The sequence below is a fragment of the Magnolia sinica genome, chromosome 10 (assembly GCF_029962835.1).
Source record: "Magnolia sinica isolate HGM2019 chromosome 10, MsV1, whole genome shotgun sequence".
NCBI lineage: Eukaryota > Viridiplantae > Streptophyta > Magnoliopsida > Magnoliales > Magnoliaceae > Magnolia > Magnolia sinica.
Genome location: NC_080582.1, coordinates 13,606,094 through 13,720,457, shown reverse-complemented (window position 1 = coordinate 13,720,457; position 114,364 = coordinate 13,606,094). Strand labels below are relative to the sequence as shown.

Sequence of the window (114,364 nt, the reverse complement as noted above, 5' to 3'; positions counted from 1 at the left end):
TAAAAACAACTCCTAGTTCGTACCGTAAGTTTTATTTGAAATCCAACCTGCTGATAAGATATCTCGGACCTGGATGAAGAAAAACAAAATAAATATCAGATTCATCAAAACTTTAATGGCTCACAAGAAATTTTTAATGATCAATTACCACTGTTTCCTGAAGTGTGGTCCACCTGAGGGTTGTATCTGCTTATTGTTCAGTATTATTTGTAAAAACAGATGGACGGCGTGGATATACTACAAATACATTAGTATGGGCCCACGGTCAGGGCGGCACCGTGTTGTTTGAGGCCGGGGCCGCATCTAATCCACATCCCATCAGAGAAGGCCTGACGTCAATTTACAAAATGACGAAGATACCCGTGTTAGTTTTTGGCTGGAGAGTGTCTCGTTGCGAAATTTCTTCGTCCGTGCAGACGAGACAAGTCATGCGGAAGTGTACAACGGTGCCGCTGGACCGTGTGGGGCCATATTAATGTATTTGTAGTATATCCAGGTCGGCCATAGGCGGATTCGCTGGTGTGTGCTGGTTTACCACACATCAGCTATACAGCTGCTGTGGGTACGTGTCGTCCGAAGAACAGCGCTGACACTCCTCGTGCTCCTGGTTGTACGACTAGCTCAAAGGAGATCAAAATTAGATGGCCCAACATTGATGTATTTACTCGATGTACACCGTAAATCTATTTGAAGAGGTCATTTTAGAGCATGAACCAAAAAATAATCATATGTAAAGCTCAAAAGGACCACACCACGTATAGCAGCTGGGATAATGATTTTCACCCTTAAAATATTCATAGGGCCCACCATAATGTTTATTTTCCATCCAATCTGTTCATAAGGTCATAAAGACCTAGATTGAGAGGAAACACAAATATTATATTGATCCAAAGCTTATGTGATTCCCAAAGGGTTTTAAGCAGTAGACGTTCAATATCTCACTGCTTTTTTTAGTGTGGCGCACTTGATCTTTAGATCTGTCTTATTTTTCGGCTCAAGCCTTACGACGAGCTCACAAAATGGATGGACGGTTTAGATATAAAGCATACCTCATAATGAGACCCACAAAACTTGCCGACGTCGATACACCAACTATATATCGGGTGTGTGGTACACCAGCTAATCCACACTGTACATCTATTTTTTCAGATTATTTTAAGGGATGACTCTAAAAAATGAGGAGATCCAATGCTTAAGTGGACCACATCATAAGTAGCAGGAATAATGACGCCACCATTGAACCTACTATTTTCTTTAGTGTGGTCCACTTGAGCTATGGATTTACCCATTTTTAAGATCATATGCTAAAACGATATGAAAAAAAAATAAAATGAATAAACAATATGGATATAACTCATACATCAAGGTGGGGCTCGCATGGTTTTAACAACGAAATAAGGTTGAATTTTATTTGAACAATTTATCTCTTTAAGTAAAAAAATTAAAAAAATAAAATAAATAATAAATGTAATTATGATAATGCTTTTAGCATGCAATTACATGTACTTTTTTTTTTTCACATGCACACACACCCACACACTTACTCCGTGATAGAATTTCACCACCTATGGGTACTTGTAACGTACTGGATTTTCGCTATTTTATATTTTCAAAAACTCTTGAAAACTTTTGATATAACTAGCCTATGTTGTTGCTTATTGGCCCTTAACGCTCGAAATGAGCCTATACGCGGGTGATACTGGTAAGGAACCGTATAATCTGATTAATAAACCATAGGAAGCCAACGAATTCGCTCGATCACTTAAATATGGAGTTTGGCCTCAGGATTTGTCACGTAGGGCCTAATCTAATCGATTTATCATTGACTATTTGAGACGAACGTAACTAAATAAAGACCTGCCAAAAGCTGAGACAACTAGGGGTCAGATTTTAATTAACAAACCAAATCAATTCAGTTACTCCTTTAGCTTAAGAACCAACAACTTAGACTGATTTTAACCGAATCCTCATTTTCGTTAATTACGAATAAGCCACACTACAAACTTAGCTAATCCAAACTCTAATTATTCCGCACAAGGAATCTAAATACACAATTCATTTTAGAAATGCCCTGATTATCTAAACAAGCCTTATATCGCTCGTTAGTAGGCCACAAAACCTAAGGCTATAAAAAGACGTTCTTCTTAGTCGGCTTGACGTCCATCACGAGAAATCGAGCTGAGGTCGCGTCTTGAATCGTTCAACTTGAACTCATAAGGCAAGTGCTTGAGTTGTGCGAATACTTCAGATGAAAATATGGAACTTAAGTGAAACTAGCCACTTTGTTCTTTCATAAAGTTCTAGTTTTCAGACCGTCGATTTATGACCAAGGTCGGGGTACTGACTAAAGATATTTCCCTAGACATATCCGTATAGCTATGGCCTCGATTGATCATCGGTGACCGTCGATCTAAGTTACGGCCTTCTCGGTTGATTGATACGCCCGATCATCATATATTTGTGTCCAAATATAGATCGCCTATTGAGACACTTATCACATGGCTTAGATTGACCCTTATACCTCTCAGTGGGTCCCATTAGTAGGAAACAATCCTCTTAATGGTTAATATAATGATTAAAGGGCCATTGGGGCCATTTGCACCACTTCTAGCACTATATAAGGGCCTTATTTGGGTACCCCCTCCTCCCATACGAATTTCAAGAAGAAGAAAAAGGGAGAAAGAAAGAAGAGAAAGAGAAGAAAGGAGAGAGAGAGAGAGAGAGAGAGAGAGAGAGAGAGAGAGAGAGAGAGAGAGAAATTGGGGTGTGAATGTTGGTTCACCTCCACCCTTTCATCCCCTCTCTAGTTGTCTCACCGTAACCGGAGTCGTCATCGAAGCTTTCCCAGCAACAATTTGATGTAAGTATTAAATCCCACATGTAATTTAGGGTTCAATGTTGTTGATCCATAATTTCACAAGCTTGTATGCTTGTTTAGGCATTTCAACGATCTTTCCCTGACACTCTAATCTTATGAGCACCGTGAGTTGGGCGAATCGTCACAAGGTGAAGACCATTATGCCTAGGTTTCTATTTATCGACCCTTGAGGGTTTCAGTTAATGATGTCTTATGTTGAATGAGTTGTAATAGCTAGCATGTTCATATTTCATTTTTGATTGTATTATATGCTATTGGTTGGATATGGATGCTCACATGTTCGATGAAATGTCTAAGTAATAGAATGTGTTGCTTTGTCGATGTTCACATGCTTGATCTATTGCCTAAGTAATTGTATTACTTTATGCATGCCCACATGTTTGATTTGATACTTTAGTGAACGTAATACCCAATGGATGCTCACATGTTCGATGAAATGCCTAAGTGGTTGTGTAGTAGAACCTATGCTATAATTGTGTGATGTAATATTTAGTCCATAGCTATACTTAGGATTGCTATGATGTTGGGTCAATTGGCTAACTGCTCAAACTAAAGTAGTGGCCTGAATTGGGGTGACCACCCTAGGCTTGTTTGATCGACCCAGGGTGAATACGGACAACCGACGGTAGCTGGACTACACAGGATACTTGCACCCAATGCCGGTTGCGCCGGGGTTCTCCCATGTCAATCAAATTAGTCCACTAGCTAACTGATTATGTATGTTCAAAATGTGTGACACGACCGAATAGAATCCAGGGTACCGTGTTCCCAATGATTGAGTCAATTCATAACCGTTGGTACAATAAGATTCCACTAAGACTCATGAGTCGGGCATGGTGGTACGGGATATCGTGTCCGAGCTGTCTGCATACGCTGGGGTGACGAGCCTCCCCGTAGTGAGCAGTGAGCAACTAAGACTCATAAGCCAGACATAGTGGTACGGGACATTATGTTCGAGCTGTTGGCCTATGCCGGGGTGACGAGCCTCCCCGTAGTTAGCAGTGAGCACTGATGGAGGTGATAAATCATTGTTCGAACGACCCCCGTCAAATTACTCGGTCGATGGTTGCGTGCCAAAGTACCGTTCGAATGACTCGAGCGTGAATAGAATTTGGCGATGCGCTGTAACGCCCCAGCCACTGTTCATTCGGGCTGTGGTCCGAGCGTGGGTTGGGGTCAGCCGTTTGATGATTCGGACCCCTTCGAAAATAACGCTCTAGTCGGTTGGGGCAGCGTGCTGGCTAGCGGTATAAGTCCCACATCAGAATAGTGGTTTGGTTTTGTGACAAGCCCGCACCTCAGAACTGAGTGATCATACTAGGTGTTTGGGTGACGACCTATACCGAGTTGATCCTCATACCTTTGGGTATCATGCCGTACTTTTGAAATTGTTGATCGGTGAGATAAACGGGTGATACCTAAAGTTGGATCAATGAACACTGGTAAGGAGCTGCTACATGCGGCAACGAGTCACGTGATCTGGATAAGGACTCGTGATATAACATTGGTGTCCTAGCTTCACCAATATACTGGATAAATAGAATTTAATAATTACTCGGCTAACATGAACATTCATCGCATTAGTTTAGGTTGTGACGACTTGGACGTTGTGGTCGCGTGATAAGAGAGGTTGACATTTGTGAAATAGGCATTGAAGTTGCGTGTGAGAGAATGTTGGATTGTAAGGTGCATGCATCATTTCATAATCTCAAATGTGCATTTAATAAGAGTATCTAGGAAATGCTTAATTGATTATTTATTATTAACTGCGTTGATTGGATTAATAACATGTGTAACTTAGAACTAATGGAACCACTGAGTTAGTTACTCACTCTCACCTGGGACGATGTTTTAAAACACTAACCAGGAAATATTATTAATATAGGTACTAGAGAGTCTTTTGATGGTTAAGCATAGATCGGCTTGTGCCACCGTCATTTTGTTTTGGAGAATAGGGTAAAAATGAAAAACTTTATACTTTAATCGTCTTGGGTATGTATATTGTGACTTGTATTTTTGATCTTAGTCCTATATTTATTGAATATTGTTATACAAGGCATCATCCATTTTGGGAGACTTAAGAGATGCGACAAAAGAGAGTTAGATTAAAGGCTCAAGTGGATCCACTACAAGAATATGGCCCACAGACGGCGGTGGAGATTAGCTTTTGTCGGCATTGTGTATAATAACGAGCGCTGGCAAGTATACAATATATATATATATATATAACCCCTAGCTCTCTCTCTCTCTCTCTCCCGCCCCCTAGGCCCCCGATTCCCTTCCCTATTTCTCTCTCCTGTCCCCTACGCCCCCAATTCCCTTTCCTCTCTCTCTCCCACCCTCTACTCCCCTAATTCCCTTCCATCCCTCTCTCTGCATCTCATTCCTCTCACGAATCTCCCAGGTTTTGAGAGAGCGGCAAGCGAATAAGGTCTCGATGGTTTCTCTCGGTTTCTCTCTCTCTCTCTCTCTCTCTCTCTCTCTCTCTCTCTCTCTCTCTTTGAATCTTTAATGGTTTTGTTTACTTGTTTGGATTTGGGGTTTTACAGGAGGAGATTCACTAGATCATTTGCTTCCTTGAATTTCTAGGGTTTTGTTGTTTCTATGCTCTGTTTTGCACAGAAGGGAAGGTACATGATCTATAGTTATCATCATTCTTATCATCATCATTTGTTCGATTTCTTGGGTTTTTTCCTTATGATGGGAGGTACAACATGGAATGCGAGTTTATCACAGCAGGTTTAAACTGATTTTGTTTGACCAAATTAGTAGGTTTCAACTGGTTGGTTGGATTAGATTAAAGTTAGGTATATTGTGGTTGAGCATGTTCACATTGGATTTGACCCTTAAAATCCAACCCATGCCACCTGGGATTTGGAGAGATTTATTAAGGGTATTCTTCGTCCATTTGTCATTTGTAGGGTTGATTAGGGTATTTTTAAATCTTCACTTTTACTTGGACTACTAACCATCTTTTTTTTCTTTTTCTTTTAATTTTTTTTTTTTAACTCATTTCTAAAGGTAGGGAAGTTGTATGTGTAATATGTGTCACTACTAATCTATTACATAAGTAATCCACTAATGATATCCCAAAATAATTAGATTATTGATTGCATCACTAAAATTATATCAATGCCAATGTAAATCAAGGGTTATAAATGTTGGTTAGTCACTTAGTTGTAATCTTATGCTTGTGGCCCATCCGATGCTTGACATTTCATAATTTTTTTCTCAAAGTATGTATTTCAACAGGCTTGTTAGAATCACTTTATCAAACATCACATACCTAAACTAACTAGGGATGTTAAAGTTGATTTCATAATTAAACTCAACTCCTGTAAATGTACTATATAATTTAAGTGTATAGCTATTTTTTTTTTTTTTTTTGGGATTTTAAGGTGCCAAGCACAATCAGAAAATTTTAAATTCAGGGATTTTCGGTATATGGAACTTTGATTGCCACAAGTGCATCAATTCACAGTATATGGAAACAAAAAAAGGGAATCACATGTAAACTTGATATGGTGAGAGCCTATGATTACATGGCAAAGTACCTTGCTGATCAAAGATTATTGTTATCTATACAAAGGTAAGAAACTTTTTTTTTTTAAACCATCATTTTCCAGTTAGCATGGCCTGATGTTTTTGATCTTTTGGTTTTATCACTTGAATTTTCTCATTATCTAATGTAGAACGAATCGAATTCTGTCGATTTCTCCAGATCTTGCAATTTCATTATTTGAATTTTCTTTCTGCCTTGTTACATTGGGAAAAAGCAGCCCACTCAATGCAGGTTCTGTTTTCCATGCTGACCCAAACATCAACTGTGAGCATGTTTCGGAAGTCCCAAAAAGCATGATTTGGTCATATAATCTGACACATCATCAATTATGATTATGAAAAGGCCTGCAATTTCAATGGCACTAGTTTCTTGGTGGGATTCTTATGTTTTGACTTTTGTCATTTATTTTTGTAGACTCAGTTCCAGCACGATGAGCAAGTTTACATATCGTTCTTAGAAATTCTATGTTCGGAAAGGAGCACATCTCCATTAGTGATGTCTACAAAAAGGTATATGCATGGGACAATACACTTTCGTTTTCGAATTTTGTGTTATCAAATTCAATGCTCTGAAGAATATGTAAATGGCCTCAATTCTATATTTCATGCAAAAAAAATTATGTGCAGTAACTTTCCCCTTTATTACTTACTGTGTTTTTCTGATAGATCATTTTGTTTCTCGATTTTATTGGCAGATAATTTAGTGGATTTCACAGATAATCAAGGATGGAGACTCTAGGGATCTGCCTTTTTTTGTAAGTAACATTCATAAACACGAGCATGCTTTTGAGATCAAAATTTATCCTACAAGTAAATTAAATTGTTTACACTGATGTTTTGAAATTAATTGTTCACTTCATGCTTGTTTAATTCATGTCATCATCATTCAGATCACTTCTTGCACGGTTCGTTTTTGGGGTGTTTGCATTATGATAGTTTTAGGAGTTGTAAGACTCAAAGATATTTCAACTATTGCTTCAGCAAATCTGATGTACTCTACCTGAAATTCTCTGCGATGCTTCTGTTTTTTCTTCCCCTACCATCTGCAGGATGTGCTAATTGATATGTTTTCGTTCATGTAGATAGCAAAGACTTGGAGCTTAGTCCAGAGGATGCTGATCCAATCGGGTGAAAGGGCGCCCAAGGCATCCTGTCTTCAAGTAAGGGATTGAAACAAAGGATTCAGAGCATAACTCCGATATGTATAATTGAATGAGAGATCCAAGGCTTGGTCCAATTTTGCTTTTAGGAGCATGCATATCTTTTGGCAGCATCTGGTTGCAAAGGAACCAATCAACACAACCAATCGAAGAGGTAAGGTGCTAAAAGATACAATCCAGAATGCCTTTAAAGAGTATTAGAAATTTAGAAGGGCGAATAGTTAACCTCTGGAGTGTTATTTATAAAACCAAAAAATATTGCGTTTGTGTGTTTGGTCTGGAGATAGCTATGTAGGGCTGCCAATGGGCACTGTGTTTATGGATACCCAAAGTACCTAACCCATATTCAGACCTAAGGGAATCGGATTGGGGTCCAGTTGCATTTGGATACGAATCTAAACCCAAAATGATTTTTTAAAAAACAAAAAGTTGAAAAGAGGACGTGAATATTATTAGGGTCAGAGGCCAGAAAATTAGATCACCCAAATGCTATTCTAAATTAGAAACTGATCCACTATAGCCTATTGCATGCTTGCTTAGAGAATGCAGACCATCTTTCCCTAAGTGTCTCTTGTGAAGGGCATACAAGCCATATAAACAAACGGGCCCACCATGAAGATCTGTACGTCGAGACGGAACATTGGCATCCATGGATTTCAATGGTGCAGTCTGCCTGATGAGTGGATGAGCCTGGTTTTTACACCAGGTGATCTTTCATTGTGGGCCCTGCCGTTTACATGGATGGCATGTTCTGTGTAAGTGGGAATGGTGAGACTGCAAGCTAAGTTAACATACATTCGCTGTAGGTGATCAATTCTCTTCTTAACTTTCCCTATTTTCCTTACATGTTGTTTTGGATAGAAAGAAATATTACTCAAAATCAAGATACAATAGAAAATTGAAGCAGATTTTAATACATTATGTCATATAAGAAGCTAAATGTTCCATCCAACCAATTCATTCATATAAGAAAACGAGCTATGCTATCCGTATGTTTTGCTGTGACAGAAGGAATCTAAAAATAAAAGAAATAAAACCCATCAATCCCATCCATCTGTTGTTAAAACCCACCAAAATTGCGCAAAGCTGCTATCAAAACAACAGAAGTACAAGACCCAAGAGCATGTCCGGCATGCAAATGCAGTGTGGATTCTGGATTGAGACAAACAAGTTTTTACCTTGGGCTTTGGATTCAGTTATCATGCAAAGCCTTCATTAAATATAATCTGCTAAAACTCTGGCCTGCCACCCTGCAAAATCCAATCCAAAATAATAATGGTAGTGTTAAGGACGATAGAATTATAGCATAAGAAATTAACTTTGGAGTTGACTGGTATAGTTTAAAATCCATACTGAAAGTTTTTTTTTTTCCTTACATTTTCTTCCCTTCATTTCTCTGATTTATGATCTCTGTTTCTGTCTGTTTTGTGTTATTTGAAAAGGAAATACAAAAGCAGGAAGGACACTGAAGTGGCATATGCAGAAGGACAGAGAAGTTTACATTTTCTTCATTCTTCTTTTCACTTCTCTGATATTCCATTGTATTAAAGAAGTCTTGTACTAAGAAAGATTTGATTCACAACTTAGAGAAAATTAGACAATATTTTTGTGAATTCAGATTCCTTATGTTTGAAGTAACCTTGGATTCAAGCATGGCTTAAACTGAAATTCCTTCAATGCAAAAGAAAAGAAGAAGAAGAAGAAGAAAAAGAAGAAACTTTCTCTACATTCTTCATTTCATTTTTCTGATATTCAGTTGTAGTAAACTGAAATTCCTACAGATTTGTAGACTTGATGCAAGGATCAGGCAGAACCTTGCTACCATGCAGCAGTTGGAACATGAGCTTGGGGCCATGTCTTCCTTTGATTATAGGAAAGTTTTTATCAACTCAGTCTGGTCAAACTTTAGAACTGAAAGGCTAAATCTTGCCTTGAGTCTTAGTATCCAACATTAAAAACTGCTGCATTAGTTGTATGTCTTTGAATCAAAGTTGGGTTTGGGCTGAATCATTTCATGTGTTCAAAACGCAGCGTCTTCCCTCAGTTACTTATATCCTTTTTTTCTTTTTTTTTTTGCTTTAAATGAAGGTTCATGCATTCAAAAATGCAACATCTTTCCCTGCTCAGGTAACTCATCTCCTTTTGCTTTTTCTTTAAATGAAGGTTGGGGAGAACGGCTATGGATCTATTCCTTCATATTCTTCAAAGCCATATGGAGGGTTTTTATTTCATATCTTAGAGTTTTGCCTCTGCTTCAGGCTGGTTATTTGGGTATTTTAATTTTTATCTGAGCCTGCTCTTTGTATATTTTCATTTGTACAGACTGCCTTCAACCCTGGAGATTGTCATCCTGGCCCATGCAGTGGGTAAAGTGATGGGTAAAGGTGGAGCAAACATAGGAAAAATTCGTAAGGTATGTTCCGTTCCCAGTTATTATTGTTTTATATCAGGTAACAGGCTTGTGTTTTTAACAGTCCGATTCAGTGAACTATCCCAAAAAAAGTCAATTCAGTGAAAACATTATACCATTCATAAAAGGTGCAAAAATTATAGTTTTAAAGCATAAAAGGTTCCATTCAGTGAACTGTCCCAAAAAATTCTTCTTTTTATAAAAGTTTCATGGAAAACCTTTGTTATTGTAATATTATGACAAGTAATGAAAAATGACGGAACATTCATACAACTTTTTAAAGATTAATCTACCCTATTTTTGTATGTTCTCTTGAGAAAACTTTTCTGCATTTTTCTCTCTTCCAATTTTGGTGATGTCTCTTTCTGTGGGGTAAATTATGGTGCCTCTGTACTACAAATTTTTGCTACGGCCTGTTTGCTCTTTTTCTTTTCCTGTGAGAATCTAGTTATGATTTGCCGGTATCTGAACAGTTTATTGGCATGTTTTTGCTTCACTGAAACTAGTACTTCGTCTTTATTAAATATTAATTCTTTCATTTTTTAGTTCTATTTATAGGCAGACGTATTATGAATGCTTTTGCTGCATATATGTTTAAAAGATACCAATTCCAACACGCTTCATATATGCAATGATTACTTGTAGATATGCTTGTTGGGTTACTGCAGCTGGCATTTGAAGCTCATGATGGACAAAAAAGACGAAGTGGAGAACCTTTTATCATTCATCCTGTTGAAGTTGCACGAATTCTAGGAGAGCTTGTACGTGATGAAATTTCAGAAACTAGTTTATTTTATGAATCAATGATGATTTTCATGGCTGATGCTATTCCCCTATCTTTCATGAAAATATCCCACCGGTTATGTTGCCAGCAGCCCCTTAAGCTGATCATGGACCCTTTTTTCTAGGAATTAGATTGGGAATCCATTGCTGCTGGTTTATTACATGATACTGTTGAAGATACGGATGTTGTTACGTTTGAAAGAATTGAAAAAGAGTTTGGGGCTACAGTACGCCACATTGTAGAGGTAGAGACCAAGGTGTGTTATTGCTATTTCTCGATTCTCTCTGCTTCCCAGGTTATATTTTTAATTCGATTCAGGCATATCATTTTCTCTTCCTTTGTAAGTTTAGGTATCCAAACTGGGTAAACTGCAATGTAAAGATTCGAATGAGTCAGTACAAGATGTGAAAGCTGATGATCTACGGCAAATGTTTCTCGCCATAACAGAAGAGGTTCCTCTTTAATGCATTTTATGGATCATCAATCATGCTTTTATGTCATTGTATGATCTAACATGCCTTTATTTCAGGTCCGTGTTATCATTGTAAATTTAGCTGACAGGTTACATAACATGCGTACTCTCTCGCACATGCCTCCACATAAGCAGGTAATGTTACTTCTGTTCCTGGATTGATATTCTCAATGGGTTACTCAGTCATTCTTACCTTGTAAGCATGGGTTACTTCATATGCAGTCCAGCATTGCCTTGGAGACATTGCAGGTCTTTGCTCCTCTAGCAAAACTACTAGGAATGTATCAGGTTAAGGTATGCCTGCATGCGTTTATTTTTAAGTCCTTGGATAAAAGTTAAAACATAAATATCATTTTCACCTGCTACTGAATTATATATTCATATTCATGTCTGAACCAGCACTTTTTAAGAAGTAACCAGCACTTGTCTTCATGCCTTTTCCCTTTTTGGCATGGGTAATCTTGGATTAATTTTTCCTTTGTCTTTGTTAATTAAGGAACTTTATTGAGTAAAAAATGCCAATAAACAGGGTTTAGGAGGGGCATAATCCCCCTGGATACATTGCATGTCAACTCAAAGACGGACTGAAATCAAAACAAATTCATTCATGCATGTTAGAAGTCGTGTTCAACATGGATTGCCTATGCAACGTGTCCATCTTTTTCTACATGTGTTTCACTAATCTCAAACCACTTGGAACAGGCCATCATTCCCTGGAAAGAAGCCAATGGGATTTTAATTGTTCTGTGAGCATGCGATGCATTCTGTGCTGAATTCAGTGAAAGCAGAAACTTGTAAAAGATCTGCTATCAATGGATTTTAATTTCCATGGACTGTTGCTTTCCGTTTTTAATTAGATCTTTTGTTCATATATCAGTATTTTTTTTTTCCAGCTGATTGTAAATAGGGGGGACAAGGCTCTGATGATGGTCATGTGAATTAACATTTTTGCCGTTGTATTATTGCAGGTCAGACATTAAGGCTTCTTTGCCTTGACAATATATTTGCTAGTTGTGGGAAAAAGAAAACTCTGATTACTCATCAGAAAAAGGTAGTCATTCTTTTGCTGGATAGTCTTCTTTCTTCTTCTTCTTCTTCTTCTTCTTCTTTTTTCCGTTGGGTTACTTTGCAATATATAAAATGTGAGGGTTCTTAATTTTATAAGCATTATTGATTGTTCTTGGTTTTCTACGATTGTCAGTGGTGGCTACAACCTTTAAGACAGGGCCAGGATGTTCTATTGAGCTCATGAAATTTGATATGGGAGGTTCTGCAGCAGCTCTGGGTGTAGCAAAATCCATAGGGCAAATTAAGCCGGCAGGAGTAGAGGCAAGTTGGAAAAAATTCACTAGTGTCGATGCAATTTCTAGAAGTTGAAAGTGGCGTGGCATGCTACTAAGTCACCATCATCTTCATCTATGCCTTATCCCATCTAATTGGTCTATTGACATGACATGCTATTAAATATGGGTAACAAAATTGTATTTTCCAGGTTCATTTCATTGTTGCTACTTGTGAGAACATGATTAGCGGTACTGGCATGAGACCTGGGGACATAGTCACAGCTTCGAATGGAAAAACGATTGAGGTAATTCTGCTTGTTGTTTGTTGGGAGGAGTACTCAGTTTTTATTTGTCTGTCATGTTTGTTGGGAGGAGTATTCAGTTTTTATAAGTTTCTTCTTCATCTTTAATGAAGTTTAATCACTCCATCAAAAATTAAAATGCTTTTGGTAAGCTGGTTACATCAATTCCTGCCACTTAGACCAACCTAATGCTGTCTTTTATCACTATAAAAGTGGCCTTGGCTTTAATACCAGCTATTAACATATTATCAAAGCCTCCCGAAGTTTGATTCCAACTGTTTTCTTAAAGTATTTCTTGCATAGATTTCTTCATTTTGATCTGGCAAACTTTGATTAACTAAATGACCATATACAAGAAGCAGAACATATAGGCAAGGTTTTTTTTTTTTTTTTTTTTCCAAACAAAAACAGGCAGATTTCATGGTTTGAAGGTTTTGCTCAGCTAATCCAGTGTTGATGGTCAATGTTACCTTCATATATGGAACATGCAACTCATATTGACCTGATGTGACCTAACCATTATTTATTAATATTGGACCTAGTTGTTCAATATAATCAACAATATAATCAATAACGCTAAGATTATTTTTATTTTTTGGAGTAAACTCAACTTAATTAAAGCACATACATAATAATACAGCAGAGTGCTGGCTAGGCCTAATGGAAAAAGACCATGGCCAGCAAAGACTCTAAACATGCACAAACAACAACTGAGTTGCCTGTGCAACTTGACCATTAAAATAACTGAGTTGATTTAAATGTTGCTTACCCAATTAGTCGGGATAAGACTTAGATGATGATGAACAATTCTAAATAGTGACGGTCTTTCATGGTGATGCATGGAGGGCCTGATCTGTAAGGTGCAAAATGAAATCCCTTGTTAGATGTCATGTTTCTACTTATGTTGATTTATTAGTTAAAATCACAGCAAATGCATATCATGGTGTACATTTTTCCCAAGTTCATCAATTTCTTATTTTTCTTTCTTCTCTTAATTTTTAAATCATGGAAATGATTATCAATTAGAGAAATACCAATTTGTAGGATATCATACATGTGTTGTAGGAAATTTGCCTCCCGCAAGCACAATGTGTTGGGCACCACATTTCTTCTTCTTCTTCTTCTTCTTTCTTTGGAAAGATAAACTAGCCTATATTAAGAAACAAAAATAGGAGTACAACAAGATATTAGTCCAGCTAGCATCATCTTGGTCAGGCTAACATAATTAAACACCTTGCACCTAACAAACACGTATCACTTAGGTATCTATGCATCAATGTGGGGCCAATAAATGTAATGGAATTCAAGTAACAGATTAATTAAACTACTGCTGAACCTGGTAAGTTACATCAAGGACCTTGAACATTAACATGGCATTGATAGCTAACATTACAAGGATAATCAAATGGTCTGGGATTGCCAAAGCATGGACAACCGACCAAAAGACCATCATTTGATACCTTGTATGTTTTTAACACCGACATTTATGGCCGTGTCTAAGTTTCATAGTGTATCAATAACTGCAAAAAACATTTCATAGTATTAAAGCTAGTTGGTTCAATTTGTTATGGAAAATAAAAAATAAAAAACTGGCTGGTTAAATTGTTAAATGTTGTCTGTTGAATGGCCCATCTAGCCATTGATAAGTCTGTTATATTGTTTCAACCTTGTAATTAATGGCTTATTTTTTAATTCATTTATTCTATTTTCATTGAATGCTACTTTTTGACTCTTTTTCCCCCCTTGTGTGCAAGATTTTAATCAATTGTGCCTAAATTTAGGCCAACAAGAACTTCACCCTTGTAACGCCACTCGTGCTAGGAGTAGACCACATAGAGGATTTGTTTTTTTTTTTTAAATATTTATTTATTTATTCAAGACCGTTTTCAACCTACTGTTGTAAATATTATATTTTTTTTTATTGTGAAGTAATATAAATTTTGCTTAATATTCAATTTTAATTGTATTGCAACATTTTTTATGTTTCAAATATTAAAAAATATTTACTAGCCTATGCTGGATCTATAGAGCCCTTCTGAAGACTTTTATCAGCTCTTTTCCATGATTAAATTTTTTTCTTTGGAATACTTTTATCGGCGCTAATTAACTTTTACAAGTGCCTCTCAAGAAATACTGGCATTACAATTGCTGGCGCTCATATAGCGCCTAAAAGTCCTATAGCGCCGGCAACACTTTTACTGACACTTTCATTTTCCGGCGCTTGTCTAGCGCCGCGAAAACTAGTGGCGGCACTTTTTGGGTCTTCAAAAATCACATCGCAGGGAGTAGTGATGATTACCTTCATCGTTGAAACTATTTTAGGGCTCACCATGATGTTTATTTGCCATCCAACTTGTTCACAAGGTCACATAAACTTGATGAACGGAAAACATAAATATTAGCTTAAGTCAAACATTTTCTCACTCCTAAGAGGATTTTAGTTGTTGGCCTTTAATCCTTATTGTTTCCCATAGTATGGTTTACTTGAGCATTACATTATTTCATTTTTAAGGTCATCACCTAAATTTATTTTTCAAAATGGATGGACAACATTCCTACCTTCAAAACTAGCTAGTCCAAGGAAAGAAAGATACAACGACGCAACTGGCCTATTCGTGTGATTCCTCGTACTAAAGTGTAGTTTGGTTTACTGATTCCTCCCGCGTAGCCCCTAATAGGACCATCTGTCTCTATCTAGGTCCAGGCTCTTTGAGGTCCATCATGATATGTGTTTCATCCAGGCCGTCCATCTATTTTGAAAGAATATTAATGCATGAACCCAAAAAGAAGGTAGATCGAAAGCTTAATGGGACCACATCATAAGAAATAGTGGTGACAAGGACCATAACAATAGAACCTTCCTTGAGCCCATAGTAATGTTTATTTGTCATCTAGGCCTATTCATAAAATCATATAGACATGGATGAAGGGAAAAAATAAATATCAGCTTGCTCCAAAACTTCCATAGCCCACAACAGGTTTTCAATCGTAGGCATTCAATCCCCACCGTTTCTTTATGGTATGATTTATTTGAGCATTAAATCTGCCTCAAATTTATTTTTATTTTTAACCTCATCATCTAAAGTTAATTTTCAAAATGGATGCACGGCCTGAATAAAACACATACATTATGGTGGGCCCATGGAGATCCTAACAGGACCGTCCATCTCTAGCTAGGTCCTGGACGGGTTGCACCCAAATCCCACCCATGGAAAGTGAGAGAGCAGATTATGTTAGGTTCCCGCCTCACTCAAGACCGTGGGTTTACCATGGGGCTCACCTTGATATATGTATTATGTATCTACTCGGTCCCATCTGTTTCTTCCTCATCCTTCTAGAGTATTATCCAAAAAAAAAAATTTGAAGTAGATCCAATTATTAAGTGGACCATACCATAAGAAACAAACAGTGGTGATTCACTGTCCTACCATTACAAACTTCTTAGAGTGCACCTTAATGTTTCTGTGGTGTTTATTTAACATCCAATCTGTTGATAAGGTCACATAAGCCTAAATGAAGGGGAAAAACAAATATCGGCTTGATCCAAAACTTTTGTGATCTATTAATGGTCAATCACCACTGTTTGTTTCTTATGATATGGTCCACCTGATAATTGGATCTGCTTAATTTTTTGGATAATGCCTTAAAATGATCTGTACAAACGGATGGACGGCTTGGATATATCAAGGTGAGCACTACAGTAACCCCATAATAAGAGCCGCACCTCATCAGTTCTCAGAAAGCGACGACCCACTATTCATAAACAAGGATTGGCCGCTGACATGACCTAAAAAATTAGGGATATCTAAAACTTCCATGGCCATGAATATTTTCAATGGCAGACGTTTAATCCTCCCTATTTCTTGTCGCTAAGCCCAGTTGAGTTCTTGACTTTATTTTTTAGCACTTTTCCAAAACTTTGGTGGGCCATGTCAAAAGAGAGACAAATCAAGGGAGGAAACTATTTCATTTTTCCATTGCCCATCAAAGTGCCTAGGAGTTTCATGGGGTGCTGCAACACATGAACCCACGTTATGTGTGATGAGTTCTGAAAAAATTCTCAAAGGTTGTCATGAAAACTAGTGCACAGTTGATCTCTCTCTCTCTCTCTCTCTCTCTCTCTCTCTCTCTCTCTCTCTCTCTCTCTCTCTATATATATATATATATATATATATATATGGGAAATGGTTCTATGTGGTCAACCTCACGGGAACTTCCCGTGAAGTCGAGGTGTGTGGGTCCCACCGTGATGCGTGTTGAACATCAACACCGTTAGTTAGATGCACCATTCCATGGTGGGCCTCGGGCTTAAAAATCAAGTCAATCCATGATTTTGTGGGCCACACCATTACAAAAGTTGAGAGGGGTTACCCTCCCATTAAAACATTCATGATCATTGTTGGGCCCACTGAGATGTGTTTCACAAATCCAACCCATCCATTATGTGTGTCAAAAGAGGACTCATCAAATGCATGGTGTTAATGTTTGACACGCATCACGGTGGAGGCCACATAGCTCAACCTCATGTCGAGCTGTGTGGCCCCCACCGTGATGTGTGTCAAACATGAGCATGGTGCATTTGATGGGTCCCCTTTAGTTCATGAGATATCTAAAAAATCAGCCTTATTTAGAACTTGAGTGGGTCATATCATCTAAAACCATATAAAGACATGCCTAAAATATATAAAAGCACTTGGTGGGGCCATCCTGAGTTTTGGATGCTGCTGAAACTTGGTCTGACTCCTCATTCAAGTAGGACACGCGATGGATGGGCTGGATTTGTGAACCACATCTCGGAAGGCCCAATAAATTATTACAAAGGTTTTAATAGGAGGGTAACCACTCTCAACTATTTTATGTGGTGTGGCCCACCCAAGTCATAGATTGACTTGATTTTTAAGGTCGTGGCCCACCATGGAATGGTGCATTTAACTGATGGGGTAGATGTTCGACAAACATCACGATAGGGCCCACACAGCTCGACCTAATGGGTTGTGCCGTTGACACACACACATACGGTAGGGCCCACACAGCTCGACCTAATGGGTCGTACCGTTGACACACACACACACACACACATATATATATAATATCTTAACAAATAATCTAAAATTTACTGGATAGAGTACAACTGGATACACATCAATGCCTTGGCCCGAAGCCACCCCAACGAGACAATCCGAACGGTTCAATCAGCACAAACAGGTCCATAGTTTATATCCGAATGTTGATCTGATGGGTATACATAAATATCCCTGATGCGACAATCCCAGGCCGAATCAGGCGAGTACAAATAGACGGATCAGGAAAAAGAAATAAAAAATAAAAATTACAAAAACCGTCCCATTTTACATGAAAATCTCAAGAGAATGGACAGCTAGGATATTCCTAAATGAGATATTTTTTGGTTCCTTTGTGCGGCCTATCAGATCAATGGTGCTGATCATCCAACCATGGACCCACTCATACAAACGAACCATCCATCCAATTCCTCATCTATATACATAGTGGGCCCATCTTATGTAGTGGGCCTCTTTGTAGTCCCTTTCTCTTTAACCTTCTTTACATAAACGAACCACTCATAAACTATCACTCCAAAAGCAATCAAGATCGTGAACGAAAAAAAAATCCATGGGACCCAGCTGATGCTTTTAGGAAGCATGGCCCACAACAGGACTGTGACCCCTAAAACCACACAAACAAAGGCCATTATGTTGAGGACTTTGGCTATCAATGGCAAGACTGGCCGTATGATCATTGCTATGATAGAGATATAGAATGTGACCATGACTACTAAGAGAAAGAATCCGAACGATACAGGCCGTCCGCTAAATAGGGTGGCTGGGATAAGGTTGCCATTACCGTTGATTGTGTAACTGACACTGAGAAGGCCCACTACGCTTGTGAAGGCCATCACGACTATCACTTTAGCCCACGGTTGTGGGACAGTTTGCTTCTCGGATGCCGTTGGTTCAGCAGTGGGGCCCACTTCCTGATCATGGCCGAAGTCTAGGACGAAGTCGGTGACGGAAGGACTGCTTATCTCTCGGACGAAGTCGGTGACCGAAGGACTGCTCATCTCTCGGATGAAATCGGTGACTGATGGACTGGAGAAGCTCATTGGAAGGCCCAGATGGATTTCTCGAGCATCTTGATGGTAAATCTCATCCGTTGATCCGAATGACCGGAAAGATTGTCTAGAACCCTGAAAACAAAAAGGATTTCAATATTATACACGTGGCACAGATATACAAGATCTAGACATTCATCTATTGGGCCCTTACATTGGGTGCATGGGACATCCCCAAAGAATCTTCTCATTGGTGGATTTTTGTATAACTCAATAGTCTAGAAACTCTGAATCGACTTGCCCGAGTTGACTCGACTCAACTCAACAAGCTTTTTCAGAGACTCGTAAAAACTCAGTTTGATCACGACCCAGTCAAAACTCAAGAGATAAACTCAATTTGGTCACAAGTCAGTCGAAACTCGAGAAACTGAACTTGACTCGGGAAACTCGGTAAAACTCGATAGAACTTCGTAAAACCCAGCTTGACTTGGCAAAACTTGAACAATTTATACATTATTTATATTTGGGTATTTTACTAAAAGATACATAGTTATTATACATTTTTTAGAAAGCTACCTCATTAACCGATATGATTATCATTCCACTGCCTTCCCTTACATTTCTTTTAGCAGCAAGTTGGGTTGGCGCATGCAAAAAGGTCAACTGCATGGGTGGGCCCCACCGTGATGTCAATGTAAAATCTACCGTTACCATTAGGTGCTTCACTTCATGTTAGGACAAGGGCCTAAAAATTAACCCCTATCTATGATTCAGGTGGACTACATTATTGGTAACACAATGCAAGGCAAGGATAACCCTCCAAACTGTTTCACTTGGTATAGCCTACTTGAATCACAATGGCCTAATTTTTAGGCCCAAATTTTAATTTAGCATCTAATGGTTGAGTGAATTTCATATTAATATCATGGCGGGCAATGTAAAAGTCAATGGTGGATGTCTCAGCCATGTAGAAGTCAACGGTGGATGTCTCTCTCCCAACTATTTTGCCCACCCCATCTCTACATAGAGATTATTCATAAAGAGAAAAAGGGAACCCCATGGGACACAGGTCTCGGCTTAACGGAACCCACAAGTTATGTTTATGTAAGATCCATTCCAACTATTAGTTATTTACTCCCATATTAGCCCAAAGAGAAAATTTTAGGCTGATATGTGATTATGTCGAGTCACACCAAAGGAACACAATTAGGAGAGGGACATAAGTTATATATAGGACCCACAATGATTATTATATGAAATACACTCTAACCATTAGATTTCATAAAATTTTAAAAAAAGGCTTGTGGCCTAAAATTCATACACATCCATGATTCACATAGGCACACTAATTAAAATATTTTGAAAGGGTGAGCAATGCATTGTATAAAGTTTCCAATCATATAGTCCATTTAAATCATGAATTCAATTGATTTGTAGGCCCTTGGCGTAACATGGGTTAAGGAAAGGGTTGATTTTACGTAAACATTACATCCACAAACCCGTTTGCTTTCGAATGGAAAGCACTGGAATGATAATCATATCACCGAAGGAGGTAGCTTTTGATAATATTTTTGAAAGAGGCGTGAGAAGGTAAAATCCATAGGGTAAATTTTTTTTAAAAAAAAGTTTATTTTCATTTTCTTTTACAAAATTCCCTTACTATTTTCAAGAGGTCTCAAGTGCATTGGGTTGGACCTAAATTACTATCCAACCGCAGGATAATTTCCTACCTTTCATCTGCGTCCAACATTCAAACTGTAGAGTAGGCTTGCCACATCATGATGATCATGTTTTACAAAAATCAACCACAATCACTCTTAGAGATCAGTGCCACGCTTGTATTTTGACACTGTTTTCCATTATGTGGTCCACTTGAGAGGTACGCACTGTTGTAAAAGGATGTCTTAAATCTTATATTAACCGCGCTGCTTGACTAGTTGAGGGGGTTGCTCGACCGGTCGAGACCCGCTAGACTCAAAGTCCAGTGAGCACTGTTTTTTGGAGATTCGGGCCGCTCGACCAGTAGAGGGTCAGGCTCGACCGGTCGAAGGGGTCCTTCGACCAGTTGAGGCCCTAGCTCAACTAGTCGAGGGTTATGCAGCCCATGTGCGGACTGCATAAATTTGAGGCGGTTTCCGAACTTTTTCAAAGAGGTGCATAAGTGGAGTTTCCTAAACTATAAATAGGGGGTCCGTAAGGCTATTCTAAGGTATGTTAAGGCTTTCTAAAAGTTTTTCAAGGGTTCCTAAAAGGGTTTTTAGGGTTTCTAAAGGGTGTAGCAAGGGTGAGATTCGAGGTTGTTCGAATCGGGTAAGTCCTCTCTCTTTGTAATTTCTATTTCATAGTGGATTTCTGTCGCTTTGTGCCATGATTTTTTCCCAAAAAGGGTTTCCAAGTTAAATCTTTGTGTTCCCTTGTGATTGCTTGTTGCTCTTGGATTGTTATTCTAAATCTAGATTTGTGTGATTCCACAACTCAAATCCCCAACAAGTGGTATCAGAGCAATCGTTAGGGTGCAGATATGAATTTGAGGTATTAGCATCAATGGGAAGCACTAGATATGAAATTGAGAAGTACTCATGGAAAAATAATTTTGAGTTATGGAAGATCAAGATGATCAATTCCTTAATCAAGCATGGCGAAGATGGTGCTCTTGAGCGAAAGTTTACTATGTCTGATGATGATTGGAATACTCTTGATAAGAAGGCCTTATCATTGATCCGTTTATGTCTCACGGATAAGGTTCTCTATAATTTCATGAGGGAGAAAACTGCGGCTAAGTTATAGGCGAAGTTAGAGGATGTTTATGTGAAAAAATCATCAGAAAATCGCCTACACTTGAAGTGGCAGTGGTATAACTTCACGATGGCAGAAGGTGGAGATCTGGAGGCTCACATCAGTAACTTTAATAAATTGATTTGCAAATTGCTGGATATAGAGGAAGTGATGAAAGATGATGAACAAGCATGTATGTTGCTGAATTCTCTTCCGACGTCGTATGAGTCATTTAAGGACACAATATGTACCACGAATAAAACCCTGTGTTGACACCGTTATCTCGGCCCTTCAAGAGAAGGCCATGAAAAAGCTTAACAGCGACATGAGGATATCTTTTGATGCACTGCTTACAAGGGGTAGAAATTCTGAACAAGGTACAGGTTCTTTAGGTTCTAGATCCAAATCAAAGGGTAGAGGCAAAAGAAAGGTAAAGTGCTGGAACTGTGGGATGGAAGGATATGTGAAGAAGGATTGTGAAAATCCTAAATCTAAGATAGAAGAATCTAAGGCTTCATACAGGGAGGCCAATATTGTCACGTTAGATGGATCGAGTGAATGTGATGGTGATGTTTTGCCCGTGTCTACGATCAAATAGTCATACGATGATCGTAAGGATGAGTGGATTCTAGACACATGGGCATCTTTTCACATGACTCTTCATCAGAGTTGGTTCACCAGTTATAGGGAGTGCGATGGTGGACATGTATTTATGGCCAATGACATTGCCTGTAATGTTGTGGCTATTGGTATGGTGCGCATTAAGATGTTTGATGAGACATCGTATCCTAACTGATGTGAGGCACATTCCTGACATAAAGAAGAATCTGATTTCTCTTGGTGTACTTGAGACAATGGGCTACAAGTTCACAGGTATTGATGGTGCTCTTAAGGTATCTAAGGGGGCACGGGTAATCATGAAAGTGCAACGACTCGGTAACATGTACAGGTTGATCGGGAGCACTTCAAAAGGTGGAGCTACAGTGGATGTAGCAGATTCCACCTCTACACGTGTGTGGCATGTTGGGCATGGCCACATGAGCGAGTAGGACAAGAAAGCTAAGACACGCGGACAAGGATACAGAGAGCAGTCACCTATGAGAAGAATCAAACAACATAATTGCAGGATATCGGCGAGGTACATGGATGACTCCAATATCGCAGGAGATTCATCTTCTATTCAGATGGCTTTAGGTAAGCTTGGTGTTGAGAAATGGAAGGTGACTATGGGCGATGTGATGAACTCGTTGTACCAGATCGACACATAAGAGCGGTGGAGCTTCCAATGGGCCAGAAAGTGGTTGGATGCAGGTGAATCTTCAGGAGGATACAACATAGATGCAGAGCGAGGTTGGTAGCAAATGACTATACTCAGAGAGAAGGGATCGACTTCTCAGAGATATTCGCGCCGACGGTATAACAAGTGTTTATTAGATCCATGATTGGCGCTGGTTGGCCAATACGATCTCGAGCTGGAAGGATGGATATGGAGTTTGCACTTCTGCAAGAAAAATTGGAAGAACAGATCTACATAAAGCAACCAGAGCGATTCGAAGTTAAATGGGCTGAGAAAAAGAGTTTGCAGGAGGTCATGGTACAACCTATCGCCTAGTCAGTGGTTTGATTCCTTCATGGTGAGTCAGGAATTGTATGCTGATGACATGTAGATCACCAATTATGACATGTCTGAAATCAATATATTGAAGACTCGGTTAAGTGAGACATTCAGGATGAAGGATCGGGGGCTGTAAAAATGGTTCTCGGCATTGAGACTGAAAGAGGAGTAGACTTTGGTTATCTTAGGCAGAATACCTTGTATATGTATTGATCAAGGATGTGATGGACCAGACAAAGCCGGAGAGCGTTCCCTACACATCTCTCTTCAAGTTTTCCTGAGGACATGTCCTAAAACAGATAAAGAAAAGCAGGATATATCTCATGAGCCTTATTCGAATGCGGTTAACAATGCATGTCATGGTCTGTATTAGACCGGTTATTTCACAGGCTATCAATGTTGTGATTAAATACCCCGGCAAACAATATTGGGTAGTGGTGAGATTGTAAGAAGACTACGTCTTTCCTTTTGAGAAGACATGAACAAAGGTGGTTGGGTACATGGATTCTGATCCGGCAGACATGCTCACCTAGAACGTTCCCGTAGAGAAGTTCAAGTTTTGTGCAACTTCTTCGGGCTTGGCAATGGCAGAAAAGAAGGACGAAGTTTATACGAGAAGCTATGATAAGATGCAGAGATAAGAGAAGACGTCAAAAAACTACACGGTTAAATATTGAAGACGTGGTGGAGATTGTTGCAAAAGAATGTCTTAAATCTTGTATTCACCGTGCTGCTCGACTGATCGAGGGGGTTACTCGACCGGTCGAGGCCTACTCGACTCGAAGTCTAGCAAGCGCTGTTTTTCAGAGATCCGGGCTGCTCGACCAGTCGAGGGTCATGCTCGACCGGTCGAAGGGGTTCTTCGACTAGTTGAGGCCCTGGCTTGACTAGTCGAGGGTTATGCAGCCCATGCGCGGACTGCGTAAAATTTGAGGCGATTTCTGGACTTTTCCAAAGAGGTGCGTAAGTGGAGTTTCCTAAACTATAAATAGGGGTCCGTAGGGCTATTCTAAGGTATGTTAAGTCTTTCTAACAGTTTTCTAATAGTTTCTAAAAGGATTTTTAGGGTTTCTAAAGAGTGTAACAAGGGTGAGATTTGAGGTTATTCGAATTGGGTAAGTCCTCTCTTTTGTAATTTCTATTTTATAGTATATTTCTATCACTTTGTGCCGTGATTTTTTCCCACAAAGGTTCTACGTTAAATATCTGTGTTCCATTGTGATTGCTTGTTGCTCTTGGATTGTTATCCTAGATCTAAATCTGTGTGATTCCACAGCTCAAATCCCCAACACACACCTTATTTTCTCTTAACATAATCCTTATGGTGGGCCAACCCATTGAAAGGGTCAGATGTCGCATGCATTTAATAGCATGGAAGTTATCTCCTTGGTAGACCATGACTCGGGGTTCAGCTTGGAAGGGGATTGCCTACTGAGTAACTCAGTAGGCTTTGTAGGATCCACTGTAATTTATATATTTTATCTCCTCCATTCATCCACTTTATCTGATAATTTTAAGGCTTGAGTTCAAAAATAAAGTATATATAAAGCTTGAGTAGACCACACCATAGGAAACAACGTGAATTGAATTTCTACAGTTGAATATTTCTTGGGGGAACGAAAGTTTTGGATCAAGCTGATATTTGTGTTTTCCCTTCATCCATGTCTTTGTAATATTATGAATAAGTTAGATGACAAATAAACATCATTGCGGGCATAGCAAGGTTTCAACGGTGGAAATCATTATTCCACTATTTCCCGCGGTGTGGTTCACTTGAGCTTTGGGTATGCTTCAATTTTTGGCTAAACTCCTAAAATGAGCTAGAAAAATGGATGAACTATGTGAATAAACCGCATACATTCACGGTGAGCCCAACTGAGTTCACTCAGTACGATAAAAGCATAATGAGTTTACTCATGTTGGGCCCACAAAGTAACTTAGTAGGCATTTCAATTTCCAGCCAGTTGGACTCGAGAACACCTCTATTTCAAACATGAATAGAGGTGGGCATTGAGTCGAGTCGGACCGGATTAGGTCCAAGTCAACTTGATCCGGTTTTTACAAGTACCTAACTCAAACTCGAACTGGATCCAATTCGGGACCGAGTCCAACAGGGCTGACTCGATCCGAAACGATTACTTACTGCCCTGACCCAAACCGAGTCCGACTCGGTCAGGGAAACCGAGTCGAATCGAGTTGAGTCTATTTGGTCGATTTGGACTGGGTTGAGTCAAGCCGAGCCAGAGACTCTGGTGTTAGGAAGGAAACAAGAGGGAAATCGAGAGAGAAATGAGGAGAGAAAGAAAGGAGGAAAATCGGGAGAGAAAAATGGAGAGAAAGGATGGAAGGAGAGGAAGTCGGCTCGGGCTACGGTGCCGCACCACGCCAGGCTCAGGTAGGGTTGGGGTTCGGGTAGAAGATGGGTAAAGGTAAGAAAGAAGAAGTAAAATCTGACTTTATACTACCCGATTCCCTTCTAGATTGGATCGAATCAAGTTACTACATGACCCGAACTCGACTCGGTTTGACGTTGGGTCCAAGTGTGTTTACTCGATCTGACCCGACGGTGGCTTTCAGTTCAGTTCGGATCCGACGAGTCAGGATCCTGCCTACCTCTAAACATGAGTGATGCTTATATCTATCCAACCGGTTGCACGATAAGTTACTGACTTACTGCCCACCTAGCAGATAACTTCGTGAGTAGGAAATCCACCTCATCCGATAGGTTGGCACCACCTAAGGGTCGCCAAATGCAGAAAATCAGCTCCATCTACTCATCAGGTGGGCCATACCTAAAATAATTTACAGCTGCCGATAATTAACGAAGTACAAGTTTTTTTTTTTCCACCTGATGAGTCGATTGTGCTAACTGTTACAAAAGGGGATTCTCATGATGGGCCAACCTATTGGACGGGTGGGATTCCACATGCAAATGACATGCTAAAAGTTATCCGCTGATGAACTGGAACTGATCGTCCAACCAGTTGGATGTAATCATTTATCATCAAATATTAAATACAACTACAAAATAAAACAACTCGTACGAGTTTTTGAGTCGTTTGGAGTCGAGTCGAGTTTTCGGGTTTTCTAAATTACGATAAATGAGCAGAAATCCAACAATCGGTGGCTAGGATTATTTGAAGGGTATAGTTTTTTTTTTGGTGAGTGGCCCGAGAAAAATTTTCGAATGACGTTTGTGAGAAATCCACCCCATTCATCCGTTAGAACCCAAAAAAGAGACAGATCCAAGACTGAAGAGAGCCACGCGACACGAAAAAGTGATGTGACCATTGAAACCTTCTTGGGTCCACCTTGATGTTTATATGCCATCTAAACAGTTCATGAGGTTATTCTACTGGGATGAACTTAAAACACCAGAATATTAGCCTGATCCAGAACTTTTGTAGCCCCATGATTGTTTCAACAGTAGGTGTTCAATCCCCACTGTTTTCAATGGTGTGGCCCACTTGATTTTTGGATCTGATTCATTTTTGGATTCACGTACTAGCATGAGCTGGAAAAACGGATGGACGGGGTGGATTTCTCACAAACATCATGGTGGCCCCAGCGTACGGTTCTCAGTCAGTCCGCACCCATCAGTTTCACAGCTGAAATTGATCAGAAATGAACAAATGAGAGTATTTATATATCATGACCAAAGAAATCTGTAAAACTATTGTGATAGCTTATACATCCAAACGCACCCTCAAAACTCAAACGAACAAACGAGAGTATTCATATCATGACCAAAGAAATCAGCAAAATTATTGCAATAGATTGGGCATCCAAACGCACCCTCGAAAGTCAAATCACTTGGAAGTTGAAATTGGAAGTCGAAATGCTTACCTTAGGTGAGAGCGAGAGAGGACGAGAGTCGCCCATCTGTTTGGCTGAACGAAGAAAATTGAGAAAAACAGAGGTACGACCGCCTCTTTATAGAGGGCCAGAGTCCACACTACCAGTCGCGTTTTCTGACCATTCTTAAATGGTGGTGACTCATCCGTACATGGATCCCAAAACATGGATAATGGAACTGTCTGAGCCATCTGACCGATAGATTGAAGTCTATTTTATCACAACTGATTCGATGGTTAGGATCGTAATACTTTGTTTCTTTTAAACAGTGGGTTCCACTGTTAACCCACCGTTGCATATGATGTGGCCCACCTAAGCTGTGGATGACCCTCATTTTTAGGCTCATGCCCTAACTTTGAAGGGCAAAACAAATGAACGGTATGGATTTATCATGTGATCCTGTGGGGGCCCATTCTCAAAAATATATATATAGAGAAAGAAAGAAAAAAAAAATAAGTAAAGCAAGTGCGTGCTGACGCACCTCACCGACAAACTAACCCCCCTATCCTCCACGACTCTCTCTCTCTTTTCCACTTCTCCACGGTATGATTGCGCAAGGGAATCCATCACCCATGATTGTCATCATCATGGTAGGACCCACTCCTCAATCTAAACCGCCCATTAAACTCAGAAACCACCAACTCACCTGACATCATTTTCATACCCTATTTCTCATGCTATCGAGAGAAAACCATAGAAAAAATTTGTGAGAAGAAAAAGAGAGCTCAAGAGAAGGGAGAGTATCCGTGAGGATTCCACATCGAGTTTAGAATTGATCAATCTAAGTTAGTACACAAGTTTTTCATAACAGGTAGGTGATCATTCCCCATTGAAAAATTCATAACTAATTGCCTTATATAATCTAGACATTGAAATATTTTTTTATTATTATTTGAACCAATGCAAATATTTTTTTTTTGTTCATTTAATATCATATAGTGGTGATAATGAATATTCATTATGTGAATATAGACATTATATCTGTCATATTTCCATCTAAGTTAGATGCATCTTATGTTAATAATTATTTGTTTTATGTAATGATTCTTACGGGTGTTCTGCCCAGGATCATTCCCGAAATGATCAACACGACACGGGTACTCTGCCTAGGGTCATTCCCAAAAGAATCGGCACGGGTGTTCTACCCTGGGTGATTCCCTAAAAGGATCAGTACACATAGGTGCACTGCCCTGGGCTTTTGTCCCTAAAAGGTTATACCGGTGCTCTACCGAGGGTCATACCCCAAAAGGATCAACACCGGTGCTCTGTCGTGGGTCATCCCCTAAAAAGATCAGCACACATGAGTGTTTTGCCTATTCCAAATCTTAGCATCTTTAGAAAAGCTATGTTAAACAATTTATTCATTGCATATTCATGAATGTCAAATTATTTACTATGATTTTACATCCAATGTTCGTCTTATTTTGATTAATATATTGGGATTAAATTTGGTAATATTTGTGAGATTTTCAAATCGGGATTGATGTGATCCTATTGAGTTGTCAACTCATTATGTTTTAACCATTTCAAGTTATGAATATTTTAAAGATGCAGGGTACTACTATTAATAGTGGAGCATGGAATGTGGTTAGATGCACGTGGCATGTCATTGTACATAGAATAAATTTTATTTTATTTTAAAACTCTGAGTGTAGTAATGTTTGGGCTTGATTTTCTTACTTCAAGTTAAGTTAAATAATTACGCATCGATGTAATAACAGATTACGTAATTAGATATTTTAATTTGTATTTGGATTTTAAAGTGTTGGACTATGGTGTAAAAAAAAAAAGAAAAAGAAAAAAGAAAATGAAATGTAGATGAAATTGTCATACTTTAATTGTATTTTTATTTTTATTTTTATATAGGTCACGGGTCTGGAATTCGGGTCCTGGACACCCTATTCTGGTACCCGAATTTTAGGGCGTGACAAGGATCATCTTGTAAGACCAATTTGTGGGTTCTGGCCTATGCACGACCAAGATTACGGTTTGAACGATCTGAATAGATGTAAATGTATGCCGCATCGTAGAAGGGAGTGGATTAGGTATGGCCCCGCCTCACCCAACACGGTGCCGCCCTGACTATGGGGCCCACCTTGATATATATATATATATATATATATATATATATAATATATATATATATATATATATAATATCCAATGAGAATTTTATTACAAAAATACTTGCCAATGCAATAATTATGAGAAATCATGAGTCAAAGAGGTAATTGTAATGCTTAAAAAAAAAATCCTCGTCCCATCAGAGAATGACTCACCATCAATTTACGGGAATAGATTGGCTACTCCCCTTGACACCGGCCAATGGCTAGTGGTCGGTGCTATGTGGGCCACACCATGATGTATGTGTTTCATCCATGCTATCCATCTGTTTTTACAGTTCATTTTACGGTATAAGTCCAAAAATGAGATATATCCAAATCTCAAGTGGACCACATTACTGGAAACAATGTTGAATGAGGGTCAATCATTAAAAACATTTTGGGGGCCATAAAGGTTTTGGATCAAGCTGATATTTGTTTTTTCTCTGCATCTGGGCTTGTATGACCTAATCAACAGATTGGATGTCAAATAAACAGTATAGTGGGCCATACGAGGATTTTAATGGTTGATATCCAATCACTATTGTTTTCATGTGGTGTGGTCCACCTGAGATTTATATCCCTCTCATTTTTGGGATCAAGCAATAACATGATCTATTAAAATGGATGAACGTAATGGATGAAACACATACATCATGGCCAGGTTTATAGAGCACCAACCACCAGCCACGGTGAGTGTCAGCGGGAGTAGCCAATCCATTTCCCAATTTCCGGGAAACGGATTGGCTACTCCCCTGCCACCTGCCACCGGCTAGTGATTAGTGTTTCGTGGGCTCATCATGATGTATATGTTTCATCCATTTCGTCCATCTTTTTTTAAAGATCAATTTATGATAGTCAAAAAAAAAAAAAAGTTATTTTCGAAGTCTTAAGTGGGCCACATTACAGGAAAATTACAATGTTGAAGAACTTCAGCCATAAAAAACTTTTTGGGGGTAATAAAAGTATTGGATGAAGTTAATCTTTGTTTTTTTCCCTTCATATGGGTCTTTATGACCTAATCAACAGACTTGATATCAAATAAAAAGTACAGTGGGCCTTAGGAGGATTTAAATGAATGATATCCAATCATTATTGTTTTCCTGTGGTGTGGTCCACTTAAGATTTATATACATCTCATTTTTGGGATATAGGACTAAAATGATATTTAAAAATGGATTAACGGAATGAATGAAACATATACATCATTGTTGGGCTCAATGAGCACCGACCACCAGCTCCGGGATGGTTAGCCAGTCCGTTTCCCAATTCATAAAATGGCGAAGATACTCGTGTCAGTTTTTGGCTGGGGAGTATCTCGTTGCGAGATTTCTTGTCCGTGCAGATAAGGCATGACATTTTCTTATAGTGTGAACATTGCGTTGAACTTTCCCAACGATTCGTCGCATGCGTTGACAATCATCTCACGCGGAAGTGTACGAGAAGTTTCCATGCGCTTGGTTGCATTTGGGCATGTGAGCATCAGATCATCTATCTGGACCGTCCATTAGGTCCAGTCCACTTTTATTTTTTTGACTAATATATAAATATCGTTGCAATTGAATGGTCTTAAATATACTTGACTTGAGATATCTTTAAGGAATTATCTGCATCATTTTTGGTGGTGTTGAATGGATGGTTTGGATCATCTGCACCATTTCTTGTTCCCGTAGCTTATGAAGAGTTGCTGGACATATTGGACGGTCAGATAAGGTATCTGGATGTAAATGCAGGTCCACACGGCTTATGAAAAGTAGCCAAATGTATTTATTTATTTTTATCTAGGCAGGCAGGTCCACACGGCCCGGGAGTCCACGGAGGCGGATTGCATACTGAGTAGCCTAAGAAACTCTGTGGGGCCACAGTCATTCATGCATTTTATACCACCCATTCATACATTTTACTCTACAACTCAAAAATGAGGCGTATGAAAAGCTCATGTGGACCACATAATAGGAAACGGTATAAATTGAACGTCTAGTGTTTAAAAGTTACCGGGGGACGGAAGTTTTAGATCAAGATGATATTTTTGTTTTCCCTTAATCCACGCCTGTGTAATATTATGAACAAGTTGGTTGACAAATAAACATCACTCCGGGCATTAATAAGGTTTCAACGGTGGAAAAATCAATACTACCACTGTTTCCTTTGGTACGGTCCACTTAAGGTTTGGATATGCTTCAATTTTGGGCTCAAGCCATTAAATGAGATGGGAAAACGGATGGACGGCAGGGATAAACAACATGTATTTACGGTCGGCCCAACATAGTTTACTAAGTGCAATGAGATCATACTAACTGGGTACGCAATCTGATTTCTCGGGGATTTTCTAGAAAGACCTGCGCAAGAAGTTACCATGGTCGTAATATATGTGGGGCCAATATGATGTTGGGGATAAATCCACCCCGTCCATTTGTTTTGTGAACTCATTTTAAGATGTAATGTAAAAAATGAGCCGAATACTATACTCAAGTGAGCTGAAAAAGTGAGGATTGAACGTCCACAGTTGAAATATTCGTGGGGCCAAAAAATTTTGAAGAAGGATAATATTTGTATTTTCAGCTCATCTCAGTATGAATTATTTTATGAACGGTATGGATGGCATGAAAATATCACTTTCAACCCAGGGAGGTTTCAAAGGTAAGAATTTTCCTACCTACCTTTTCCTTTGGTGCGGCCCACTTGAGTATTGGATTCTGTTCATTTTTTTTTCGAAAATCCTAAAATGATCTCACAAAACGGATGGACAGCGTGGATTTTTCAAAAACATCACTTTTGGACCCCATCTAGGTTTACAGCGCAGCAACCACACGCGGAAGGCTTTTGGCAGGGAATCCGCGTCTGACTGTCTAGCAAGCCAAGACCGTCAGCCACACTTTATTCAGGCACTTTGACAGTGGCAAGTCGCCCACTTAAATTCCACTGCAGGCAATAATAGGCGAGATATTTAGGACTGTGGACCCAACCTTTTAGCCAGCTTTATGAAAGAAGACAAAGCTTGTTTTGCAACTTTTAGACTTCCACGTGCGGATACTGAATTTCGGGGCGAAAATACCCCTCCTTTCATGGAAACGGATTGGGTACTCCACCTGCCACCAGCCAACTGCGGATGGTCGGTGGTCTGTGGGCCCCAACATGATGTATGCTCTTCATCCATGCCGTCCATATATTTTTCCAGATCATTTTATGATACGAGACCAAACATGAGTTATATCCACATCTCAAATGTACCACATTACAGGAAACAGTGTTGAATGAGTGTCGACCATTAAAAACTTTTAGGGGGCCCACTGTGATGTTTGTGAGAAATCCTCCCCGTCTAAGTTCCTTCATAGGGTCACAAAGACCTGGATGAAGAGGAAAAAAAATTTCATAATGATCCAAAATTTCTGTAACCCCTAAAAGGGTTTCAATGGTAGACGTTCAATTCCCCACTGCCTTTTACAGTGTGGTCCACTTGATAGTTAGATCTATCTTATTTTTCATCTCAAGCCTTAATATGATCTCTCCAAATAGATGGATGGTTTGGATATAATACAGACCTCATGATGGGACCCATAAAAGCAACACAGCAAAAAAAAAAAAAAAAAGATTGCCGCGGTGCAGTCTGGCTGCGGTTATGGCTACGATTATAATCCGTAGCTATACTGGATCGAAAATTGCAGGATTTTTAGGCAAACACGCTGGACAGTTAATAGACCTTTTCGATAATATCGAAAGGTTGTCGATATATCGACGCTACCTATTGCTACGGTTTTAATCCGTAGCCATAGGACTACGGTAATTACTTGATATTAGTTATCGATACTATCGATCATGTCTCGATATTATCGATGACTTATGCTCGATATTATCAAACATATGTCGATAATATCGAAAATTTATCCATTTTTCGAGTTTTGTTGCTGGCCAATTTGGCATTCATCTTCGATATTATCGAAATATAGTCGATATTATCGACAATCTATGGCTATGGTTATAATCCGTAGCCATAGGTCTGTGGTCATTTTCTCCTTTCTTTTCCCCACAAGTACTATTATTTTATCAACTTTCTTCTTCACACCTGATGCAAAAATAAATAAATAAATAAATAAAGTAAAGTAAAATAAAAAAAAAAGAAAAAAAAACAAAACAAAACATTAAGACACCGTAGAGAATGTAACCTTAAAAAAAATCTAAAAAATAAGGGAAGACTTGCCTATGAACGAGTGAATGAGAAATAAAACTATAAAAGAAAAGGAAAGAAATGAAATGATCTTAATTGTTGAATCTTGATCTTCGATGGTTGAACGCTTCAACTTTAAACTTTAAATTTGAAGCTCGATCTTGGATACTCGAATGATGAATCTTCATCTTGGATGGTATTCTTGAATCTTGAATGGTCTTGGAAATGTTCAAATTTGTAAATGGGAAATGAAAAGTAATAGGGAAAATGGAGGGGATATGAGTGCCTATTTATAAGCAAAAGTGTCCCACATTGCAAAAAAAATAAAAAAGATTGCTCCCAATGGTTATATTTCTGACTGTTGAGAAATATGTGATTGCATATGCAATATGCCATCACGTACTCACATATGTGATTGCATATTAGTTGCATATCAAAGTATGTCATGGTGTACTTGCTGAGATTGCATATGCCATGATGGTTTTTGAGATGTGATCCATAGTATGCGTATATGTGATTGCATTTGACAACAATGGTTTTTCATTTTATAATGTCTAGAACAATTCCATTATTCTTGTCTTGTCAATCAAGTCCTTGTTAGAATTGGGTAAATTTTAATATAATTTCATTGTTTGTGCCTAAAATGAGTAGGGCAAACTGGAAATTCAGCGGGGTAACCTGGAAAATGAGTGGGGCAAACTGGAAAATGAGTGGGGCAAACATTAAATCGAGTGAGCATTGCATGGATATTGAATGGGAAAACTGTAAATTGAGCGAGCATATGATAATATTGAGTTAGGCAAACATTAAATTCAGCGATCCTAGCATTATATTTATTGAGGCAAACATTAAATTAACCTTATCTACCATGAAATTAAGATGGGGCAAACATTAAATTGAGCGATCCTAGCATGAAATTGAGCAGGGTAAACACGAATTTTAGCAGGGCAACCTAGAAATTGAGCGGGGCAAACATAAATTTCAGTGGGGCATACAAGAAATTAAGCGGGGCAAACACGAATTTCAACTGGGCAAACAAGAAATTCAACAGGGCAAACTAGAAATTGAGCGGGGCAAACATGAAATTGAGTGGGGCAAACTGAAAATTGAGCAGGGTAAACTATAAATTCAGCGGGGCAAACTAAAAATTCAGCGGGGCAAACTAGAAATTGAGTGGGGCAAACTGAAAATTCAGCGGGGCAAACTATAAATTCAGCGGGGCAAACTAGAAATTGAGTGGGGCAAACATGAAATTGAGCGGGGCAAACATGAAATTGAGTAGGGCAAACATGAAATTCAGTGGGGCAAACTAGAAATTGAGCGGGGCAAACTAGAAATTGAGTGGGAAGTAGTGGATCATGTGACTTTCTACAACATCAAATCTGAACTTGATGCTAGTTGAAAATCTATCCATGGTTGAGTCTCACATGACATTTGTAAATTTGGGTCCGCCTCCCTACTCAAAATTAGTGCCTACTTGTATCATTGATACATCTTATTGAAGATATTGTTCGTTGATGTGTTGACAAATAAATATCAAACAAGAAACTATATAGTTGCACAATTGGAACATCTGTAATTCAAAAGAATGACAAAAACAACTGATTTACTAATCATTGTACTTTTTCCATATTGCTTCAACATGTTGTCATCCACTTGTTTGAGTAGGTCAAACAGGAAATTGAACATGTTGTCATCCACTTGTTCCAGCTGAATTACCTAAAAAGTAAAAAGTGTTCTTTGGGCAATTTGTTCTTTAGGAAAATATTTTTGACACCCTCTATGATAAATTTCACTAATTACTAGTCCTTACAATTGCAGCTGCATTGAATCACAGAGACATGGATGATTTTCTTGCGTTGAGAATGATTCTCTGTGGAATTCTTCTTGATGAACTGTATTTGAAAGCTCACTTGTCAGTGCTAATGATAGAAGAATTGAAAAGTCTCAAGGGAGGAAGGCTTCATGCTAGTGAGTGTTACTATTTTATGGGAACTGTAGATCCGACTGGAATGCTAAAAGCTATTGAAGTTTCTGTTAATCTGTTTCTAATTTTGTTGCTATATGACTCGATTTATGTGATTCCTCTGATTGTTTTAGACTAATGTAATATGTTTGCATTTGTTACCTAATTAATATTTCCATGCTTTATTTCTCACTAAAATACTGAGAGAATGGACAAATCTCGGGAAATATATTATTTTCAAAATTGCAACAAACCAAAGACATCATTTCAGTAGCAATAGTGTAGGATACGATGTAGAGTAAAAACCCACTACACCTCGTGAATCAATGTAATTTCAAAATGAAATTATGCATGCATATTGGACTGATTTAGATAGTGGATTCAATCTAATTCCAAACAACACATACCATCCAATTCCATTGCAAAATCATTTAAAAAAATTTCGAATCAAGTTGAGAAGTATTAACAATATCCACTAATCAATGCAAAAATGATACCTATCAAGTTGAGATGTGACATGCCATAGTATGCATATTACACCATAACTCTTTCAAGTTATTTTGAATTTTCAGTAACAATCCTCCATATTATCATGCAACAAGAAAGGCTTGTTATTTGATTAGTTACTCTTGAATTTAACAGGGACTTAACGTTTGAATCATTTTATGAACATGTTTGATAATAAACAAACATCGTTGTTGGGCCTAATATGCCATAGTATGCATATTACACCATAACTCTTTCAAGTTATTTTGAATTTCCAGTAACAATCCTCCATATTATCATGCAACAAGAAAGGCTTGTTATTTGATTAGTTACTCTTGAATTTAACAGGGACTTAACGTTTGAATCATTTTATGAACATGTTTGATAATAAACAAACATCACTGTTGGGCCTAATATGGTTTCAACGGTGGAAATCATTATGCCCACTGTTTCTCGTGGTATGATCCACTTGATCTTTTGATATGCTTCAATTTGGGGCTCAACCCTTTAAATTAGATGGAAAAATGGATGGACGACGTGAATATACTACATACATTCAATGTGGGCCCAACTGAGTTTACTCAGTACGATGGGAGCGTACTGACTAACTTAGTACGCAATTCGATTACGCTTGCTACTCAGCGGGGCAAACTAAAAATTGAGTGGGGCAAACTGGAAATTGAACGGGGCAAACATGAAATTCAGCGGGGCAAACATGAAATTCAGCGGGGCGAACTGAAAAATGAGCGGGACAACTAGAAATTCAGTAGGGAAAACATGAAATTCAATGGGGCAAACTGGAAAATGAGCGGGGCAAACATGAAATTCAGTGGGGCAAACTGGAAATTGAGCAGGGCAAACTAGAAATTGAGCAGGGCAAACTGAAAATTCAGCGGGGCAAACATGAAATTTAGGAGTTTTATATATATTAAAAAAAAACTGAAAATTCAGCGAGGGTAACATGAATTTCAATGAATTTGAAATACAATTGAACTAGCCTAACACATAATTGAAATGCAATTGAACTAGCCTAACATGAATTTCAATGAACTTGAAATGCGATTGAACTAGCCAAACATCAAATTTTAAGGTCATTACTTAGGGAATTCAAACAATCATGAACCAAGAATTACAACGAAAAAAAAGAAAAAGAAGTTAGCTATCAAGTGGACCACACTGTACAAGGCAGTGGAGGATTGAACGTCTACTATTGAAATTTTTAGGGGTCATATAAGTTTTGGATCATTATGAAATTTGTTTTTCCTCTTCATCCAGGTCTTTGTGACCTTATGAATAGATTGGATGGAAAATATATGTTATGGTGGGCCCTACAAAATTTTTAACGGTGGAAAATCAAAATTTTCACTGCTCTTTGCGGTGTGGTACAAATGATTTTTGGATATGATTCTTTTTTTAAAAAAAATAATGCCCCCAAATGATCTCAAAATATGGATGAACAATTGACAAAATGCAACTGAGAATAGATCTTTCAGCTACAAACTTTAGAAGAAAAAATCTGATCGTTATATAACCTTTCAAGCCTTGACTTGTAAGATCTTTGTCAACATTAAGATATCTTCCATAAATAAAGGATATGATAGAAAATGAATGTCCAACCATCTAAAAAATGAACTATGACACTATAATAAAATCTAAACTGATAGTGTGAGTGTAACCATTTGCATCTATCAAAGAGAAAATAGACAACAACATGTAAATCTGTTGTAGACCGAGGCCAAATCCCACAGAAGACTAGAAATATAGAAGACCTTAAATTCAGAATTTAGAAATGGAAAACATGACTTAATTTGCTTGTCCTTAGCAACCAAAAGAATTATCCCATATCAAAAACCAAACAAACCCAATATGAAACAACATTTCTAAAACACGCCCATCGAAGAAATCAGATTTAGAATCAACAACCAAAACAGATGGCTTTTGACATTGACCCTCACTCAAACCGTCCCATCCCCACAAACCCAGCATAAAAACACCAAGCACAAACCAAACAACATTATACCAATTCCAAAAAAGACTCACAAAACAAAATCAGATTACAAACAACTAAATGATTTTAGCTATCTAAACAACTAAAATAATTATATAAATAAGTTCAATTGGAAGATAAAATTCTGTTGATAAATGATTTCCAATTTGTTGAAAGTAACTTGTTAGATTAATATAACAATAGAATAGTCCTATTAGTCATAGATTAATATAACAATTTGGAGAAGAGTCCAGCTTTTGGGGTATCTCCTGTGAAACTAAAACCATTTGGAGCTTTTCTTCTTGGGCTGAGAGTAGCTCTCCCTCTTTTCTCTACTTAGGCCTTGTTGAGATCAATGCTTCAAGATTTTTTTAACATTTCTTATCATGCTTTTCACATAATGCAAGGTACTTACTTATCAGGACTTCTTTTCCAATGTTTGTTTGTTATCAAACCTATTCATAAGATCATATAGACATGGATTAATAGAAAATACAATTATAAGCTTGATTCAAAACTTCTGTGGCCCCTAAGAAATTATCAACATGAGAAGTTCAATTCAAAATTTTCATGTGGTGTGGTCCATTTGAACATTGGATACGTTTAGTTTTTTGGGCTCAATCCATGAAATTATCTGTTAAGTTTGCACCTCTAATTTTCTAGTTTGGCCCGCTCAATTTCATGTTTCCCCCGCTCAATTTCATGTTTGCCTCGTTGATTTCCTAGTTTGCCCCGCTGATTTATAGTTTGCCCCGCTCAAATGCAAGTTTCCCCAGCTGAATTTCTTGTTTGCTCCGCTGAATTTCTAGTTTACCCCACTGAATTTCTAGTTTGCCCCGCTCAAATGCAAGTTTCCTTTGCTGAATTTCTTGTTTGCCTCGCTGAATTTCTTGTTTTCCCCGCTCAAATGCAAGTTTTCCCCGCTGAATTTCTTGTTTGCCCTGCTGAATTTCTAGTTTGCCCCGCTGAATTTCAAGTTTGCCCCGCTCAAATTCAAGTTTTCCTCGCTGAATTTCTAGTTTGTCCTGCTCAATTTAATGTTTCCCTCGCTGAATTTCTAGTTTGCCCCGCTCAATTTCATGTTTTCCTCGCTGATTTTCTAGGTTACCTCGCTGATTTTTTAGTTTGCCCCTCTGAATTCATAATTTTTCCTGCTGAATTTCATGTTTCCCCCGCTGAATTTCATGTTCGCCCTGCTCATTTTTCAGTTTTTTCCGCTGAATTTTCTGTTTCCCCTGCTGAATTTCATGTTTGCCCCGTTCAATATCTAGGTTCCCTCCCTCAATGTCTAGGTTCTCTCCCACATATGGGGTTCTAGTGTATACATAATCTGATGAACATGATGTATTACCAATAAAACATCATTGTGGGGTGTAGCAAGCGTAATCGGATTGCGTACTGAGTTAGTCAGTATGCTCCCATTGTACTAAGTAAACTCAGATGTATTACAAATAAAACATCATGTATGTAGTATATCCACGCCGTCCATCCGTTCTTCCATCTACTTTTAGCGGTTTAGCCCCAAATTGAAGCATATCAAAAGATCAAGTGGATCATACCACGAGAAACAGTGGGCATAATGATTTCCACCGTTGAAACCATAGTGGGCCCAACAATGATGTTTGTTTGTTATCACATCTATATAAATTGGCCAACCTAATTACTATTTGTAAAGAAAAAAAGAGTCTATATTCTTTAGCACACATAAAAGTATCATGATTGAGTATACCTTTCAAATGATACAAAATCCTTTTCCCTACTTGTTGATGAATCTAACTTAGAAATTTCATGTGCTAGTTAAGTAATTCCACAATATACAAGATGTTTAGGCTAGTATGAGTCAAGTATTGAAAACTTCTAATCGACAACTTGAAGCCTTTTAGGATCTATTAGATTTTTTTTTCTTGTCCTTGCTCTAGAGGTTGATGTTCGAGTTAGGGGTAAGGAGCCAATGCATTCTCTACTTTTCTTTGGACTTGAAAGGTTCTCAATTTCATCTTCGCCCCGCTCAATTTCCAGTTTGCCCCGCTCAATTCCTAGTTTGCCCTGCTCAATTTCATATTTGCCTCGCTCAATTTCATGTTTGCCCTGCTCCTTTATGTTAGCCGAGATTTTGTCTTAATTCTTGTGAAAATCCTTCCAAAGAAAAAAAATTCTTAAATAATACACTTGAGAAAAGAACAATTGGGCATTTTTTAACTAAGACATACGAGGAAACTTAATATTTTACTAATATAGTGAGTAACTCATTTACTTGTTAATGAAATAACATGTTCATGTCCACCAATTAATTGACATGAAAAAATCAAGTCCCAAAATGAATGATATTGAGAAAGACTTGTGCTAACATATGTTACTTAATAAACTAATAGGGAATGGTTACGAACCTCTGGATTTCTTGACACCCAATACATGTCTCCATCAAAATCACTATTCACCATCTTATCTGCCAATGATCGCGGCCCTTTGGTTGTAATTTTTTTTGTGCGACATTGGAACATCTTTTGTGCACTTTTACCTCCTACGTTCTTGTTACTTTCTTGTATGCATCAACTAATGCTTTTGGTATTTGGGATATCTGACCACAGAAATTATGAACTAAGTAAACTAAAATTTAATTAGAGAAATGGTCCAGTGCTCCCACAGCTTTACAAATTATGTGCTCCCAATTGCATAGGGCTACCTAGACAGACCAATCAAACGATTTTGACAGTCCCTTTGACCCATAAGTCATTTTTCAGCAATGATCCAGAATAAGAAAGAAAGAATTCCTTGGGATATTAGTCTAGGATCCTAGATTTGACAGATATAATGAGTAATCACAAATTAAACTAATGAAAACTTTGGGTGTACCGGCTGATTTTTTTCCAGGAATTCCTTGGGATATTAGTCTAGGACCCTAGATTTAGGAGGAACTGAAATTCATGGAGAAAAAGAAAAACAGATGGTCTAGTAATCCAATTAGTGTGGTTTCTTTTGCTATGCTCCATCTAATTAAAAGGGCCCATGACTGGGACAATCTGGATTGATTTCCATAGTCCATGTGTGTCGTGTGTAGCTCCTAATAATCATAATTCACAAAAGGCACTTTCTTTCTTCTTCTTTTTTTTAAACTAATGTGGATATCAAGTCAGTAAAATAAAAATAGCATAAATCGCAAAACAGTTAAACACCTTGAAAATCTCCTGCACAGTCTCATAGTATAAACAAGTTTTAGCCCATCCACCAGTAAATAGCACACTGTTCACCAGGTTGAGCTTTTGCAGTAGGTGAACATTGTATGTCAAAGTTGAAATTCATGCCATCTATTTATCATAAAAACAAGTGCAAATAGAAGGAGAAGGCAACCAGCATCTTCAAATAATAACTATTTAATGAAAGAACATTCAAGAACCTAAGATGTGGTTGCACACACAACTAAATTGGATTTCAATAGTGAGGTAATCAAATTGCAACAACCTCCATTAGTATTTGTATGAGGAAGTAGCCTCCAAACTGCAATTATGCCCTGTTCAGCACTGTGGATGTGTGGATGTTGAATTTGTCAGAGTATTGTACAATTCCGCTTCTTGATAGTTTTGGTTTCCTTTTTCCTGCAGGCTAAAGGAATTTCTTGGAGGTTTGCGATCCATTTCCAGATAGAGCCAAAGGCCTCCACTTGCTTGTCTGTTAAGGTGTCAAACACAACAATCAACATATATAGGTAAAAGGGAATGAGTTCCCAATAGAAGAAGCTCAGCTAATTTTGTTCAAAATTTTCAATTATTTGAAATTTCTTAATTTATTTTTTTAATTAAGATTCTCAATTAATACGAAAATTCTCAAAAAGAAAAAAAATGCTGATGAGGCATATTCTGAAGCACTAGAGTAGAGGAAAAAGTGTTGGGCTGAGCATCAGACTATCAACGGTAGTTCGCCTTTAAGGAATTGCACTAATTCTGTTCTTAAGGTCTGTAAATACAACTGCAGTAAGACAGAATCTCATGCAAATGCTGATGAGGCATATTCTGAAGCATGTGAATCTGCACCTGATACATCATGCACAGGTTGCAAAGATGAAGCAAGTGGGAACAACCTATCTATGGAAAAGTTAGGTGGGGATGATTGTGTTGTTCTTCCTGCTGATCTTCCTGAGTCCTTTGAAGGTCCACAAAAACTGTCATCATCGTATGATGAGGACAGAAGTTCTCGAAGGCATTCAAATGGCTGCAAAGATGTGAGGGAGAAGGAGAAAATGACCGTAGACCTATAGTTACAGATTATAACCGTAGCCATAGATTGTCGATAATGTCGACTATGGTTTGATAATATCGAAAATGAATGCCAAATTGTCCAGCAACAAAACTCAAGAAATGGAAGAATTTTCGATATTATCGACATATGTTCGATAGTATCGAGCATAAGTCATTGATAATATCGAGATATGATCGATAGTATCGATAACTAATGTTGAGTAATGACTGTAGACCTATTGCTACGGATTATAACCATAGCAATAGGTACCATAGCCGATATATCGATATTATCTACAACATGTCGATATATCGATAATATCTCGATATATCGACATTTTATGGAAATACAGCAAATCTTACTGGACAATTGTTATTCAGATTCGATATTATCGACATATTGTCGATATTATCGATGACTTACGTCGATAATATCGATGATATGTCGATAATATCTACGTTTGCATATTTTGTAATTTTATTTTTTGTTGTGTTTTTTTTATTTTTATGGTTAGCTTGTTGTATACACCCATGTCAGTACACACCCTCCATGTTAGCCATCCCCACTAGGAATCGATACGAAGATGAATAAATTCCATCTTTGTTGGGAGTATTTGAAATTTTATTAAGGTGAGACATTGGAGTTACGTGTTCTTGAATTTACTGTGTGAATAATAGTACAGTACCTTGTTTGCTTTTAGTGCTTGTATTTTTTAGCAATCAACCAAGAAAAACGTACCTAAATAAGACTTTAATTTCACTACTAAACTATGGAGGTGTCCCTAAGGAATAATTTATGGATCTTCTGAGGAATGCTTTGAATGATGCTTGAAATGTTTGTTCCAATAAGCACATTGCATTAAGAGGTATGTTTCGTACTTAAGACCTATTAGATGTGTTGTTGAAAACGAGTTTAAATGCACATGCAACTGCCATAAGTTTCTACCATCATAGATTTCTTAAAATTTAATGACTTCCGTAGAAATCTGATGTAGTTTTTCCATATTGCTTCAACATGTTATCATCCAATTGTTCTAGGTGAATAACCTAAAAAGTGTACTTTGGGTAATATGTTCTTTAAAAACATATTTGTTCCATGCTTTATTTCTACTAATGATATTCTTGTTATTGTACTAATGCTACTCTGGTTGTCCTTATCGTTCAAATATAGCACGAGAATTTCAACATTTTCTCAACATAGACCAGAAAAAGTATCCTGTGTAAACCAACATAAAAGCAGCAAACAGTGCTTCTACACTACACATATGAAACAGTATGTTAACACTATACATATGGATAGAATTGTTAGTGTTCTGTAGCAATTCTCTCACAAGAAGATCCAAGTACAACATGGAAGCTCAGTTTTTCCATCTAATGCATGTGGTCCAATGTAAGATTCTGATATTAGCAGCAGCAGCAGTGAGTGATACTGCAACTTTTTTCTTTCTTTCTATTTAGATAACTTATACTATACATACAGATGAAAAATCTACAGATGGAAAAATGGGGACCATTTTTTTTTTTCGAAGGGTAAGAAAAAATCCTAATAAAGATAAGTTTTTCTGAATTGTATTATATATGAATGGATGACATGAGGTGCTAAAAAATACCTTTTTGGTAAAGTTTGGCCAGTAACTTCTGGACTCCAGGGTCTTCAAAAATAACATTAACAGTTAGGTGTACAGCTTCCTGTCACCAAGAAACCAACAAAAGATACAACAATGGGGCGTGCAACCTTAAAGATGGAAAAGTCATTCCATAACTTCTTTGAATGTTTCAATGTAACTTTCAAACTCAACATTCTAATTAGAAAAATAGAAACCACATTGGTGTGCTAGAGAAACATATATTATGAAATCTAGGGTTGTCAGCAGGCCAGGTTGGGCTATGTCAAGCAAATCGACACTGTTTCTCGTGGTATGATTCACTTGATCTTTTAATATGCTTCAATTTGGGGCTATACCACTAAAATTAGATGGAAGAACGGATGGACACCGTGGATATACTACATACATTCAATGTGGGCTCATTTGAGTTTACTTAGTATAATGGGAGCGTACTGGCTAACTCAGTACGCAATCCGATTACGCTTGCTACGCCCCACAATGATGTTTTATTTGTAATACATCATGTTCATCGGATTATGTATACACCAAAACCCCATATGTGGGAGGGAACTTAGACATTGAGGGAGAGAACCTAGACATTGAACGAGGCAAACATAAAATTCAGCGGGGAAACATTAAATTCAGCGGGGAAAACATGAAATTGATCGGGGTAAACTTGATTTTCAGCGGGAAAAACATGAAATTCAGCAGGGTAAATCATGAAATTCAACAGGGGAAACATGAAATTCAGTAGGAAAAACTGCAAATTGAGTGGGGCAAACATGAAATTCAGCGGGAAAAACTGAAAAATGAGCGGGGGAAACATGAAATTCAGCGGGGGAAACATGAAATTCAACGGGGCAAACTAAAAAATCAGCGGGGCAACCTAGAAAATCAGCGGGGCAAACATGAAATTGAGTGGGCAAACTAGATATTGAGCGGGGCAAACATGAAATTGAGCGAGGGAAACATGAAATCAGCGAGGCAAACTCGAAAATCAGCGGGGCAAACTAGAAAATCATTATGCCCATTGTTTCCAGTGGTATGATCCAGTTGATATTTTGATATGCTTCAATTTGGGGCTCAACCTCTTATATTAGATGGAAAAACCGATGGATGGAGTAGATATACTCGTTGGCCCCGCTCAATTTCATGTTTGCCCCGCTCAATTTTCAGTTTGCCCTGCTCAATTTCATGTTTGGCCCGCTCAATTTCATGTTTGCCCCGCTCAATTTCTAGTTTGCCCCACTCAATTTCTCATTGGCCCCGCTCAATTACATGTTTGCCTTGCTCAATTTCATGTTTGCCCTGCTCAAGTTCTAGTTTACCCCGCTTAATTTCATGTTTGCCCCACTCAATTTCTAATTTGCCCTGCTCAATTTTCATGTTTGCCCCGCTCAAAGGAGATCAAAGTTACATGGGCCCCACAATTTTGTATTTATTATATCCACAATGTTCATCCATATTTCGAGATCATTTGGGAGCATTATATATATAAAAAAAGAATCATATCTAAAGATCAACTGGACCACACTACAAAAAGCAGTGGGAAAATTGATTTTCATCGTTAAAAATTTTGTAGGGCCCACCATAACAGAAATTGAGCAGGGCAAACTAGAAATTGAGCGGGGCAAACATGAAATTGAGCGGGGCAAACTGAAAATTGAGCGAGGCAAACTCGAAATTAAGCTGGGCAAAGTAGAAATTGAGGGAGGCAAACTAGAAATTGAGCGGGGCAAACATGAAATTGAGCGGAGCTAACATAAAATTGATCACGAAGTGAATGAAATGAATGAAATTGACCACGAAGTGAATGAAATAAAATTTTGACCATCGACCTGATGGAATGTTGAAAAATAACCAGGTTGGTTGGCTAAAGTAGCTTCTCCTACCCTAAAATCATATAGGGTATGTCAGGTAACTAATTCTGGTTTAGAAGATATTCTTGTTAAATGAATAAAGAAAGAAATGAAAAAAAGAGAGAAAAATTTTTTATATGCTTATATATACATATTTATATAAATGTGTATTAGAGAATATTGTAGGTAGAATAAAGTTCTTCATGTAAAAAAATAGAAATAAAAAAATAAAATAAAAAATAAAAAAAAACATAAATTTTGCATAGAATGGCTACGGTTATAATCCGTAGCTATAGGTCCTTCGATATATCGAAAGGCTTTCGATATTATCGAAGAAGTCCAGAACTGTCCAGCGAGTTTGCCAAAAAAATTGTAATTTCGATACACTATAGCTACGGATTATAACCGTAGCTACACTGCGCGGCCACTACAGTATATAACTTTTTATTTTTTTAATGCTGTGTTGCTTATGTGGGTCCCATCATGAGGTCTGTGTTATATCCAAACCGTCCATCTATTTGGTGTACTCATATTAAGTCTTGAGACGAAAAATAAGATAGATCTAACTATCAAGTGGACCACACTCTAAAAGGCAGTGGGGAATTGAACGTCCACCATTAAAACCCTTTTAGGGGTTACAAAAGTTTTGGATCATTATGAAAGTTGTTTTTCCTCTTCATCCAGGTCTTTGTGACCATATGAATGAACTTAGACGGGGAGGATTTCTCACAAACATCACAGTGGGCCCCCTAAAGGTTTCTAATGGTTGACGCTCATTCAACACTGTTTCCTGTAATGTGGTACACTTGAGATTTGGATATACCTCATTTTTGGTCTCATACCATAAAATGATCTGGAAAAGTATATGGACGGCATGGATGAAAATCATACATCATAGTGGGGCCCACAGACCACTGACCATCCGCCATTGGCTGGTGGCAGGCGGAGTACCCAATCCGTTTCCGTGAAAGGAGGGGTATTTTCATCCTGAAATTCGGTCTCAGCACGTGCAGGTCTAAGTTGCGAAACAAAGTTTGTCTTCTTTCATAAAAACAGCTGGCTAAAAGGTAGGGTCCACAGTCCTAAATTTCTCATAATAGTCGGGATCGGAACAGGTACTCACCGTACCTGTTCGGAGCTGGGGATAAGGGAAAGCTCCGATGGCCACTTGAGGGGCCACCCTGATGTATGAATTTTATCCACACCGTCCATCTATTTTTTCACATCATTTTATATTCAGATACTAAAAATAACCAAAATCCAAGGTTCAAATGGACCACGTAGTGGGGATTAAATTCCTAGCTTTGAAAAATTCTTGGGGATCACGTAAGTTTTCAATCAAGATGATAATTATTTTTTCACTTCATCCAGATGCATGTAACCATATCAAGATGCATGTAACCATATCAACAAGTTTGGATGGATGGTGTGCGTCATATCAAAGGTGGCTGTCTTCTTGTGGCTTGGTCCACTTTTAAGCTTTAAATCTGCCTTAATTTTGGTCTAAAATAATATAGAAAAAATGGATCAGAGGTATGGATAAAATTCATTCATCATGATCATGGTGGCCCCTCAGTAGCCGTCAGAGCATTCACCTCTCTCAAGCTTTTAACCGGCGGTGTAGTACCTTATCAGCGCCCGCATAGGATGTTATTTTACATAATTTAGGCATCTAATTTGTGATTTTTAGTTTCCCAATGCAGAATATTTTTGAATATAATTAATACATTCTAAATTTTAATTAATACATTCTAAATTTTACTTACCCTGCTTTAACATTACATGAAATACAAATATATGGATTTTTATAATATTCATTAAAAATGGTTCCTTCTACATTATTTCATAATTTGAATATGAAGTTTTAGAGTAAGCATGACATCATCCGTGAATTTAAAATGTTATACTCATCATACAATATAGTTTACACTTGGACATTTCTGAGGTTTTATATAATCACCAAAATGTATAGCATTTATTCATTAAGATTTGTAAACAATATATGCGAGTTATCTATTTATAGGCAACCAACCAATACTGACACAAAGGAAGGCAACAAATCTATATAGCAATTCATGACTGACTGGTAAGGTGGGGTGTTCAATCGCTTTGACATTCAGTTGCACACAACCTCTGCCAAAGAGGGACATCTATAGATACCTCACCTCAGGCTGATAAACTAATTGAATTTGAATGAATGGATGAACAACCGAACCCCAATGCCCTGACTGTAGAAGCCTAAACCCTTAAAGCCCATATCTTAAACCCTCAACTCAGCCCATTTAACCCAGTCAACTCGGTTAGCCTAATCTTGAATCCTTGGAACCTAAAACCCTAAAGCTTTAACTCAACTTGGCGAGTCAACTCACTCTGTCAACTCACCTGATCAGCTTACCCAACCCCACAACCCAGTTAGCTCACCTAGTTAAGCATAAAACCAAGCCCGAACCCAAGTCCAAAACCAAGTCCAATCGAAGAAACGGTTGAAATCTCAAAGCAACAACCCTCATAGCAGAGCCTTCACACACTTGGAGGATGCTGTCTGGCAAAGTAGGGAGTCCAAGTAGGGACTGGTGGTAGCCAAGCTGCCATCGGCGACATGGCACTCCCCTTCTTTGGGGTAGTGTCCCTTAAGCATGTGAAACTCATATTTTTCGAACCTCAAGTGTGGGGTTGAGGTGCATTTACTCTGATGCCCATCTCCTTACTCAAAATTATCATTTTACCATCTCATCCAACCCATGAGATGATGTTATGTGCCAATCTCAAATCCCAGCCATTGAACCACCTTTTGTCCCTAGGATCACAAGAAATTAACAGAAAACTAGGTTGAGAGAGTATATATAAATAGCCCATGTCCCTTCTCATTTTAAGACATCGACTCTTATTTCAACTCACTCACATTTCCAGAAATCGCCTAGTCTTAGCCTTAGTCATCCTTCCACCAAGGAGAATATATAAGAGTGAGAGAGAGAGAGAGAGAGAGCCCAGCCATTGTCTAGCTTAGCCTAGCTAGAGTCCAAGCCTCTCGAGCTACCCAAGTTTAAATATGAAGTACTCAATCTAGCTTTGCGACACTATCGTTCATCCAGCAATTCAAGCCTCTATCAGTTTCATTAGATCAATGCATTATCATTGTGCAACATTCATTCCCTTCTCAACCCCCTTACTTCTCATATACATCAGCATTGTGATGAATCTATATTGTTTTCATACATCTAACTGGCAGGCGTATGTTGTGTGGCTTGCTAATATAATCAGATCTTGCCAAGCTTAAATCAAGAGCCTGATTATAAATCAGACCAGACTCTCGCTTAGCACCCTAAAAGCCCATAAACCCAGCCCAACCCAATAGGTCTTTTCTAAACCTAATTTTTCCCCTTTTTTTTCTTTCTCAGCCTCTCTCTCACACATGAGGTACACCAAAATATCATTTATCCATGAAGATATTCAGGGATCGGGCTCGGGTAGACTCAAGTTGAGCTTTGTGTAAATGTCCAGGGCCAAACTCGAGCAAGATTATTTGAGCTCATCATGGGCCCGAGCTGGATTTGGTCTTAGGTTCAGAATTGCAGGCCGGGCTTGGACAGAGCTTGACCCCACCCTAACCCGGACCATTGACAACCCTAGTCACTAATGAATCCATGTATGGAAATTTCATCATTACGTTGTACTACGGAAGGCCGAAGTGAATTAGATGCAACACCGGTGAAAGCCAACCTTAAGGTACGCATTTTACATCCACGCTGTCCATCTGTTTTTCCATATCAATTTAAGAGTAGTAAACTAAAAAATGAAACAAATTCAAATCCCAGGTGGACTACGCTATATGTAAGTGTCCCATTGCCTTCGGTGAGGTCAGGCCACATTTAATAGGTTACCATATGGAAAGCAGGAGTGGATTGTGTACTACCCCACTAGGACCTAGCTAGAGACGGACGGTCCGATAAGAGGCTTTATGGGGGCCCACCATGATATATTTGTTTTATCCGGTATGAGACAAAAGAGAGTTGGATCAAAAGCTCAAGTGGACCACATCACAAGAAGTGGTGATGATGACCTTCATTGTTGAAACCTTTTTAGGGCCCACCGTGATGTTTATTTGCCATCCAACTTGTTCAGAAGGTCACATAAACTTGGATGAAGGGAAAACATAAATATTAGCTTGATCCAAAACTTCTGTCACTCCTAAGAGTTTTAAAATTATATTATTTTTCAAAATGCTGACAACATTCCTACCTTTGAAGCTTGCTGACTCAAGGAAATGGAGATACGACGATCCATCGCATGCTTCCTATACTAAAGTGTAGTTTGGTTTGCGGATACCTCCCACATAGCCCCTAATAGCACCTCTGTCTCTATCTAGGTAGGGGCTCTTTGAGGCCCATCATGATAAGTGTTTTATCCAAGCCATCCATCCATTTTGAGAAATATTTTAGTGCATGAGCCTGAAAAGAAGGCAGATGAAAGCTTAAGTAGACCACACTATAGGAAGCAGTGGTGACAAGGACCCTACCATTAAAACCTTCCTATAGGCTATAGCCCATGGTAATGTTTATTTGTCATCCAAACCTATTCATAAAATCATATAGACATGGATGAACAGAAAATATAAATAAATATCATCTTGCTCCAAAACTTCTACAGCGGACAGTTTTCACTAGTAGGCATTCAATCCCCATTGTATGGTCCATTTGAGCATTAAATTTACCTCTTTTTTTAATCTCATCATCTAAAGTTATATTTCAAAATAGATGAACGGCCTGAATAAAACATATACATTATGGTAGGGCCATGGAGCTCTTGACAGTACCGTCCATCTCTAGCTAGGTCCTAGACGGGTTGCACCCAAATCTCACCCGTGACTTGCGCGCCGAACCGATATCCAGGCAAGAAGATGCCGATCGGCGTTTAGTCCGAAGAAACACCGCGCGTTGGGAATCGGAGAGAATCTCTACAATTAGTCCCATCAATCAACCATTAAAGCATCCCATACCTCAAGTACAACAACCCATCACCACCTTTTACAAAAGTCTATCATTCTTTCCACCTCACCACTCCTCTTTTCCAAATTTTAACAACAACCATACCTCTTTTTACCACTTTCAACCCAAACCATCCCCCATCACTCCATCACCCATCTCCTTCTCTCTCTCTCTCTCTCTCTCTCTCCCTTTACAACTATCTCTCTTATTCATTTTTTAAAAAAATCCAATCCAAGAGAGAGCACCATACGTATGAGACCCTCTCCCATTCTCTCCCAAGTTTCAAGTGTGGCCCATCTCCTACCCCTTGATCTCTCATCTCAACCATCCATTTCTCATCTTCCACCATCAAAGAGGAGCTCAAGGAACTAAGGAAGCCAAGGGAGCAAGAAGATCAAGTGGTGGGTGCCTTGATAGGGTAGATTTTCATATTTATAAGATGGGCCAAGTGAGGCCAACCGATCAATGGTTTGGATCTCACATTGGACCCTAAGATGTGGCCGATGGCCCACTTGGATCATCATGATCATTCCATGATGGGGCCATTCTCCATGGACCCCATCATGATGTTTATTTTCTTGTATGTTTAGGGTCATCTAGACCGTTTAATTTGGTGGAGAAGGGATCTCCACCGTTGGATTTAATTTTTAATGGGCCACATAAAATGGGACCCACTTGATGTATGATTTAGTGCAAGGGAGGGCCCATAGTGCCGGGGTCCCTCCATCACACGGTCTCACTCTCTATCTCTCTCCCTTTTTATTTTTAATTGTTTTATTTTTATTTTTATTTTTATTTCTTATGTTAATGAGGTTATGTGGCCCACTTGAATGGACCCCACCATAGGGCATGTATTCCATCCAACTCACCTACGAGTGAGGCCCACCTTGTGTGTAGTATACACACCATCCTCCATGAGGTGGCCCACCTAAGCAAGGCCCACCTCTATAATAGTTGCAGAGTCCAGCGTCCAGGGACGCTGGACGTTCCATGAAAAAAAAATGTAAAAAAAAAAAAAAAAAAGAATTTGCTTGGTTTGGGGATGGCCCACTTGTGTAGGCTCCACCTTGATGCATGTATTAAATCCACACCATCCATTCCCTTCCCAAGCTCTTTTTAGCCGTTGACCTGAAAGATGGGATCCATCAGACTTTCAGGCGGGCCATACCGTAGCAAATGATGGTCTTTACCATTAAAACTTTCCCTATTGGTTTTATGCATCGAAACAGGTCCAATATTGGGCTCGTTTAACTTGTCTAGGGCCATGGAAGGCCATTGGATGGAGTGGATGGCTTGGATATGGACCCCACCTGCAAAACCCATAAAAAAACAAAAATAAAATAAAAAAAAAGAACAGCAGCCGCAGCTGCTGCTGCGCTCACCGGGCGGACGGCCTGGCCGCCGTACAGCCACCCACGGCTGCAGCCGTGGGCCCCACGTTGATGTTTATATGTCATCTAGTCCGTTCATCAGGTGGCCCACTCTCTGAAGTGGGCCCATCTCAAAAATCAGCCTGCTCCAAGACTCAGGTGGCCCACACCGTGTGAAACAGTGGAATTGAACATTTACCTTTGAAACCCTTTTTGGGGTCCACAGAAGTTTTGGATCAGGGTGAAATTTATTTTCACCCTTCATCTAGGTCTGCTGGACCTTATCAACGGTCCGGATGGGATATAAACATTATAGTGGGCCCCACATGGAGCCCACATTGATGTATGTGTTTCATTCCCACCGTCAGCCTGGACGGTGGACGTGGAGATGAGTGTGTGGGCCCACTGTGATGAGTGTGTGGGTCCACTGTGATGTGCGTGTGTGTGTGTGTATATATATATATATAATATTATATTTCATATAATATTATATGTATTATGTATATATATATTATATACTATATATATATATTATATACTATATTATATGTATATTTTTTTTTAGGCCCGTGGTTGAGGCCCACCTTGATATATAGGTAAGGCCCACCTCAGTACTTATGGCCCATGATTGAGGCCCACTTTGATGTATTATGGGCCCATGGGTCAAGGCCCATTTGAGGTATTAAGGGCCCATGGTTTAAGGCCCATTAAGACATATTGGGGCCTATGGGTTGAGGCCCATTTGATGTACATTTGGGGCCCATTGGTGTGGCCCATTTGATACACATAAGGCCCATAAGATTAGGCCCATTTGATACGTTCTAAAGCCCACAGTTTATAGTCCATTGCAATGCACATAAGGCCCATTGGTGCAGCCCAGTGATGTGGCCCACTTGATGAATACAAGGCCCATATGATATGGCCCATTTGACGTATTTAAGGCCCAATGGGACGTGCCTAAGGTCCATTGCAATGTACGATCCCCATGACTTATGTATGATGTTTACGTCATGGCTATGCCTTGGGAGCAATGGTGGTTTGACGTCCACATTGCAAGTATAGTGTGGTTAAATGTCCGCATTATGACATTCCCTAAGGCCCATTGTTAGGCTCGTGCGTGTTATGTGTAGGCCGTCTAGGCCCACCTTCGTTATGTACATCATCCATCCTATATAGCATGTTTAATTTCATGATTCATGATCATATGCATCATACGTATGCTTGATATGAGAAATGACGATCATAGCATATGCCTTTGGGCGAATGTTTAGGGGCTCCGTACAGGGGTGTTGCCTACATGAGCGCACGATACGCGCAGGATTCGTTGTATGACCGGATAGTGTGATTCATGCATTTACATTGTGTGATATTGTCGTACGCCCTAGCGACATCGGGCCATAGCCTCCACAGACGCATCGTGGTTGGCGGGATTGGATACCGAAAATCTTCTACATGGGGTGCGATAGATATCCCTGGGTGAAAGTCCCTAAACCCTTATGGTACCAGGAGGTTGCTCCAACGTCTAGACCGAGTGGATGCATGAGCGCTGGGTGCCGATTACCAGACGGTTGCGCTTTCCACTGTGTCGTGGTCGGTTGGAAGGGGGTGCGGCCTTACCCGCCCGAGAGTAGGGGGCAATGCTAGGCTGAGTCTGACCAGCTCGAGGAATGGGTCCGCTATTGACGAGCCGAGCCCGATATTGGCGGCGGATAGTGAGGTCTTTTCCACTCACCTTATTGCGCGCGATGGGGCGGCAATCGGCTTGGAGTGTACTAGACCCCAGATATTCCCGATTTGAGCCGTATTGACATGTGGACTTAGATGAGGATTTGTATGCTTGACTTGCATTTTGCATGGCCTTGGTATGGCCGACATCATTCTTTGCACCGCATGGCCTTGGTACGGCTAATGGGATTCTTAGCATTCATCAGCATGTTCCGCATTACTCTGATACTGCATAACTACATTATCACCTTGAGCATACACTTTCACCATCCTCTAAGCTTTCTATAAGCTTATGCACGACCGTTGCGTGCAGGTGACGTTGGATCGCAGCAGCGCTGAGGACGCGTGGGTGATCTTCTTTTGGAGTTTTGGTCTATCTTCATTGTATTTCCCTTATGCTCATTGTACCTGTAAAGTTTTTGATTATAGTGGAAATGTGATGGAGTTTTTGGTCGTTGTTTGTGGGTTATGCCTTTGGTTATGCTTATTACGAATCAAACTGAAGTTAAAAATCCTCCTTGTAGCATCCCAGGATCGGAACCTGGCGAATGGGCGCTGGGAGCCGAGAATGGGGTTCTACGGAGGCTGTCGGCGCCAGATTCGGCGATCGGGAATTTTGTGAGCCCGGTTTCTGAGTTTGGGGCGTGACAGAAGTTGGTATCAGAGCATAACTCGGGAATAACCAAAAACAACATTACATGTCTGCTATGAATGATTTAAGTCCTAAGTTCGAGTAGCCTAGCGATCCTTTATTACCGACCTTTAACGAGCGTGCCTTCGAGAGTTTTCAAAGTTGATAGGCACCTTCGCTCTTTCCTGTAGGATATGGCGCGCAGGAGAGTGACCCGATCGACTCCCGCACCACCATCTGAGACTCCGACTCCACCACCTGCGGCTCCCGCACTACCACCTACGATTCCTGCCCCACCACCCGAGATCCCTATTGCCCCGCCTGAGGATGCCACCCATCTGCCAGGGATTCATGCTGCCCAGTCTATGGGTGCAGCTCCTCCACCAGAGACTAGTGCGGAGCCGACCGTATCTGTGAGTGCTTCCCAGTTACAGCAGATGCTGCAGGCTGTGACGGCCGCACTTCAGGGGCAGGGCAGACCCCCAGTCGTTTCTCCAGCACAGGCAGAGCAGGAGCGCTCGAGTGCCCTCCTTCGAGAGTTCCGACGCCTCGATCCCCCGCATTTCCAGGGTGAGCCAGACCCGACCGTGGCCGAGAGATGGCGCGCTGACGTAGAGAAGATATTTGAGACGATGGGATGCGCGACCGAGCGGCGAGTCCGATTAGCCGTATTTCTTCTCCATGGTGAGGCTGAGCACTGGTGGATGTCAGTCTCTCGAGCAGCGGGCACTGATTTTGTTTGGACTTGGGAGGATTTTGTGGATCGGTTTGACCGACAGTATTTTCCCGATCACATCCGACGTCAGCGAGCGTTGGAGTTTGAGGCCTTGGTGCAGGGCGACAGTGGCTCAGTATGCCGCTCGTTTTGTAGCACTGTCCAGATTTGCACCATATTTAGTGGATGATGAGGAGCGGAGAGCCCGCCGATTCGAGGCCGGCTTACGTTACGGTCTTCGAGGCCGTGTTATTGGGCATGAGCTCCCTACCTTCGAGGAAGTGGTGCGGAAGGCCCAGATTTTTGAGGCTGAGTGGGACAGCTCTCAGTCTGATCGCGGTCGAAAGGAGGGACCGAAGAGGCGAGCTCCTTCCGGTGATACCCAGCAGGTCGACCACCGCAGAGGCGCACAGTCGCCCGGCCTTTCGAGCACCAGAAGACACCCAGCACCTCGGCCACCATCTCGAGGCAGTTCACGGCACTTGTTTTAGGTGCGGTGCGGCAGACACCGTATGTGGGAGTGTCCTCGTCCCAGCAGCAGAGAGGTCCACAGCAGCCTCCACCACCGCGGCAGCAACAGAGACCCCCACAGCAGCAGAGGCCCCCACAGCGGCAGCGAGCAGCCTCCACCACCGAGACCACCTCGGCGGCGGCAAGATCGCACCCGGCCTCGAGGCGCAGCAGCGAGCGGCGATTTCTGACCGCCTCGGCGGCAGCGGCCACGCTCGAGAGGGACGAGGCACCTCCCAGCCCGGCTCGAGCTCGATTCTATGTGGCCCGGCCAAGATCCTCAGTCATCTGGAGGAGTCGTTGAGGGTATACTTCCTGTATCTGCATGCATTGCACGTGTGTTGTTTGATTCTGGTGCATCGCATTCTTTCGTGGCCGAGAGTTTTTGCCGATTGACTGGTTTACCGTTGGAGTCTGCTCATGGGGGGTTGACTGTATCGACTCCCTTGGGGAAGACTGCAGTGTTGGGCCGATTTTGCTTGTCTTGTCCCGTTTTGGTTGGGGATATGTTTTTGCCCGCCGACCTGTTTGCTTTGCCTATGTCAGAGTTCGATGTCATCCTGGGCATGGATTGGCTTGCCGAGTACCACGCCATATTGGATTGTTCCGCGAGGACAGTCACGTTTTGTATACCTGGCTTGCCGCAGTTCCAGTTCATTGCTGAGCCCAGAGGAGAGCCGTTGTCTTGTTTGATGTCTTGTGCCTTAGAGGAGCCTTTAGCGGTGAGCGTCGACCAGTTGCCTGTGGTTTGCGATTTTCCCGATGTGTTTCAGGAGATTCCGGGATTACCGCCTCGTCGACTCACCGAGTTTCAGATTGATCTCGTGCCGTCTGCGCTATTTCAAAGGCCCCATATCGTATGGCACCATTGGAGTTGCGAAAACTGGCAATTGGACGAGTTGCGCGAGTTAGGCTTTATCCGTCCGAGCGGTTCGCCGTGGGGGCGCGCGGTACTCTTCGTGAAGAAGAAGGATGGCTCGTTGAGGCTCTGCGTAGATTATCGCGAGCTCAACAAGGTCACGATCAAGAACAAGTACCCGCTCCCGAGGATTGATGATTTGTTCGATCATTTGTAGGGTGCAGCTTCTTTTCGAAGATTGACTTGCGTTACGGTTATCATCAGATTCGGGTCAGAGAGGAGGACATATGACAACATTCAGGACGTGTTATGGTCATTTCGAGTTTGGTCATGTCCTTCTGATGACCAATGCGCCACAGTGTTCATGCGATTGATGAGCGAGGTCTTCCGTCCGTATCTCGATCGCTTTGTTGTAGTCTTCATCGACGACATTGATTTATTCGAGGACTCGTGAGGAGCATGAGCGGCATTTGGAGGTTACGTTATGCAGACCCTCCGCGCACACCGGTTGTATGCGGCTGGATAAGTGCGAGTTTTGGCGGAGGAGGTGAAGTTCCTCGGTCACGTGGTGACGAGGGAGGGTGTCGCATGGACCCCTCGAAGGTTGAGGCGGTGCGTCAGTGGGGTCAGCCCACGGCTGCGTCCGAGATCCGTAGTTTCCTTGGTTTAGCGGGATATTATCGGCGTTTTATTGAGGGCTTCTCTCGTATTGCGGCCCGTTGACTAGGTTAACTCGGAAGGGCGCAGAGTTTATTTGGAGTGGCGCCTGCGAGCGAGCATTTATGGAGTTAAAGGACCGTCGACGTCCGCTCCTGTCCTCACTCTTCCCTCCGGGAGTGACGGATTTATTGTATTTACCGATGCCTCGCATATTGGTTTGGGTCTGTCCTGAGCAGCACGGCAGGGCTGTAGCCTTCGCGTCTCGTCATCAAGGTCCATGAGCCGAACTACCCCACGCATGATTTAGAGTTGGCTGCAGCTTGTCTTCGCACCGAAGGTGTGGAGACACTATCTCTATGGGGTTAGGTTCGAGCTCTTTTCCGATCATAAGAGCTTGAAGTACCTCTTCTCACAATCCGAGTGAATATGAGGCCGAGGCGTTGGATGGAACTCCCGAAGGACTATGACTTCGATCTCCAGTCCACCCGGGTAAGGCAAACGTGGTGGCGGATGCCTTCAGCCGTCAGCCACGAGGCTGGTGGCACACATGATGATTCGGGAGTGGCGGATGCTCGAGGATATAGCAGAGTACGACTTTGAGTTTGGCTTGCGGTCTTCTATTGTTCATTATTGAGCTGTCGATTCAACCCTCTCTTGTCGCAAGGGTGATCGAGGCTCGGCAGATGGACGAGTCGTTACAGGATTACCGAGCAGAGGACATCTGAGAGTCGGGCAGATTGGTAGATTGGTACAGATGGTGGACTTCGCTTGAGAGGCTGATTATGTGTCCCGGATATTCCTGAGCTACGCCGAGATCTTATGACCGAGGCACATCGATCGCGGTTTTCTATCCATCCTGGCTCGACAAAGATGTACCATGACATGAGGCGGCAGTATTTTGGGCGGGGATGAAGCGCCGGATCGCCGGCTTTGTGGCCGAGTGTGACACGTGCCGGCGTGTCAAGGCCGATCATCGGAGACCCCTTGTCTATTGCAGCAGTTGAGTGTCCCGATGTGGAAATGGGAGCACGTGTCGACACAGATTTTATTATGGGCTTGCCGAGGACTCGGCGCGGTCATGACGCCATCCGGGTTGTCGTGGACTGACGAAGTCGGCACATTTTATTGCGATACGTGCGACTTGGCCTTTGGACCGGCTTGCGAGATTATTCATTGAGGATATTGTGAGACTGCATGGCGTTCCAGTCTCGATCGTTTCTGACCGAGACCCGAGGTTCACGTCTCAGTTTTGGGGGAGCTTCCAGAGAGCGATGGGTTCTGATTTGCAGCTCAGCACCGCGTACCATCCGCAGACCGATGGCCAGACCGAGAGGGTCAACCAGATCCTTGAGGATATGCTTCGGGCCTGCGCGATTGATTTCGGGGTAGCTGGGATGAGCATCTGCGATTGGCTGAGTTTTCATACAATAACAGCTATCAGGCGACCATCGGCATGGCTCCTTTTGAGGCGCTATATGGCAGACCATGCAGATCACCGAGTTGTTGGGCCGAGGTGGGAGAGCGTCGTCTCTTAGGTCCCGAGCTTGTGCAGGAGACGTCAGAGGCTATTGATATCATCAGGCAGAGGATGCGCACAGCTCAGAGCCGGCAGAAGAGTTTTGCTGATCGTCGGCGTCGTCCCTTGGAGTTTGATGTAGGGGACCATGTGTATCTCAAGGTCTCGCCCATGAAGGGCGTGGTTCGATTTGGAGCGAAGGGCAAGCTTGCCCCGAGATTCATAGGACCTTTTGAGATCACTGGGCGCGTTGGCGCCGTGGCCTATCGGCTTGCCTTGCCATCTCAGTTGTCTGGCGTCCACAACGTTTTTCATGTCTCCATGTTGAGGAAGTGTGGGTCAGACATCGTTCCTGTTATCGATTGGCAGCCGTTAGAGGTTCGTGAGGACGCTTCCTATATTGAGCAGCCAGTCCGTATCCTTGATCGGAAGGAGCAGGTCCTCCGGACCAAGGTCATTCCGTTGGTGAAGGTTCAGTGGGGTCACCATTCTGTTGAGGAGGCTTCTTGGGAGCGTGAGGCTGAGATTCGAGAGCGTTATCCCCATCTTTTTGATGATTGATTGTGTTGCATGTTTTATGTTATCTCTGAGTTTATATATTGATGTTATGTTTCTTCTCCCTCTTGAATTCTGCCTAGTTGCGGTGATTGTGTAAATTTCGAGGACGAAATTTCTATTAGGAGGGGAGAGCTGTAAGACCCGTGTCCTAATCCGTACTGTTCCGTTAGCTTCCGCGGTCCTTCCGGTCAAATTCTGGCAACCTTCGCACCGTATTCGGTGTTTACACACGATCATAAGCCAGGTCCCGCGCACCGACGTCGGCTTGGTCTGAAAGTTATATCATAGCGACCGCGTCGTCGCCGCGGTTCCAACGCCTTGACTTGCGCAACGAACCAATACCAAGGCAAGAAGATGCCGATCAGCGTTTATTCCGAAGAAACACCGCGCGTTGCGGATTTCGAGGGAATCTCTACAATTAGTCCCATCAATCAACCATTAAAGCATCCCATACCTCAAGTACAACAACCCATCACCACCTTTTACAAAAGTCCACCATTCTTTCCACCTCACCACTCCTCTTTTCCAAATTTCAACAACAACCATACCTCTTTTTACCATTTTCAACCCAAACCATCCCCCATCACTCCATCACCCATCTCCTTCTCTCTCTCTCTCTCTCTCTCTCCCTTTACAACTATCTCTCTTATTCATTTTTTTAAAAATCCAATCCAAGAGAGAGCACCATACGTATGAGACCCTCTCCCATTCTCTCCCAAGTTTCAAGTGTGGCCCATCTCCTACCCCTTGATCTCTCATCTCAACCATCCATTTCTCATCTTCCACCATCAAAGAGGAGCTCAAGGAACTAAGGAAGCCAAGGGAGCAAGAAGATCAAGTGGTGGGTGCCTTGATAGGGTAGATTTTCATATTTATAAGATGGGCCAAGTGAGGCCAACCGATCAATGGTTTGGATCTCACATTGGACCCTAAGATGTGGCCGATGGCCCACTTGGATCATCATGATCATTCCATGATGGGGCCATTCTCCATGGACCCCATCATGATGTTTATTTTCTTGTATGTTTAGGGTCATCTAGACCGTTTAATTTGGTGGAGAAGGGATCTCCACCGTTGGATTTAATTTTTAATGGGCCACATAAAATGGGACCCACTTGATGTATGATTTAGTGCAAGGGAGGGCCCATAGTGCCGGGGTCCCTCCATCACACGGTCTCACTCTCTATCTCTCTCCCTTTTTATTTTTAATTGTTTTATTTTTATTTTTTATTTTTATTTCTTATGTTAATGAGGTTATGTGGCCCACTTGAATGGACCCCACCATAGGGCATGTATTCCATCCAACTCACCTACAAGTGGGGCCCACCTTGTGTGTAGTATACACACCATCCTCCATGAGGTGGCCCACCTAAGCAAGGCCCACCTCCATAATAGTTGCAGAGTCCAGCGTCCAGGGACGCTGGACGTTCCAAAAAAAAAAATGTAAAAAAAAAAAAAGAATTTGCTTGGTTTGGGGATGGCCCACTTGTGTAGGCTCCACCTTGATGCATGTATTAAATCCACACCATCCATTCCCTTCCCAAGCTCTTTTTAGCCGTTGACCTGAAAGATGGGATCCATCAGACTTTCAGGCGGGCCATACCGTAGCAAATGATGGTCTTTACCATTAAAACTTTCCCTATTGGTTTTATGCATCGAAACAGGTCCAATATTGGGCTCGTTTAACTTGTCTAGGGCCATGGAAGGCCATTGGATGGATCCAACAGTTATAATCCTGGAATATCATAAACTAAATTAAAAAAAGAAAGCAGCTAATCCAATACATTAACACAAAATTACTATAATATATTACTAAAATTTATTCAAATTTCAAACAACACGGACGACGTAGATTTGAACTGAGGCTAAAGCCCCTCTCTCTGAAGTGGGCCCATCTCAAAAATCAGCCTGCTCCAAGACTCAGGTGGCCCACACCGTGTGAAACAGTGGAATTGAACATTTACCTTTGAAACCCTTTTTGGGGTCCACAGAAGTTTTGGATCAGGGTGAAATTTATTTTCACCCTTCATCTAGGTCTGCTGGACCTTATCAACGGTCCGGATGGGATATAAACATTATAGTGGGCCCCACATGGAGCCCACATTGATGTATGTGTTTCATTCCCACCGTCTGCCTGGACGGTGGGCGTAGAGCCACTGAGATGAGTGGTGGGCCCACTGTGATGAGTGTGTGGGCTCACTGTGATGTGTGCGTGTGTGTGTGTGTATATATATATATATATATATATATATATATATATAATATTATATTTCATATAATATTATATGTATTATGTATATATATATTATATACTATATATATATATATTATATACTATATTATATGTATATTTTTTTTTAGGCCCGTGGTTGAGGCCCACCTTGATATATAGGTAAGGCCCACCTCAGTACTTATGGCCCATGATTGAGGCCCACTTTGATGTATTATGGGCCCATGGGTCAAGGCCCATTTGAGGTATTAAGGGCCCATGGTTTAAGGCCCATTAAGACATATTGGGGCCTATGGGTTGAGGCCCATTTGATGTACATTTGGGGCCCATTGGTGTGGCCCATTTGATACACATAAGGCCCATAAGATTAGGCCCATTTGATACGTTCTAAAGCCCACGGTTGATAGTCCATTGCAATGTACATAAGGCCCATTGGTGCGGCCCAGTGATGTGGCCCACTTGATGAATACAAGACCCCAATGATATGGCCCATTTGACATATTTAAGGCCCAATGGGACGTGCCTGAGGTCCATTGCAATGTACGATCCTAACATAATTTATGTAATGATGTTTATGACAGAGCTATGCCTTGGGAGCAATGGTGGTTTGACGTCCACATTGCAAGTATAGTGTGGTTAAATGTCCGCATCATGACATTCCCTAAGGCCCATTGTTAGGCTCGTGCGTGTTATGTGTAGGCCGTCTAGGCCCACCTTCGTTATGTACATCATCCATCCTATATAGCATGTTTAATTTCATGATTCATGATCATATGCATCATACGTATGCTTGATATGAGAAATGACTGATCATAGCATATGCCTTTGGGCAGATTATTTAGGGGCTCCGTACAGGGGTGTTGCCCTACATGAGCGCACGATACGCGCAGGATTCCTTGATGTATAGTGTGATTCATGCATTTACATTGTGTGATATTGTTATACGCCCTAGCGACATCGGGGCCATAGCCTCCACAGACGCATCGTGGTTGGCGGGATTGGATACCGGAAATCTTCTACATGGGGTGCGATAGATATCCCTGGGTGAAAGTCCCTAAACCCTTATGGTACCAGGAGGTTGCTCCAACGCCTAGACTGAGTGGATGCATGAGCGCTGGTGCCGATTACCAGACGGTTGCGCTTTCCACTGTGTCGTGGTCGGTTGGAAGGGGGTGCGGCCTTACCCGCCCGAGAGTAGGGGGCAATGCTAGGCTGAGTCTGACTAGCTCGAGGAATGGGTCCGCTATTGACGAGCCGAGCCCGATATTGGCAGGCGGATAGTGAGGTCTTTTCCACTCACCTTATTGCGCGCGATGGGGCGGCAATCGGCTTGGAGTGTACTAGACCCCAGTGATATTCCCGATTTGAGCCGTATTGACATGTGGACTTAGATGAGGATTTGTATGCTTGACTTGCATTTTGCATGGCCTTGGTATGGCCGACATCATTCTTTGCACCGCATGGCCTTGGTACGGCTAATGGGATTCTTAGCATTCATCAGCATGTTCCGCATTACTCTGATACTGCATAACTACATTATCACCTTGAGCATACACTTTCACCATCCTCTAAGCTTTCTATAAGCTTATGCACGACCGTTGCGTGCAGGTGACGTTGATCGCAGCAGCGCCGAGGCTTGGACGCGTGGCTGATCTTCTTTTGGAGTTTTGGTCTATCTTCATTGTATTTCCCTTATGCTCATTGTACTGTAAAGTTTTTGATTATAGTGGAAATGTGATGGAGTTTTTGGTCATTGTTTGTGGGTTATGCCTTTGGTTATGCTTATTACGAATGAAAATATAAATAAATATCATCTTGCTCCAAAACTTCTACAGCGGACAGTTTTCACTAGTAGGCATTCAATCCCCATTGTATGGTCCATTTGAGCATTAAATTTACCTCTTTTTTTAATCTCGTCATCTAAAGTTATATTTCAAAATAGATGAACGGCCTGAATAAAACATATACATTATGGTAGGGCCATGGAGCTCTTGACAGTACCGTCCATCTCTAGCTAGGTCCTGGACGGGTTGCACCCAAATCTCACCCATGGAAAGCCAGAGAGTGGATTATGTGAGGCTCCTGCCTCACCCAAGACCGTGGGTTTACCATGGGGCTCACCTTGATATATGTATTATGTATCTACTCTGTCCCACCCATTTTATCGAAAAATAAATTTTTTTTTAAAAATGAAGTAAGATCTAATAATCAGGTGGACCATGCCATAAGAAACAAACAGTGGTGATTGACTATCCTACCGTTACAAACTTCTTAGAGCGCACCTTAATGTTTCTGTGGTGTTTATTTACCATCCAATCTGTTGATAAGGTCACATAAGCCTGAATGAAGGGGAAAAATAGATATCAGCTTGATTTAAAACTTTTGTGGTCCATTAATGGTCAGTCACCACTGTTTCTTATGGTATGGTCCACCTGATAATTGGATCTGCTTAATTTTTGGGGTAATGCACTAAAATGATTTGTAAAAATAGATGGAAGGAGTGGATACATAATACATATATCAAGGTGAGCCCCACAGTAAGGGCCACCCCATCTAGAGTGAGGCTGGGCCCTGATTCGCTATCAGAAAGCATAAGGATTGCCAGTGCAGGAGCCAAAATAAAAATAAAAATAAAAATAGGGATATCTAAAACTTCCATGGCCCATGAATATTTTCAATGGCAGACGTATAATCCTCACTATTTCCTGTAGCTTGGCTCACTTGAGTTTTTGACAAACTTCATTTTTTAACCCTTATTCAAAACTTTGGTGGGCCATGGTAAAAGAGAGAAACAAATTAAGGGAGTAAACTGTTTCCTTTTACTATTGTAACATCTCGAAAAAATTTGTATAAAGACCCGAGTACCACCTCAGGCAGAAATCACCCAGGACCGAAACCTTTAGAAATTAGATAAGGATTAACTAAGTGCTAAACTATATTACCGGTGAAATTAGCACTAATCGCTTTAAATATGATCTGTAAGACTTGAAATGAGTAGAATAGTTAGTGCTACATTACCTTAAAACTTAGGATCCATCTCAAACCCCAGTTGCTCTTAGGAGTGCTTTGAAACTCCGTATCGGACCTGGAACGTACGTCGAAAGTCCGATGGCCGCGAAACTATACCGTTATGACCACCTTGTTGGACTTGACTACTACTTCGAAAATCAAGTCTTAATTATATCCAGAAATGCACAACTTGAGCCCGGAGCTAAGTGGGTGAGAAACGCGAATATCTTTAGGAAATGAACCGGGACTTAAGTGAATTGAGTCGTTTCACTTGCAGGCTAAATCTAAGGATTCAGACTATCAGAATCTGACCTAATTACACCCTCGGTTCAGGAAAAATTTTCAACACATGTCAGTGCACTTGTGGCCCTGATCGAGTACCAGTGACCGTCAAACTGAAACTGGTCCGCCACAGTCGATCTGTAAATCCGATCGAACTGAAAACCTAGCCTAACTTAGATCCAATGCTAGGGAGCTTAAGTCCGACCGTACGCAGAAGAAAGGCCACCAGAATTTCTTCGTTGGACTGAAAAAAATGCCTTTTGGATATAACCTAAGTATACCTTGGCCCTGAGGCCATTTCCATCAAACTTGGGCCTATATAAAGGCTTAAACCCACTTCTCTCTCACCACATACGAATTTTCAAACCCTAGGAAGAAAAGAGAGAGAAAAGAGAAGGAGAAAGTGAGGAGAAGTAAGTGAGAGTGGGAGTTGGTTGCCGGGATCTTTCCTTGACGCTCCACGTGCTTAACCACGATTCCTATATCGCTACACGGGCGATTCTGATTCCGTTCTTAGGTAAGAAAAACCTAACCCTAATCTGTTTTAGGGTATCATATAGTGTAAGTGGTGAAATAGCTAACCTAATTCATGCTATAGGTTGTCATTCTGTCGTTGACAAAGACTAAGTGTCTAAAACGAATCCGTTACGCATTTACCGGCGTAAGGTGTGGACTATATACATTTAGGTTATGGTTTTCAAGACTTTCAATGCCGGATAATGATTTATTACTGTCATATGTGCCATTTCACATGCCAAACGAGATGTTTGTTTCGCTTTACGAATACGTATGAACTATGTCGAGTATAGTGTATTTTATGTATTTATTGAAATAATTGAATATGTATGGTTTTTGGATTCGCAGTCGAAATGATTATCCATCGTGCATATATGCTTGTTGTATATGCGACAACTCCTTGTCGAAAGGTTTTGCCCTAATACATATTATAACCAACATATGTCATGTATGTTGGAATATGTAGACTAAATGTTTGTAAGAATGTCTAAATGAACTAGTAGTTAGTTAATTGTACTTTGTATGGGTGTTGAGATATGATTCTCAACTACCTTAACTATGTGTATGATTTCCTCTATGTGTTTTATACTATAGTGTCTGTTTAGGCATTGAATGCATATGTGTGAATTCACGTTTAAGTTGTATTCCATAAAATGCTCGAATGATTGTATGATTTAAATTACTGATCCATTACTACTTTGACTTTCTCATATGATTACTTGTTGTAATTGAATGCGGTTGAGACTATCATATAGTCTAGGCAATCGGTAACAGGTTTTGACCAGTTGGCTGAAGTTGTTTCGCCATACAGGATGTGGTCGATGAATCCGAGCCGTACTTGGGGTGTCGATAGTGGTTAGGCCACACAGAGTTCTTACGCACTTCATGTCGATCAACTCTACGTACGCTCGTACTAGTCGAGCTCATCAAGTAATCCGATTGACCTGATATATGTTCACCATGTTTGGACACTACTGTTTGAATCTAAGGTACCAAACTCACCAGTGGAAAGCCCGTTTAACCTTGGTACCTAGATCCGCAAAGACTCATAAGCTGGACATGGTGGTATGGGACACTGTGGTCGAGCTGTCGAGCTATGATGGGGTGATGAGCCTCTCCGTAGTGACCAGTGAGCAACACCGCCTCGTGACCAGAATACGGTGGTATAGGATACTGTATTCGAGTTGTCGGCCTACACTGATCAGGTGACAAGCCCTTTGTAGTGACTTCGAGCATACTCTGAGACTGCGTAGAGGCGACGAGCCTTTCCGTAGCAACTAGAGTATAAACTAGGCCTACACTTATCAGGTGACGAGCCCTTTTTAGCGACGTAGAACTGTAACATCGTATGAGATTTACTAGGACTGATGACCCTAGAATGGATCACTATTTGGGAAATGATATAAGGGAGATACCTCAGTTTTCCAATCCTGCTGTATGAAAAGGACTAATAAGAACTTGGTAAGCACGCTCATGCACCGCATTGCATGTGCCATTTGGCATTGTGTAGAGTACTGAGGAAGTGACTGACATGCGCGACTGTGAGATGAAGATCGTAGAAGGAGTGCAGGCGAGGGCATACATCATTTATACATACCATTCTTGCATTAATCAGAGTACTTAGGGATGTGTGATTGTATTACTTTATCATTATTGCTTGACTAAATTGATAACATGTAAACCTTTATTTTATGGTTCCACTGAGTTGATCACTCACTCCCACGTTACGGGATGGTGTTTTAAACACCAACTAGACTCTATTGTAGTTTCAGATGATGGCGCAGCCTGTGTAACGCCCTGAAAATCGGTGGTCGAGCAGAAGCTCAGCTCCCAAGTTCCAACGCATAACTTGTGCAACATAGATAATGATGATTGAATGTTGTTCAATTAGTGCATTAAACATGAGTGAGATTATACCAAAACATCATATCATACTCCAGAGACAGTTAAATTTTACAAGCGGAAGACTGTGATAGATATATAAAATATATAAACTGCCGTAAGTCTCCAGAGTGTGAACATGTTACCAGGTTAAATATATACATGTATACTCCAAAAAAAAAGATAAAATGAATATACATGGGTGTTCCAAAAGTGTAAAATAACAAGTGTAATGGCATCTAATCAGCATCCCTGTAGCCTCGTTGATCAGAACATGGTCTACATAGACTTGCCTGACAGCTGCATATAAGAGAACGCCTCCTCATCATCCTTGAAGTCCGGCTCCACCTCACAGGCATCACTATCACCTGCAGCTAAGACAGGGTCTGGTTAGTATTTAAAACACCATCCCGTAACGTGAGAGTGAGTGATCAACTCAATGGAACAATAAAGTAAATGTTAACATGTTATCAATTCAGTCAAGCAGTAATGATAACGTAATACAATCAAACATCCCTAAGTACTGTGATTAATGCAAGAATGGTATATAATAATGATGCATGCCCTCGCCTGCACTCCCTCTGTGATCTTCATCTCACGGTCGCGGCATGTCAGTCACTTCCTCAGTGCTTTACCCAATGCTAAATGGCACATGCAATGCGGTGCATGAGCGTGATAACCAAGTTCTTATTAGACCTTTTCATACAGTAGGATTGGAAAACTAAAGTACCTCCCTTATATCAATTCCCAAACAATGATCTATTCTAGGGTCGTCAGTCCTAGCTAATCTCATACAATGTTGCAGTTACAGGTCACTACAAAGGGCTCGTCACCTCGATGCATGCCTGGTTTATACTCTTATTTACTACGGCAAGGCTCGTCACCTCAGCGCAGTCTTAGAGTATGCTCGAGGTTACTATGAATGGCTCGTCACCTAGTCGTAGGCCGACAGCTCGAATATAGTATCACATACCACCGTATTTGGCTCGCAAGGCGGTGTTGCTCATTGTTCACTACGGGGAGGCTCATCACCCCAGCGTAGGCCGATAGCTCGACCACGGTGTCCCATACTACCATGTCCGGCTCATGAGTCTTAGCGGATCGAGGTATCAAGGTTAACGGGGTTTCCACTGGTGAGTTTGGTACCTTAGGTTCAAGCAATAGCGTCCATACATGGTGAACATATATTGGGTTAATCGGGTTACTTGACAAGCTCGACTGGTACGAGCGTATGTCAAGCCGATCGACATGGAGTGCATAAGCACTTCGCGTGGCCTAACCACTGCCGGCAAGCAGCGTACAACTCAAATTTATTGGGCATGTCTGTCGTGGTTAAGCAGTTCAACCACTGTTCACAGACAATTACCGATTGCCTGGACTACATCGTAGCCCCAATCACATTCCAAAGATAGCATTCACATATAGTAATCTAAAACAGTATGTGACAACAGAAATCAGATATAAATCATACTTGAGCAATTTATTAAACACATACTACACATAGTATCATACATAGACATTTCATTCATACTTTGCATAGTAAAAGGTTAGGTTATATAAAAATTACTATAACCATAGTTAAAGGAATTGAGATTCCTATCCCAACACCCTCATTACATGCATTTAAATAAGCATTTTCACATTCGGGTATTTTATCAAACACTTAGGCTACACATATTACATACCTGTAATAACTTAGTTAAAAACACATATAGTAGCGAATTCTATCACGAAGGAGTTGCCACGCATATAACGATCATGCATTAGCAACCAACAATCATGGCAAGTATAAATCATAGTTCCATATTCATTCAAACTTTTTTCACAAACACTTAGACTACACGCTTCAACATACATGACGTATGTTGGTCCTAACATGTATTTGGGCAAATCCTTTCACCAATGAGTTGTCGCATATACAACAATCACATATCCACGACGGATAATCATGGCAAGCACGAATCTAAATTCCACACCCAATCAAACATTTCGACAAACACATGAAATACAATATATTTAACATAGTTCTTATATATCTGGAAAACGAAGGAAACGACGTGACATATTTAGCATGTGAAACGGCAACCATGTCAGTTACAAATCATTAACCGATATTGACAGCCTGGAAAACCATAACCTAAACATTTATAGTTCGTACTTTTCGCCAGTAAACTCGTACCGAGCTCGGTTTGAACATTACGTCTTTGTCTACAGCACAATGGCAACCTATAGCATGAAATAGGTTAGTTATTTCATCACTTACACTATTTGAAATCCTAAAACAGGTTAGGGTTAGGTTTTCTTACCTAAGAACGGAATTGAAATCGCCCGTATAGCGATACAGGAATGGTGGTTAAGCACGTGGAGCGGCGGGAGTTAATCCCAGGAACGAAATCCAACTCTCACCCTCACTTTCTCTCTCTTTCCTTCTATTTTCTCTTTTCTCTCCCTTAGAGTTTTCCAAATTCGTATGGAAAGGGAGAGAGAGGGTTTAAGTCCTTTATATAGGCCCAGAATTGATGGGAATGGCCCTAGGGCCATGGTATACTTAGGTTATAGCCAAATACGAGCGGTTTCTATCCAACGGAGTTATTCTGGAGGCTCCTTTTCTACATGCGGTCGGACTTAAGCTCCCTGACAATGGATCCAGGTCAGGCTAAGTTGTTGGTCTGATCGGGTTTACAGATCGACCGTGGCAGACTAGTTTCAGTTCAACGGTCACCGGTACTCGATCAGGGTCGCAAGTATACTGACATGTGTTGAAAATTTTTCCTGATTCGACGGTATAATTAGGTCAGATTCTGACAGTCAGAATCCTTAGATTTAGCCTGCAAGTGAGCCGACTTAATTCACTTAAGTTCAGTTCATTTCCTAAAGATATTCGCGTTTCTCACACACTTCGTTCCGGGCTCAAGTTATATGTTTCAGTATACTACTAGGACTTGATTTTCGAGATGACTGTCAGGTCCAGTAAGGCGGTCTTAACCATATAGTTTCGGGGTAATCGGACTTTCGACGTGCGGTCTAAGTCCGATACGAAGTTTCATGATGCTCCCGAGAGCAACTGGGTTTAGAGATGGATCTTAGATTTTTGGGTAATATAGCGTTAATGGTTCTACTCATTTTTGGTCTTGCAGTTCATATTTAAAGTGGTTCAAGCTAATTCTACTGAGTATTCAGTTTAGTACTTAACTAAATTATGCCCCAATTACAATAGAATATGGTCCTAGGGTAGTTCAACGCCCCTTTCTGGCACTTTTAATTAGTATATTATTTTAATTATTTTTTAGTAGTTCATCATCAAGTCTAGTTCATCTCTACCAAATTTCATTAGATTTCGTGTTGTAGAAAAGTTCTAAAAATTCTAGGAGCAGCAGCTGTCCAAACTAATGATTTTCAGATAGTTGTCACAATGACTTATATTTAACTATATTAAAAATTTTATTATATTTTTTACTTATTTTTATATGAAACTAGACTTTATAAACTTCAATTTAGCTTTTGAATCATCTAAATTGGAGTTAGAACGAGGGAGATATGACTTTTTGAAGTCAAAAAAAAATTACAAAAAATGGGGCAGAAAATGGGCCACCCGACCCGCTATGGCCCGCCAGGCCCGCTGGCCGGCGAGGCCTTGCCGTCACGGCGAAGCTATCGCCACTCACTGTCCTATTTGGGGTAGTTTCGCCATCCGATATTTGAAATGGGTGTATTTTACAAATCGGAATGAGTTATTTGACGTGCAATATATGTTTTTAGGGTAGGAGAAGCTGGTCTATCCAAATAACCTACTTATTTCATAAAATTCCAAAAGGTTAATGATTAAAATCCTTTTTTATATATTTAATTACTATTCATAGTAATTTTTAGTTTAAGTATTATTCTTCATCACCTAAACTTTAAGATTCATGTCTAATATGAAAGCACTTAAAAACATTTGAAGAATAAGGTGGTGAAGGTTAAGATTTTTGAAGGAAATGGAAAATTTTGAAGGAAATGGGTTGAACGGGGATTTGAAACTTTGGGATTGAGTTTTTGAGAAGTAATTAAGGTATTAGGATTGACCAATTGCCTAAGTACGTCTAACTCTAAGTTGGCAAAAATTTGGGGTGTTACAGCCTGCAAGGCGGAGCCAAACTTTGAGGAGGATGAGGAGGCATTCTCATATATGCAATATTCAGGCAGGTTTCTATAGACCATTCTGATCGATGGGGCTTCAGGGCTTATACTTGTAGTAGATCGTCATTTTTGAAATTTTGTATTTTGAAACAATACTTGTAACTATTTAACCTGATAATGCGTTCATACTTTGAGGACCTACAATGGTTTATACATTTTATACACTTATCACAGTCTTCCACTTACGTAATTTCAACTGTCCCTGGAGTATGATTTACTGATTTAGCTTAATCTCATTCATGTTTTATGCACTAACATGGACAACATTAAATCATCATTATCTATGTTGCATAAGTGATGCATTGAAACTTGGAGTTGGGTACCTGCTCGACCCCCGATTTTCAGGGCGTTACAAGTTGGTATCAAAGCATGATTTGGATTAAACTGGACCTAGGTTATGGTCACACGATGTACGCTGACGCATTTCGACGTAGAAGGGTGCGAGAAAACGTAAAAACCGGCATAGGATTCTCATTTTCACCAATCGGTGAAATTAACCGATATCGATCACCGAGATCGGGTCTGTACCCCTCTGTGATCACTTGAGATGACCCTGGATCACCCCTAGACTATCAATCAATAGGTTTAGACCACGATTTACCCATCCCATCCTTTAATAATTGATAAATGCAAATATACATCAGCAAGGGACCCGAAATGACTCGAAATGACTCAAAATGGAGTCGGGGGCCAAACGGGGCATCTCCAGGGGGCCCAGAATGGGACCCACATGTTTTTAGGACCCACGAGGCAGGAGGACCTCGCCCCACCGGTGACCCCTCGCCGAAAAGTCCAAAGGTCGGCAAGGACCTCGCCGGTTCCGCGAGGCCTCGCCGCCCCACGAGCCTGGCCGGTGCGAGCCAACGCCCCTAGGGCGTTATGTGGTCCACTATTTTAGGTTGGGATGTTTTAAAACATCCCCATGGCTGAACCTCTTCATATCCCACCCCTCCTAGCTCTCCTTTTCTTAAGAAAACCCAAAAATCTTCACTCAAATCGCCCCTCCAAGTGCTTCTCCTTCCATTTTCATGCACCACTCACGCCATCCATTCAAACCTCTCTCTCATAGCTGTTCACCTCCTTCATTTCCTTTCATTTGACCATCCAAACCCCACTTTGTGTCTCAAATCTGGGAGAACCCAATAAACCATTCCATTTCTCTATTTCCTTCCCTTTTCTATGGCCTTATTCGAGCTTGTTACAGCCATATTCTCGATTCCCACCATTCTTTCTATCATGGGAAAGAAAAGGGCTCCTGTAGATGAAGCCGGGCCTAGTCGCCCTACTCGTTCATGGAGACAAAGGGCCACTGCCGTAAGTTCAAGTGTCGATCGGGAGATAAGGACCAAGCGGGGGCTTAATCCCCAGGCTCCCCTCGAAAGGATTCTTCTGATGGATATATCTCATGGGAGATTTCATGGTCGCAGGGTCCTTTTTGAAGCTCATGTGGATGAGAGGCTCTTTGGACAATATCTGCTGATGGACCGCCTGGTCGAGGCTGGGTGGGGTCCCATATTTGAGGGCGAGTATCGCGCAAATGTGGACACTTTCCGAGCCTTCTACGCCCACATTCGAGAGCCTATGCTGGAGTCCTTGCAGTTTAAGATCCCAGTGGGGAGAGATCAGGAGGCCATAATTGATGTTGGGTTGATAGCTCGGCTTATAAAAATGCCGCTTGGCGACGTCCATGCAAGCGAGAAGAATCTGAAGAGTGCACGTGAAAGGGATCGCCGCACGCATTTTCTTTGTGGCCAACTGGTTCATTGGCAACCAAATAATAGTCTCCTGGTGTCTAATATGACAGACGACTTCCACCTGCTTCACCACATTTTCACGTTCAACGTCTACCCTAAGTGGAGCAATCGCAGCGAGTGCATGCGCCTAATGGTGGATTTCCTATACCAAGTGGGACAGGGAGAGAAGTTGTGCGTGCCTACGTATGTTCTGCGACAAATAGTTCTTACCGTACGCTCTATTAGAATGTCTGATTCGCTCCCATTTGGCCGACTCATATGCCAGATTGCACGTGAGTTTGGCTATAGACTTAGGGCGAAAATGCTGGTGCCGATCCATTACATCAACGAAACTATTCTCAATCAGATGAAAATTGGGCCACGACAGCGGTAAGCCTGACTTGATGAGAGTGAGGACGAGACGGCTAGTGAGGAGTTTGGAAGCGAGGAGGAAAGCAGAGAAGAGATAAAGGAGGCTCAGGACACGGATAAGAGCTCCCCTCCTACGGCACTGGAGCATGACACTGATCGGGCTGTTGGGGAAGCCCGCTTAGCTCGACTTGAGGAGGGCCAGGCTGCCCTGCGACAGGAGATTATTGATACCCGGGCCCTCGTAAAACACAAGTTTAAGAAGGTGACTCGCTCCTTAAAAGCTATCCTTTGCTGCCTGTAGGATAAGGGTGCCCCTCCTCCGTCGCCAGACTCGGATGTCTAATCATCCATGCTGTCGCCCTGTAGCTTGTTTATGTTGCTATTTTAGGATGTCTGTGTTTTAATGTTAATGGGCCTAGTAGTGTAGTAGGTAGAAAGTGTGTTTGTGTTTAGTAGTTTGGGCTTAGCATAGCCGCATGCATTCCTGTCATAATTCATGTAGAACTTTATTCCATGTATTGTGACAAATTTTGTTAAATGAAATGCATGCCGTTTTCTTTTGCTATAAGGTGTGTTAAATGCTTAAAGAATTGGGTATTGCTATGCTACATCTGACACGGGTTGCGCCCTATGTTATATAGGGAAGGCCACCTAAGGTCACACGGAGTATGGCACGTGATACACTTGGCTAGTCGTTTGATGAGGCACCTCGCCTAAGCGATAGCCATATGGACCCCAGTTCGGGCCCGTCTCCCTTTGACACTATGCCGGATTCTTAGCCTGCCACTGGCCCCACTAATGGGCCGACACCTAGGCCACCATTTACTGCACTACCTATCACACCGTCGATTTTTGAGCAGAACCGTGCATTTACCTCGACACCTGGCATACTACAGTCAGCTCCACCTACTGATAGGTTTGAGCAGATGATATTGCTGATGCAGCAGCAGCAGATGCAGCACCAGCAGCAGCTCTTGGCCATCCTTGGGGGAATCTTTGCCCAGAGTATGGGTGTGGCTCCACCTGCACCTTTCGTACATCCTGCAGGAAATGCAGGTGCTAGCAGCCACTTTGAGCGATTCCAGTACTTGTGGCCTCCTACTTTTGCGGGTACTCACCGACTAGAGAAGGCCGAGTATTGGCTTGACCGCATCTCTAAGATGCTAAAGCCGCTGCACTGCACGGAACCTGAGCAGGTGGAGCTGGTCACCTATATGTTCGAGAAGGAAGCCAGCCTATGGTGGGATAGCGTCTTGCGGATTGTTGCGGTCGGCTATGTGTGGATGTGGGAAGCGCTTGAGACCCGTTTCCACGAGAAATACTATCCCCTCACTTATCGGCATGAGAAGGAGAGTGAGTTCCTTCGCCTCCGCCATGGGGGCATGTTGGTGTCTGAGTATGAGAACCGATTTATGGAGCTGGGCAGGTATGCTCCATTGATATTAGGGGATCAAGATATGTAGATAAGGCGATTTTCTGAGGGACTGCAACCTGAGATCTGCTCGAAGATGTGCTGCGCTAGCATATCTACCTATGCTGAACTAGTGGGCATGTCCCTGCGAGCTGAGCAGGATGGGGACAGGTTGTCCCGCACCAGGACGCCTATGGCTCCTCGGCCGCATCCTAATCTTTCGATCAAACTGTTCCTCGCCAAGAAGCCGCGCACAGACTCACCGCCGAGGCTGATGGCTTCACCTACCCCAATGAGGTAACCTGATGTGTGGTGTGCCTACTGCAAGAGGCCTGGACACACAGAGGTGAGCTGCTTCACTAGGATGAGAGATAGCGGCTCTCACTACCCCAGAGGATCAACCGCTAGCTTCCCCAGGTTATATCAGCAGCACCTCTACGGTCGGCACCAACTCATCCATCATTTCGGTCACCCGCACCTCGATTTAGGCCGCCTCAACGGCCTACGGTACCTCAGCCCAACCGTTCTCAGCAAGCGCGGGTACATGCACTTACAGCCGAGGCGTCTGATTTAGTGGCTACGGTGCCTCTAGCCTTCGAGGTCACGACTCACATCGAAGGTACCCCCGTATTTCTGTTGGTGGACACCGGGTCCACTATTTCGGTGATATCATGTTCTGCAGTCAAGTGCTTAGGGCTTACTACGACCTCAATGGTTGGGGTGAGATTTATCACAGCACAGGGAACTTTTTCAGATGCCACCAAGTTGTGTAAGCGTTTCCTGATAGATCTAGGAAGCAGGACGATATGTATTGATCTGATTGTCACCACGATATACCATTTTGACGTCATCCTTGGTATGGATTGACTTACTGAAATGAGGGCCGAGATCGACTGCGAAACCCGACTAGGGACAGCTCACGGACCTGACAACACGACTTTTACCTTTCCCGTGCAGGTCAGTTGCCCTTTTCGAGTTCTTTGTTACACTTCCTTACTGAAGAAGAGCGGTGGTCCAACACTTGGGGACACACCAATGGTTCGAGAGTTTGAGGACGTATTCAGTAAGATACCTGGACTACCTCCTCGACGCGAGATCGATTTCACTATCAACCTTGTGCCCGGTGCGACACCTATTTCATTGCCGACGTATCGCATGCCTCCTCGAAGCACCCGTGTTGTTTGTGAAGAAGAAGGATGGGTCATTGCGATTGTGCATTGATTATCGCAGGCTGAACCAGGTGACGGTGAAGAACAAGTATCCTTTACCCAGGATAGACGATCTGTTTGATCAGTTGAAGGGGGCACAGTACTTCATGAAGATTGATTTACAGTCAAGGTATCACCAGTTGCGCGTCAGGGATGAAGACGTACAGAAGACGGCCATTAGGACCAGTTTTGGACACTGAGCTTCTTGTGATGTCGTTCGGCCTTACGAACGCACCGGCCGTGTTCATGGACTGATGAATAGGGTGTTTCGACCGTTTCTGTTCCGATTCATCATCGTGTTTATAGATGACATTCTGATATACTCTAAAAGTTGGGAAGAGCATGAGGAACACCTACGAGTAGTCTTGGGTACTCTGAACAAGAGCTAGCTGTTCGCACAGTACAAGAAGTGCGACTTCTAGAAAGAAGAAGTCAAGTTCCTGAGACATGTGGTGTCCAAGGAAGGGATAGGTGTAGACCTTGCCAAGGTAGCCGCAGTTCAGGACTGAGAGCAGCCTGATTTGGTTACTAAGGTGAGGAGTTTTCTTAATTTGGCTGGGTACTACCGTCGATTTATTAGGGACTTCTCCAAGATTGCCAGACCGCTGTCTCAGTTGACACGGAAGGATCTGAAGTTCGCCTGGAATGAGAAGGCGGAAGTAGCTTTTAAGGAGCTGGAGGACAGGTTGATGTCCGCCCTTGTGCTAGTATTGCCAGAGCAAGGGGTCAAGTTTATTATATACACTGACGCGTCTCATGTCAGTTTGGGTTGTGTCTTTATGCAAAAGGACAGGGTGATTGCATACGCCTCGAGGCAGTTGAGGAAACATGAGGAAAACTATCCTACTCACGACCTAGAGTTAGCAGCTGTCATCTTTGTGTTAAAGCTCTGGAGACATTACCTCTACGGAGAGGAGTTCGAGCTCTTTTGCGACCACAAGAGCCTTAGGTACATATTCACTCAGAGGGACTTGAATATGAGGCAGCGATGATGGATGGAGACCCTAAAAGACTTCAAGTTCGAAGTCTCTTACCATCCTGGCAAGGCCAACCTTGTGGCAGACGCGTTAAGCTGCAAGAAGGCATTGACATTTGCGGCTCCGCTGATGATAGCAGAGTAGGACATGGTAGAGTTTGTGCGAGACTTTGAGAAGAAACTCACGGTAGAGGAGCTGTATGAGGGCATCGCATATATTCGGGTACAACCCCTCATTGATGACAGGATTATCTCGGCTCAAGCAGACAATGAGCTATTAGCAAAGATGAGAGAGCAGGTTAGTGCAGATGAGGACTCAGAATGGAGACTGGGCATGGATGGGGGTTTACGTTATCGTGGCCGCCTATGCGTCCCAAATCTTCATGACTTGAGACGGGAGGTCCTCGAGGCTGCACATAGTTCAAAATTAGCGATGCATCCTGGTAGCGCAAAAATGTATCGAGATATGAAGAGATCATACAGGTGAGACAATATGAAGGCCCACATAGTAGATTTTGTGTCTCATTGCCTCACATGCCAGCAGGTCAAGGTAGAGCATTGCCTACCTCCTAAACTACTTCAGCCCATGCCCATAAATGAATGGAAGTGGGACTTCATCTCGATGGACTTTATCGCTAGATTGCCGAAGACGAGGAAGGGTTTGACTTTATTTGGGTGATCGTGGACCGGTTGACGAAATCGGCTCACTTCCTCCCGATTAAAGTCACAAATTTTGCAGACAAGTTGGCCAGGCTGTACATCAGGGAGATTATGCGTATACATGGAGTTCCTTTGGAGATCGTGTCAGACTGAGACACGCGATTCATATCTATCTTCTGGACTCTCATCTAGGAAGCAATGGGTGTGAAACTGAAGTTCAGTACCGCGTTTCACTCCCAGACTGACGGGCAGACGGAACAGGTGAATCAAATTTTGGAGGATATGATGCGAGCTTGTGTGCTTGATTTCAAGGACAATTGGGATGACTGTCTCTCATATACAGAGTTTTCTTATAACAACAGTTTTCAGGAGAGCATTGGCATGGCTCCCTATGAGGCACTGTATGGGCGTCCCTGTCGGGCACCACATTGTTGGGCAGAGGTTGGTGAGAAAAGCTTGATTGACCCCGAGTTAGTACAGGCGACCTCAGAGAAGATCGACATTATCAGGCGTTGACTTCTGGCAACACAGAGCAGACAGAAGAGCTACGCCGATACGAGACGACGACCGCTAGAGTTCGAGGTTGGGGACCACGTGTTTTTGACGGTTTCCCAAATGAAGGGAGTCCTCCGGTTTGGGAAGAAGGGGAAGCTCACGCCTAGATTCATTGGCTCATTCCAAATACTTGATCGAGTGGGGACGGTAGCGTACCACCTTGTTTTGCCCACTCCACTCGTAGGCGTGCGTAATGTATTTCATGTATCTATACTGAAGAAATACGTTCCCGATCCTTCCCACATTATCAAATGGGAGCAGGTACAGTTGAGCGAGGACTCCACATATGTACTGAGACTGACGCGTATCCTAGATAGGAAGGAGCAGGTGTTGCGTAGCAAGGTTATCCCACTTGTGAAAGTACTGTGGATGCATCACACGGAGGAAGTGACTACTTGGGAAACAGAAGCCGAGGTCCAAAAGAACTACCCTCAAATTCTCGAGGAGTACAAAAAGGTACTAATTTCGAGGATAAAATTTTTCTTTAAGAGGGGTAGATTGTAACGTCTCGAAAAAATCCGTACAAAGACCCGAGTACCACCTCAGGCAGAAATCACCTAGGACCGAAACCTTTAGAAATTAGACAAGGATTAACTAAGTGTTAAACCATATTACCAGTGAAATTAACGCTAATCATTTTAAATACGATCTGTAAGACCCGAAACGAGTAGAACAGTTAGCGCTACATTACCTTAAAACTTAGGATCCATCTCAAACCCCAGTTGCTCTTAGGACCACTTTGAAACTCCGTATCCGACCTGGACCGCACGTTGAAAGTTCGATGACCGTGAAATTATACCGTTATGACCACCTTGTTGGACTTGACTACCACCTCGGAAATTAAGTCCTAATTGTATCCAGAAACGCACAACTTGAGCCCGGAGCGAAGTGGGTGAGAAACGCAAATATCTTTAGGAAATGAACCGGGACTTAAGTGAATTGCGTCGTTTCACTTGCAGGCCAAATCTAAGGATTCAGATCGTCGAAATCTGACCCAATTACACCCTCGGATCAAGGAAAATTTTCAACACATGTCATTGCACTTGTGGCCCTGATCGAGTACCGGTGATCGTCAAACTGAAACTGGTCCGCCACTGTCAGTCTGTAAATCTGATCGAACTAAAAACTTGGCCTAACCTAGATCCAATGTTAGGGAGCTTAAGTCCGATCGCACGCAGAAGAAGGGCCACCAGAAGTGCTCCATTGGACTGAAACAGACACCATTTGGATATAACCTAAGTATACCTTGGCCCTGAGGCCATTTCCATCAGACCTGGGCTTATATAAAGGCCTAAACCCACTTCTCTCTCACCACATACGAATTTCTAAACCCTAGGAAGAAAAGAGAGAGAAAAGAGAAGGAGAAAGTGAGGAGAAATGAGTGAGAGTGGGAGTTGGTTGTCGGGATCTTTCCGTGATGCTCCACGTGCTTAACCACGATTCTTGTATTGCTACACGGGTGATTCCGATTCCGTTCTTAGGTAAGAAAAACCTAGCCCTAATCTGTTTTAGGGTATCATATAGTGTAAGTGGTGAAATAGCTAACCTAATTCATGCTATAGGTTATCATTCTGTCGTTGACAAGATTAAGTATCTAAAACAAATTCGTTATGCGTTTACTAGCGTAAGGTGCAGACTATATATATTTAGGTTATGGTTTTCAAGACTTTCAATGCCGGATAATGATTTATTACTGTCATGGTGCTATTTCACATGCTGCTATTTCACATGCCAAATGTGATGTTTGTTTCACTTTACGAATACGTATGAACTATGTCGAGTATAGTGTATTCTATGTATTTGTTGAAATAATTGAATAAGTATGGTTGTTGGATTCGCAGTCGACATGATTATTTGTCGTGCATATATGCTTGTTGTATATGCGACAACTCCTTGTCGAAAGGTTTTGCCGTAATACATATTATAACCAACATACGTCATGTATGTTGGAATGTGTAGACTAAGTGTTTGTAAGAATGTCTAAATGAACTAGTAGTTAGTTAATTGTACTTTGTATGGGTGTTGATATATGATTCTCAACTACTTTAACTATGTATATGATTTTCTCCATGTGTTTTATACTATAGTGTTTGTTTAGGCATGGAATGCATATGTGTGAATTCATGTTTAAGTTGTATTCCATAAAATGCTCGAATGATTGTATGATTTGAATTACTGATCCATTACTACTTTGACTTTCTTATATGATAACTTGTTGTAATTGAATGCGGTTGGGACTATCATATAGTCTAGGCAATCGGTAACAGGTTTTGACCAGTTGGCTGAAGTTGTTTCGCCATACAGGATGTGGTCGATAAATTCGAGCCGTACTTGGGGTGTCGACAATGGTTAGGCCACACGGAGTGCTTACGCACTTCATGTCGATCAACTCTACGTACGCTCGTACTAGTCGAGTTCGTCAAGTAACTCGATTGACCTAATGTATGTTCACCATGTTTGGACGCTACTGTTTGAATCTAAGGTACCAAACTCACCAGTGAAAAGTCCGTTTAACCTTGGTACCTAATCTGCTAAGACTCATGAGACGGACATGGTGGTATGGGACACCGTGGTCGAGCTGTCGGCCTACGATGGGGTGACGAGCCTCCCCGTAGTGACTAGTGAGCAACACCGCCTTGTGACCCGAATATGGTGGTATGGGATACTGTATTCGAGCTATCAGCCTACACTGATCAGGTGATGAGCCCTTTGTAGCGACCTAGAACCGTAACATCGTATGAGATTTACTAGGACTGACGACCCTAGAATGGATCACTGTTTGGAAAATGATATAAGGGAGGTACCTTAGTTTCTCAATCCTGCTGTATGAAAAGGACTAATAAGAACTTAGTAAGCACGCTCATCCATCGCATTGCATATGCCGTTTGACGTTGGGTAGAGCATTAAGGAAGTGACTGACATGCGCGACCGTGAGATGAAGATCGCAGAGGGAGTGCAGGTGACGGCATGCATCATTTATATATATCATTCTTACATTAATCAGAGTACTTAGGGATGTGTGATTGTATTGCTTTATCATTACTGCTTGGCTGAATTAATAACATGTTAACCTTTGCTTTATGGTTCCACTGAGTTGATCACTCACTCCCACGTTACGGGACGGTGTTTTAAACACCAACCAGACTTTGTTGTAGTTTTAGATGATGGTGCAGCCTACGAGGCGAAGCCATACTTTAAGGACCATCAGGCGGGTTTCTATAGACCGTTCTGATCGACGGGGCTTCAGGGCTTATACTTGTAGTAGACCATCATTTTTGACATTTTGTATTTTGAAACAATACTTGTAACTATTTGACTTGGTAATGTGTTCATACTTTGGGGACCTACAATGGTTTATACATTTTATACACTTACCACAGTCTTCCGCTTGCGTAATTTCAACTGTCCTTGGAGTATGATTTGCTGATTTAGCTTAATCTCATCATATTTTATGCACTAATATGGACAACATTTAATCATCATTATCTATGTTGCATAAGTGATGCGTTGGAACTCGGTTGTTGGGTACCTGCTCGACCCCCGATTTTCAGGGCGTTACAAGTCCCACCAAAGTTTTGGATCACAGTAACAGACGGGGGCCTGAAGTTTCAGGGGGTGTTGCAACACATGGATGGTTCAGATTTTGGACCTATATCACATGTGATGAGTTCTGGAAAAATTCGTAGTGTCCTTGTAAGCATATATATATATATATATATATATATAAAGGTTTTATGTGGTCGAGCTCATGGAAACTTCCCATGATTGGCCCACATCGTGATGTGTGTTGACCATCTACCCCATCAGTCAGATGCACCATTCCATGGTGGGCCTAAGACTTAAAAATCAAGTCAGTGATTCGTGTGGGCCACACCACATACAAAAGTTGAGAGGGGTTACCCTCTATTAAAACATTCATAATCATTCGTTGGTGTAAGACCCGTATCCTAGTCCGTACTGTTCCGTCGACTGCCGCAATCCTTCCTGTCGAATTTCGACAGCCTGCGACCTATAATTGACGTTTGTGCGCAATCCTAAGCCATATCCTATAGATTTGAGTCAGCTTAATCTGAATCATGTACCATTACAACGGCACCGTCGCCGCGGTTCCAAGCTTGTGCGCTAACCCGACGCTTAGATCATGAGATATAGACCGTACATTATAATGGTCGTGGACCGCATATTGCGAGACCCACCTATCCCATGTGGCACCAATCTCTAGGTAATCATGAGGGTGATGGATGACATCAGCCTAGCTATAGCCATCCTACCCTAGCTATAGCCACCCTACCTTAGCTATAGCCACCTTATCCTAGCTATAGCCACCCTACCCCCTAGCCTTTTTACAAACATTTATTGCTAGCCACCCTCCCTTACAAGTAATCATAGCCTACCTAAGCTACTCTCTCTCCTTATAACCCCCTCTCTCTCTCTCTCATTTCTCATCACTTTTCCCAAGTAAGAGAAGAGGCTCACGTCCAAGCTCCTCCAAGAGAGAAAAGTGATATTGGTGGCCCACTTTCCATCCGAAAAATCCTCCATCCAAGCCATCTACTTCTCATCTCCCTCCATCAAAGTGAAGCACAAGGAGATCAGCTTTCCAACGGACCAAGAAGAGTGACGGTGGGTGCTTATTAGGATAGATTTTCATATTTTGATGATGGGCCAAGTGAGGCCTACCGATTGATGGTGTGGATCACACTTTGGACCCTTGATGTGGCTAATGGACCACTTTGATCCTCATGATCATTCCATGATGGGGCCATTCTCCATGGATCCCATCATGATGTTTATTTTCCATGTATGGATAGGGTCATCTAGAACTTACATTTGGTGGAGAAAGGATCTCCACCGTTGAATCCTTGATTTGGTGGGCCCACATGTATTGGGACCCACTTGATGTATGAATGAATGCAAGGGAGGGCTCATAGTGGCGGAGCCCTCCATCACATGTGTCCCACCCCCTTTCTCTCTCTCTCTCTTTCCCTCTCTTTTCCATATATTTTGTGTGTATGATGATGTGTTCGCGTGGCCCACTCGGATGGACCCCACTTTGATGTTTGTATTTCCCATGCCCTCCAACCCCTTCTTTGGTGGCCCACATCCATAGGTGGGGCCCACCTCAATGTATGTATTATGTCCAGATTGTCCAGTATCCAGGGACGCTGGACGTTGAATGGAAAACACAAATATGAGCTTGGTTTAAGACACATTTGGGGTGGGCCACTTGTGTAGGCTCCACATTGATGTATGAATTCAATCCATGCCATCCATCCTATTTACCAACTCATTTTAGGCGTTGAGTCGAAAAATGAAGTCCATTCAATCATGGATTCAGCTGATGCGGGCCGCATACATGAAAAACCGTAGAAAAACTCTTAAAAAAAATATCAATGTAGTAGGCACTGCTGCTGCTAGAGGCGCGCAGGCAGCGCCTGCCGCGTGGAGGCGGGCGGACGGCTAGGCAGGGACCCACGGTCCCAGCCGTGGGGCCCACCATGATGTGTATTTGTTAACCAATCCGTTCATTTGGTGGGCCCCTTCTTGAAGTGGGCCCCCTCCAAAACTCAGCTCCATCGGGAACTCATGTGGCCCACATCACAAGAAATAATGGGATTGAATGGCTACCATTGAAATCTGTTTGGGTGGCCCAGAAGCTTTAGGTCAATATAAAATTTGTTTTCCTGTCTATCCAGGTCCGTGCGACCTTATTAACAGGTTGGATGGAAAGCAAACGTTATGGTGGGCCCCACGTGGGACCCACAATGATATATGTGTTTTACTCCCACTGTCCTGGCGGACGGTGGAGCCCACAAGCGATGTATGTGTTTTAGTCACACCGTCCAGGTGGACGGTGGGACCCCCCTCCACTATGACATATGCGCTTTACTCGTGCGATGTCCATCTATATGGGCCCACCATGATGCACGTGTTGCATCCAAGCCATCCAACCATTTGAAGGCTTGTCTTAAGGCTTGAGTTCAAAATGTCACTGATCTAGTAACAAGTGGACCACATAGCAAAAGTAGTGGGGATTAAGCGTCTGCCCTTGAATCCTTTTGTTTCACAGAAGTTTTGGATCATTAGGAAAATTGTTTCCTCTTAATCCAGGTTTGTGTGACCCTACGGCCATATTGGATAAAAAATAAATGATACAGTGGGCCTTGAGGATTTTAATGGTGGAAATCATTTTCACCACTGTTAATTGGAGTGCAGCCCAGTTGATCTTTTGATATGATTCATTTATATGTATATATATTTAATATATGTACATATGGATGTACTTGTGGTTGTCCATTGAGACCCATGTGATTAGGCCCATTTTGATGCATTCTAAGGCCCATGGGATATGGCCCATTGCAATGTACATAAGGCCCATAGATGTGGCCCACTTGATTTATAAAAGGCCCACGTGATGCGGCCCATTTGATGTATCTAAGGCCCATGGGTCGAGGCCCAAATGGGTTGTCCTTAGGGTCCATTGCAATGCATGATTTCTCCATGGTTTGTGGCGGGCCATGCCTTCGAAGCAATGTCGGTTTGACGTCCACAGTATAATAATGTTGGTTAAATGTCCACATTATGACTCTCCCTTAGGCCCATTGATAGGCCCATACTTGTTATATGTAGGCCGTCTAGGCCCATCTGCATTATAAGATTAGTCTATTACTTTATAATATGCTTAGTGTAGCTCCATGATTCATGCTCATACGCATGATATGTATACTTGATGTGAGAAATGTTTGATCATAGCATAAGCTGTTGGGCTAAGACATTTACGGGACTCCTTATGAGACGGAGTGCCCTACATGAGTGCGTGGTACGCGCGAGATTGCTGCATGACTAACGGTGTGACTCATGCATTTCGCATTGTGTGTCGTGATTCACTGCACGCCCTAGCGACATCAGGGCCGTGACCTCCACAGGCACATAGTGGATGGTCGTATCGAATACCAAAAATATTGGTTCTAGCATTGTAGGCACTTAAGATGTCCTTCGGTGAAAATCCCATAACCTTTTTGGTATCAGGGGATGCTCCAACGTCTAGACCGAGTGGATACACAAGCGCCTGAGTGCCAAATACCAGTAGGCTGCGTCTCCCACTGTGTCATGGTCGGTTGGAAGGGGGTGTGGCCTTATCCACCCGAGTGAGGGGGCTATAAGATAGGCTAAGTTTGACCAGCTCGCAAATGAGTCCGTTATCGATGAGCTGGGTAGGTATTGGCAAACTACTGGTCAGGTGGATAGTGTAGTCTCTTTCACTCACTTGACTGTGCAGCTAGGGAGGAGGCAGTCAGTGTAAGGTGTATTAGATCCCGGTGATATCTAGAGAGGAACTGTACTGATATGTGTACTTGATGAGTACTGACACGCTTGCTTTGCATCTCGTATATGACATTTGGCTACATAGGCCTCGCATCGCATGGCTTTGGTATGACCGACAGCATTCATGTCTTGCATCACATAGTTTTGGTACCGCTGATAGCATTCATGGACTTACCACATATTTCTGCATTACTCTGATATTATATACTTAGCACTCTCCTTGCGCACACACTTACACCACCCTCTAAGCTTTTGTAAGCTTATGCACGACCATTGCGTGCAGGTGTCATTGGACAGCAGCAATGCTGAGGCAGGAGCACGTACCAGACTATTTTGGAGCTTTTGATCACCCTGTATTTTCTCTTTTCGCATTGTACTTCAAGTTTTTAACATAGTGGATATGTGGTGATGTTGTTTTGTGACTTGGTTATGCTTGTGGTTATGCTCCAGTACAAAAAAATTCATACTGAAAATCCTCCTTGTAGGATCCCAGGATCGAAATCTGGCGTATGGGTGCTGGGAACCAAGAATGGGGTACTACGGAGGTTGTCGGCATCGGATTCAACAATCGAAAATTTTGTGAGCCCATTTTTCGAGTTTGGGGCGTGACAGAAGTTGGTATGAGAGCATAACTTGGGAATACCTAAGGATCACATCACATATCTTCTATGAACTTAGAATAAATAGGTTCCGAGCCCGAATAACTTAGCGATTTAGACCCTTAATGTTTATGCCTTTGAGAATTCTCAAGGCTGATAAGCCCTTGTTCCTTCCTGTAAGACGTAATGGCTAGAAGATCAACCCGAGCGAATCACGCTCCACCACCTGCAACTCCCGCTCCACCACCTGTTACTCTTGCTCCACCACCTGCTACTCCCACTCTACCACCTGCGACTCCTGCTCCACCACTGGATATCCTTATTTTTCAGCTGGAGGATGTCACTCCCTTACCTGAGACCGGTGTAGATCCAACCATACCCGTGAGTGTTACCCAGGTGCAGCAGATACTTCAGGCGATGACTGTTATTCTTCAGGGGCAGAGCTGGCGTCCCACTGTTACACCAGTCGAGGCAGAGCAGGAGCGTACGAGCGCCCTTCTCAAGGACTTCCGACAGCACGATCCCCCACATTTTCGGGGTGAGCCAGACCCTACTGCAGCGGAGATATGGTGCTCCGAGGTGGAGAAGATATTTGACACCATGAGATGTACAACCCAATAGCGAGTTCCATTAGCTGTATTCCTTCTCCAGGGTGAGGCTCAGCATTGATGGACATCTGTAGCCCGATCGGTAGCAGGCGATTTCATGTGGACCTAGGAGGACTTTGTAGACCGGTTTGACTGAAAGTTCTTTCCCGAGCATGTGCAACAGCAGCGCGCTCTAGAGTTTGAGACCTTGGTCCAAGGAGACATGACGGTGTCCCAGTATGAGGCATGTTTCGTTGCGCTGTCGAGGTTCACGACGTATCTTGTTGATGATGAGGGGCGGAAGGCCCGCCGTTTTGAGAACGGTTTGCATCATGCCCTCAGGAGTCATGTGATCGGACACCTGCTTCCGACATTTGAGCAGATCCTGGAGAGGGCACAGATTTATGAGTCAGATTGGGCCAGTTTGCAGAAAGCGCATGACCAGAAAGGAGATTAGAAAAGGAAGGCGCCCTCTGGTAGTTCCCAACAGCAGCAGCATCGTTCACTGCAGCAAAGCACGACCCGCTCGGTGTTCCGAGCACCAACAGTACCCATAGCACCACCTTCAGGACCATTTACCAGTACTTGCTTTAGGTGTGGTAGGACAGGACATCGTGTGCACGAGTGTCCCCATCCACGGCAGCAGCCGAGGACACCACATCAGCCGCCACGACAACCACCACAGCAGCAGCAGCGACCACAGCACCAGCCTCCAGGGCCTCCCCATAGTAGCAGAGGCAGCAGATTAGGCCACCATAGCGGCAGTAGCATCAGCAGAGACCTCAGAGGGGACCTGCACCTCCCCAGTAGGCCCAAGGCCGATTTTATGCTACCCAGCAGGACCCTCAGTCATCAGGAGGGGTCGTCAAGGGTACTCTCCCTGTTTCTACATGCATTGCAAGTGTATTGTTTGACTCTAGTGCATCGCATTCTTTTATAGCTGACGATTTCTGCTGATCGACCAGTTTACCGATGAAGTCTGCCCGGGAAGGATTGTCAGTATCGACGCCCTTAGGGAAGACTGCAGTGTTAGGCTGATTTTGCGCATCTCGCCCCGTTCTGATTGAGGATATCTTTTTACCTATCGACCTGTTCGTATTGCAGCTTTCTTGCCTGTTATCGTGTGCTGTTGAGGCACCAGCTGCTTTGAGTATCGAACAGCTGCCGGTTGTTTGTGGTTTTCCCGAAGTGTTCCAGGGGATTTCGGGGTTACCACCTCATCGGCACACTAAGTTTCAAATTGATCTCGTGCCCAGTACCGTGCCTATTTCGAAAGTCCCGTATCGTATGGCACCCTTGGAGTTATGGGAACTGCAGAAGCAGCTGGACGAGTTGCGTGAGTTAGGATTTATCCGTTTGAGCAGTTAACCGTGGGGAGCGCCGGTACTCTTCGTGAAGAAGAAGGATGGCTCGTTGAGGCTTTCGTAGATTACCGCGAGCTCAACAAGGTCACAATCAAGAACAAGTACCTGCTTGCGAGGATCGATGCTTTATTTGATTAACTGCAGGAGGCACAGTTCTTTTCAAAGATAGACTTGCGGTTCGGTTATCATCAGGTTCAGGTTCGAGATGAGGATATCTCGAAGACAGCCTTCAGGACTCGTTAGGTCATTTTGAGTTCCAAGTCATGTCCTTCGGACTGACCAATGCGCCCGCAGTATTCATGCAGTTGATGAACGAGGTCTTTCGTCCGTATCTCGATCAGTTTGTTGTGGTATTCATTGATGACATTCTAATATATTCGAGGACCCATGGGGAGCATGAGCGACATCTGGAGATTACCTTACAGACCCTTCATGCACACTAGCTTTACGCGAAGCTGGAGAAGTGTAAGTTTTGGTAGGAGGAGGTAAAGTTCCTCGGTCATGTGGTGATGAGGCAGGGCGTCGTTGTAGACCCCTCGAAGATTGATGTCGTGCGTCAGTGGGGCCAGCTCACGAACGCTTCCGAGATCCACAGTTTCCTTGGTTTGACGGGCTACTACAGACGTTTTATTGAGGGATTCTCTCGTATTGCAGCCCCGTTGACCAGGTTGACCCGGAAGGATGCCGAGTTTGTGTGGAGCGGCACTTGTGAGCAGGCATTTATGGAGCTAAAGGACCGCCTCACGTCCACTCCTGTCTTCACTCTTCCTTCTGGGAGTGATGGATTTATTGTATTTACCTATGCCTCGCGAGTCGGCTTGGGTGCTGTCCTGATGCAGCATGGGAATCCGGTGGCTTATGCTTCTCGTCAGCTCAAGGTACATGATCTGAACTACCCTACGTATGATTTGGAGCTGGCGGCAGTGGTCTTCGCACTGAAGGTGTGGAGGCATTATCTTTATGGGGTGAGGTTCGAGCTCTTCTCCAGCCACAAGAGCTTGAAGTATCTGTTCTCTCAGTCCGAGCTGAACATGAGGCAGAGGCGTTGGATGGAGCTCCTGAAAGACTATGATTTTGATCTCCAGTACCACCTGAGTAAGGCGAATGTGGTGGCGGATGCCCTCAGCCATCAGCCACGAGGCTTGTTGGCACACATGATGATTCAGGAGTGGAGGATGCTTGAGAATATAGAAGAGTACGACTTTGAGTTTGGTCTGCAGTCTTCTATCGTCCAGTTATCGAGCCTGTCAATTCAACCCTCTATTGTCGCAAGGGTGATCGAAGCTCAGCAGACAGACGAGTCGTTACAAGATTACCGAACAGAGGCAGCATCTAAGAGTCAGACAGATTGGCAGATTGGTTCTGATGGTGGACTTCGCTTCAGAGGCCGATTATATGTTTCGGATATACCTGAGTTGCGCAGAAATCTTATGACCGAGGCACATCAATCGCAGTTCTCTATCCACCCTGGCTTGACGAAGATGTATCGTGATATGAGGCATTAGTATTTTTGGTCAGGGATGAAGCGCCAGATAGCCAGTTTAGTGGCCAAGTGTGACACGTGCCAGCGTGTCAAGGCCGATCATCAGAGACCCCCTGATCTATTGCAGTCGTTGAGCATCCCGATGTAGAAGTGGGAGCACATATCTACCAATTTTGTCATGGGTTTACCGAGGATACAGCGTGGTCATGACGCCATCTGGGTTGTTGTGGACCGTCTAATGAAGTCGGCACATTTTTTTACGATTCGTGAGACTTGACATACGGACCGACTCGCCAAGATGTTTGTTGATAAGATCGCAAGACTACATGACGTTCCTGTCTCGATCGTTTCAAACCGAGACTCGAGGTTCACGTCTCAGTTTTGGAGGAGCTTCCAGAGAGCGATGGGCACTGATTTGCAGCTCAGCACCGCGTATCATCCGTAGACCGATGGCCAGACCGAGAGGGTCAACCAAATCCTTGAGGATATGCTTCGGGCCTGCGCGATTGATTTCTTGAGTAGTTGGGACAAGCACCTGCGATTGGCTGAGTTCGCGTATAACAACAGTTATCAGGCGACCATTGACATGGCTCCTTTTGAGGCATTATACGGCAGACCATGTAGATCTTCGAGTTGTTGGACCGAGGTTGGAGAGCGGCGTCTCCTAGGTCTCGAGCTTGTGCTGCAGACGTCAGAGACTATCGACATCATCAGGCAGAGGATGCGCACAGCTCAGAGCCGGCAGAAGAGTTTTGCTGACCGTCGGCGTCGTCCCTTAGAGTTTGCCATTGGGGACCATGTGTATCTCAAGGTCTCACCCATGAAGGGTGTGGTTCGTTTTGGAGTGAAGGGCAAGCTTGCCACGAGATTTATAGGACCTTTCGAGATCACCGGGAGCGTTGGCACTGTAGCCTATCGGCTTGCTTTGCTAACTCAGTTGTCAGGCATCCACAACATTTTTCACGTCTCTATGTTGAGGAAGTGTGAGTCAGACATCGTTTCCGTTATTGATTGGCAGCCGTTGGAGGTTCGTGAGAATGCTTCTTACATTGAGCAGCCAGTTCGTATCCTCGATCGAAAGGAGCAGGTCCTGCGGATCAAGGTCATTCCCTTGGTAAAGGTGTAGTAGGGCCATCATAATGTGGATGAGGCATCTTGGGAGTGCGAGGCGGAGATTCGCGAGCACTATCCCCATCTTTTTTATGCTTGATTGTATGTTGTACTGTGTTTTGATTATATATGATGTTATGTTTTCTATTTCATTATGAGTTACGGTTAGCTGCGATGGTAGTGTAAATTTCGAGGATAATTTTTTTAGGTGGGGAGAGCTGTAAGACCCGTATCCTAGTCCGTACTATTCCGTCGACTGCCGCGATCCTTCCCGTCGAATTCCAGCAACCTGCGACCTATAATCGATGTTTGCACGCGATCCTAAGCCAAATCCTGTAGATTTGAGTCAGCTTAATCCAAGTCATTTATCATTGCGACCGCACCGTCGCCGCTGTTCCAACGCCGCGTCTCTTGCGCCAACCCGACACTTAGATCATGAGATGTGAACCGTGCATTATAATGGCCGTGTACCGCATATTGCGGGACCCACCCATCCCACGTGCCACCAATCTCTACGTAATCAGGAGGGTGATGGATGACATCACCCTAGCTAAAGCCACCCTACCCTAGCTATAGCCACCCTACCTTAGTTGTAGCCACCCTACCCTAGCTATAGCCATCCTATCCTAGCTATAGCCACCCTACCCCCTAGCCTTCTTACAAACATTTATTGCTAGCCACCCTTCCTTAAAGTAATTATGGCCTACCTAAGCTACTCTCTCTCCTTACAAGCCTCTCTCTCTCTCTCTCTCTCATTTCTTATCACTTTTCCCAAGCAAGAGAAGATGCTCACGTCCAAGCTCCCCCAAGAGAGAAAAGTGATATTGGTGGCCCACTTTCATCCCAAAAATCCTTCATCCAACCCATCCACTTCTCATCTCCCTCCATCAAAGTGAAGTACAAGGAGATCAGCTTTCCAACGGACTAAGAAGATCGACGGTGGGTGCTTATTAGGATAGATTTTCATGTTTTGATGATGAGCCAAGTGAGGCCTACCGATTGATGGTGTGGATCTCACTTTGGCCCTTGATGTGGCCGATGGACCACTTTGATCCTCATGATCATTCCATAATGGGGCCATTCTCCATGAATCCCATCATGATGTTTATTTTCCATGTATGGATAGGGTCATCTAGACCTTACATTTGGTGGAGAAAGGATCTCCACCGTTGAATCCTTGATTTGGTGGGCCCACATGTATTGGGATCCACTTGATATATGATTAAATGCAAGGGAGGGTTCATAGTGGCGGAGCCCTCCATCACACGTGTCCCACCCCCTTTCTCTCTCTCTCTCTTTCCCTCTCTTTTCCATATATTTTTGTGCGTATGATGATGTGTTCGCGTGGCCCACTCGGATGGACCCCACTTTGATGTATGTATTTCCCATGCCCTCCAACCCCTTCTTTGGTGGCCCACATCCATAGGTGGGGCCCACCTCAATGTATGTATTATGTCCAGATTGTCCAGTATCCAAGGACGCTGGACGTTGAATGGAAAACACAAATATGAGCTTGGTTTAAGACACATTTGGGGTGGGCCACTTGTGTAGGCTCCACATTGATGTATGAATTCAATCCATGCCATCCATCCTATTTACCAACTCATTTTAGGTGTTGAGCCGAAAAATGAAGTCCATCCGATCTTTGGGCGGGCCATAGCATGTAAAATAGTGGTTTCAACCGTTGAATGTCACCTTGACATTTTTTATGCTCCGGTTATTGGACTCGTTTTGACGATCTTGAGCCATAGAGTGCAATGGATGGGCTGGATTCAGCTGATGCGGGCCCCATACACGAAAAACTGCAGAAAAACTCTTTTAAAAAAAATAAAAAAATATCAAGCTGCTAGAGGCGCGCAGGCAACGCCTGCCACATGGAGGCAGGCGGACGGCTAGGCAGGGACCCATGGTCCCACCCGTGGGCCCCACCATGATGTGTATTTATCATCCAATCCATTCATTTGGTGGGCCCCTTCTTAAAGTGGGCCCCCTCCAAAACTCAGCTCCATCGGGAACTCATGTGGCCCACATCACAGGAAATAATGGGATTGAATGGCTACCATTGAAATCTATTTGGGTGGCCCAGAAGCTTTGGGTCAATATAAAATTTGTTTTCCTGTCATCCAGGTTCGTGCGACCTTATCAACAGGTTGGATGGAAAGCAAACGTTATGGTGGGCCCCACGTGGGACCCACAATGATATATGTGTTTTACTCCCACTGTCCTGGCGGATGGTGGAGCCCACAAGCGATGTATGTGTTTTAGTCACATCGTCCAGGCGGACGGTGGGACCCCCCTCCACTAGGACATATGTGCTTTATTGGTGTGCTGTCCATCTATATGGGCCCACCATGATGCATGTGTTGCATCCAAGCCATCCAACCATTTGAAGGCTTGTCTTGAGGCTTGAGTTCAAAATGTCACTGATCTAGTAACAAGTGGACCACATAGCAAAAGTAGTGGGGATTGAGCGTCTGCCCTTGAATCCTTTTGTTTCACAGAAGTTTTGGATCATTAGGAAAATTGTTTCCTCTTAATCCAGGTTTGTGTGACCCTACGACCATATTGGATAGAAAATAAATGATACAGTGGGCCTTGAGGATTTTAATGGTGGAAATCATTTTCACCACTGTTAATTGGAGTGCAGCCCAGTTGATCTTTTGATATGATTCATTTATATGTATATATAATTAATATATGTACATATGGATGTACTTGTGGTCGTCCGTTGAAACCCATGTGATTAGGCCCATTTTGATGCATTCTAAGGCCCATGGGATATGGCCCATTGCAATGTACATAAGGCCCATAGATGCGGCCCACTTGATTTATAAAAGGCCCACGTGATGCGGCCCATTTGATGTATCTAAGGCCCATGGGTCGAGGCCCAAACGGGTTGTCCTTAGGGTCCATTGCAATGCGTGATTTCTCCATGGTTTGTGGCGGGCCATGCCTTGGGAGCAATGTCGGTTTGACGTCCACATTGTAATAATGTTGGTTAAATGTCCACATTATGACTCTCCCTTGGGCCCATTGATAGGCCCATACTTGTTATGTGTAGGCCGTCTAGGCCCATCTGCATTATAAGATTAGTCTATTACTTTATAACATGCTTAGTGTAGCTCCATGATATATGTCCATACGCATCATATGTATGCTTGATGTGAGAAATGTTTGGTCATAGCATAAGCCGTTGGGCTGAGACATTTACGGGACTCTTTATGAGACTGAGTGCCCCACATGAGTGCGTGGTACGCGCAAGATTGCTGCATGACTGACGGTGTGACCATGCATTTCGCATTGTGTGTCGTGATTCACTGCACGCCCTAGCGACATCAGGGCCGTGACCTCCACAGGCACATCGTGGATGGTCGTATCAGATACCGAAAATATTGGTTCTAGCATTGTGAGCACTTAGGATGTCCTTAGGTGAAAATTCCAGAACCTTTTTGGTACCAGGGGATGCTCCAACGTCTAGACCGAGTGGATACACGAGCGCCTGAGTGCCGAATACCAGTAAGCCGCGTCTCTCACTGTGTCATGGTCGATTGGAAGGGGGTGTGGCCTTATCCGCCCAAGTGAGGGGGGCTATAAGCTAGGCTGAGTTTGACCAGCTCGCAAATGAGTCCGCTATCAACGAGCCGGGTAGGTGTTGGCAAACTACTAGTTAGGTATATAATGTAAATTCTTTCACTCGCTTAACTATGCAGCTATGGAGGAGGTAGTTAGTGTGAGGTGTATTAGACCCCGGTGATATCCAGAGAGGAACTGTACTGATATGTGTACTTGATGAGTACTGGCACGCTTGCTTTGCATCTCGCATATGACATTTGGCTACATAGGCCTCGCATTGCATGACTTTATTATGGCCGATAGCATTCATACCTTGTATCACATAGTTGGTACTGCTGATAGCATTCATGGACTTACCACATATTTTCGCATTACTCTGATATTGTATACTTGGCACTCGCCTTGCGCACACACTTACACCACCCTCTAAGCTTTTGTAAGCTTATGCACGACCGTTGCGTGCAGGTGTCGTTAGGCAGCAGCAGTGCTGAGGCAGGAGCGCGTACTAGACTATTTTGGAGCTTTTGATCACCCTGTATTTTCCCTTTTAGCATTGTACTTCAAGTTTTTGACATAGTGGATATGTGGTGATGTTGTTTTGTGACTTAGTTATGCTTGTAGTTATGCTCCATTACAAAAAAAATTCATACTGAAAATCCTCCTTGTAGGATCCTAGGATCGGAATCTAGCGTATGAGTGCTGGGAACCGAGAATGGAGTACTACGGAGGCTGTCAGCACCGGATTCGGCAATCGGGAATTTTGTGAGCCCGTTTTCAGAGTTTGGGGCGTGACAGTTGGGCCCACCGAGATATGGTTCACAAATCCAAATCATCCATTATGCGTGTCCCACGTGGACCAGGGGTCAGACCAAGTTTCAAATGCATCCAAATTTCAGGTGGGCCCCACCAAGTGCTTTATATGTTTTAGGCATGTCTTCACATGATTTTAAATGGTATGGCCCACTTTAGTTCTGTATACGGCTGATTTTTCGATATCCCATAATTTAAAGGGGACCCATCAAATGCACGGTGTTGATGGTCGACACGCATCATGGCGGGGCCCACGTAGCTCGACCTCATGGGAAGTTCCCATGAGCTCCACAGCATAAAACCTTTTCTATATATACCCGTTGACGTGGGACACGCATAATGGATGGTCTAGATTTGTGAACCACACCTTGGTGGGCCCAACAAATGATTATGAATGTCTTAATGGAGGGTAACTTGTGGGTTATCCCAAAGTACTCATTGCCAAATTTCAGCCCACCCATTCTTTGGGTTGTTGGAGTTCAGCAATTTCATTAATTTATAGTATATTTATTTTCTGATGGCTCACATACATCACTGTGGGTCCCACCAGATGAGAGGGGGATCCACAACACATTATAAGTGGGTCATGCTGCTGGAATACAGGCCCAGCAATAGCCCAATGTAGGGGCGTCCCATGGTGGGTAGTCCTACGGGCCTAGGTGTTTGGCCCAAAACTGACCCAAATTTGCAGTCCGCACCACGATCAGCTCAAATGTCTATTGGGTCTGAAATTTTGTAGGGAGACACTTACATTAATGGGCCACACCCCCACAAATTTTCAGGATTTGGACACTTAGGAATATTTTAATTAATTTAAATGAAACAGACTGTCCAAAAAATCGGACTGTCCTGGACGTCCTAACGTGGTGGGCTAGTCCGGCCCTCGGGTTCCTTGTGAGTCCGGTTACCAAATCTGGGGTGTGATGTAACCCCTCTCAACTTTTGTATGTGGTGTGGTCCACACGAGTCATCGATTGACTTGATTTTTAAGCCCCAGGCCCACCATGGAATGGTGCATTTGACTGATGAGGTAGATGTTCGACATGCATCACAATGGGGCCCACACAACTCAACCTCATATATATATATATATAGATGTTAGCTGTGCATCGGTTTGCACTACGAAGTTTTTTTGAGAAATCATTACACATGATGTGACTATAAAATCTTAATGGTCCAACGTGTAGCAGCACCTTATGAAACCCCACATGCTCAATTTTTACTTTGATCCAAAACTTTGGTGGTCCATGAAAAAGAAAAAAAACAGTGTCCTCCCTTGATTTGCATTTCTCTTTTCTATAGCCCACCAAAATTTTAGATCATGGTGAAAATTTGTCCCTTAGGATTTTATGGGATTGATGTTTTATTTTTAAACCAATCTGATTTAAATGATTTTAAACTCGCAGGTATACGAATCAGATGTAAATATGGTACGTATTACGAAATCGTTCCCACGAGGACTGGTTGTCACAATTTAAAGCTACGATTCTTCTTAACTAATCCAACAAATAATCGAGTAAACTACTAACACAAATATACGAAAAATAATCGAGAATAATGAGAAAAATTTAATCAAGGAGAAGACTAGGACTTTCGAATCCACTCCTAATTATCCTAACCCTTGTTTTACCTGTTGATTCACCCTATTCAGATTGATATAAATTAAATAAATCACAAACTATGTCCTTGGTCGGGCACACAGAATGTATAATCCCTTAAAGCATATGGATCACATCTTTCCATCCATGGTCAGGCATGAAGAGATGTAGATTCCTGTTTCTTCCTCTATAGGAAACCTGTTCATGGTCAGACACAAGCACCTAGAATAATATTCCAAACAACATCCATAACTAGACTTTGGTTAAGCTCATAGCATGGAGAAGTACGGAGATTTCGGTTAAGCACACTAGAAACAAATTAATCAAATCAGATGAAATCAACACATAACAAGAGTTATTCAAATTAGGGGCTTCATCTCAGCCCTAGCTAACAAATTAAAAATCCATGGAATGTAGCATAGATTCAGAGAAGGAAAATGTAAGTGATGAAGAGCACATCCACATCCACATATTCTGCTTTGCTCTACGTCCAACCAAGCTCTCCCTCTTTCTTCTCTTTTCTTCTCTTTCTCTTCTCTGGATCTCTCCTCTGGATCTCTCTTTTTTTGGCTCTGGCCTCCTCCCTCTGTTTTATAGTAGCCTTAGTTGATTTACGCAGCAGCAGGTCGATTGAGAAACAGAAGTTGGTGCGTGTATACCCATTACACATTGAAAATCGGAGCCTCCCACGTCCCATGTTCCTTGCATGTTGTCTGTTAAATCAACATCTCCTGGGACGTTCTAAGATGGTCTACATAATGGACGGCTTGGATCGATCATACGAGCCATAAAGGTGGCCCACTAGCTTCCGAAAAACGGACAGCCGTCAGGACGCGAACAGAGCATGCGGATCTCTTCCGCTGTGATGCTGGTGGGACCCATTCCCTCATTATTTTGGGAAATCCAATCCGTCCATTGGATGGAGGACGAGATTTCTGTCAGGAATACACAGTTTTTACCTTCTTTTGATGAGGCCCAACTGTTATCTTTCTCTGCCGTTCAACCTACTTTTGAACAGATAGATTTCCATAAGCGCTTTCTTTTGAAATTCGGTCACCTACAATTTGGCAATAGCGATACTGGGATTCTGGTGGACGGTTTGGATTGTCCGTTTGGGCAATGTATGGGGCCCACAACAGCAACCGGTGATGGTGCTGTGCGAACGCTATAACGGCAATTGCCGTTTTCGAATCAGAGAAGAAGGTTGCTACCGTGCACGGCTAGTGCACATGTACACTATGCACATGCCACGTTAGGTGAGGTCTACTGTAATGTTTCTGCTAAATCTTATCCATCCATTTATTTCATCATCTCATTTACGGTGTTGGAATCGAAGTTGAGGCATATCCAGAGACCAGGTGGGCCCAGGATCAACGGTTTAGGGGCTGATCTGTCAGTTGGGGCACTTTCATAGTAATCCGAGGGCTGAAATTTGATATGTACGGTTAATTTATGGCCCTCATCCCATGTATGAAGTTTCGAGTCAATCGGATGGTGGAACCCCTGTGATCTTGCATTCTGGACTAATTTCGGGTCATTTTAATGTGAATGGCTTGATTTCCTCAGATCCCTGGTATGTAAATTATTCAATATTGGTCCTCTGGAGTGCGTTCCTTGCTCTGGTGACTTTAGGGCGTCAAATCCATGCTTGTAGTACTCTTTTTCCATCAACGCTCCTTATTTCATCCTGCAACAAAAATATAATTAAAATACTTCGTTAAGCATTATCATATACGTAAAATTCGACAATAATCGGGGTCTAATATGCAATATTCGACCCTCATCAGAGATTTCGCATCACATCGACCGTACGGATTAGACGTCCATGATATGTGTGCAAAGGTGCACATGTGTGTAGGTGTGTAGGTGAGCATGACTATATATATAGATATATATCGGAAATGCTACGATGCGGTCGAGCGCATGCAACCCTAACGTACAGTTGAGTTGTGTCCAGTTTTCCATCGTTGGATGATAAATTTGAAAATTATACTACTCAGATAATGACTTCTAATGAAAAGGAAACCAGCGAAATCGGTAGAGCATTTTACTCGCCCACGAAGAAAGAGATCAAGCATTGGATTACATGGTGTGACCTTAACGGTGTGTTGCTGTTAGACTCACTATGATGAATGTGTTATATCCAAACCGTCCATCCATTAGCCAAGTTTATTTTAGGGCACAATCATAAAAATGAGGCAGATCAAAAGCTCAAGTGGACCACATCACATGCTTATCATTGAAAACTGCTGGGGCCCATAGAAGTTTCGAATCGCGCTGATTTTTGTTTTTTCTCTTCATATACGCTTGGGTGACCCTATGGACAGGTAGGATTGCAAATAAACATCATGGTAGGCCTTAGGAAGGTTTTAAAGGTGAGTGTCACGGTGCCCCACTGCTTTCTGTGGTGAGATCCACTTGAGCTTTGGATCTTCATAATTTTCAGGCTCATGATCTAAATTGACCTCGCCAAATAAATGGACGGTGTGGATATAGCACATACATTATGGTGGAGCCCACACAATTGGTCATGACGTCGTTGCAACAACTAAGTCGGTGGTGCGTGGCACACCGCACAAGGCGCTTACTGAAAGTAGGGGAGCGGACTTGGTGTTGTCTGGTAACACCTTTGTTACCCTTACTGTGTGGGGCCTACTTTAATGATTTTTTTATTATTATTATTATTTTTATTTTTTTTGTATATCTATGCATTCCATCATTTTTATTTATATATTCTTAGGACTTGATCCCAAAACTTAAGCAGATCCAATTATCAGGTGGACGACACCACTAGAACCAGTGGTGAATTGGTATTAAAAGCTTTTTATGGGCAACAAAAGTTTTGGATTAATCTAATCTTTACATTTTCCCTTCATCCATGTCTAGTTGACCTTATCAACGGGTTTGATGGAAACAAAACATTACAATGGACATTACTATGGGCCCTAGGAAGTTTTAATGGTAGGCATTCCATCACCACTGTTTCTGATAATATGGTCCACCTGAGATTTAAGTCTTCTTCATTTTTGGCCTTATGCCATAAAATGATCGTGAGAAACAATTGGACGTCATGGATATTAAATAAATGGATTAATTTGGCCCAACAGTGAGGGCCGCACTGTCAATGGTGAGGCCGGGGCTGCATATAACCTGCTCCCATCGTGTCGAAGTAGAACGCCTCACGTGCTACGGCATGAATTTCTCGTGAAGCCTTCCGCAAGAAGTTCTTGTGAACTTAGGTGGGGCCCATTGTGATGCTTGTTAGAAATCCACTCGTTCATCCATTTTGCGAGCTCGTTCTAAGACATAAGAACAAAATTGATCCTGATCCAACACTCAAGTGGACCACACGAGAGGGAAAACCTGGGGAAAAATACCTACCGTTGAAACCTTCCTGGGTTTAAACTTGATGTTTACATGACATCCAAACCGTTGATGAGGTCATTTCCATTGGGATGAATTGAAAACACAAAGAACTGAGCCTAATACAAATTTTTTGTGGACATACGAATGTTTCAACTCTGACTGTTCAATCCCCATTGTTTCCTATTGTATGGCCCACTAGAGACTTGGATCCGGCTCATTTTTTGTTGCATAAACTACACCAAGGTCGCAAAAAGGATGGACAAGGTGGATTTATCACAAACATCACGGTGGTCCCACTTAGTTCCCAACACCGGAACTTACTGCGAAAGGCTTTTCAGGGAATCTACGCCCATCCGCCATGTGCAACGACCTTGGTGTTGTTATGTTGCCGTCGTGGCCCAACCATGATGTAAGTGTTATATTCACACCATCCATCCATTTGGTGAGATTATTTTATGGCATTAGCCCAAACATAAGGTAGATTCAAAGCTCAGGTGGACCACAACATAGAAAACAATGGAGATTGAGTGTCTACCATTGAAAATATTGAAAACTTCTTAGGGGCCACAAAAGTTTTAGATCTAGCTGGTATTTGTTCTGTCCTTTCATACAGGTCTGTGTGACAATATGAACAGGCTGGATAACAAATAAACATCATGGTGCGTCATATGAAGTTTTCAACGGTGGTCATCATTGTCCCCACTGCCCTCTGTGGTGTGATTCATTTAAGAGCTGGATCTTCGTTATTTAAAATGAAATCTCTAAAATGACAGACGGTGTGGATATTACACTGAATCAAGAACTTACCCAATAAGTCATAAATGGGTACTGCGACTTCCACCGATTTTGCCTTTGTTTACGTAGCAGGCATGCATACAATATATTTTTCAAATTTATCATCCAACGACATCAAACGGGACACGACTCGACCGTATGTTAGCGTTTCATGCGCTCAACCACATAGTACCATTTCCATATATATATATATATATATATATATATATATATATATATATAGATATATATATAGCGCTCAACCACATATATATATATATATATATATATATATATAGAATAGCGTACAACTTTTTTTTTTTTTGGATAGCGTACAACTGGATACACATCAATACCTTGGCCCAAAGCCAGCCCAATGAGACAATCCGAACCGTTTAATCAGTACAAACAGGCCCATAGTCTATATCCGAATGTTGATCTGATGGGCATACATGAATATACCTGATGCGACAATCCCAGGACTAATCAGGCGAGTACAAATAGACAGATTAGGAAAAAAAATTTACAACAACCGTCCCATTTTACACGAAAATCTCAAAAGATTGGACAGCCAGGATATTCCTATATGAGAGATTTTTTGGGTTCCTTTGTGGGACCCATCAAATCAATGGTGTTGATCACCCGACCATGGACCCACTCATACAAACAAACCACCCACCCAATTCCTCACCTATAAACATGGTGGGCCCATCTTATGTAGTAGGCCTTATTGTAGTCCCTTTCTCTTTAACCTTCTTTACATAAACAAACCACTCGTAGAGGTTATTCATAAAGACAAAAAGGGAACTACATAAGATACTAGTGTTAGCTTAACCAAACCCATAAGTGATGTTTATGTAAGATCCACTCTAAACCATTAGATATTTACTTCTACATTAGGCCCAAAGACAATTTTAGGCTGATATGTGATTATGTTGGGTCACACCAAAGGAATATAATTGGGAGAAGGACATACACCCTTAAGTTTTATAAGACTCGTGATGGTTATTATATGAAATACACTCTAATCATTAGATTCCATTAAAAAAAAAAAAAAAAAGAAATTTAGGCTTGTGGCCTAAAATTCACACACATCCATGATTCACATTGGCACACCAATTGATATATTTTGAAGGGTGAGCGTTCATATGCATACTGTTTCCAATAATATAGTCCATATAATTCATAGATGAAATTGATTTTTAGGCCCTTGGCATAACATAGGTTGATGAGTATTTTACATAAACATTACATCCACTGACCAGTTTGCTTTTGAATGGAATGCAGTGGAATGATAACTATATCACTGAATGAGGTAGCGTTTGATAATATTTTTGAAAAAGGCATGAGAAGGTAAAATCCATAAGGTAATTTTTTCTTTAATTTTATTTTAATTTTCTTTTACAAAATTCCCTTTCTATTTTCAAGAGGTCTCAAGTGCATTGGGTTGGACCTAAATTACTATCCAACCGCAGGAGAATTTCCCACCTTTCATCTGCGTCCAACATTCAAACTGTAGAGTAGGCTTGCCACATCATGATGATCATGTTTGACAAAAATCAACCGCATTCACTCTTAGAGATCAGTGCCACACTTGTATTTTGTTACTTATGGACGATTAGACATTGTTTTCCAGTATGTGGTCCACTGGAGAGGTACGCACCTTATTTTCTCTTAACATAATTCTCATGGTGGGCCAACCCATTAAAAGGGTCAGATGTCGCATGCCGTGCAGCACCGTGCCAGGCTTGGGTAGGGTTGAGGTTAGGGTAGAAGAAGGGTAAAGGTAAAAAAGAATGAGTAAAATCTGACTTTATACTACCCAATTCTCGTTCGGATCGGATCGGATCGGACCGGATTGGATCAAATCGAGTTGCTATATGACCCAAACTTGACTCAGTTTGGCGTTGGATCCGAGTGGGTCTACTCGATCCGACCCGACTGTGGCTTTCGGTTCAGGTCGGATCAGATCCAACTGATTCGGATACGACAGGTCGGTCAGATCCTGCCCACCTCTAAACATGAGTGATGCTAACACCTATCCAACCGGTTGCACGATAAGTTACTGAATTATGGCCCACCTAGCAGATAACTTCATGAGTAGGAAATCCACCTCATCCGATAGGTTGGCACCACCTAAGGGTCACCATGTGGAGAAAATCAGCTCCATCCACTCATCAGGTGGGACATACCTAAAATAACTTGCAGCTGCAGGTAATTAACGAAGTACAAGTTTTTTTTATTTTTTTTTTCCACCTGATGAGTCGATTGTGCTAACTCTTACAAAAGGGGATTCTCATAATGGGCAAAAACCTATCGGACGGGTGGAATTCCACATGCAAATGACATGCTGAAAGTAATCTGCTGATGAACTGGAACTGATAGTCCAACCACTTGGATGTAATCATTTATCTTTAAATATTAAATACAACTACAAAATAAACCAACTCATAGGAGTTTTGAGCCGAGTCGAGTTTTCGTGTTTTCTAAATTACGATAAATGAGCGGAAATTCGCTAGGATTATTTGAAGGGTATATTTTTTTCGGTGGGTGGCCCGAGAAAAATTTTCGAACGAAGTTTGAGAAATCCACACCGATCATCCGTTTTGCCAGCTCATGTTAGTCCATGAATCCAAAAAAGAGACAGATGCAAATCTCAAGAGAGCTACGCGACACGAAAAAGTGATGAGACCATTGAAACCTCCTTGGGTCGACCTTGATGTTTATATGCCATCTAAACGAATATTAGCCTGACCCAGAACTTTTGTAGCCCCGTGAATGTTTCAACAGTAGGTGTTCAATCCCCACTGTTTTCAATGGTGTGGCCCACTTGATTTTTGGATTCATGTACTAGCATGAGCTGGAAAAACGGGTAGACGGGGTGGATTTCTCACAAACCTCATGGTGGCCCCACCGTACGGTTCTCAGTCAATCGGCACCCATCAGTTTCGCAGCTGAAATTGATCAGAAACGAACAAATGAGAGTATTTATATCATGACCAGACCAAAGAAATCAGCAAAATTATTGTGATAGCTTATGCATCCAAACGCACCCTCAAAACTCAAATGAACAAATGAGAGTATTCATATCACGACCAAATAAATTAGCAAAATTATTGCAATAGATTGTGCATCCAAACGCACCCTCAAAACTCAAATCACTTGGAAGTCGAAATGCATACCTTAGGTGAGAGCGACATAGGACGAGAGTCGCCCATCTGTTTGGCAGGACGAATAAAATTGAGAAAAACAGAGGTACGACCGCCTCTTTATCGAGGGCCAGAGTCCACACTACCAGTCGCGTTTTCTGACCATTCTTAAATGGTGGTGACTCATCCGTACATGGATCCCAAAACATGGATAATGGAACTCCCTGAGCCATCTGACCGATAGATTGGAGTCTATTTTATCACAACTGATTCGATGGTTAGGATCATCTTGTAAGACCAATTTGTGGGTTCTGGCCTATGCACGGCCAGGATTACGGTTTGAACGATCTGAATAGATGTAGATGTATGCCACATCGTAGATGGGAGCGGATTAGGTATGGCCCCCGCCTCACGCGACACGGTGCGGCCCTGACTATGGGGCCACCTTGATATATATGTAGAATATCTACACCGTCCATCCGTTTTTTCAGCTCATTTTAGTATGCAATACTAAAAATGAATAGATACAATCTCAGATGGACTACACTACGGGAATGAGTGATCATTAAACGTCCACCATTAAAAAAATTTCCTTGTTCGTACTGTAAGTTTTATTTGAAATCCAACCTCCTGATAGGATCTCTCGGATCTGGATGAAGGAAAAAGCAAATATCAGATTCATCAAATATATTAATGGCCCACATGAAATTTTTTATGATCAATTACCACTATTTCCTGTAGTGTGGTCCATTTCAGAGTTGGATATTCTTATTTTTTGGTACCTTATCCTAAAATTATCTGTAAAAACAGATGGACGGCATGGATATACTACAAATACATTAATATGGGCCCCACAGTCAGGGCGGCACCGTGTTGGGTAAGGCCGGGGCCGCATCTAATCCACGTCTCATCAGAGAATGACTGACATCAAGTTGCAAAATGATAGTTACACGTGTCAGTTTGTTGGCGGACGCGGATTGCTTACTACCCCCGCCCGTCCCAATCTCCGAACGGGCAGTTCTGTGGGCTGGCCCACCGTGATGTATCTGTACATCCAAACCGTCTATCCCTTTTATCATATTATTTTAATGCATAAAAAAAAATGAGGCATATCCAACGATCAAATGGAGCATACCACAGATGACTCTTGCATTTAATGCTTTGTGCATTTTAATGCAACCAAGCATGGTGTTGTTCTCTTGATCGTTGGATCTCCCTCAATTTTGTTTTAACGGCATAAAATAATCTGATAAAATGGATAGACGGTTTGGATGTATAGATACATCACAGTGGACCCGCCCACGGAACTACCCGTTCGGAGCTAGGAACGGGGTAGTACGCAATCCGCGTCCTTTTTTTACTGGGGAGTATCTCGTTGCGAAATTTCTTCGTCCGTGCAGATGAGACCAATGGTTCATCACATGCGTTGACAACATTTCACGCGGAAGTATACGAAAAGTTTCCATGCGCCTAGTTGCATTTGGGCATGTTAGCACCACATCATCTATCTGGACCGTCCATTAGGTCCAGTCCACCTTTTTTTCTTTTAAAGACTAATATGCAAATATCGTTGCAATTGAATGGTCTTAAATATACTTGAATTGAGGTATCTTTTATGAATTATCTGCATCATTTTTACATGGTGTTGAATGGATGGTATGGATCATCTGCACCATTTCTCGTTCATGTAGCCTTTGAAGAGATGCTGGACATATTGGACGGTCCAGATAACGTATCTGGATGTAAATGCAGGTCCACAGAGCTCATGAAAAGTAGCCAAATGTATTATTTATTTAAAGGTGTTCGTAGAGGCAGGCGGGTCCACGCGGAAACGGATTGGCTACTCCCCATGACTACAGCCCAGTGGCTGGTGGTCGGTACTCTGTGGGTCCCACCATGATGTATGTGTTTCATCCATTCCATTCATCCATTTTTATTGATCATTTTAGTGGTTAATCCCAAAAATTAGAGGGATTTAAATCTCAGGACCACACCACAGGAAAACAATATTAATTGGATATCCACCATTAAAATACCCTTAAGGCCCACTGTACTGTTTATTTCACATCAAATCTGTTGATTAGCTCATATAGACCCATATAAAGGGGAAAAACAAAAATCAGCTCGATGCAAGGTTTTTAATGGTCAACGCTCATTCAACACTATTTCCTATAATGTGGTCCACTTGAGATTGGTATATAGCTCATTTTTAGTTTCATAATATAAAATGATATGAAAATATAGATGGACAGCATGTATAAAACACATACATCATGGTGGAGCCCACGGATCACCCACCATAAGGCACTGGACCACACCATAGTAAACAGCATGAATTTAACGTCTACAGTTGAAAAGTTGTTGGGGACACAGAAGTTTTAGATCAAGATTATATTTTTGTTTTCCCTTAATCCATGTCCGTGTGATCTTATGAATAGGTTGGTTGACAAATAAACATTACTTTGGGCCTTAGTAAGGTTTCAACGGTGGAAATCAATATATCCACGGTTTCCTTTGGTATGGTCCACTTAAGGTTTTGATATGCTTCAATTTTGGGCTCAAGTCATTAAATGAAATGGAAAAACGGATGGACGGCATGGATAAACAACATGCATTTACGGTGGGCCCAACATAATTCACTCAGTGCGATAAGATCGGACTTTGTAACTCGGTACGCAATCCGATTTCTCCTTTGAGACGGGGATTTTCTGCCAAAGCCTTGCGCAAGAGGATAATGTGTTCGTAACCAAATATGATGTTGGCGATAAATCCACCCCGTCCATTAGTTTTGTGAACTCATTTTAGCATGTAATACAAAAAATGAGCCGAATACAATACTCAAGTGGGGTGAAAAAGTGAGGATTGAACGTCCACAGTTAAAATATTCATGGGGCCAAAAATAAAATTTGAAGAAGGATAATATTTGTATTTTCGGTTCATCTCAGTATGAATGATTTTATTAAACGGTATGGATGCCATGAAAATATCACTTTTGACCCAGGGAGGTTTCAACGGTGAGAATTTTCCTACCTTCCTTTTTCTTTGGTGCGGTTGGATTCTTTTCATTTTTATTCTCAGATCCTAAAATGATCTAATAACACAGACGGACGGAGTGTATTTCTAAAACATCACTTTTGAGCCCCACTTAGGTTTACAGCGCAGCAACTTCGCGCGGAAAGCTTTTCGCAGGGAATCCGCGTCTGGCTGTCGCGTAGTCAAAAAGTTTCTTCCCACTATACGCCCGTGGCAAGTCGTGCAGGCAAAAAGTTTCTTCCCACTATACGCCCGTCCAAACTTATCACCCAAGATTACTCCCCTACTCTACAGACTCCCCTACTGTACGGACGGCTTTTCACCGGATCATCAGAATACCCCTGCTCCCTCTCGGAAGCAGATCGGAGTGCTGACGCTCTTGAACTCCCGGTTATACGGACGGTTCAAAAGAGATCAAAGTTACATGGGCCAGTTATGTATTTATTGTATCCACAAGTAGAGCTGGGCATCGGTCCTGATCGGATCGGATTAGGTATAATCCGATCAGATCCGAATTTTCAATGGTCAGATCCGAACTCGACCCGTTCTAAGACCGGATTTGGGTCACCTGATTCGGACAGACCCGATGCCTGGTTGGCTTTACCCGAACCGAGTCCGCCTCGGTCAGGAAAACCGACCGGATCAGATTAGGTACGATTCGAATAATATAAATTAAATCAAATTGTTTTATATAGTGTGGTCTAAATTAACCTTTAATATATCTTATTTTTGTGCTCAATGACTAAAATAATATTTCAAAATGGATAAACGGCTTAGATGAAATATATACATCAAGGTGGGACCCACATGACTCTGTAAGAACTTCTAATCTCCGTGCATCAAGTTTTATTTAACTTTTAAAATTAAACTGTTTGCTTGCTTTTCACGCAAGAACGTTCGGGTGCATTCGACGGGTGAATTGTGTATTCACATTGACGAGATTTGTACATCTGATGATGGGGTAGGTGTTATATCCAAACTGTTCATCCATTTGGCAAGCTTGTCCTAAGGCTTGTGACGAAAAATAAGGCAGATCTAACTATCAAGTGGACCACACGAATGATTTAATAGTGAAAATTATTCTTTGCTGCTATTTGTGGTGTGGTCCAGATAATCTTTAGATATTGTTTATTTTTTGACTAATGCTAATACATGATCTCTAAAAATATATGAACAGTGTAGATGTAATAAATACATCACTGTGGGCCCATATAACTTGATCTCCTTTGAACCGTTCGTACAACTCGCAGCTCGAGGAGCGTCCGCTCGTCTTCGCATGCCACAGCCAGCTGGCCTAGGCTACAGCCTACGGCACAGCTGGTGGTGGTGGCTAATGCTTGTACTGCGAGCTGGACGTGGACTGCTTACCGACGCCAGCCTCCGTGGGATCCACCATGATTTAATTATTTTATCCACTCCATCCATCCATTTTAAAAGATAATTTGAGTAATCGAGACCAAAAACAAAATATATCTAAATGTCAAGTGGGCCACACCACTAGAAACAGTGTGAATTGAAATTATACCATTGAAAATTTCTTAGGGGCCACAATAGTTTTGGATCAATCTTTTATTTGTGTTATCCTTTCATCCATGCCTTTGTGATCTTATGAACAGGTTGGATGACAAATAAACATCACCGTGGGGCCTACCAAGGTTTCAACGGTGGAAGTCATTATTTCCACTGTTTCCTGTGGTGTGGTCCACTTGAGCTTTGTCCATTCTTCAATTTTCAGCTCAACCACTAAAATTAGCTGGAAAAATGGATGTACAACGTGGATAACCCACACACATTTATGGTAGGCCCCACTGAGTTTACTCAATGACATTAAAGCATACTGAAGTCATCTGTGCCATAAAATAATGTTAGTGGTGCTGACGAAAATGGATGGGCTACTCGCTGTGTTTGTGATTTGTGAGCCCCACCATGATGTATGTCTTTCATCGATGCTGTTCATCCATTTTTACGGATCATTTTAAGGTTTGATAAAAAATATTAGAGGGGTAAAAATCTCAGGTGGACCACACCATAGGAAAACAATAATGATTGGATATCCTCTATTAAAATCCTCCCCAGGCTCCGGATCGGGTCGGATCTGATCGGGTCGGGTTCATTCGGATCGGGTTTCGGATCGGATCTGTCCGGATTGACCACGATCCGAGCCAGATCCGAAAACCATTCGGATCTGAAATGACTAACCCGATCCTCACCGATCCAGGCCGTCGGTTCGGTTAGGATCGGGTCTGATCGGGTCTGATCGGGTCGGATCAACCGGATCGGATCAATTTTGCCCAGCTCTATCCACAACGTCCATCCATATTTCGACATTATTTCAGAGCATTATAAAAAAAAAAAAAAAAAAAAATCATATCCAAATATTAACTGGACCACACCATAAATAGCTACGGGGGTCGGGGAAATTGATTTTCACTGTTAAAAATTTCAAAGGGCCCATCATAAAATTTATTTTCCATCCAATCTATCATAAGGTCACAAAGACCCGGGTGAAGAGGAAAAACAAATTTCATATTAATCAAAAACTTCTGAGACCCCTAAAAGGGTTTCAATGGTAGACGTTCAATCCCCCACTGCTTTTTACAGTGTGGTACACTTGATGGTTAGGTCTATCTTATTTTTTGTCTCAAGCCTTAATATGAGCTCGCCTATTAGATGGACAGTTTGGATATAACACATACCTCGTGATAAGACCCACAAAAGCACTAGGGGATTGCACCAGAAAAAAAAAGGATTGCACTAGAAAAAAAAAAAAAAACTGCACAGCCAGCTGCAGCACTACCGCGGGTTGTCCGTTTTAAAAAAAAATTATATACACGAGGAGAACCTTTTTCTCCGTACATTTTTCTCTAATACAATATTTTTTTCTCTTTGTATTCATTTTTTTCTTTATTCATTTAACAAGCATATCTCCTTAACTAGAATAAGTTACTTGACGTACCATATATGATTTTAGGGTAGGAGAAGCTACTTTAGCCAACCAACCTAGTTATTTTTCAAGATTCCATCAGGTCAATGGTCCAAAATCCATTTCATTTACTTCGCGATCAATTTCAATCACTTTGCGGTGAATTTTATTCACTTCATTCACTTTGCGATCAATTTCAGTCACATTATTCACTTCACAGTGAATTTCATTCACTTTGCGATTAATTTCATTTACTTCACGGTCAATTTCAATTAGCTCGCGATCAATTTTATTCACTTCGCATTGAATTTCATTCACTTTGCGGTCAATTTTATTCACTTCATTCACTTCGTGGTCAATTTCATTCACTTCGCTGTCAATTTCATTTACTTCGCGTTCAATTTCATTTACTTTGTGGTCAATTTCAATCAGTTCATATGAATTTTATTTACTTCGTGGTCAATTTCTTTCACTTCGCGGCCAATTCCATTCACTTCGCAGTAAATTCTATTCACTTCGTGGTGAATTTCCTTCACTTCGCAGTCAATTCCCTTCGCTTCGCGATGAATTTCCTTCACTTTGCGCTGAAATCAATTTAATTAATCTACTTCGTGGTGAATTCCATTCACTTCGCGGTCAATTCCATTCACTTTGTGGTGAATTTTCTTCACTTCGCGGTCAATTACATTCCCTTCGCGGTGAATTTCCTTCACTTCGCGGTGAATTTCACTCATTTCGCAGTGATTTCCATTCAATTCATCTACTTCACAGTGAATTTCCTTCACTTCACGGTCAATTACATTCACTTCATTCACTTCGCGGTCAAATTCCTTCACTTCGTGGTCAATTTTCTTCTATTCGTGGTGAATTTCCTTCACTTCGCGGTGAATGCCATTCAATTCATCTACTTTGCTGTAAATTTCCTTTACTTCGCGATCAATTCCATTCACTTCGCGGTCAATTTCTTTCACTTCGTGGTGTATTTTCTTCACTTCGCGGCCGATTCCATTCACTTCGTTCCCTTCACGGTGAATTTCATTCACTTCGCGGTCAATTCCATTAACTTCACGGTCAATTTCAATGGCTATGGTTATAATCTGTAGCCATAGGGAACCCTGACTTTTAGAAATAACATTTCTAATAAAGCAGGGGCATTTTGGTCCAGTAAATGTGCATCCGTACAATAGGGGAGTAGTCTGGGAAGGTAAGTTTGGAAGGGCTTAATAAGGTACATGGCTTAAAAGTGAGGAGTACAGTAGAAAAAAACTCCTTAAATTCCATTGTACGCAGTAATAGGCGGGTGTGGATTAAGTACCAACTGTACCTGTTCAAAGCTGGGTATAGGGGAAGCTCCGACGGCCACTGAGGGCCTACCCTGATGTATGAATTTTATCCACACTGTCCATCTATTTTTTCACATCATTTTAGATTAATACACTAAATATAACCAAAATTCAAGGCTCAAATGGACCACGCAGTAGGGATTAAATTCCTAACGTTGAAAAATTCTTGGGGATCACAGAAGTTTTCGATCAAGATGATATTTGTTTTTTCACTTCATCCAGATGTATGTAACCATATCAACAAGTTTGGATGGATGGTGTGCGTCAAATCAAAGGTGGGCGTCTTTTTGTGGCTTGGTCCACTTAAGCTTTAAATCTGCCTTAATTTTGGTCTAAATAATATGAAAAAAATGGATGAACGGTGTGGATAAAATTCATGCATCATGATCACGATGGCCCCTCAGTAGCCCTCGCAGCCTCCACCTGTCTCGAGCTCTGAATGGGCAGGGTAGGACCTTATCAGCACCCGTAACAAGCTAACCTCATAATCGTAAGTTGTTATTTTACATAATTTAGATACCTAAATTGTGATATTTAGTTTCCCAATGCAAAACTTTTTTGAATTTTTGAATATAATTAATACATTCTAAATTTTACTTACCCTGCTTTAACATGACATGAAATACAAATATATGGATTTTCATAATATTCATAAAAAATGGTTCCTTCTACATTATTTCGTAATTTGAATATGAAGTTTTAGAGTAAGCAGGACGTCATCTGTGAATTTAAAATGTTATACTCATCATACAATATAATTTACACTAGGACATCTTTGATGTTTTATATAATCACCAAAATTTATAGCATTTAGTCATTAAGATTAGTAAACAATATATGTGAGTTATCTATTTACAGGCAACCAACCAACACAGACACAAAGGAAGACAACAAATCTGTATCGCAATTCATGACTAACTGGTAAGGGCGTGGCGTTCAATCACTTTGACATTCAGTTGCACACAACCTCTACCAAAGAGGGGCATCTGTAGATACCTCATCCTAAGTCCAATTGAAGAAATAACTGAAGCTTCAAAACAACAACCCTCACAGCAGAGCTTTCACACACTTGGAGGATGCTGCCTGGCAAAGCAGAGAGTCCAAGTAGGGACTGGTGGTGGCCAGGCTGCCACCGGCCACATGGCACTCCCCCTCTTTGGGGTAATGTCCCTCAAGCATGTGGAACTCACATTTTTTTAACCTTAAGTGTGAGGTTGAGGTGCATTTACTCCGATGCTCATCTCTTTATCCAAAATTATCTTTTTACCATCTCATCCAACCCATGAGATGATGTCATGTGACAATCTCAAATCCTAGCCATTCAACCACTTTTTACCCCTAGGATCACAAAAAATTACTTAAAAACTGGGTTAGGAGACTATATATGAATAGCCCACATCCCTTAGCATTTTAAGGCATCGATTATTATTTTAACTCACTCACATTTTCAGAAATCCCTTAGCCTTAGCCTTAGCTATTGTCACGCCCCAAACCTGGAGATCGGACTCACAAGAACCCCGATCGCCGAATCCGGTGCCGACAGCCTCCGTAGTACCCCATTCTCGGCTCTCAGCACCTATACGCCAGATTCCGATCCTGGGATCCTACAAGGAGGATTTTTCAGTGTACATTTATCTCGTAATAAGCATAACCACAAGTATACCCAAATTATAAAGACAATATCATCATCACATATCCACTAATATAAACAGTTGAATACAATGCTGAAAGGAAAATACATATGTCAAAATTCAAAGCTCCATAAGTCCGCTACATGCTCCAAGCTCATTGCTGCTACAACCTAACGCCACATGCACGCATCTATCTTGCATAAGCTAATAGAAAGCTTAGTGGGTGGTAAAAGTGTGTGCACAAGGTAAGTGCCAAGTAAGCAATATCAAAGTAATCGGAGTAAGCGGAAATACTGACAAACCTATAAATTATACAATATCAGAATAATGCGAAAACATGCTGATAGGCCCATAAATACCATCACCCTTATCCAGGCTATACGATGCCAAAATATAATAACCAATATCATATACTGAGGAAGTAATGTAGATCAGCTATGCAATGTAAAGATAGTAAGCCAAATACTGTGTTGAGGATGCAATGCAATATGCGATGCGAATGAAATGACCAAGCTGGAGTGTGAAGTTGGGATAATAGTACGTAGTATCGCAGGCTACGGGGTCCATCACAAGGGACTTCTATCCAAACTAGTCTCATACCTAAATTTGGATAGTCAGACATAATGTGGTAAACTCCTAATTTTAGGTTGGTCGCGCGCCCAACCGAAATCCTGGCCATGCGAAGGTACATAACAATTAGTTGCTCACCACCAGTCCTAGTGGATAGTGAATGAAATAAATGCATGAGTATGTAACTCCTACTCAATAAGTCCACATATTAGTACGGTTCTTCTCTGAGAAATCACCGGGGTCTATTACACTCCAAACAAGATTGTTGCTCCATCGCGCGCAACAAGGTGAGTGGAAGAGACCTCACTATCCGCCTACCAATATCGGGCTCGGCTTGTCGATAGCAGACCCATTCCTCGAGCTGGTCAGACTCAACCTAACATTGCCCCCTCCTCTCAGGCAGGTAAGGCCGTACCCCCTTCTAACTGACCACGACACTGTGGGAGACACGGCCTAACGGTATGTTGCCCTCATGCGCTCATGCATCCACTCGGTCTAGATGTTGGAGCAACCTCTAGAACCAAGAGGGTTTAGAAACTTTCACCTAGGGATATCTATAACACCTCATGTAGAATAGATTTTCGGTGTCCCATCTGGCCATCCATGAAATACCTGTGGAGGCTACGATCCTGATGTTGCTAAGGCGTATAATAATCACAACACACAATGCAAGATGCATGAGTCATACAATCCTTTCATGCATCAATCCTGAGCATACCCTGTACTCATGTGAGACAATCTCCGCCTATCAGGGAGTTTCATAACAACATGACCAATGACATATGCAATAATCAACCACATCTCATAACAAACATGCAGATGATGCGTATGGGTATGTATCATGATGCCATGCTGTCACATACTCATAATCGGTATCAATAAAAGGCACTGACAATCGGCATCGATAATTGGCCTCGACAAGGTGAACATTTAACTAACATTGCCCTCAAGGAGGGGCCCACATAGAGCCTAATATATAGTGGACCCATGGCCTCACACAAGGGCACAATATACAT

General features: G+C 41.9%; 3 protein-coding genes across 10 annotated transcripts; 2 read left to right on the top strand and 1 right to left on the bottom strand.

Annotated features, from left to right (window-relative positions):
* Positions 1–6,691: 6,691 nt before the first annotated feature.
* On the top strand, positions 6,692–10,196 carry LOC131258029 (uncharacterized). Of its 3 annotated transcripts, XM_058259055.1 has the most exons (4): positions 6,692–6,949; positions 7,689–7,753; positions 9,042–9,094; positions 9,381–10,196. In XM_058259055.1, the coding sequence occupies exons 1-4, from the start codon at positions 6,936–6,938 to the stop codon at positions 9,552–9,554; spliced, it is 306 nt and encodes a 101-aa protein (XP_058115038.1). In that variant the 5' UTR covers positions 6,692–6,935; the 3' UTR covers positions 9,555–10,196. The 3 variants fall into 3 exon arrangements, 1 of the variants encoding a protein (XP_058115038.1); XR_009177776.1 differs by lacking the exon at positions 7,689–7,753; XR_009177777.1 differs by lacking the exons at positions 6,692–6,949; positions 7,689–7,753 and adding an exon at positions 7,761–8,769.
* Positions 10,197–10,637: 441 nt separating this feature from the next.
* Positions 10,638–12,866, top strand: LOC131257359 (putative GTP diphosphokinase RSH1, chloroplastic). 5 transcript variants are annotated; one of them, XR_009177333.1, is made up of 7 exons: positions 10,644–10,770; positions 10,918–11,049; positions 11,144–11,245; positions 11,323–11,400; positions 11,488–11,559; positions 12,234–12,316; positions 12,467–12,866. XR_009177333.1 is itself a non-coding variant. In XM_058258251.1 (6 exons), the coding sequence occupies exons 1-6, from the start codon at positions 10,657–10,659 to the stop codon at positions 11,722–11,724; spliced, it is 558 nt and encodes a 185-aa protein (XP_058114234.1). In that variant the 5' UTR covers positions 10,638–10,656; the 3' UTR covers positions 11,725–11,961. The 5 variants fall into 5 exon arrangements, 3 of the variants coding, with proteins under 3 accessions (XP_058114234.1, XP_058114237.1, XP_058114236.1); XR_009177332.1 differs by having other exon boundaries at positions 11,968–12,316; XM_058258251.1 differs by lacking the exons at positions 12,234–12,316; positions 12,467–12,866 and adding an exon at positions 11,665–11,961 and having other exon boundaries at positions 10,638–10,770.
* Positions 12,867–17,942: 5,076 nt separating this feature from the next.
* On the bottom strand, positions 17,943–103,946 carry LOC131258028 (uncharacterized). Of its 2 annotated transcripts, none has more exons than XM_058259054.1 (2): positions 103,882–103,946; positions 17,943–19,055 (listed from the first exon to the last, which is right to left on the bottom strand). In XM_058259054.1, the coding sequence occupies exons 1-2, from the start codon at positions 103,915–103,917 to the stop codon at positions 18,369–18,371; spliced, it is 723 nt and encodes a 240-aa protein (XP_058115037.1). In that variant the 5' UTR covers positions 103,918–103,946; the 3' UTR covers positions 17,943–18,368. The 2 variants fall into 2 exon arrangements, with proteins under 2 accessions (XP_058115037.1, XP_058115036.1); XM_058259053.1 differs by lacking the exon at positions 103,882–103,946 and adding an exon at positions 27,157–27,301.
* Between the last annotated feature and the right edge of the window lie 10,418 nt (positions 103,947–114,364).

What these genes read in the sequence shown, in the direction of transcription:
- LOC131257359 (XM_058258251.1), top strand. Translation starts at nt 10,657, where the DNA reads ATGCTTGTTGGGTTACTGCAGCTGGCATTTGAAGCTCATGATGGACAA. An exon ending in CACGAATTCTAGGAGAGCTT is followed by an intron (nt 10,771 to 10,917) that starts GTACGTGATGAA and finishes CCTTTTTTCTAG; the next exon opens with GAATTAGATTGGGAATCCAT. An exon ending in ACATGCCTCCACATAAGCAG is followed by an intron (nt 11,401 to 11,487) that starts GTAATGTTACTT and finishes CTTCATATGCAG; the next exon opens with TCCAGCATTGCCTTGGAGAC.
- LOC131258029 (XM_058259055.1), top strand. An exon ending in CAACACAACCAATCGAAGAG is followed by an intron (nt 7,754 to 9,041) that starts GTAAGGTGCTAA and finishes TTATTTGAAAAG; the next exon opens with GAAATACAAAAGCAGGAAGG. An exon ending in ATATGCAGAAGGACAGAGAA is followed by an intron (nt 9,095 to 9,380) that starts GTTTACATTTTC and finishes AAATTCCTACAG; the next exon opens with ATTTGTAGACTTGATGCAAG.
- LOC131258028 (XM_058259054.1), bottom strand. Translation starts at nt 103,917, where the DNA reads ATGGGCGACTCTCGTCCTATGTCGCTCTCACCTAAG. An exon ending in CTATGTCGCTCTCACCTAAG is followed by an intron (nt 19,056 to 103,881) that starts GTATGCATTTCG and finishes TTTTGTTTTCAG; the next exon opens with GGTTCTAGACAATCTTTCCG.